The sequence below is a fragment of the Trematomus bernacchii genome, unplaced genomic scaffold (genome assembly GCF_902827165.1).
Source record: "Trematomus bernacchii unplaced genomic scaffold, fTreBer1.1, whole genome shotgun sequence".
Taxonomy (NCBI): Eukaryota; Metazoa; Chordata; class Actinopteri; order Perciformes; family Nototheniidae; genus Trematomus; species Trematomus bernacchii.
In genome coordinates, this window is record NW_022987641.1 from 8,235,378 (window position 1) to 8,373,188 (window position 137,811).

Sequence of the window (137,811 nt, forward strand, 5' to 3'; positions counted from 1 at the left end):
GCTCCTTGGTTATTGGTTCATTTAAATGATTTTAATAAACATTTGACAGTGTCACATATTTAAGTAAATGATTCCAGGAGTATTTTTATTTATTGTTTGCAATAACAATGCTTTTATGAATTGGAGCCCCCCGCCCCTCTTATATCCTCTGCACGTCCCTGTCCAGTGAACTTACGTTGTGTCGTATTCATTCAATTCGTTTTACAGTTATAGTCCTTTTGGGACTTACAGTGGTGCTGAGTACAAATTCTTAAGTATTACTACTTTATCTTGTTACCACTCATATTCCCACAGGAATTGACACTGCGACCTCACCAACCACGTGGAGCAGCCAGCCACGCCCGCAGCCGTGCGTAAAGACTGCAACATCACCGCGACACGAGCCGAGAAACGACACGGAGCGGAGATGAGCATACACACATACATACACCGCTTATATTTCGAACTGCAGTGGGTGGAGATAAAAGATGCGGGAGAAGTGGTTGCCTTCACAAGCAGAAGCCATGCGTAATAAGTGCGACCGCCGCCGGTGAGGAGGATGCTGGAGCATGAGACAGGAGCAGACATGCGACTGGTCCGTCAGATCAGCGCAGGTATGAAGATCCAGGCCGCGGGGGGACATATGGGCTGCAGCAAGGTCGGAGAAAACAGAGAGAACCAGGTCATCTGTGTACAGTGTCAGGAGGAGGTGGTGCGGGTTTGTCCGGGAAGTCCGCGCAGTCCTCGCCGCGCCATCGCGACGCGCCTCTCCTCCGGATCTGCAAGTAACGGTAACATGTGATCACTGACAATACTTTCATCTCATATGTTTGCTTATGTGGCTGATATTTAATCCTCAGTTTATTCTAGTTTCCCTGTTGAGTGAGGGCTGAAATGATGGTGTGGGGTACCAAATGACTGGGACAACTCATACTACTTTGATTATTTATAAATCAGCTTTTCTGTACAAGCATTAAAAGGTACTTCACACACAAAGACAAATCCAATACAAAATTCTGAGTTAACAAATATAAACAGGAAAAGTTAAATTGATCGACAAAAGTGCAGAAAATGAATTAAAATGAAAAATCAAACAATTAACACTTTTTTAAACGAGTAGAGTCTATGTTACTATACGTTTTCAAAGGTAGAACCAAGACTCTTTGATATTTTGGTGATTGCATCTTTTTGACCTATTATCATTATCTCTATTAATACTAAGAACTTGTGAATGTCCTGAAGGCCTTTGACAGTGTTCTGGTTTGTGGGTTACGGCTTAGATAGATCTGAGTATCATCATCAGCTTTATTGAAGACTCTCCATTTTTAAAAGACATACAACACTCAAATATAAATTAAAAAAGGCAGTTATACCAATGTTTCCACAGAGGTGACTGGTATCGTACAGTACTGAGACAAGGATTTGACAGCAGCATAATGACAGAATTATGAGAAACATTCAATCGACAGATGAATTCTGTCGATCGTCTGCGTATGTGAGAGTTGGACAAGTGGGAGAGTGTTAATGGCAACTTATCATCTAACTACTAAGAACAAAATCAATGAATTCAGCTTTAAAGTATAACTTATATGTCAAACTGCAATGATTAATTGATTAATTGATTGACAGAAAATAAATATGCCACTCTTGGGATAATTGAATGATAATTCAAGCTTTTTTTGAAAGAAAAACTAATGACATGTCTTTGGTTGCAGCTTGTGTTGTGTTAGGATTTGCTGGTTTTCTTCAGCTTAAAATCATTGTACACTGAATCTCATTGGGTTTGAGACTATTGGTCGGACAAAACAAGACATTTTATGACGTCAACAAGTAAATGTGACTTGCATTTTTCACTATTTTGTTTAATATTATCGTCCAAACAACAAATTGTTAAATTGAAAAATGTTGTGCAGATTATTTGTATAATAAAAATAATCATTTGTTGCAGCCATAGTTTTTCATTTTGCTTTACTAAATTGTACACAGGATAGAGTAACTATGACCATTTACCAATCTGTAAATTAAACTTCTGATTATGTGTCAGTGTAGTTGCAAGCCACAATTCCCCCCAAATTCTTTATGCAACATTTGCTTGAGTTATAGAGTGAAATGTCATAGGACATTTATCAAAGGGCTAATGGCTATAAAGGTGACACACTTCATAAATCCAGACAAGGACATGTACATATCAGTAATCAACAACATTGTTTTAGACATTTTAGCTTGTACACATAAGGGTCAATAAAGGGTTTCTTCCAGGGTTATCGTCTGATTCTCACAACACTGCTGATCTGTTTTTATTCACAGTGGAGTATCTAATTCCCATCATACATGGTTAGACCACGGCACTAGAGCTGCCAGACTCCTGCCTTAGCTCTGGCAAGGTCAATGCTTTTTCCCCTTGTGCATCTCGATGTGTGGAACAGCACTAACATTGCAGTATTAGGGTTTTATGTGTAACGCTGCAGGGTCATGGCTTTTCTCAACCCCCCCAGGTTAGTGGACTCATGGGGAACTGTAGGATACTATGGGACCAAGACACACTTTTTTCCCTATACATCTATTAGAAAAGCAATGGCTGTAAAAGTACCCCAACAATTATAGGGATCACCTGGACTTAAAGGGGACCTATTATGCAAAATGCACTTTTTGATGTCTTTTATACATAAATATGTGTCCCCGGTGTGTCAGGGAACTCACAAAGTGTCAGAAAACAAAACCCTCTCTCTTTTCCTCCGAACCCATATCTCTCAAAAAAAGAAGAAGAAGGGGGGTGCTAACAAGCAGATCCAGAATTTTCGCTCCAAAAATGTCATTGGCGACATCCGGCCGACGTGACACGTCCCAACCTATCGTCTCCGTAAACAGTCGCAGCTGTGTGGCTGTGTATTCAGCAGGATGTTTGCTGGAGGCTTAGAGTAAAGTTGTTATATATATAATACATATAATGACACTGTTCTGGCGGTAAACACTTAGAACATGTCAAGCTATGTGCTGTATCAGAAACAATGTGCGGCGTGTTTTGGGAGTAAGATGCTGTGTGTTTACATTAGAAAGCATGCTAACACTCAGAGCTAACCATGGAGCTAACGCTGTAGGCTACTGGAGATAATATGTGTAACGTAATGTCCTTGTGGTAAACCCTGCGAGAGAGAAAGGTTTGAGCTCCATACTGTTTCAGAAATAAAGCTTGAAGTGGTTAGGAGCATAACATGGCATTTAATCACCGCAGCGTTTAGCTGAGCTTCTCCCCGTAGAAATCTCTAGCAGGGGAAAGCTGCGTGATGCTACAAAGGGGCCTCGCTAGAAGCAGACGTTCAATTTAAAGCAGTATCAGCCTGTTTGCAACAGGGTTGCAAAAGAGGGGTATCAGCAGTATGATGAGGCATGGCTACAATGGGTGATCTGTTTGGTATTTTAAGCAAAAAACGTCACAGACATCTTTTGTATAGGTATGGCCCTACAATATATGTTTCCAATATAGCATAATAGGTCCACTTTAAACAAAACACAATGTCTTTGTTGCATTGTAAGGTTTCTTCGATAACAGAGTGTAAGTGATGCCATCGTATACCTTGTGTGTCCTGTCACAGACCGTGAGCCCAGCAGCAGCAGCTACAATGCCTCTTCAGGAACCTTCTACAGCTGTGTCAGTCAGATCACCATCGGTAAGTTTAAGACTGATTTTTAAAGAAGAAAAAGTAAAGCAATAAAATCTACACAAGACAATCACTAAGTTGTTAATTTTCGATTTAATTTACGTTTGATAAAAACTGTTGCAAAACGTTTCCAATCAAATCTTGAGTCTACGCAGGTCACTGTTGTGTTGAATTTCTAAATCAGTGGTTCTCAACTGGTGGGTCGCGACCCAAAAATGGGTCGCGGACCCGTTTCGAGTGAGTGAAGAAAAAAATAATTAATAAATAAAAAATAATTATTTCAATTCTTCTTTTTTTTGGAAAAAGTCGAACTTTTATTTTGAAGGCCCGATTTTCTAACGCTGTGCATGCAGTAGGCGTTGGACTGGAAGTACCGGAGACCATAAACGGTTTTGAAAACTTCTGTCACATAGTGATCATCTTCTCAATAAAACATCTTTGCTGATGTTTTTTCGAGTCTTCTGGCCAATCAGAATCAAGATTGTTGCCGGAAGTCCCCACGGAGAATAACTTTGCGTTTGAACTATTCTTTATACATCCATGGGTACAACTTGAGATACAAATGAACACATAATGAAATATGACCCCCGGTTTGATGATTGACAGGTCACAGAACAATCGGAGCTATTTTATTTATCTGGATATCAACAAATTGTAATACAAATTCAATTCATAATCATACATTTTGAACGGGTTAGATACATTGGCCAATTGTATAATTATTAGACAAACAGGTACTTCCTCTTCAACATGACTGCAGGTGTGTCTTTAGTATTATTGGAGGTCAAGTGACTTGACAAGAAAAATGAGTCACGTGTCCTAGAAGAGTATAATGGGGACCTTTAAGTTAGATTAAAGGGTTAATAATATCAAAGTGTGGGCGTTAGAGGTATATATTTTGATATATATATCATTCAAAATGTCTGCCATGTCGTAAGAAGAAAGGTTGAAGGAGTAAACAATATAAATTACTATTACCTTTAATCAATCAATCAATGTTTATTTATATAGCCCAATATCACAAATGTTACATGTTTGTACAGAATAACCGTATGACAATACGACACCCTCTGTCCTTGGACCCTCACATCGTTCAAGGACAAATCGTACAAGGAAAAACTTCCAAAGAAACCCCTCAGTTTAAAATGGGAGAAACCTCAGGGAGAGCATCAGAGGAGGGATCCCTCTCCCAGGACGGACAGACGTGCAATAGATGCCGTGTGTAAATTGAAAAGATAATACATTTACAACATAGGTAGTCCAAATGTTTGGAAATGCATGTGTCTATAATAAGAAGATGAATCCACAAGGATGTCAACAATCCTGTGGGAGCCATCAGTGAAGTAGTATGATGAGAGTCAGGCAGGACCGCAGAGACCGGTTCAGCCATGACTCGAAATCCAGGACTCAGGATGCAGGACTCAGGATGCAGGACTCAGGATCCAGGACTCAGGATCCAGGACCACAGCAACAGGCACAGCCACGACTCAGGATCCAGGGCTCGCGATCCAGGACTCAGGACCACAGCAACAGGATCAGCCACAACTCAGGATCCCGGCGTAGATAGACACCAAAAAGACATTTGGGGGAAGCTGGGTTATTCGGAACATGAGAGTACACAGGTACAGACAGAGAGAAGGAAGAAGTAAGGTGTCCTTCGACAGTCTAAGCCTATAGCAGCAAAACTAGGGGCTGAATCTAATCAGCCCTAACTATAAGCTTTATCAAAAAGGAAGGTCTTAAGCGCACTCTTAAAAACGGATAGGGTGTCTGCCGCCCGAACACAAACTGGAAGCTGATTCCACAAAAGTGGAGCTTGATAAGAAAAGGCTCTGGCTCCCATTGTACTTTTAGAAACTCTAGGAACAACCAACAACCCTGCATTCTTGGAACGCAATGCCCTAGTAGGACAGTAGGGTATAATGAGTTATTTAAGGTAAAATGGCGCCTGCCCATTAAGGGCTTTGTAGGCGAGAAGAAGAATTTTAAATTCTATCCTGTGTTCTATAGGGAGCCAGTGTAAGGCAGCCAGAACAGGAGTAATGTGGTCCCTTTTCCGAACTCTGGTTAGTACACATGCTGCAGCATTTTGAATCAGCTGAAGCGACTTAACTGACTTTTTGGTACACCCTGATAATAAAGAGTTACAATAATCCAGCCTTGAAGTAACAAATGCATGGACTAGTTTTTCTGTATCGTTTTGAGGCAAGATATGCCTGATTTTTGCAATGTTACGTAGATGAAAGAAGGCGGTTCTAGAGATTGATTTTATGTGGGCGTTAAAGGATAAATCCTGATCAAATATAACACCAAGATTCCTTACAGTCTCACTGGAGGCCAAATTAATGCCATCCATAGTTAGTATATCTTTAGATAATTTGTTTCGTAGATTCTTTGGGCCGAGTACAATAGCTTCAGTTTTGGCCGTGTTTAACATAAAAAAATGTAAGGTCATCCACGTTTTTAAGTCCTTGAGGCAATCTTGAATTTTATTTAGATGATTGCTTTCATCAGGCTTGATTGATAAATATAGTTGAGTATCATCCACATAGCAATGAAAATGTACAGAGTGATTCCTTATAATATTGCCTAACGGAAGCATATATAATGTGAACAAAATAGGTCCAAGCACTGAGCCCTGTGGCACTCCATGGCTAACTTTGGTTTGCATCGAAGATTCATCGTTGACACACACAGACTGAGAGCGTTCAGATAGATAGGACCTAAACCAGCCTAATGCAGTTCCCTTTATCCCAACTAAGTGCTCTAGTCTTTGCAATAAGATGTCATGTTCGATAGTTTCAAATGCAGCACTGAGATCGAGCAAGACAAGAATAGAGACAATCCTTTGTCTGAGGCTCTTAGAAGGTAATTTGTGACTTTAACAAGAGCTGTCTCTGTGCTATGATGTCAGACTGACAATCTTCAAATAAATCTTTTTTTTTTAAGTTATCACACAACTGTTTTGCGACTGCTTTCTCAAGAATTTTCAAAGGAACGGAAGATTAGAAATAGGTCTATAGTTGGCTAAAATCTCTTGATCGAGGTTGTGTGCTTTTTAAGAAGAGGTTTTATCACTGCAACTTTAAATGATTGTGGAACATAGCCTGATACCTTGTACATTTTTGGAATAAAAACAGCAGTGTGTTAGTTTGTGAAGTATTCCAGCAACCTTTCAGAGAGGTAGTACTGCAGTACAGTACGGTGATTTATTCTGAGCATTAAGAAAATTAAACTTTTCCCCTGACATGTTTTTCTGTTTGTATATCAGGGGCTGCTGACAGGACATACAGTAGTGCATTGTTGACAAGCTGTCCGCAATAATGTTCCTGTCTGTCTCAATACTGCAAACTCCTGCTTTTTGCAATACTCAGACCTTGCCTTTGGAAAAATGTTCAATGAATATTACAGTGTGGTTAGTGTGAGAGGCTGTAAACTGGATGCTGTTCAGACTTTGGGTTAATCTGAGGCTGAGTTGCTGCTGCATGCAGGTGTTCCTCTCTTCTCTCTGTGCTAAATAAACACAATAATGAAGTGCTGAGGGAGAGCTTTGAACCGTTGAGAATCACCCTCTTGGTTTGACAAAGGGAAAGATCTATAGTCTTACTCTGTGCTTTCATCAAGGAGTTAGCATGCTGGGTGTGATTTAAAAGCCCTGCCCTTTGTCTGAGAGGAACATATTCGTCATCAAAAGGCTAGGTTATTAAAGCTATTCTTCTGTTATATCCACCCTGCTTCAAAGTCACATAACTTGCATTTGGGTGAAATAAATCAAGGCACACCCGGGGTATGTCATAAATAATTGGCACCATGCTGATACTTCCACAGCATTGACTGATACACACCCATCAACCTTAGAGTTTATTTACGTCATTCTTTTCTCAAAGAAGAAATTATTATTTTTGGAAATGATTCACTGTGTTTCTAAGAGTTTCTTTAATTACTGATATTTTCGGGTTTTTTTATCACCAGAAGAGCCTGCTTATGCTTCTCCAGTTTAAAGAGGTCAGTGTCAGTTGGATTGTAAAACACTTCACCCTGCAGTTTTCCAACTGTTATATTGGGACGGGACTTTGTCTGACACCTTTGTTCCTTTCTAAAACAGACAATCCAACCCGTTCTATTCAAATCCAAACGGTAAACATGATTATGACAAAAGAGGTAAGAGATTAACTTCTTGTGCTACGGTCCATGTTTGCTTTTATAAGACTTTTACAACATGAATGATAAGATATGAGCTTTATCTTTTTATTGTGTCCAATAGAACCTAGTGAACTCACCTCTTCCTTCTGTCAAACTGTATTTTTACCATGGTTACAAACATGTAGTGAATTGGTGTCATTATATAAGTGGTCATAAGTTCGCTCATTGCTGATAAGTCTTTTCATTTCTCTTATGTACATTGGCTTAAACTGGGTCAAGTGTTGGTCGAATTAGAACAAAAAATAGCAGGATGTTAATGGATTTATTATGAAGTATCAGGACCACCTGTTAGATCCGTCTACTCCAGACGTGTCAAACTCAAGGCCCGCGGGCCAAATGTGGCCCGCCACGTCATTTTATGTGGCCCGCGAGAGCTCGCAAAGAATATAAACAGTTTATTATACGGTTACATGCCGTTTAAGCACGTTGCCCATAAACAGCATGTCCCAAAATGCATTTCGTTTTGTGACGTGCGCACTGAAGCGACTTCCTATCAGCAGCGGCACTCTGAGGCGGTGAGTGACCAGTGTGTGACTGTGAGTGACACAGAGTTGAAGGAACATAATTTACAGCGGCACAGAGACACCAAACACGGAGCAAAGTCTGCTTCAGCAACCGAGACAAGCAACTCCAGTCCCAGAACAAACAGACAGAATGACCCGCTCTTTAAGAATCAGTCGGTGTTGCTGCGGCTCAGAGACACACATGGATTTATTATGTTTTAGAAAAACTCGCGTTACGGTTATTTCCGGTTTCTGGTTGATTAAAATATATGAGGTCTTGGCTTGCAGAGTATGAACGTCTTTTTGCTATATTCAGACGATAAATACTTATAAATACTTGTGTAAAGTTTGTAAAGGAAGGAGGAAAACTTCCGCGATCCCTGTCCCCTCTCACTCTGTTCCTCCTCAACACGCCGCCGCCCCCCCCCCCCACTCACTGCTTACTGAAATAGTGAGTGACAGGTGATAGTAACACAGCAGGATCTGGGACAGGGGGTTCTCAAAGTCTTGGCTTTCAGACTATTAAAATATTATTGCTGAATTCAAATGAAATATAGCCTACTTAAATAATGCTTGATATACAAAAGAAAAATACTTTATTATTCACAAAAAATAGATTTCACAAACATTGTATCTCTTTTTGATAAGATATGATGAGGCTAACTAAATTTCATAAATTCATGGGATTTATGTAACAGTAAGAGAGTGAAATGTTAGTCTGAGCCCACATACAGTATTTTTGTGTCTACGTGCACAATACATTAATGCACAACCATGTGCTTTCAGACGTAGTTATTGCCAAAACCAATAATACTCCAATGCAGAGGCAATATTGTTATACAGTATAAAACATTATTTTGATATTTATATATGTATATTTATATAGTGTTAAAATTACAACCGGCCCTTTGAGGGCAACCATAATGCTGATGTGGCCCGCGATGAAATTGAGTTTGACACCCCTGGTCTACTCCATTAGACGCCCCTGCTATTTTGTGCATCATTAACTGACAGCTGCACATAGAACACACTCCTGAAACACACCTGCCCTACATCCACCTTAAGGACTTCCTCCACAAGTCTCTCTTTGGTCTCTCTAACTTGTTATTGCAGTGCAGCGTATGGCCCAGATCTCTGCACCTGCTTTTTGTTGTCTTACCCCTGAGGGTGTCAGGAAGTGGAGGTGCTACATATCTGGGCCTTGTTCTCCTCAGAGAGCCACGCAGCCACTTTTTTTTTGATGACTGCGACATAGATATTGCTTAGAACACACTATGTCCAAAAAGGCTGCATGCGCTGTGAGTTTTAGAGGTCATCCAGATGCATGCCAGGTGTAGATTACCACCTCCCCTGCTTTTCAGGTGACTTTCATGAAATGTTGAGGACAGTTTGCTCATACGGGAAAGTGAGATGTGGGCTGATTTGCAAAAGTGAGGTAGGGAGGCCCTACTATTCCTGGCAAGGTGAATAAACATGGTCCAGTGTGTTTGCACCGCTATAGAAATGATCTAGTGATAGTATCTCAGCGGGACTTTTTCATGTTGCCGCTGTTAAAATTGAAAGTAAGGTCAATACCATACAGCTTCTCCAGCGTTGTGTTGTTGTTGTCAGCGTGTGACAGAATGTAAACACAACAGACGTAAATACCCTCAGAAGATAATAAGGCTATCATCCGATCATGATGTGCTCTACAGTTGGAGAGAGACAATCTTTACATCTAAGTACCACATGAAATAAACACCGCCTCCCTTACTTTTCTCTGAGATTGTTGTCTGGTCGACACATGGAGAATCAATGGGGGGAAATGGCGGAGTCTGCTATCCAGGGGTCAAGCCAATATGTGAAAACCATGACATTAAAAGTTGGATAGGAGCTAAAGACAAGGCAGATATCTACCCTGTCAAGACTTAAAAAACGCCATTTTGTGCAGAATTACCTTTTCAAAGAAAAGGAATTTCTTCAGGCATTCATTCATCATTATAATAAATACAAATGCTGCTTGTGGTATCATTTGAATGCACATATGTTTAGGTAATCTGATTTTAAGACAGTGTGGAATAGTCATAGCGTGAAAATGCATCATTTACTGCACTCCTGTTTTTGTTAAAACACAAAATAATAACCTCCTCCATTTCATTTCCCGGCAGCAGTCAGATTGTTCTTGAAAAAGATGTTGCACTAGTCAAATTCCCCTCAGGGACAATAAAGACTTTCTCTGCGTTCTAGTTGTTGCAAGTGCTGACTTCAGCATAAACATTATTTTTCAGGGACACCCAGCCTATCCCTTTATTCTTGCAGAGAATTTGAGGCTGTAAAATAGCTGAGATGAGATGTAGAGCTTAGATTTACCTCAGAATTTATCACCCGGCTGAAAGTGCACGGAGGCTCAGAGGGTGCCAGGCTCTCCACTACTCTACTTATTGATCGGCTCTGTTGGTTCATTGCTGACGTTCCTGCGAAATCTGCTGGGCTCTGTGTTTTACTGGAAAGCAGGAGGTGGGGGTTGAATGTGTTTCCTGGTCTTACCTGCACCGGTGGAAAATCAAAGCAAACTGCTCTGTATGTTGTTGGAGCAGAACACCTCTGCTACGCGCCGTTCGTTGGATGAGGCTGGATCTCTATTAAATTAAGAAAGGAATTGAAAACACCGGAATCAAAGTTATAACAAATTATCTGAGTTTACTTCTGGTAGGAAACCAAACACATATACAAGTTATACAGAGTACTCGAGTACTCCGGACTTCAGGTTTGTGATGCGATGCGGACACAGATGTCGGGACCAGCCACTCACCAAACCAGAAGCATTTTTACACTCAAAAACATCAGTATTCATATCTATTTTTGGGGCGGAGATGAGTCGACTCTTCCTTCCCATTTTCCTCCCAAGCGAATCAGAGTTCCGTGAGGAGGAGCTGTGTAAGCTGATCACCTCCCCCAAGTGTCCTGACTGGCTGGATTCACTTCTGGTCGAGTTCAATAGTTCTTCACCAACTTGAAATTCCAAAGTTCCCTAAGGTCAAAAGTCAACCTCTATCTCCGATTCGAATCTTAACTCCATTCCTTTCCCATGAGTTCTTCACATAAACTATCCTATTTCAGACATTTAAACCTTTCTCCACATATTTAAGGAGGTCTTTAACGACTTTAATGACGACATCTGCTTTTAGGGGTGAAACAGGCAAGGTGTGTTTATGACACAGAATCTCTGGGTCAGTGAGTTTGAAAGTGAGAATAACATTCCTATTCTACAGATGAAGCGTCTTATTTTGGACAGTTTAAAATGCGAGGGTCGTGATCGGTTTGTGCACGTTCCGTGATGGCCGGCCGGCCCCCAGTCAGACTTGATACCGCCTGACAAATATGAATATTCTGTATTCAACTTCATTGAAACGATCAGGATGGGTGTTATTTTTCCCCACAATGACCAAGTCGCTGCAAATGATCCCATGTATTATGTACATGTACATGGCCACATTCTCAACAAAGTTACGTAACGAAACATTCTGTATTCCTTGCTTACTTTTTATTTAATGCTTTATAACAGCTGGAATAGTTCGTTTAGAACAGGCACCTCACTCGCAATCTGCTCCTCCGCAACGCCTACCACCTACCTCCGGCTGAAATTATGAATGTACAGTAAGGCATAGTAATCATAGATAACACGGCAGGCTCCGTTACAGTTTGTTTTCATCTGATTTCAAATATTTCAAATGTCTGAAGTTAATAAATACATTCTCAGTGTTCAAGTCAATAATAGTCATATAAGAAAAGTACTGATCTAATAACAGAGATTTTATAAGGACTTTTCAATGTTCGACATCGCTCATGTGAAATACAGTAAACTGGATGTTGTGGTGCCGAGAGGCGGGGTATCAAAAGTACAAGCTAAACTTTTATTTAGCATCTGAACACACTTGTAAACAACGTGATGCCCGGGAAGCGAAGACCCGGCGGAAACAGCTGGTCTGGTTCACTAAAATGTCCGTGTACAGTATATCTGGTACTAATGTATAGCGGATCTTTGTTAAGATCCATATGTCAGTAGAGATGGGATGGCAGAAGGTGCTATATATATATATATATATATAATTCCAAAGCTGGTAAAGACCTTTCAAATTTAGCAATAATAGTCATATAAGAAAAGTACTGATTTGTTCTTGAATCAACTTTTTTATGGAAAATGTTTTATGTAATTTTATTTCATTTTAAATAAAATGAAAGACATTCACAGTTAATGTAATTAGATATACATTATTAATGCCATACATTTTTAAATGTAATTAGATATACATTATTAATGCCATACATTTTTGCATAAATATTTATTCAGTATGATAGCTGTCTAACAGAAGTTAAATCCATTTCTCACTTATTCTGACAATGTACTTAACCCCAAATAAAAGAACCCAATAAAAATAGTTGTTAAATAATAGTGAAGTCACGTTGTAATAACAATAACTCATCTCTCTCGGTTTTTTTTTGTTTTCTTTGTGTGCTTTGCCAAAAGCCACTGTGTCAAGTGTCCTAGTTGGGTTACCGTAACGAACAGCAGCCGGCTCTCGATTTTTAATCCTAATTTAATCGTTTATGTTCGCCGAATTGACATGAAATCACTGACAAATATGAATATACTGTATTCAACTTCATTAAAATGTTATTAACGTGCCTAAACTCAGTAATTCACTAAAAATTACTGATCCCTCCGCGTCGCGGAGGGATCTTGATCCCTGGGTGTTATTTTTCCCCATAATGACCAAGTCGCTGCAAATTATCCCGCTTATTACATGGCCACATTCTCAACAAAGTAACGACATGACTCCCAATATTAATTAAAATGCTTTTATGGATTTAGAAAATATTTTTATTGATTTAAAACATAGTTCTATGTATTGATTTAAATTTACATGCATCCGCTAAGAAATATAGTCCGTTGTTACCGTTTTTTAAACAGTCAGAATGAAACGGCAGCTCTCAGCTGTGTGTTCACACTCCTAACTCTGATCTTTCTTTTCCAACAATTAAGTTAACTGTAGGTTACTCTGAGTGACAAGCTTACAGTTAGTGAAGTAACACTTTTTTTTTGTGAGTCACAACCTCGCTGTTTCATTCTAACATAACGCTCCAAATATGACTGTTTCCACTCGGACTTCAATACAGCAACACCATTGTTTGGTTTCCATGGTAGCGTGTCTCTTTAGTAGCGTGCACTCCTTTCCTGTAAATTACAGGTCCAGCCAGGCAAAACAGTAATATGAAATATGAACGTTAGTTTTTAACTGAAATGATCAAATAAAGTCAAAATGTCACAGTGTTTACAAACATTGACCATACCGTTCACCAGCCCCCACCCCACTCTTTGTTTAAAACGAATTGGCCATCGGAATGTGTGTGTCCCAACCCCCCCCCTGTGATATCTCTTCACAGGGGGGAGAGAGTTAGACGCTCGTGAATTGTCAACGGGGGGGGGGGCCTCTCTGCACGGAGGAGCCGCGGAGAAGTGAATCACAGTGATCTGCTATTTTAAAGTAAATTCAACACATATCGACCCTAAATATAGCATATATTAAGAACGAGAAAGTGTTAACATCGTTTTTTGTAAACATATGACCAATGTGCGAGGGTGATGACATCAGAGCATCGTCCTGTGGGCTTAGCCCCGGACAGGTACAACAGGTATTCACTCAGAGGGGGGTAGTTAACCATTTACATGTCAAAAAGCAACATACAGTAGGCGGGTGGGGGATGGTGAACGTTTACATTTCTCTACAGCAGTGGTTCCCAAACTTTTTGTGCCCAAGGCACACCAAAGGACAAGTAAAAATCTCAAGGCACACCTATTGTGCGAAATAGCCCTTATAACACGTGTTATCACTCATATCATGTAAAATATCTGTAAATGTGCATAATTATTTACTAATGCCAAATAAAATGTATAGATAGAACAATCAGTGGTTCAAGTTAGTATATTCCTCAGTGTAACATATCCACTAGTTGCAAAGCTTAAACATTTTTATATCTTTTTTTATTTTAAGGGAAAGGATGTTTTCACTACTCAGTTTGTCAACTATGTTACGGACAAACTTGATGTCATTACAATCATTTGATTAAGTCCTGCACTTCAAGTAAAATCAAATTTGAAAGGCTCTTGAGTCTATTCTACCATATATATATATAAGTTTAAAAAATAATTGTATTAAAGTTTTGTTTTTTCATGTGATATGTTCAGCACTGTCATTAAGTTTAGGGATATTTTGTATTATAAAACTACCATACAGGTCATTTTGATAGTTTTAAGAGATGTCATGTAAAACTCCAACCTGTGTAGATATACATTATACTATAAAGGATATCAGAAGCACTATTTTAGATATTTTAAATTTGAAAAAATGAGGTGCAACATAGTTGACAATGAAAGTCAAACATTTGACGCAAATAACATAGTTGACTGGACACATTATTAACCATCAGCACTATGTTAATTTCAAGGCAGAAGTGCAAAATTCCATTGATAATGATGTGTAATGACGTCTACATGTCGTACAAATTGTCAACTAGGTTACCTGTCAACTAAGTTACTACAGTTATTACAGTACTGGGTAACTCAGTTGACAGGTAACCTAGTTGACAATTTCCCTATTTTGACCCATCATTTCAATGGTAGGCCTTGCCTGGATGACCACATGTCATTTTCTTGAACAGGTTAACATCACATTTGCACATATAATTGAATTAAAATCATTAAACAATTGTAAACCATAACAATGTACGTAACATTGTTGATTGTCAATGAGTATATTAATTGACCATGTGCTATTATACATAAAATATTGTAAAAATGTAGAGGACAATCACCACAGTGTGTTCAAAATGTCTGCCAAAGAGGAACATGGCATCATGTGATGCTGGTGACATGGTATTGGGACAAACCATTTTTGAGTTAAAGGGGGAAGTTCTGTTAGTAACATAGTTGACAGAACTTTTGCGGACATTCATACAGATGGAGCCTCTTATTTTGGACCCCAGCATACAGCTTCCTGCCGACTGCCAGCCAGTTGCCAGCCAGTTGCCTGCCAAAGACCAGTATTCAGGAATGTTAGGCCCTCCCACTATTCTCCAATTTCAGGGTTTAACCAGGAGATGGCGCTATATATTAAATAACTAAGACTTAGTTTTTCACAATAGAAAATGCAGATATTATATAAAAAACTAAAGTTAAAATCTTGTTTTTAATGCCCCAAGAGCAATAACATCTTGTCACAAGCTTTTTGGAAGAAAAAGACTGACTCAAGAGACCTGTAGTTGACTAATTACAGGCCTCAATAAAGTTCTGCCATTGGTTGTGAAAAACAACGGTGGACATAGTGGAAAGTGAAATTGACATTGTCGAATTTAATAAAAATACAAAATAATGTATCTGTGTACGTGTTTTACTATGTGATCTGCACTTATCAAACATCTAATTAAGGCGAGACACCCCAGGTGAATAGGGTATTTTTAACTTAAAGATATCAGCTAAATATTTCTCCAGTTAATTACTTACAATAAGGCAATTGTTTTTTGTATTACAAGTTTTCTGAAATAGCATGTTTAAATATCCAAATGAACCATTATCTCATGAAATATGCGCATATTTTAACACATTTCAGGAACCGAAATCTGAACTTTGGATAAAGCCAGGATCAAAATTATTGTTTCATTTTGTAGTCATATTAGTATCTAAGGCTTTTACAGAAGGGATTTTGGATATCTCTTTGTATCACTCCATAAATCAGAAAATACTGTCAACAGCCCTAAAATATCAATTTTCACCATGTTTTTAGGTATAAAATGTTATATAATTCAGGCTATGAATTATATATGACCAAACCCTTCTGTAAAAGCCTTCATAATATTGATAGGAATATAACTGGAAGGTTTGGTGTATGTAACTGCTGAGTGATTCTACAATTTAGGGTACATTCCATGTCCATTGATGTCCATTGATGATAATTATAATTATTCTAACTATTTTCTTCAAAAATATCATATTTTGCCTATTATTGGAAAGCATGTTATAATATCACACAAACATTATGTGCATCCTATGCTTTATTTAGCTTGAAATGTGTCATGATGTTCTTAAATTGTCAGTTTTTGCTATGTCCGTTTTTCAGTTGAGGGTGTCTTGGATTCAAAATAATGAATAAAAACCATTAAAGTAAATTTAAAAAATGATTCATTTATTTCAAAAGTCTAAATACTAAAGAATAATAACATATTTTTAATTGATTTCCCCCTTTAAATAATTTAAATATCTTAATATATGAATGTCCGCAAAAGTTCTGTCAACTATGTTACTAACAGAACTTCCCCCTTTAACTCAAAAATTGTTTGTCCCAATACCATGTCACCAGCATCACATGATGCCATGTTCCTCTTTGGCAGACATTTTGAACACACTGTGGTGATTGTCCTCTACATTTTTACAATATTTTATGTATAATAGCACATGGTCAATTAATATACTCATTGACAATCAACAATGTTACGTACATTGTTATGGTTTACAATTGTTTAATGATTTTAATTCAATTATATGTGCAAATGTGATGTTAACCTGTTCAATAAAATGACATGTGGTCATCCAGGCAAGGCCTACCATTGAAATGATGGGTCAAAATAGGGAAATTGTCAACTAGGTTACCTGTCAACTGAGTTACCCAGTACTGTAAGAACTGTAGTAACTTAGTTGACAGGTAACCTAGTTGACAATTTGTACGACATGTAGACGTCATTACACATCATTATCAATGGAATTTTGCACTTCTGCCTTGAAATTAACATAGTGCTGATGGTTAATAATGTGTCCAGTCAACTATGTTATTTGCGTCAAATGTTTGACTTTCATTGTCAACTATGTTGCACCTCAATTTTTCAAATTTAAAATATCTAAAATAGTGCTTCTGATATCCTTTATAGTATAATGTATATCTACACAGGTTGGAGTTTTACATGACATCTCTTAAAACTATCAAAATGACCTGTATGGTAGTTTTATAATACAAAATATCCCTAAACTTAATGACAGTGCTGAACATATCACATGAAAAAACAAAACTTTAATACAATTATTTTTTAAACTTTAAAAAATCTTTGGATATATGGTAGAATAGACTCAAGAGCCTTTCAAATTTGATTTTACTTGAAGTGCAGGACTTAATCAAATGATTGTAATGACATCAAGTTTGTCCGTAACATAGTTGACAAACTGAGTAGTGAAAACATCCTTTCCCTTAAAATAAAAAAATATATAAAAATGTTTAAGCTTTGCAACTAGTGGATATGTTACACTGAGGAATATACTAACTTGAACCACTGATTGTTCTATCTATACATTTTATTTGGCATTAGTAAATAATTATGCACATTTACAGATATTTTACATGATATGAGTGATAACACGTGTTATAAGGGCTATTTCGCACAATAGGTGTGCCTTGAGATTTTTACTTGTCCTTTGGTGTGCCTTGGGCACAAAAAGTTTGGGAACCACTGCTGTAGAGAAATGTAAACGTTCACCATCCCCCACCCGCCTACTGTATGTTGCTTTTTGACATGTAAATGAGTAACTACCCCCCTCTGAGTGAATACCTGTTGTACCTGTCCGGGGCTAAGCCCATAGGACGATGCTCTGATGTCATCACCCTCGCACATTGGTCATATGTTTACAAAAAACGATGTTAACACTTTCTTGTTCTTAATATATGCTATATTTAGGGTCGATATGTGTTGAATTTACTTTAAAATAGCAGATCACTGTGATTCACTTCTCCGCGGCTCCTCCGTGCAGAGAGGGCCCCCCCCCGTTGACAATTCACGAGCGTCTAACTCTCTCCCCCCTGTGAAGAGATATCACAGGGGGGGGTTGGGACACACACATTCCGATGGCCAATTCGTTTTAAACAAAGAGTGGGGTGGGGGCTGGTGAACGGTATGGTCAATGTTTGTAAACACTGTGACATTTTGACTTTATTTGATCATTTCAGTTAAAAACTAACGTTCATATTTCATATTACTGTTTTGCCTGGCTGGACCTGTAATTTACAGGAAAGGAGTGCACGCTACTAAAGAGACACGCTACCATGGAAACCAAACAATGGTGTTGCTGTATTGAAGTCCGAGTGGAAACAGTCATATTTGGAGCGTTATGTTAGAATGAAACAGCGAGGTCGTGACTCACAAAAAAAAAGTGTTACTTCACTAACTGTAAGCTTGTCACTCAGAGTAACCTACAGTTAACTTAACTGTTGGAAAAGAAAGATCAGAGTTAGGAGTGTGAACACACAGCTGAGAGCTGCCGTTTCATTCTGACTGTTTAAAAAACGGTAACAACGGACTATTTTTCTTAGCGGATGCATGTAAATTTAAATCAATACATAGAACTATGTTTTAAATCAATAAAAATATTTTCTTTGTGTGCTTTTGGCAAAGCACACAAAGAAAACAAAAAAAACCGAGAGAGATGAGTTATTGTTATTACAACGTGACTTCACTATTATTTAACAACTATTTTTATTGGGTTCTTTTATTTGGGGTTAAGTACATTGTCAGAATAAGTGAGAAATGGATTTAACTTCTGTTAGACAGCTATCATACTGAATAAATATTTATGCAAAAATGTATGGCATTAATAATGTATATCTAATTACATTTAAAAATGTATGGCATTAAAAATGTATGGCATTAATAATGTATATCTAATTACATTAACTGTGAATGTCTTTCATTTTATTTAAAATGAAATAAAATTACATAAAATATTTTCCATAAAAAAGTTGATTCAAGAACAAATCAGTACTTTTCTTATATGACTATTATTGCTAAATTTGAAAGGTCTTTACCAGCTTTGGAATTATATATATATATATATATATATATATATATATATATATATATATATATATATATATATATATAGCACCTTCTGCCATCCCATCTCTACTGACATATGGATCTTAACAAAGATCCGCTATACATTAGTACCAGATATACTGTACACGGACATTTTAGTGAACCAGACCAGCTGTTTCCGCCGGGTCTTCGCTTCCCGGGCATCACGTTGTTTACAAGTGTGTTCAGATGCTAAATGACAAGTGCAAGTGACAATTGTTGTCGTCTTCTCTGTGAACGTTTTTTTCTCCGTTATTTTGCCATTTTCAGATTTAAATTTCGAGCGGAAAGCTAACCAGGAAGTAATAATTACTTAAGCGGAGAACGGAGAAAGTAAACGTTACAGCAGGCATAACAACAGCCGGTGTTTATTTTATTATAATATATATCATTTGTTTTAAAGCTCAATATATAGTTCTATCCGTGACATATGGATCTTAACAAAGATCCGCTATACATTAGTACCAGATATACTGTACACGGACATTTTAGTGAACCAGACCAGCTGTTTCCGCCGGGTCTTCGCTTCCCGGGCATCACGTTGTTTACAAGTGTGTTCAGATGCTAAATAAAAGTTTAGCTTGTACTTTTGATACCCCGCCTCTCGGCACCACAACATCCAGTTTACTGTATTTCACATGAGCGATGTCGAACATTGAAAAGTCCTTATAAAATCTCTGTTATTAGATCAGTACTTTTCTTATATGACTATTATTGACTTGAACACTGAGAATGTATTTATTAACTTCAGACATTTGAAATATTTGAAATCAGATGGAAACAAACTGTAACGGACCCTGCCGTGTTATCTATGATTACTATGCCTTACTGTACATTCATAATTTCAGCCGGAGGTAGGTGGTAGGCGTTGCGGAGGAGCAGATTGCGAGTGAGGTGCCTGTTCTAAACGAACTATTCCAGCTGTTATAAAGCATTAAATAAAAAGTAAGCAAGGAATACAGAATGTTTCGTTACGTAACTTTGTTGAGAATGTGGCCATGTACATGTAATACATGGGATCATTTGCAGCGACTTGGTCATTGTGGGGAAAAATAACACCCATCCTGATCGTTTCAATGAAGTTGAATACAGAATATTCATATTTGTCAGTGATTTCATGTCAATTCGGCGAACATAAACATCAATGATGATGATTAAATTAGGATTAAAAATCGGGAGAGCCGGCTCGTTCGTTTTTTCCGACTAAACAACATCTATTATTTAGAAGTTGATTTCACATGACTCCAGTGTGGAACCCCACTGCACCCCCTGGTGGATCAATGATCCATTGCAGCTGGCTTCACAATAATTAAATGTATTTATCATGGGGGCGGTATCAAGTCTGACTGGGGGCCGGCCGGCCATCACGGAACGTGCATGAACCGATCACGACCCTCGCACTTTAAACTGTCCAAAATAAGACGCTTCATCTGTATATTAAGATATTTAAATTATTTAAAGGGGGAAATCAATTAAAAATATGTTATTATTCTTTAGTATTTAGACTTTTGAAATAAATGAATCATTTTTTAAATTTACTTTAATGGTTTTTATTCATTATTTTGAATCCAAGACACCCTCAACTGAAAAACGGACATAGCAAAAACTGACAATTTAAGAACATCATGACACATTTCAAGCTAAATAAAGCATAGGATGCACATAATGTTTGTGTGATATTATAACATGCTTTCCAATAATAGGCAAAATATGATATTTTTGAAGAAAATAGTTAGAATAATTATAATTATCATCAATGGACATCAATGGACATGGAATGTACCCTAAATTGTAGAATCACTCAGCAGTTACATACACCAAACCTTCCAGTTATATTCCTATCAATATTATGAAGGCTTTTACAGAAGGGTTTGGTCATATATAATTCATAGCCTGAATTATATAACATTTTATACCTAAAAACATGGTGAAAATTGATATTTTAGGGCTGTTGACAGTATTTTCTGATTTATGGAGTGATACAAAGAGATATCACTCACTCAATTTCACTTTCCACTATGTCCACCGTTGTTTTTCACAACCAATGGCAGAACTTTATTGAGGCCTGTAATTAGTCAACTACAGGTCTCTTGAGTCAGTCTTTTTCTTCCAAAAAGCTTGTGACAAGATGTTATTGCTCTTGGGGCATTAAAAACAAGATTTTAACTTTAGTTTTTTATATAATATCTGCATTTTCTATTGTGAAAAACTAAGTCTTAGTTATTTAATATATAGCGCCATCTCCTGGTTAAACCCTGAAATTGGAGAATAGTGGGAGGGCCTAACATTCCTGAATACTGGTCTTTGGCAGGCAACTGGCTGGCAGTCGGCAGGAAGCTGTATGCTGGGGTCCAAAATAAGAGGCTCCATCTGTAAGTGATTATCAAAACCCGTTTGTGATTACCTAAAACAGTTCAAACAATACATGTTCACTAAAATACAATTCAAAATAATACATGTTTACTTCAATACAGTGTAGAATCATATCTTTTTACTTCAATGTTCAAATAATGAATATACAAACAGGGAGATAACACAGAGAACATGATTTGAACTTTAAACACAAGAACCTGAAGTTTACATACACTGTAGTCACCAATGAATGTTTTTTCAGACTGGATAACTTAAAAGCAATGCACAAAACATGTAGATACATTCACTTTGAGGTGATATAGTCTGAAGGGGTCAATTGCTCACATTTATCATGTACTTTTTACTCCTGTGTAATGTCTGTCAGTCCCAGAATACCCAATATTTCACCAAACGTTTTGAACTCTAAGAAAGTGAATGCAGCAGATCCAGAAAAGACAGTCAACTTTTCTCGTTTCATAAGCCACTGAATAACTTTGGGCTTGAACACGGCCCTTCCTCCAATGCTGTATCCTCTTTATCCACCGTGGTTCAGACACATGGGATCCCGCAATCATACTGATTACATCTTTTGGAAGTAAGGCCGTTCACAGACCGTGACGCCAGACTGAAAACCACTTGAATAAAGTACATTTGATGTAAATGAATTCAGTTTTATGGTATTTTTTATTAGCATTTACAGTCAGTCATCTTCCTTCTTTAAAAGATGCTCAGAAAACAGACACCTTATGATTGGATTCCACAACATAGAAAACTGAAACTTCAGAGAACCACTACTAACTAATGACCAAACAAATCAGACAAGACACTCAGACTGAAAGAAAATAACTTAATGAGAATTCAAAATACCATTTCATGATGTGTTTGTAATAAGAAAGGTCTCAGAGGCCTTATAAAACTAAAGGAAAAGACAAAAAGGAAAGCAGGAGGCAGGCAGACCTGTCTCAGCAGTCTGCACGTCCTCGTAAAGCAGAGGAGGAACGCTGCTTTTTGCTCTTTTCTGAGGCGCCGTTTACACGAGGAGAAAACTGCTTGTATCTGCATAGTTTCGCGTGCGTATAGCCCTATTATTTACACGAGGCCGATAGAAACTGACCCCACAAACAATAACGGGTCCCAAGGTGGATAGATTTGCAAACGAAACGCTCTGGGGGGTCAACCGAGTCCGTGTAATCACCTCTATACGAATATTTCCTGAAACAATTGCGATAGCCCCACCTCTCTGCTGTAGCAACTATCAAAAATAGCTGTGTTAATTAAACGCACAAGGGGTTCTTGAATGAAATAATATTATAAAAGGCAAACCAGAATTGTTAACGCCCAATATACTCCTTAAACAAAATAAACAGAGTCAGATTTCATGCATTGATCCATTATATTGACAAAGGTGCGATCTCACCCGGTGTTTGTAGAGAATATCTCTCTTTCTGAGCCGTCCTCTCCACAGAGACGTGCTTCTGCCTTCTGGTCGATGCAATATCCACAGATTCGGTTTCTTTCAGTTTCAGTTTCGGGGCTTAAACAGAAGGGTAGCCATGGCAACATTGCAGCGGGGCTGCTCGGGTTGCTCTTCTTCGCGGCTTTTGGTGTATTTTGGTGGAAGTTACAGCGCCACTTACAGTCCCAGCATATGTACTACAGCGTTTCCAGCGGCCTCGTTTGAACAGACACGTTAAATGAAACAAATGCATGTGAACGGAAGACTTTTTTGAATACGCATACTGTGCATAAACGCAAACGGTCCCGTGTGAGCGGGGCCTGAGACTCCCATCTAGTAAACCCTGCCTGAAAACTGAGTCATTCTTTAATGATTATAATCACATAGAAACTAATTTGGTTTCTTTAAGCAAATGCCATGTGTTTCTTTATAGAGAGCTGCAGGAAAGAGTCTTAAAGCCCAGAAAAGTCTTAGAATTGTGTCAGGGAAGTCAATGCAAGGTTTTGGTTGTAGGTCTGTGGGTAACACAAGAGACTTTAACATTCTTTACCTCAACATGAGTATATCCCCCTCTGGTGAGTATTAAAGCTTTCAAGTCACTAAATGAGACTACTAAACTTCACCAACATTAGCTGCCTTTAGCTTAGCTATGTTGATATGAAGTCATGTGACAGTGCTGTAGTTCCTTCATAGCCTCACGTTAGCTTTCTTCTCCAAAATGGTGGTGTTTATGTAATAGAGATGATGTGTAAGTATCATAGATTCGTATACAGGGAGGAAGTCTTTTTAATAAACCAGAAGCCAATGTCAACATACCGATCTCTTTTGTCAAAAACAAATCAGGGCGTAATTTATTTGGTTAGCCTATAAAAATACTGTAGAGCACCTGCTGCTATCTGTAAACACTTTCGCTTTTAAATTCAGTAAAATGCTGGGTAATGCCTGTGACAGTAAAAGTCAGATGATCATGACACTTAATACCACTAGAGGGCTGACTGTTATGGATCTACCAGCAATACACAGAGCCAGATAACTGTCAGGGTTCACCATTTCTTGATAGTAGATGCAATTAAATCCCCCTATGACCATTCATGATACAGTAGGAAAGTACATTCAGGGTCATCTTTCCTTGTGACTGTTGAATTAGAATCAGAATCAAAATACCTTTATTCGTCTTACCTTTATTTTTACAGCAGAAAAGAGCCAACGACAGCTTAATATTAACTAAGAAGCATGCATAAAAAAGAAATGTAAGATAAAATAAATTACACCATTTACAAAACACACATCCTGTAACAGTTTTGAAGATATAACAGCCAGGTATATAATGCACAGATATTGACGGCATATATATATTGCACATAATTTGTATTTCACAACAAGGGGTGTTATAGAATAGTCATGAAACATGCATAGTACAATTGTATGTTGTGCGTGACAAATACAAAAACAGAAGAAATCCTTGTTAAAAGCCTAAATATATTTCTCCTCATTTGTCTTTCTTGTGATTGATTTCCTCTTTCAGGGTTTGACCTCGGGGGTCAAGTGGCCATCGGCTTCTCCCATTGGAAGAGTCCTTTCCCAGCGAGCAGCCACAACCTCCCGAGTCCGGACTGCGTTCACTCGGAGGCCTCCGCCGTCCCGCCCGTTAGCAAGCATCTGGAGCCGGTGTCCTGCCCAGCGTCGCTGTCAATCACCCCGCTGCCCACCTGCAGCGCCAGTCAGGAGACCCTCTGTGACAGCAGCATCAGTACGTGGAGTGTGGCGCAGTACATGTTTTAAACCAGGGGTGTCCAAACTACGGCCCGGGGGTCAAATGTGGCCCGTTGTCCATTTCTAATTGGCCCTCAGCTAATTCTTAAAAGTCACCTATGCATACATTTTTTTCTAAATGTAGTGACTCATCCTAACTTCACATTGCATTGGTTTGAAGCTCAACTATTATGTAAAATCCACTTCTTCATGTCTTTTCTACATCAACACGTGTCCCCTCTGTGTAAAGAGATTCTGAAAGTTTCAGGAAAAAAGATCCGCTCACTTTTTGTCCTGATCCATTTATATAAAAACCTGTCTGAAAATGAGCTGATCAGATTTTGGCCACTTTATGATGTCATAACGATTTTTTTGGCTTGTGTAACCATTAGCCAATCACCAACCAAGGTAACCCCCGCCCACCTTATCACCTGAATCTCCTCCAAGAGCACCATTGTGTTCTTTTTAACCAAATATCTCTCAGAGGGGCGTGGGGAGGGGCTCCTTATTTTCATCTAAAGTAACAGACAGAGAATCAGCACTTTTGAAACAGGGCTGAAACAGAGGGGATTATGGGATGCTACAATGCACGGTTTGGTATTTCGAGTCCAACACTTCAGAGACATGTTAGTATATATCTGAGACCGATAATATATTGATGAAAAGCAGTATAATAGGGGACCTTTAAAGTATAATGGTAAATGGCCCCCCCCAACTGAAACTTGTGCTTATATTGTACTTCTTAAATATATATGTAAGCCTATATTACACAGTAGTTTTCATGTGTTTATAAGCCCACTTTTCAAATACATTCAGTCAATTAGAGCTGAGAACATGTTCTAGCAAATCTTAGTTTTATTTCCATAACAAGATTTAAATAGACCCTTCATATTTCCCCTTATTTTAAGTAATCTGAGGCTTCTGTTTTAAGGGATGAGCTGCAACAGGATAACTGAAACCCTATGGAGAGCTGTGATGTTTCTTAAATCATATTCAAGTAGAAAGCATAATTGACCTACATTTGATTGATTTTGCTAACTTATAACTTAACTTATGAGGCAGTATACCTCACCTCTAGTGAGGGACCCAGCCCTTTGTATTTATTTCTGTATGTGGCCCTCAGTGAAAACATGTTGGACACCCCTGTTTTTAAACCATCAGTTTACTGGAGCAGCAGACTTTTAAAGCCCACATATTCACATTTTAAAGATTATGCTTGTATTTAGGGTTTCTATTAGACCATGTTCAGAAAGAAACATTATTATACTGTCCATCTGAGTATACCTGTATTTATCTTCTGTCTCTTTAAGCTTCCCTCCTCAAAAAGCCCAGTCTGCTGTGATTGGCTGTAGTATCTTTTTTTCTCATGTTATTAATAAAAAAATGTCTTGAGCCCTTGGCAGAGACAATTTACACATTGGTATCTAAAATTATTTGAATGAAATAAATGCCAGACAAAATGTACATGTCATCGTTTAAGGCATAATGAAGCCAATGGTAGTCTGTGTTAAACACATCAATTAGATATATTTTCCAAGCTTTTTCAGTACATAGTTAGCACTTTAAAGACTTAAATGTTATGACACATAATGCTTTCATAATAGTAATATTAGCTTTGTAAAAACTAAGAAATGCATATTTTAAATATTGTCCCCCATTACTTAAAGGTCCCATGACATGCTTTTCCGGTTATTACCCGTCCCCTTGTGTGTTATGTAGCTTTTTCTGAATGTAAACGGTCTGCAGAGTCAAAAACCCTCAAAGTACACCCTGCAGCGAGTAAAACTCTAAAACAGAAAAGACTTGTCTGTGCTGCCCCAGAACGCCTCGTTGGAGTTTTTCATTTTCCATTTTTTTCTTCCTGGGTATGGTGGTCCAAATGGACCAATCCGCGGTGCCGTTACATTACGTCCGCGGAGTCCTCTTTACGTTAAGTATTTGGACCAATCCGTGGACTTCCTCACACACACACACTCAATCTTTTCTCAGCTGCAGCTCCGCGGATTTCTCATCCTGAGACGGCGGGACGCGGCGAGGCTGTGAGTCTGTGTGAGCACACACACAGACTCACAGCCAGGCTGCGGGTGTGTGTGTGTGCTGGTTTCGGGCTGGGTTTCGCTGTGTCTCGCTGTCTCGCCGACCCCACGCATCAACCAGGAAACCACTGTCCGCTCCTCGCAGCAGCGAGCCTCGCAACGTCCCGCCAACACGGCACCCAGAAACCCACGCAGCATTCTCATCTGTTTGTCATTACTGGTGTCTTTTTCTGGTTGACTCATCAGAACAGAGTGGGCGAGCTGACCAATCAGAGCACACTGGGCTCCCAGGGAGGGGGGGGCAGGAGCTCCAACAAGCCGTTTAGGACAGAGAGTGAATACACATACTATACAGAGATGCTGTATGAGAAACCAATGTGAGTTTGGAAAATTGCACAATATAAATCTATTCTAGTATACCTCAACAATGGAGTTATGATCAGTAGAAATGGCCATGTCATGGGACCTTTAAATTGAAATATATTAAAGAAGAGATCTCTTCAGGGTCATCTAGGCCAGAAGGAATGATTACAGTATTATATTTCAATATTGTCATTATTTATATTGTTGCTTTAGACTTGAAAAAGATCTTACCGTATAATATCTACTTAATTGTGTCCTTGGCTTTCTATGAAAAGGTACACACTGACACTGTCATTGTTTTGGCTACAGCAACACTGACACATCTAGCCCTTTTTTCTGATTGGACGCTGAGAGAGCAGCTTAACCTCTGATTGGCTACCAAGGAAGACTGATCAAGAATGCCGATGAACGGCACGGAGCTCCTCTCCCTCTCTCACTCTCTCACTGTAAACATCCTGCTCATGCTTGTGTTTTTCTCCAGAGGAGATCTTTGACAGCTTGTGGTCGTATAGCGTCTCTGACAGACCTGTCTGTGTGGGAGTATGTGTGTGTGGGTGTGTGTGTGTCCAATGTGATGTTGGATCGACAGATGCAGTGGTGAGGATTAAGGAGTAGGAAGTGGGGATGCTGCTTTTCCTCTTGGGACGTCGCATTTGTTTGTTTCCTCAGCGAGGTCATTTGCACGCTGGGGCTGGGGGGGAAGGAGGGGTGACTGCTGTGTGTGTGTGCATGTGTGTGTGTATGGGGAAGGATCTCCTGGCTGTTTTGGCGTCTGCTGCGGCTCTGCTGGAAAGCCCCCCCCTCCCCTCTCTCCCTTCCTCCCCCTCTGAAAGGTGAAGCTGCCTCTCTTCCTCTCTCCACCTTCACTCGGTGAGTGTTGTCAAGTTGTCTTGAAGCAGAGGCAGCTTGTTCACCAGTGTTCTTTTTTTTTTTTTTGCTGCAGTGCTCTCTCTCTCTCTCTCTCTCGATCTTTCTCTCTCTTTTTGTGTTGCTGTGTCCTACTCACACACCGCTTCATCTCTCTCTCTTTGACCATGCAAGCATTTGACCTTCACACACACACACACACACACACACGCACACACAGACCCTCAGTCATACATTTGTCCCGAAGCTTTCCCCTTTTCTCTTGATCGTTAAAGTATTTTTTTCCGACACTTCCTCATTCTCAATGCTGCATCAGTTGTAAGACACAGAAATGGGTCATGCCTCTGTGAGTGAGTGTGTGACATCCAGGCATCAGCAGCAGGTTTGTAGGTGTGAAATCTGCCCTGCATCCCCCCCCTCGGTCCATCTCTGGACATGATGACAAAAATTACAATCCTCCTAACAGGTGACCGACACCAGATCCCCTCCGCAATCAGAGAGAAGCAGACAGGAAGGTCTCAGATGATGTGTTTGATGGATACATCCAAGACACCAAACTGAAATCAAGAACAGATTAAAAAGATAAAGATAGAAGCCACGTTAAAACTTACAGTGTAAAAGTTAATCAAAACACCACCTAGCATTTTTAAGGGGCAACACTATCCTGAAAAGCAGGACACCGTTACGATCGGTAAAAAGCAGCAGCAACATGTACTGTACATATTTACACAGTGTATATGTAGGTGTAGAAGTTGTATCGCCAATGAATGCTGTGCTAACATACATTGCTAACACTTCTGGGAAATCAGTTTCAACATTTCAAAAAAAGTTTAACTGTGACAAACTCGATAGATCTTTAACGATTGGTGCCAAGTCTAGGGAGCCGAGCTGTGTTGTTGAGCAGGATTAACCAGAATGTGTTCAAATGTCAACGTAGTACCACACATAGAGTCATGTCTATGTTAGAAGCTGTGTTCTTGAATTAAATGTGTTAAATGCTCCATAAACACCAGATCCTACACTTCCCATCAGGTGTCAGATCATCCACAGCATTCTTAAATGTCTCCTGTGTGTGTTTGGTGGGATGCAACCAGTCTGTTTTCTGCACAGGTTCAGACCATACCATTTCCTAATTAGGTTTATCAGGTTCTCAGCACTGGGTTTGAATCCAAAGTCTGACTAGTATTAATATGCTCTCAAAATGTGAGTTCTTTCAATTGATCGCGGTGGGAGCTGATGAGCCCACATGAAAATGAACTGAATGGGTTTTATTTCTTAAAAATAAAGTCAAAGCAAAACAACGATGTTAATGTAACGTATGTCTGAGCACTGTGTATCACACAAAAAAACACAGACTGAAAAATTAGAGCCCTGTCTTTCCATTAAGTCATGTAGGCCTGTTTAATGTGCAATCGTGTGGTTTGTGGAGTTATTCTCTGCCTCTAAATAACAAATTAAGAAGGCAGAAAATTGTGTGACGTAGCATTAATATGCATTTTTGGCTATGTCAGGACAGCCATCTCACTTTGTTTAGTCCTTGTTCTACTAAAGCAGTGAGAGCAAGAGGCTGTGTGTGCTGCCAAAGCCTCCCCCCCACCTGAGTTTTGGCTCTGGTTACAGTGGTACAACAGGGTGGTTACAGTTTGATGGTCACATTGTTTTACTGGCCACTGTCTTGGTACAACAGGTTGTAGGCTCATATATGGTGTGTCAGTATTTGAGGGACAACATTATAGTAAGATGTTCTCGATCCCGTTAAGAAGACCGCTGTGTGTCCTGAGGAAACATGCGTCTTGAATATGGGGAGGGGAATTTACTAACTGGTTCTGAAGTCCCCTTTCAAGTCAAATAGACCATGAAGCAGGGTATGCTCTAGTGATTTACATGTGGCTTTCATAGCGTTTTGTCCGGTTTGTGTGTTGTCAGATAATCGTATTTTGTTTCTGTTAGCTGCATCCACGGGCTCCAATGTTCCCAAGCATCAATGGCTAATTAGGAGCCAAGGACGCTTCCACAACCTCTGTCTCTGTCCCCGGTTCTACGGCTCAGCAGAAAGATTTAGCTGAGTCACCTTTTCATGTCACAAAGTAAAAATCAGCACACAGTCCTCCCACCTCTACAGAAGCTCTCCAGAGAGTGAGGGATGGAGATATTTAGATGGAGAATGTATGTCCCCCAACCTTAACGACACTTCCTAGTTGATAGATAGACCCAATTAGCTTCTTTTTTTTTTTCAAAGTATTTCATCGTAAATCCCTATAATAGGGAATAAACGTAACTGAGCTGTCAATTTCAGTTTTTTCTTTGGTCTTCCCTCTGTGACTTTCACAGATCTTTCTGTCTCACATAATCTCTCTTATTCTCTCTCTTCCTGAATCCTTGGAAAATCTGAATGAGCCGTCGTCATAACTGGGAGAGGTATCACCCTGAAGGGTTGGAAAAATGATAGGTGCAACCAAACCTTTTTTTTGGCTTTAACAAAAATTGACTTTGACCCTAAGCTCATAAAAAGCAAGAAATCTTCCAGGCAGTTTATTTGTTAACGCTGGATTGATTTCAAGAAGTAATCCGGACCTGAACTCAAATGTTGTGTGAATGGTTACGACCTAACTTACCCATGACTAATGATCTGCTTAGAGTATCTGACAGTAAAGTTTGACGGTAAAATTCATCTGTAATGCTCGACCACACTGCTCTTATAAAACGGTAGGCCGATCAAGACAGTGACTCACGAGTGGTCATGGCGCACACAGTCAAAAATAAGCATAATAAATATTAGGCTGATGGGTCCAGAAGTATGCGAGATGAGCTGTGAACAGACAGCTGCACACACACAGAAACACACACTTACAGGTGTGGCAAAAACATAGTGTTATAAAGGTTTTGTGTTTCCTATAGGTGTGAGTTTATCTCTACATGAGTCTGAGCCCCGGAAGAGGAACCACCGCCGACGCAGGGTCCCGCTGCAGCCTCTGGCCTCAGGCTACCAGGCTGCGGACAGACCTCTGGCCTTCCCCTTCTGTGGGGGGGCAGACATCATGGAGGAATCCTCGTCAAAAGCCACAGACTCCAGCACTCAAATTGATGAGCCTCCCCTCGGTGAGAACCAGCGCCACTAGAGTTTGAACGTTCTCTACACTTGCAGTTCACATAACACACCCATATTTCTTTATAACAAGAAGCGCCAAACTCTCTTTATCACATTCTATTTAATGGTTAAGGTTTTAAGTAACAGTTTTGACAAAGCAATCAAAATACAAAGAAGAAGTCTTATAAGGCGCTAGATATGCCTCTCTCTCTCTCTCTCTCTCTCTCTCTCTCTCTCTCTCTCTCTCTCTCAAAGCAAGGCAAGGCAAGTTTATTTGTATAGCACCTTTAAACACAAGGCAATTCAAAGTGCTTTGCAAAAATGAAAGACATTAAGATCATTAAGAAATAGTGCAGCGGAAACACATTATAAAGATTAAAAACCAAAGATAATAAAACAAGTTACAGTGTACATAGTTCAATTAAAAGCAGCGGCAAAAATGAAAGTCTTTCTCGCACACACCAACTCAAAACGTTTGTTTATTTACACATACAAATGGCGTGGATAAAATATGTACTTTTCAAAGGACTGTGAGGGATAAATGCCTTAAATAACGTCCAGGGGATTGAAAAGTGTCCTTTTCCAAGCACCATATACACTAATGAAAATACACAAGTAGTAACTGTGTATTCCAACTTTCTCTCTGCTAATCTTGCCTCCAGCTGTGAAGAATGTTAATGTGCTTCTTGAGAGAAAAAGGTCAGAGGGCATCAGCAGCCCGTCCAGAGACGACGACTCCACCCTGCTCAACCCGGACACCAACAGCAGCATCCTGGACAACAACACCAAGTCGGACTCGTGCCTCCCAGAGGTCAGTGGGGTAGGGAAGCTGGACAGAAGAACTCTATAGTGTGTAATGATGTGTGTAAAGGTGGAGGAGCCAATGGCCAGTTACTAATTGTTCCTTATTGACTGTGTGTCCTTGATGTGTCTATCCGTCAGGGGAGGAGGAAGTCCAGCTGCCTTTGCTTCAGCGATGGAAAGAGTCGCATTGACTACATCCTGGTTTACAGGAAGTCTAGCTCGCAGTCAGAGAAGAGGGAGATATTTGAGCGGAACATCCGTGCAGAGGGCTTACACATGGAAAAGGAGGTAAAATACACTGCTGCTCATTTGTTTATTCATTATGTTGACAAGAGTTCAGCTAAATCATCACGTCAGTAGCTCTTTGGCCATACATAACATACATATTATCCAGATATTAGGAGTTCTGTGTCAAGTAAGACCATCAAGATTTAGAAGATTTGGTTAGACTCTAGAAAAGACTATGTGTGGTTTCATGTTATTGCAGAATAACACGCTATTCACTTGCTAGTGAAATAAGTAGGGGGAATTCTCTGGGCAACATCTTAAAAGATTATACTGATAAAATGTTTATGTAGAAATTCTTTCTTTAATAACACACCAACACAGCTTAAAATATCCGACGATTTGTGCCTTTGCTAAAGAATAACGATTTCAGTATTTTGTGATATCTTTCTGTTATCTGCGATCAAGAGTCTTAGTATTTGCCAAATTGGGCAGCCATAACACCAGCTCTGCCAGATTTAGAAGCATTTTTCAGCGGATAAGTTCAGCGTACATTTTTTTGTTTGCTTAAACTAAAGGAGAATAACTAACACAAGTGGGATTTTTGTGAGATTATGATCATTCTGCCCAAAATTACAGGGGGGGCATCTTCTCTCTTGCCTGCCAGATTTACGTAGAAGCCCCCTTGCCATTTTATTCACCAGAGTAAAATGCTTTTGTTTGCTTTGAGGACTGAAAAGCCACAGCGGCTTGGCCCCTGGGCTTGAGCCTGCATTAGTGTCACCTGTTTAAATATCATTACCATAATCACTTTTATATAGTAATCTTATGTCATCAGTTGCTTTTTAAAATTACAGCAGATTCTCGTTACCTGAAGAATATCCAACCCAACTTTGTTCTCCCCCAACCCTGATGGAAATATCTGGTTCTTTTGCTGATGACTGTGAGAGAGACTTAGCCAACATTAGCAACATCAATACCGATTTCATGAAGAAGGCATTTAATGCTTAGCCTTAAAATCCATGTAATCTCGGATTGCTGAATTTTGAGTGCTGCTGTGCTATTGGTTATTCAGCCATCACTCATAAAACCCAAATAATTGTGCTCCAATGCTGCTTATATTAAGCAATTTTTATTTCAAGTGTCACTAAAAAAAGTGTGTCTGTACTGATCTCTGTGTGTATTCCAAGTTATCTGCCAATGCAGTAACACACACAGGGAAAACTTGTGGCTCTTGTGTCCTTCAACATCGGGATTGTATTCTCCTGATTCTTGTAACACGAGCAGGGGGCGAAGAGCAGAACAAAGCAAACATATTGATGTTGAACATGTTGATGCTGATCTCATCTTCTTTGCTGAAACTAAATTGTGTCTGTTTGCTTTCTTCCAGGCCTCTTTGACAAACAGTGATGTGATTTTTCTGAAGCTTCATGCACCGTGGGATGTCCTCTGTCGCTACGCAGAGCTCATGAACATCCGTATGCCTTTTAGGTGAGACCACAGACTAAGTGTATCATGTAAGGCATTTCCCTTCTCGTCAACCGTTTTGGTATCCAAATGTTGACGTTTTTGGTCTTTATTCATTGCTTTTGTTCGCACCTATTTCGAAGCTGGTTCAGAATCAGAATCAGAATCAGAATACCTTTATTAGTCCCACAGAGGGGACATTTACATTGTTACAGCAGAAAAGAACCAAAGACAGCTTAATGTTACCTAAGCATGCATAAAAAAAATATTATAATAAAGAAGTTACACATTTTACAAAAATACACACCCTGTAACAGTTCTGAGGATTTAGCAGCCAGGTATATATTGCACAGTTTTTAACGGTATATATATATATATATTTATTGCACATATTTCACATATTGCACATAGAGTTAAATCTCCTGTCATCACTACCCTTCTTTTGTGTGGGATGTGCCAAACTGCACCTACTACATTGTTAAAGTAAAAGTGAAACACGTAAAACTGAATGAAACAAAAGTTTTGAACACTAACAAAATAAGTTCTTTAACCTGTTTCACACCTTCCCCCCGGTACCGGGCGGATAAACGCGTCATTTGCAGGAAACAACGTCTAAGGAATCTTAATATTGAATAAAACTATGAATGTGTTATATCCATGTAACGGGAAGAAACTCAGCTAACTGATCTTTTTAATTTTTTTTTTCAAAGAAACCCCACAATGCTAGCACTCAGCCTCTGAATTAGCCTCGATCGAAAAAACGGAACTTACAAAGGCACTTAAACTCACTCATAACTCCCTTATTACTTATCCTAGATGCACAGCCAACCACTCGTTTTTGGTGTCCTGGAGACACTGAATCTGTGTAAAAAACCTCAACACTCAGTGATAAACATTCGCGACGCTATAAACGAAAGCGTACATCATCACATGTGGAGCTAAGAAGCTAAACACGTAAATATGGCTTACCTTGGTCAAAAGTGGTCTTCAATGGCATTAAAACGATAAAAAAACGATGCTGCAGTTAATCCATAGGTTCATCCTATGTGTCTGTGCCTTCTTTGAAATTATTTCTGATAATCCATAAGCAATACAACTGCGTTTTAGTTTCCAAACTCCAGAAGGAGACATTCCTCCACTTTGGTTTCGTTTTCCACACGCGAAGCGCCCACATTTTTTCTTTACAACGTGTGTGGGTGGGAGCCTCCCCCTTCGATTCTATTGGCTCTAACGGTCACAAGGGTATGTCAACCAACCAAATCGAGCAAGGGGGGCCAGAGATAGGTCAAATCCACCCAAATGACCCCAGATGGCCCAGTTTTTGGCTAAATCTCTCTAAAAAGGTCAAATTTCACTTGTTTTGCATCAATCTTGATACAGGGATGTTGTACTTTGGATTCCTAAAGCTTTTAGTCTACTAACCGATCATCCAAGGGTAGTTTTCACTATCTGTAAAAAATAATTTTTGGACGGACACTATAATTTACAGTTTTTTACTATGTAAAATCTGAATTTTCTTTAAAATAAAAAACATTTATATTGATTCTGACACTTCTACATCCAACTCACAGGTTTATCATTACTTTGAGAACAAAGATTATTAATTGAACCCTTTTAGAAGGGAAGATATGGTCATTTGTTCTGGGAATGTCATTTTCGAGCCTGAGACCTGAAAAACAGGCTCAGAGTGGAACAGGTTAAGTGAAGACATAACATGTTTTTTTTCAGGTTTAGGAGTAACTGTTTGTAAAGTGAAAGTGAAACACAAACACATCAACATGATGTTCTCACACGGCGATCTCGCAGAAAAACGTTTTTTCTTCCCCCCCCTTTGGAGTTTCATGCGCTTTATACCAGGGTTGCCAACTTTGGGTACCTGGCTGGAGTGAGATTTTGATATCATGGGTTTAATTCGGTTTAATTACACATATGCGCACGAAATGACTGCTATCGTGTCAGCAGCGAGACCTTAGCATATATATAGGATATATATACAATATATACAAATACACAATAATGGACACAGACTATAAAGGGCACACAGTTTCATTCACTAATGAAAGTCAAACATGTTTGTTTCCACTGTTTTATTGTGTGCCTGTCGCGATAAGCAATTAATTGACTTATCGTACGATAAATAAAAATGAACTCGATAACTTTTCTGACCTCGATAAATTGCCATTTACATGAGGATGTGACTAGCAGTTTGAAAGGATGTACTTGAATTATTATTATATATTATCATTATGTCAGTGGTCTAAAATGGTCATACAACGGTGCCGACAATATTATCGTTTATCGCAATAATTTCCGGGAAAATGTATCCAACAAAATTAATTATCGTGAGAGGCCTATACATGAAACACACACACACAAACAAATCTACAGACTTACTCCAAACTGCCAAATATATTAATTAACACACTCTCACTCTCATATACTCTTTGACTCTATTTTGGCCTAGTAGAACAATAAGCAGCAGACTTTTACTTTTTTATCATTTCTACTGGATCTTAGATCTGCAGTTGCAGTTGCGGCTCCAGAGTATTTTTGTTGGGTAATCTATGGTAGGGCTAACCCATACAGTGGTGGGGCTCAAGTCAGTATTTGCAATGTAATTACATACACGCTCCCCCCGACAGTGAAACGCCACGCGTGAGGTTTAGATTATTTCCCTGTCTCTCTCAATCCAAATTGAACTGTATGAAATAAAAAGGCACATTTGTCTTGTAGTAAATAAAAAGGGCGACCTGGAGCCAATCCTGCAATTTCCCCACAGGTGAAAGAGTAGACATGCTGAAAACCCAACCCCTGCAGGGGGGTCTGGGGGGATTCTCCCCCAGGAGATTTTTTTAAATACTAACATCAAATACACATTCTGGTACTCTCTTGAGAAGAAAAATAAATAAATCTATTACTACATATTTAAAAAAATGAATGCCATTTTAGTTTTGTGTTACTTTGTTCTGAAAGCTGAACCTGCTGCTCCTCACAGAGAGAAGAGGGAAGAGGCTGTGTGAATTACTTTACATTGTGGATAAGGGTGGATAGCCCCCATTGTTCTGTGTGTCAAAATGAAAGACAGCCCACACACCTATCAATGATCAAACCGTGGGGTCTTATTTCATTACATGTTGATTTCCATCAACACGTAATGTTGTATCGATGATATGAGATGTACTACCGCAAAAGTATTCTCCGTCGGGACTTCCTGCAACAACACCACGCCGTTATCGTGATTCTGATTGGCCAGAAGACATTATCAAAGATGTTCTAATGAGAAGACGATCACTACGTGACAAAAGTTTTCAAAACCGTTTCTTGTCTTCGGTATTCTTGCTTTTGGCGTGAGAATAGTTTGGGCAGCGTGAGAGCGTGAGATTGAGAGTGAAAGCGTGTGTCACACGCCAGATGCGTGAGAGTTGGCAACCCTGTTATACTATCTCACCCAAGTTCCACCTTTGCTCCTGTCATTATCACTAAAGTCAATAAAAGCGGCATTCCTTCTTAAGGTAATCAACCTTGTGAATAGATTATAAAACCTGAATAGATTCGGCAAAGAACAAACAAAGACCATCCATTAAAAAAAATCTCCATTGCAGTACTGGTCAAAAGTGTCCAGTGGGATCCTTTAAAATGTATACTTTTATTAGAATTATCATATTTATTAGTAATAGCAAAAGCACATAATATAACTGATACTTGTAGCAGCAACAGGAACCATAGTAGTAATGTGTATATCCTTTGAACTGTACTATATTAATACTTCATTTCTGCATATTCCAGGAGAAAAATCTTTTTCATGCACCGACGGCCCAAGTTCATGAGCAGGTGAGTGTTCAGTTAAAGAGGCAGCATGAAATCAGCTGATGAAGCAAAACCCCTCGTCTTGCAGCTTTAACAGAAACTTCACTTGCAGGATGGAAAAGCGCATCAACAAATTTCGTGGCTGGCTTCCTCGAAAGCCCATGAAGTTTGACAACAACACTTTACCCGACCTAGAGGAAAACGAGAGCTTCACTGCCCCCTTCAGTCGATCAAGGATACATCAGTGAGTCTTTTCAAACAACCCTTTAAAACGTTTACCTGAGACACAAAATTGATGAACACACAAAAATGTCTACTGGTTTGTTTCATTGCAGTTTCATCATCCACAACAAAGACACCTTTTTCAACAACGCCACAAGAAGTCGCATCGCCCATCACATCCTTCAGCGGGTCAAATATGAGGAGGGTAAAAATAAGATGGGTGAGTTTTTCCCAAGGCATTATTACACATATACTAGTACTATTTGAAACATGAGGAAAAGGAAGTCCAGAGACAGTATTCATATTGCTGGTAAACAATGAGTGAGCTGACGTTGTTTTAAAAAGCTTTAAAAATGTGCGTAAAACTGTTCCTTTGCTCTTAAATCTAAATCTTTCGTTAAGGGTAGGGCTTACAAACAGTCACTTACATTTTAAGACAACTTGTGTATGACTCGAAATTGAATGTTAAAGACTTGGAACCTGATTGCAAAGACTTGCTACTTTGGACATGCAAAACAATGACTTGGTCCCATCTCTGATAGAATGGACAACGGTCAGATTGACAATCTTTTTTACAAACACCCTCAGCAACACTACAAGGCATGTTGTTGTGCTTATTCACTGAGAATTGTATTCAAGCAGATCCGATTTTAACAATATTTTAAATAAAAAGTAACATCCCTTATTATCTGCTACAGCATATAGCTTCTGTTGCTCTTCTTTAAATATCCCCTGTTTTTGTTTTCAGGGCTTAATCGTCTGTTGAGCAATAGTTCATATGAGGCAGCTTTCCCTCTTCACGAGGTAATTTTTGGCGATCTCCATAAATTCATTAATTACATTACCTGTTTTTAAGTCATCACTGTTTTCTGTGATATTACAGCAATGCATACAGTACAGTTCCAACATTGTGTTTCTCCATGTCTGTGTGTGTACATAATGTGTTGGGACTTTAACAGGGGAGCTACCACAGCAAAAACTCCATCAGAACACACGGAGCAGAGAACCATCGGCACCTGCTGTACGAATGCTGGGCCTGGTGGGGCGTGTGGTACAAATACCAACCACTGGACCTCATCAGGTAGCCCAACTACACTCAGAGACTTGAAGTTGCAATGTGTATGATAATGCCAGAATTTTAATTTAAACATAGAAAATGAATTAACTAACATAATTAAAGGTAGGGTAGGTAAGTTTGAGAAGCCGGCTCGAGATACACTTTTTGTTATATTCCATGGAATGCTCTTAACATCCCAATAGCAATGAATATCTTAAGTGCTTTGACAAAAAATCCATAAAAAGATGTCATCTGTGGAAGCCGTAATACTGTAAAAAGCACGACCAATCATTTTAGCCGGCCCGGCTAAAATAACTGGATGGCCTACCTGCCTGTCAGCCTTCCATCTGTGCACAAACTTATCTCGTGCCCTCATTGGTCATGTGCGCGTTCGTGTGTGTTGGAGGAGGGGCTCTGTAAGGAAGTGGCAGATTTTCTCCGGTTGTGTATTTTCAAATTCTACGCACTCGAGCTGGTTTCTCCGAAATTACCTACCCCACCTTTAATAGAATGTGAAGAGATTACAGTATTCACGTGAAGTCAAAGACTCACTGTGCTGTCTCGCAGAGATAGCTACTGAGATTAGCATGCTAACTGACTAGCCAGTTATTTCCTGTGATACCACTAGTTCCCCTAGAAGTGAAGTAGATTCACTGTAGGGCTAGTCTGACCTCAGACCACAGAACAAGAAGTAATATGTGTCTCAAACAAGTTTGCTAACAGTGACTAAATGAGGCTACTTTACCTCATCATGCTAACGCCCCCTTTAGCTTAGTAGAAGTGAAGCCATGTGACTGGGTTGTTTACAGCATTACGTTGGCTATAGTTGTTGCAATTGCATATGTGCTTCAACTTTCATGAAACTGGTTTTATTATGTAGAGGTTATCCTGCTTAACAAAATAGGTTAGCTTCATAAACGTGTTTGCCCCAGATCTTATTTTCTGTAATATTCCAAAATCCAATGGAAAAATCCCATTGCTTTTTGTAGAGGGAGCCCTTGCGATGCTTACTTCCAGATCGACCTACAAAAATATGTAATAATTGCACCTTTTATTTAGATTGTATGGAGCAAGTAGTAGAGTGGACATGCCTGAAAACTACACAATGCCCCTTTGTATTATCATGCGCATTACATCTTGAATTTGACAAGCCATTTTTGCTCTGCTGTTGTTTCAGGAGGTATTTTGGTGAAAAGATTGGTCTGTACTTCGCCTGGCTGGGCTGGTACACAGGGATGCTGTTTCCTGCAGCTCTGGTCGGCCTTTTTGTATTCCTGTACGGCGTTTTCACTCTAGAGCACTGCCAGGTCAGGTAAACACACCTCCTCTCTTTTCTGATAAATGTAAGTGTCCCCAGAGCAGGTAGCTGTATTATATTCTTAGAGTTTACAGGAGAATAAGCCTTGATTTATGCTTCAGATGTACTCGGCAAGCACAGACCAGATAAGTAATGGTATTTAGAAAGGAAGACATGTCACTGTTCCTAATGCACAGCCAATTTGGTTTTATGGATAAGGCATCGTCATGTGATATGTCCCTTATCGCTAATAGTATTTGAGATGTAATATAAAATAAAAGGAAATTCAGGATTCTCTGCTTAAAGTAAATTCTTAACAGGAACTCAATGTTAATTTTCACATGTTTTTTCCTTTATGGTAATAAACAACAACTCTTTCGCCCACTATGACATTTCGTATGACATTTTGGTCAGCTTAAGCTTTCTTTAAATGTGATCTGGAAACAAAATGTGCGTACTTAGGATGTAGATGCATTTGTGCTCTGTCATCACTTTATAAAACACAGTTCAAAAACACTATTCAGAGGCACGGAATAAAGAAGTGTGGTCAAATTACTTTTTCAGAAGAAGAAGTGGCATCAGTTTGGGTTAGTACTATGTTGCTGGATATTGTAATACCAACTTTACCAGAGTTTAATGGGCTGCATGTTGTCCTTCAGTAAAGAAATCTGCCAGGCCACAGACATCATCATGTGCCCCATCTGCGACCAGTACTGCCCCTACCTGAGGCTGTCAGACAGCTGCATCTACGCCAAGGTACTGTCCACACACCAACACCATATCCTATGTCCTAGAACAGTTATTAGCACTTTTAACTAATGGAAATGTTTGTTTAATATGTCACTTTCACCCTTAATGATAACAGGCACCTAAATGATTTATTTAAGGATATCTCTGGTGTGTTCAGAAATGTACTGGTCAGTGATTGATGCTAAACTGCTTAAGTATTAACTGGGAACCTGAAGCTACATTTTCTTTTTATAACATTTTGTGGCATCCCGTCATATTCCTGTATCTTCTCAGGTCACCCATCTGTTTGACAATGGTGCAACAGTCTTCTTTGCTGTATTCATGGCTGTATGGGGTAAGTCAAACAGCTGACGTTTCTGAAACAAACTCCTACCTCCTAGAGAAGCTCCTTACTAATAATGCATTAACAGGTATTTTTGCTACAAGGGGTTGCACAACAGACATTTCATGTAGACATGTCACCAACCAAAGTGTATATGGCGACACGTGTACACAAAGTCAATATTTCAGAAACTCAGTTATCAGTCCTGCTGTGTATATGGGAAAACTGAGATTTTTTGGCTTGTAAACTTCAGCGTTGGTAATTGTAACTCTTCTTTAAGTAATGAGGCCACGTAAAATACAATGCCGGCTTTAAAACATCCGTGAACTCTGGACATGGCCCAATAACCTCCTAACAGGACTTTGTATATCTTAACGCATACATACTTTGATATGTTTTAATCTGGCTGGAGATATTTAAAACAGCGCTTGTGTGGACAAGATTCTTTTTTGAGAGAAAAAAAAAAAACACATTTACAGTACTAAATGTTTTCTTTTAGCTCAGTTGAAACTTGCACATTTATCAGAGCCTACTGCTACTGTAGTGTAACTGATAAGAGCAGTGAGACTGAAGCAAAACATTTAAGTTGCAGGCTGTAAAAAACTAAATAAATAAACTGAAAGATGCTAAAACGCAGCTTAGAATTGAGGAGATGTTCTGCATGATCATTTTCTGTCTTGTCACTATGAACACTTTCCAAGTTACACACATTAGCATTTGTTCATATCAAAAGTGCAGCTTCACCTTTATTTTAGTTCATTTTTTTTATGTTATACATTTAAATTCTTCCATTTCTTACACATTGCAGCTTTAAATGACACAGTATCGCATTTCATGTAGATTGTACATTATATGAAAAGGATGCATTCACTCTTATCATCAATAACTAGCGCTGAACAAGGTCCCAGGGTATGGAAGGTGCAAACAGGTGGTGTTTGAAGGGTTCATATTCTTCAGGTGATTCTGTCACGATCGGTGATGGTGTGGCAGCGCATAGCTGAAAGCTGGCCTGTTTGTATATTTCTATGTGGAAGGATGAGGGGGCTGAGGAATAGAAATAAAGAAATAAGAGATGACTCTAGTGAAGAAAATACACTTTGTTGACAGGCCATTTTCAAGTAAGATGGCTTTCACAACATACCTAACTCATGCTGCTTCTCTCACTTTATTCCATGCCAAAACATGATTAAATCTTTATAACACTAATACAGAATATGCTACAAAACATGACCTAAGGCATCAGTTCAGTATCTTACTGTAGTTGCAAAATAAAAAGTCACACCACTTGTGAAGTTTCAATTGTAGCATTCGTTTTCTAATGACCAACCTAAAACAAGAACTAGCAATAAAGGCTCACCGATGAGTTTGCCAGCAGTCTCTGGGTGTTTGAGAGCCTCTTGTACTCTGTTGTCAAATCTCCAACATCTCAGCATGAAGAGCAGAGCTAAACACAGCTGCAGGACAAAGGTCAACACGCCCAGCACGATTATGGTGTTGTTAACTGTTTCGGGGAAAGAGCACAGGAGGTTTAATGAGGTTGTGTAGATGAATACAAAGGCAGTAAACAAACACTAGCAGGACATCTTTCATGTATACTTAAAGGTCACCTATTATGCAAAATTCACTTTTTCGTGTATGAAGGTTTTCAGCAAAAAAGATTCTCTCTCTTTTTGTCCTGATCCATTTATATAAAAACCTGTCTGAAAATGAGCTGATCAAATATTGGCCACTTTGTGATGTCACAATGTTGTTTAGGGTTGTTCAACCATAAGCCAATAAACAACCAAGGTAACACCCCCCCACCTTATCACCTGAATCTCCTCCTAGAGCACCATTTTGTTTTTCTAAACCAATCATCTTGCAGAGGGGCATGGCCAGCAGCCTCATTTGCATCTAAAGTATAACAGTGGATCTTTAAGATTCATGCAGTTCTATAAAGTACTTTTTAAACTCTTGGGGAAATTACACACATTTAAACATCATTCCAAAAGCTTAAATACGGAACTCAAAAGTGAGGCCATGTTTTAAGTGTTAAACTTAATCTACAGTGAAGGCTCTGTTGTATCAGTGTGTGTTAATAATTCAGACACTCAGACAGTGGAAAAAAAAAAATATCAGTTTCACACTGATAAATATTGTATTGCAAATTGCAGATATAGTGGGACTAATGTAAAGTCAAAGGAAAGTAAAAATGTATGAAAAATCACTTTGACTGACAACAGTAGATCTCTTATAAGGTAACATGAGCTTTGATGATAAATGTCACAGTACCAGTTGAGGAGAGGAGTGGGGTTGACTCCCAGTGGGTGACCTCTGGCTGGGTCATGTTTGGGTTCTGCAGAAATCCCATCAGTCAGTCCTCGCTGCTCCAGGAGCCTCCCTGTGCAGCCGGGAATAGCCATTTGCTTGTGTTAACATTCTTAAATTAATAACGATTTCTTCTGCACACTAAAGGGATCACATTTCTTTTTTCGATTTGGCTTTTTATCTTTTTTGCATTTTGCCAAATGAAATAGGGTAGGAGTTTAATTTGTGTTGAAGGAGTATTACGTAAGGGATAATGTGCAGCGACGCGGTCATTATGGGGAAAAGAACACCGACAGGCAGATCAGGAGCCCGACGCGAAGCGGAGGGATCTAGATCGGCATGAAGGTGTTCTTTTCCCCATAATGACCAAGTCGCTGCACATTATCCCGCTTATTACATGGCCACATTCTCAACAAAGTAATGATATGACTCCCAATATTAATTGAAATGCTTTTATGGATTTAGAAAATGATTTTATTGATTTAAAAAATAGTTGTATTGATTTAAATTGACATGCATCCGCTAAGAAAAATAGTCCGTTGTTACTGTTTGTCTGAACTAACGTAGCAACGGCAGGAAGTGCTTCGATAGCGTTTTTGAGGAGCTTTTTGATTACAGATTTAAAAACATTGTTGCTTGCTTTAAAAGTAGCACAATTCATTATGTCAAACCTTGGAAAGTATCTAGATATCCCTGCCCTAATGCCAAAGGAACTGGCAACTGAATATGTGTCGCCGTTTGATGTCTATGTCTGGACCGCTGCGTAAAAAGGAGGGTTTCTGCCCCGTTACTTCTCCGCTGTTTTCTTGTCGCTCTTGTCTTGTCAGTTAGAAAAGCAAACTGCATGCAGTTAAATCGAACTGACTTGTTTGTGCAGATGTGAGCGTCCTTAACAATGGTCAATAAATCCTTGACAGCGGTCTGTCTGTTCTGGATTAACAACGTGTCACGTGTTCTAAATTGAATTAAATCAGAATCGAGTATTCAACTAAGCCATGTAATAAGTAATGTTGTCATTCACTGTGACAGACTATAGCAACTGAAAGACAAGTGTATAAGTTACAAGTAAGACAAAACCAAATGTCTTAGTTTTTCCAAATAAAAGGTAAATACATAACAACTTTTCTGCACAAAAAAGAGACAATACACACTCACAGATCGTCACACAAATAATCTGACTTAAAACATGTCAACATGATATTAAACTAGCACAGCTGAAGTCTTTAAAGAGCATTGTGGAAGATGAAGCTGTTTACACAGCTGTGAAGACATGCCAGACACACTAAAATAAATAAATAATAAGTATAAAGTTCAACATTTTAATCCTGATTAAAGTGTTTCAAATGTCTGAAAGTGCTCTAAGGTACTGACCTTACAGTAGCTGCTTCTTGGAATCTGCTGTCCAAATGAATATATTTGAAGCTCTGCAGCTCAAATCCCTTCATTAGGGTTTCTTTAGAAGTGTGCTCCCCTGCTGCCTCCTCATGGGAAGTGGTGCCCTTCTCAAACAGATGAGCCCTCACACCCAAGACATGCTGCTCTGTGTACGGAGGTGGAAACCAAAGAGAAAATCAAAAAAGACAAGTATTGGTTTGAGAATAAAAGCTTCAGAGTTGAGAGGAGATGCAGCTAGTTGTGTGTGCAATCAGTAAGCTATTCAAAGGACTTTGTTCAGCGATAGCTTCCCTCCATGGCCGAACACAAAGTCACAGTTCACAAAGTCTAATCTTACTATCTTGGTTTTAAACCAGTTGGTTTCACTGGATATCACTTGTCAGTCAGCATCACATGCACAGAGAACATTTGACTATGCCTTCACCTTTCTTTGAGAATTTTGTTTTGTAAATGTTTATTTAAGCTGATAGTGACTGTTCTCTCTTTGTAGGGGTTGTCTGTTGGGCAATGCATCATCAAAGCTCTATGTGCCAATTTTACCTTTTCATTTTGTTGGGAGCTTCCTCCAACAGAATATTTTATGTAACATGAAATGCTGAACACAGTTGTTAAATTGGAGTTACATATTCTGACATTTTGACCAGGGTAGTGCTATCCTGCTAGGTTAAAGCTGCACTAATCAATATGTTTGTATTCAAAATGAGTCAGATAACTCTGTGTAATGTGAAAGTGGTCGTCGTAGTGGCAAACCCATAGGGAATTATCACCTGACACCCCTCAGCTCTACAAAGCATTGTAGTGTCTTTCAGCTATGTTTTGGTTTAGCAGTCCTCACTTTTATTGTTTGATTTACTTAAGTATTTCCACCAACCTTATTTCCATAAAAAAAAAAAACTTGTGTCACAACACCTGCTTAGCACCATATTGCAGACAGACACAGTTAGCAGTTAGCAAAGTGGAGCAATTAGCTGCTATTAGCTTAGTTTCCCTCGGGACTGTATTTGAGACCAAAAACGGGCATGTAGAGGGAAATAAATATTGGACTTATGTATAACATGTTCAATATTCTCATGTTATTGAATATGGTATGGATTATTAAAAAATGTTTTGCTCTTTCAAGAAGAAGAGATAATGCAGCGTCTCATAAACAGTTCACAGAACTATATGCATGTCTTGCATGTACTCCAAATCCTGGAGGATGCCTACTTGTTTAAGGGTTTATCCTCCAGAATTACTTCATGCAAGGAAACTTGAAAATGTGTCTCGGCAAAGACATCATGGTGTTTTACCCTGAACGTTACCAGATATGTAAAAGGTTGTAAAATAAGATACAATGAGGAGTTCAGTACGGTTCACATGAATTCCCTGAATATGTTTTCTTAATGTGTTTCAGCTACGGTCTTCTTAGAGTTCTGGAAAAGGCGCAGAGCTGTCCTTGCATATGACTGGGACCTTATTGACTGGGAGGAAGAGGAGGTGATTGTGTTCTTCATGTGAACATTGTATTTCTGTAGCTACTTTTTTAACTACTGAACGCAGGGAAGATATTAAAACTGTGAAACTCGCTACCATCTATATTTATATTGAGTTTTTTCCTTGTACTTCAATTCAGCCAACCTGATACTCTTTGGCTTTGACACTGACAATATTGTTGCCTGCACAGCAGCTCTGGCCTCGAGAAATGCTTGCATACTCAGTCTAAACTAGTTTGACGGAATATATTTACTGAGTGCCTGCCCCAAGGGAGTTCTAATCAATTTATGACTCACATACCATTATAACACTTCAATAATGAAAGATCTTTTAGAGTAGATGTTCTTTAAAAGACTGCGGTTTGGCGGTTTGAAAGTGATTCTCAATCTGGTTATACAGAACAGAAGAAAGGACAGCGTTTATAAACAGATTCTGATGGTTTTAGCCAGAAATACTGTACACATGATAGCCTTATGTGGATTAAAGCCCTCTACATTCCCTGCTATCATTTGCTCACGTGTCTTGTCCGTTGTCTTTCAGGACGAAACACGCCCTCAGTTTGAGGCCAAATACTCCAAGAAGGAGAGGATGAACCCTATATCTGGAAAGCCTGAACCATACCAAGCTTTCAGTGACAAATATAGCCGACTTATCGTTTCGGCATCTGGGATCTTCTTCATGGTGAGTTTCTGGGGCAAAACATTTTCAAGCAGCTGGTGTGTGTATTTCATGACACTTACTAAAGAAATTAACTCATTCTTTTGCCATTTTTATCTCTACTACAGCGCTTTAATCTAATTATATTTGTACAATGAAGTACTTTCATCATGTAAATACAATGTGGTAATCTTTTGCATTGTGTTACAGATACTGGTGGTGATTGCCGCTGTGTTTGGCATTGTAATTTACCGAGTGATTACCGTGAGCACTTTTGCCGCCTTCGGCTGGGCTCTCATAAGGAACAACTCTCAGGTGGCAACCACGGGAACGGCAGTGTGCATCAACTTCTGCATGATAATGCTCCTCAACGTGGTGAGTGTCTGCTGTCATCAGTGGTGCACAGGTGAAATGATAAAAAGGCATTGATAATAATACAACCCAGTCTCACGGCATTTTGTGTTATAGTCACGAAATGTAATCTATTGATTGTGTGTCCACCAACACGATTTTCCCATGTTTTCCGTGTCACACAGAAGCAATGTATTTCTATTGGTAGTATGTTTCGTGCCTGCACCAAATAATAACAAGGAAAAAAAGATTTGAAAAATACAGATTTCAGTATTCTGACGGACGGCAAAAAAAGTCAGACATTATACAATTTAAAATAAAAACAATAATCGTGGCTTGATATTGAGTAAGAAAATGTTTTTATGAACCACACAGCTTGTGTGACACGAAAGAAATGGGAAAATAGTGTTGGTGAACACGAATCAATAGATTACATTTATTTCGTGACTATAACACGAAATGCCGTGAGACTGGGTTGAATAATAACAGACCTTTTAATAGGCTGTTTTTAGTCAATAAAACAACTATTTAACTTCCTCCCTCTCTAGCTCTATGAAAAAGTTGCTCTTCTTCTCACTAATTTAGGTAAGTTGACTGTCCCAGCAGATCTTATGTTCTTGCAGCTTATGTGTTATGTAACAAAGTATTTTATCGGTTCATCTCACTGTTCCTGCTTTCTTTCCACAGAACAGCCAAGGACAGAGTCTGAGTGGGAGAACAGCTTCACTCTCAAGATGTTCCTTTTCCAGTTCGTCAACCTCAACAGTTCAACTTTCTACATTGCCTTCTTCTTGGGAAGGTGAGAATGTCCTGGAGAACTTACATATTCACTACAACACTTTTCCCTGTGTTAAAACAATGTAAACGGTTCTGTTGGATGTTCTGAAGGCTTCTTAGGCATTACACACTGGATTTTACAACTGGTGTCTTGGGTAAAATGTCTTTGAAAGAAAAGATAAATAGTTTATTTTTAAAGTTATATATTCTTTCTGGCTTGACAGATTTACTGGCAGGCCTGGAGCATATCTACGCCTCATCAACCGCTGGAAACTGGAAGAAGTGAGTAATCACTTTGTTATCCTTCAGAGTAGTAAGAGCAACGCATTATGAATATTAAGTAGTTCTAAATTAGAAATTCATTTTAGTTAGATAATTGGATTTTATTTACATTTGCAAAGTTGATAAAAGCTGCTGGGAAATATAAAAAGGTGTTCTAATTTGATGGCTTGCATAAACATTGATAATTCTTTATTTCACTAAAATAAGAATAAAAAGTAAAAAGTTTTTCCAAGCAGCTCAACAACAAACAAACTAGATTTCTCTATTCCTTGGATAGCTTTGCTGAAGTTAACTTCCTGCAGTGTGAAGTTACTTGTAGTTGTGATAATCACTCCAGCTAGGTTTCAGAAATCTGAGAAATACTCTCAATCAGCAAAGAAGTGTGAAAAGGGACTAAAGAGCAGGCTTTGTTTGTGTCTCTGCTGAAATTAGATGTTCATTAAATGGCAGAAGATCAAAATGGTTGTGGTGTCAGCTCTCTTATGCCCTAACGAGGGGGCGCCCTACACTGTGATTGGCTGAGAGGGGAAATGCACCCAGCTGCTCTCAGTTCTTCATTAGGAGCCAACAGGTATTCTGAATAACCTCCAATCAACTCAGGGGAACTGTGACGTTCAACTAAAGTCAACTGGGAAAAGGGAAATACCAACAAGTACCATAGAATGGGTGACAGCTAAACTTCTGTACAATATAAAGCTTTAAAACAACACAAAAAGTATCTCTCACAGTTCAATTCAAAGGTAAATGAAGAAGCTTCTCACAGCTGCAAAATGTTTTTAAATAAACAGTCACTTACAATTCCATATGACACATTAGTTGTATACAGTGTACCCTTAAAGGTTCCCTATTATACTCTTTTTTTAACAATATTTTAGGTCCCAGATATTTTTTGGCTTGAAATACCTAACAGAACATGTATTGTAGCATGCCTCTGTATCTGCAGTTTTAAATGCAAATGTAAAAAATCTGAATAGATCATTTTCTGATTTTTATATAGATAGATCGGGACAGAGAGAGATAACCTTTTTTCCTGAAACTTCCCACATCCCTTAACACAGAGGGGACACATATTTATGTATAAAAGACATGAAAAAGTGGATTTTGCATAATAGGTGGCTTACACACCATTTTAGATAAACTTGATCTGTTCCGTGAATCAAACTGTGATACCGGGATTTCCTCGCCATTTAAAGAGTGTAGGCAAAATGTTTTTTCCAAAATAGTACATACTTGTTTTGTTTTCTTAGATCTTAGAGCTTTTTTGCCAACATTTGCAATTTATTTATCATGTTGCTGTAGTGCCATCCAAGTGGCTGTCTCATCGACCTCTGTATGCAAATGGGGATCATCATGGTGCTGAAACAGACCTGGAACAATTTCATGGAGCTCGGCTACCCGTGAGTGCTTTTTAGGAACCTACAAACACCAAGATAAATTGGTCAGATAAAGTGCCATTGTATTGTTTTCCTAAGTAAAAGCTGTTATTGTAATTTGATCTATTTGTTTCCCTATACCAAGTATGTTGTTGTTTCTCCAGGCTGATCCAGAACTGGTGGACACGGCGGAGGCTGAGGAAAGAGCATGGGAAGAATGCCAAGGCCAGCTTTCCACAGTGGGAGAAGGATTACAACCTACAGCCAATGAATGAATATGGACTCTTTGATGAATATCTAGAAATGAGTATGTTGCATACATTTTGTTATTCACAGATAGTAATCACCTTACTCATGTAGGCAGACTTGGAGTACTCGAGTCCTGGACTTTGGCCGATTTTTTAGACTCGTGACTAGACTCGGATTCGCACACTGATGGACTCGGACTCAAACTCGGACTTGTGAATTCTCATGCACAATGACTCGGATTCGCACATTGAAGTTCAGACTTGGACTCGAGTCCGGATTAACTCTGCGAGGCCACGTACCACTCAAGCCCCCGCTATTCGGACTCAAAAAGTGGGGACTCGAGAGTGACTCGGACTCGAGAATTGGTGATTTGACTACAACACTGCATGTAGATGACACAAACTCTCTCTATTTATGAAGCTGAGGTTATCAGTACAGGTAACTCGTAGTGACGAACCCACAAATAATTATCCCTCGACTGGTGTGTTCTCTTCAGCAATGTATCTTCTTTCAGCTTATATTTTTTGTTTTCCTAAGCTCAAAAATGTTCACTCTCACTGCTATGAGCTACCATGACACTTCCTGCCCCACACCAAATTACAGACAGACCAAAAGGGACATAAGCGCATTGTTCCAAGTGCTTGTTGGCAAATTGGTGCATTAACTGCTAACATAGCCAAATGTTTTCCTCAAGTATTGATGGATAGAAAATAGAGCTGAAGGAGAGTGATTACTGGACGTAAATTCATTATGTGTCCAGTAACACGACTCTGAATGAATGCTGATGTTGCTCCTACCTGCTGAATGTGTAAATACCCAATTGTTTGCTAACGTGTTAGTTACTGTATGTTGAACCTCTGCAGGCACTAGAAACCTGGAGGCTCATGGTTTTGTGTTTGTTTCAGTTCTACAGTTTGGTTTCACCACCATCTTTGTGGCAGCTTTTCCTCTGGCCCCTCTCTTAGCGCTGATCAACAATGTCATCGAGATCCGTTTGGACGCCTACAAGTTTGTAACACAGTGGCGGCGCCCTCTGCCCTCACAAGCCAAAGACATTGGTGAATTCACAATGTTGTATTTACAAGAAATCTTTTGAAGTTGGCCTTCATGAGTTCAATGGTTTGAAGTTATAATTTCATATCTAATGATGCGTTTGTCGTAGGGATCTGGTATGGCATTCTGGAGGGCATTGGCATCTTGTCTGTCATCACCAACGCCTTTGTCATCGCTGTTACCTCAGACTTCATCCCTCGCCTTGTTTATGCCTACAAGTACGGACCGTGTGCTGGTCAGGGTCGAGCAGGGGAGGGGTAAGTGAGGAATGAACTGTTTATTTGTTTGGTTCGTATAATACTAGTTAGTTATAAGATGGACTCTTAATGCTGTCAGTTCCTTTCCATTATTTATTTTTTTAAAACGTAATGTAAGTTTTGGTTAAAATCCAATTCAAAACTTGACTGAAGCCTTAAGCATAATTCCGTATATTTGGTTCATAGAAACTATAAGCAGACTTTCCAGGTTCAGAATAGACTTGCAAAATCGAAGTGAAAAAAGATGGTAGAGTTTGGTCGGGTACTGTGGTCAAGACCAGAATAAATGTTATAATTAGTGTTGAATGTCTGAAAAGTGTAATGTATGGATAACAAGGGACAGGTGTTAATCACACCAGAAAGGACCAACCAACGATCTTATAAACAAATATTTATACTCTTCTTTGATAGTTTGACAAGTGCATTTTGGAAAGCTCCAAAGGAAAATGTTATGTTCTAAGGGTTAGGGTTAGCAAGTTGTACAGTGTCAGCAAAACAATGTAAAATAGCGTTGACTGCATAAACGTGGACATGTAGAGACAAAACAATGTTATTAATAAACTGTATAAAAAATAAGGCCCCAAACTGATCCTTGTGGGACGCCTTTAACACACTGAACTCTGTTAGATCATTTATACTTAAACCATCTACAAGTAATTGAATAAAACTCTAAAATAACAGTTTCTGAGTTAGTATATAGTGATAAAGTGCCCTCTTAATGACTTCCTTAATGTGCTACAGGTGTATGATGGGTTACGTTAACGCCAGTCTCTCAATATTCCGGGTGTCTGACTTCGAGGGGAAATCACAGTCCATGACTAATGGCTCCGAACTGTTTGGAGAAGCTGTGAAGTATTGCAGGTAAGATTTTACAAGTCTCCATTGCACTAAAAAATAAATGTTTGTTGGGAGCATTTTTAAGAGGAATTGGATGCAACCATTTGTTTCAGTTTTTAAGTCTCTCCCTTAGAGAGAGTTAGATGTTTGTTAGATGTTTTTGCTGTTGCAATAGTGTTACCTACGAGATTGGGCGCAGCTTTGCAGTAAAAAACAGCTTGTTAGTTTTGTTTTAACATATAATAAAATGATGAAGTGATTTTTGACTGATGTAAATATATACTGAAACTTGACTTTTTGGCAGAGAGCGCAAGACAATAATTCTAGTTTTGAGTCTTAATAAAAATAAATACAAATTGTTTTTGCCTTCTTGTGTTTATAAGCTGTGTCGACATGCTGAGCTTTAGAGATTTTTCTGCTGGCCAATGAATAACTGACATGACTAGATGTATTTAGTGCTACTTTGTGATGACCTTTGAACCCATCTGTTGGACCCATCAGGTATCGGGACTACAGAGAGCTTCCAGACTCCGCTGAGCCGTACGCATACACTCTGCAGTTCTGGCACGTCCTGGCTGCCCGCCTAGCATTCATCATTGTATTTGAGGTCAGCGTCTTTTTCTGATACTAATGATAACAGACAGCAGTCTGGCTTTGGAAATGGATTCTTTCATATCCTGTTGTCAATGCTTTTAAGCTTTCTGTCTCCACCATTGAGTGCCCATCTACTCACTAAGCGTTTTAAAGTGCCATCAAAAGTGCTATAAATAAAATGTATTAATATCATTATTATTAATCATCAATGTCAATGTCTCAAATTCAAAACTCCCTGTGTTTGATGTTTCCCACCTCATCACTTTAGTATTTTATTAATTAATTTTTTTATTAAGAGACATGGCTCTGGCCTTATGGTTAGGGTTAGGTGATGATGTGCTCTGTTTTTGCAGCATATGGTGTTTTCCATCAAGACGCTGATTGCATACCTGATCCCTGACCTCCCCAAAGACCTGCGGGACAGAATGCGTAGAGAGAAATACTTGATCCAGGAGATGATGTATGAGGCCGAGTTGGAGAGACTCCAGAAGGAGAAAAACGACAAGAAGAAGAAGAAAGAACAGGCCCATCACAAGGAATGGCCCTGAACGCAACAACTGGTACAGTTGGAGAATCAGAAAACAGTTTATAAGACATTATTCAGCTCGATTCATGACTCTTTTCGGGTTAAACTGTAGGGTTTTCTCTGTGTGGAAGCCTGGCCAATGTTAGCAGCTCAACTATTAAAAGATATGTACACTACCGTTTTAGAAGTATAATTGGCCCAGGCTTTCCGGGGACATACAGTTTTAGCCTCTGTTAGCTCAGTGTCATGTTTAATGTACATTTAAGAGCCCTCTTATATAATTGGCTATTTAATTTGTGTAAGCTGGATGGATTAAAACTTTGCAGAAGAGAGTTTTTCAAATCATTGTGTTGGAGCTTATTCAACAGCAGCTATTCGAGCGGAGAAAGTCAAGGGATGGTGGCTAGAAATGCTACTATTGTTTACCGTCTGTTGTTTAGTCAAGGACCTATTCTTTTAAAAAGACCACATTTTGATAAAAAATATTCTGAAAGTGAGTGTAGGGGTGCGCAAAAAAAGATAAGAGATAGAATCGCGATTCTATCTCTGCCGATTCAGATTAGATTCAGAAATTCCAAGAATCGATTCACATTTTTTTTCTTGCCGTAACGCTGTTTTCCATTTTTTCTACGACGTGAGCTCCGTAATGTCCCGCTAACATGGCACTTAGACTGGCAGCATCCAGGGAAACACACCAGGAAATCCACTTCACTCTGTCCGCTCTTCATGCCTCACAGGCCGGACTCGTGAGCTCCGTAATGTCCCGCTAACATGGCACTTAGACTGGCAGCAACCAGGAAGCACACCAGGAAATCCTCTTCACTCTGTCCGCCCTTCATGCCTCACAGGGCGGACTCCTGAGCTATTTTGAATCGTGAATCGTTTTGAATCGCGAATCGATTGTGAATCAAATCGTGAGATTTCCTGAATCGTGCTCCCCTAAGCCTCAGTAATCAATGTATTGCATCCTGTATATGCTATGCAATACTACAAATCTAAGTAGAAAGTAGCTAAGCTAACGTTCACAAGATTCATAACAAGTTATTTGGTTAAGTTGAGTTTTTTATTTAATTTGAACTCTTTCCAGCCTTAGCCCACAAGTGGTTAAAGGTAAATATATTTTACATTGTAAAACATGGGATAGGGTTAGGCTAACCCGTTGGGTTAGGGTTAGTCTAGGGTTAGTCTGACCCTAACCCAACATGCCAGAATAGTTGGCTCAATTTGAGGCCAAAATCAAGTAGCAACCAAGGAACGACAAACTCATATTAAACCTTTCAGAGTTGTTGACTTATATAATGCTCTATGTTTTTCCAGTGTTGACAGGCCTTACCATATCGTTTTTCCTGTTCCCAGGTTATCAGCTGGTGTTTGATATTCACTGTACAGTGGAGGAAGGGGAGGAGCGCTGGGTTTCCTGCATGATAATGGACCCTCATTCCTTCCTCAAGCCATGTCAGACCAGCACCTCCAAGAGGACAGTAGATGAACTGCATCGAGCGGGCCTTGTGGCTTCAAACATAACGGATGTCCTCTTTTTGCTACTTTTTTTTTGTCCGTGTGTTTTTACCACGTTGGACCATCTATGCTACAGCGTATGTCTTCAGATCCTGAATGTAGATTCCAAGCAAGACTAAACTGTTTCTTGATTTAAACAAGAGAACAAACTCTTCCCAGCTTACTGAATGACAAACCCTGTTTACATTTCTCCTTGTTTGAGGAGTTCACATATTGCTTTATTGTAAATAAAGATATTTAAATGTCAGGCCATCTGCTCTGCTAATGCAATAAAAAACTGAGAATGCAATTTCTGAAGAAATTGCGGTGTTATTGCTGGCTACTGACAATAAATGAGTCTGTACTCGGTAGCTAAAGTGTGTTGATTGAAAGCTGAAGATGTATTTGCCTCATGTATATTAGGGAGCTGAGTAGCATTGCTTAATAAAGAGCTTGAAGCTGAACTGCATTTATGGCTAAAATGTGTATTAAGGGGCAGCTAAAGAAGTATGAAGAGTTGGAATGATAGTTATAGTGCGAGCAATAAAAGGTTTTCTTATAAATTGTATAAAGAAGGAGTTGAGGTGCGTGCGTGTGTGTGTGTGTGTGTGTGTGTGAGTGAGTGAGTGAGTGATATTTTAAACTGCAGTTACACCCGTTGACTACAAATTCACTGAATTAGAATTTGGAGCTACCTTTTTAAAGTGTGTGGCAGGGTTGGGTAAAAACAACGCTAGCTTACAGTTCTCCAAATAAAAAGATGTCCACATACAAATATCCATTGATGTTCTCTTCACTCACATTTGGCCAACAAATCGTTCCTTAAAGCACGACCAAGCGTCAAAGCCTTTGTATGCCTTCATACCTGTAAATCAGGTACATATATATGTCAAGAAACCCGATTCCTGGTTCTTACTTGTTTTTTAATGTTTTTTTGCTGTTTTGCTTCTAAAATGTATTTTCTAAGCCTGTCTTACTAGGTGTCATTCTGTCTGCGTTCATAGTTTCATTGTTTAAACAAGGACACATTTGTTTACAACATGATGACAGAACTTTGCAAAGTCTGAGAATAAGTTCAAGAGAAACTTTAAAGAGAAATGTAACCCAACTAACTTAAAACATTGAGTCCTTTTATTTAACTCTGCACAACATGCCAGAAAAGCTTTGACTGATTATGCTTCACCGATTATTTCTGATAATGTCGTGGATGAGCTGAACATTTTGACGTTTGAATGAAGTTGAACAGGTTTGCAGAAGAAAAAGGATAATAAATGTTGGCCCAGCAATCCCACCAATAAAAGTTACTTAGATATCTCTTCTATGAAATATGTGGCAGTGTCTACAGCTGGCTAGAATGGAAAATGCTTTCCATTTGAATTTAGATCCATAACTGCATTAATAAACATTATTTATTGTAAATACATTTGACTTTGACTTGTGTCTCTTTCTTTGAGTCGAATTGAGATGGTACAACCCTTTTAACCTCCCTAAAAAGATATACCTGTGCAAAAAATATGTAATGATTTCACTGTTGACCAGGTTAGAAGCAAAACCACCTTAAATATAATGGGTTTTAATACAGAGCAGATTTATTTAAATGACATTTGAGCTAAAAGCAGGCCTAAAGGGGCCATATGATGCTTTTTTTAGGGTTTCCCTTTCCTGTATTGTGTTATACGTAGTTGTTTATGTAAATGGTCTGCAAAGGCAGAAATCGGCCCTTTAAGATAATGATAATACATATTATTACACCTTCTGGGAATTTTATTTCCCAACAAAACATGCATGCTGATTCAAAGCCTTAGCCACTTTGTGATATCAACACTGGGGAGAAATTGCTTAGGCCTTTATTTATTTGCTATACTTTTGACATATTTGAAAACACTTTAACAATACTGTAATCAGCTGTTACCCACCAAGCAGAGGTTTGCAGTTGTTAAGTGTAAACTCCTCGAGGGTTGCTAAAATCAGCCTCTGTGTAAACATCATTGTTGATGTAAATCTCTCTCACACCACCAGAGGGGATCAGAGTGCTTACACTTCAGCACACCGTACAGTCACACTAAGTTATTGTCATGGTTCTCATGATTACATAATAACAATAACAACAATATACTTTTCCCAATTTGTACATACTGTAATGCAAATTGAGTGAATTCAGGGAGGGGGAGATTATCCTTTAACATCACACATGTTTTAATATAAATTCAGATTGTATGCTGCAGTTGGCCAAAAGGAAGAACAGCTTGTTATCCCCCTCAGTCATTAAAGCTCCATACGTTTTGAGGAAACACAGCACTGCCTCCACAATAATGTATTTCTATGGGCTTCTCCACGGGAAAGCATAAAAGTGCTTTTATAATTTCACTTTCAAATGCATCTGTAGCAGTGTCTAACACAATGCAAATCCCAAACACATGCATTTACACAACAACATCTATCACTATCTGCTCATTTTGAACATACAAATAATCATAGATTAGAGATCAGGGGCTTGTCCTCCAGCAAAGATTAATTACTCTGGTGGCATTCGCGCAAACTCCATTTTGATTATTAAAAGCAGGGGACAGAGGAGCCAAACTGTGTTTTGTTTTCTGTCAGGGGAACTCTTCTCCTCCCTAAGAGGATTATCCCGGACACACGCTTAGGAGTTATGTAAGGCAGTCAGAGGATAACATCTGACATTTCCTCATATCCTTCATTTTGGCAGCCGAGTTAAGGGAATGTAGATAGGTTAGCATGTTTGTAAAAGAAAGACAGATATGTAGACTCACTAAACAGTAATGATGACTTTTATATTTAGCATGGAAGGACCTGTCACCTTAATTCTCTATTTTAAAATATATTTTTACTAGCAAAGCATAGGTTCTGTGATAAATACTATATTGTATATTATTTGTTTACTTCGTACAGTGCATTCTTTGCACATTTCTGCACAAAACTACCACTACTGCACAGCTACATATATATGTTTCTTGATCTTTGCAATACTTGCTTAGATTTTGTCAAATGTTATGCACCACTACACCAAAACAAATTGGTCAAATCCACTTGGATTCTGATTCTGAAAAGAAACTAAGGCAACAATGAACATCTTTATTTAATTTGAAGGTCTTTCAAAGAAAGAAAATAGGACAAAATGGTTCAGCGTGTCCTATTCAGAGTTCTGTTTCAATTATGTGAATACTTCAGAAGGACAGGGGGAAATTATGAAGCAACGAAGTAAAGGAAAAGCTTGACTCAGAAAAAGAGATTATAACTTTTTGATTTCAGTTCTTGGAATGTCCAATGTTCCATATTAAATCTGCGTTCATAAACATATTTGAATTAACAATGGATCAAATAACTGTGTCATGTGAAAGGTGATGCTCATCCTTTCCCTGGATATTCTTTCAGCTCTTTGTTTTGGTTTAAAAGCCTTTAACTTCACTGTTTGGTTCACTCTCACAGCTCTAATCAGTGTCATTATGTCACTTAAAATTGTTTGTCAGCAGGATAAGTGAAAAAGGATTGGATTAACTTTTTATGACACTTGTTGAAAGGGTGTATAGCAAGTTAGAACGCATTACATTTTGTAGCAGATCCAAATAACGGGATGGCAACACAAATCATTTCTCACTTTGGTTAACATTGCCGGATAGGGCATTTAGCTTTAGAAAAGATCTGTGTTCCAAATGCCCTTTAGTTCCCAGCTGCTGATAACCCCACTGTGACAAAGCAACATGGCGACCAGCTAGTGAAGGTGGCAGGACATACAGAGCAAAACAGACATTTCCCTTTGTTTAGGGAAGGCCATTGGGAACTTTTTGGGCCGTTAAGGAGAGTAAAGTCTTCAAAGTCTCTATCGTCTTGACTTGCTACATCTTATCCCACAAACCAACCACCACACAAACATTTGGGAATTTGCGGTGATATTCCTCTGCCGCAGACAACTGACCTTATTTGATTCGTCCATCATTCTTACAAACATATCCCATCTGAACGAAACGCTCTATGTGCATTGTACTGAATCTCTTTCATGGACAAATGTATTATATTTTAGGCAACTGCCGAAGATGAACAGTATTAAACATTCTGAGAGTCTGTGATGCAGGTTCAGTTAAGCTTGAAATCAAATACATTTGATTGCCCAAATATTTATGTGTTCATGACCTGACGTCTCTGTTCATTTGGAATATTTACATCCACTGGAGGCCAAAACACATCAAGACGTTAGCTTCATGGTGTACAGATGAATCACCGCATGCTTCAGATAAGGAGGGCTGTTTGTCTGCTGGCGGGCAGATTGTTTGCACTCAGACACTCGAGAACAACGACTTGATGTCACATCCTGGATCATGGCTGACATGCCAGGAAAACTAAGAAACAACATGAAAAGAACCACAGCGGTTTCCAGGGCAACACAACTCAGAAGTTCTTGAAACAAAGTTGTTCATCTCTTATATTATGCCCTTGTGAAGTCACTTGGACTTTAGGGAAATTCAGGTTACTTGACAAACAATGCACCCTCCAGCAATATGACTGGGTCAAGTGTGATGGGGGGGAGGTAACTGCTATGGTTACAGCAAGGAAGCCTGATGTGAAATGAGGCTGAATTAATTCTGTCCTTGTATACTCCCTGTGTCTGAAACTCAGCCGTGTTGCTTTTCACTTCATTAAGCTGCCGTCATTAGCTTTTTATTGCAAATGATCTTCATTCTAAGCTGTCACTAGACTGAGTATGTGACCTTCTCTTGTCTCTTTCAGAGGAAATGTCACTAACAGACAAACACCTCAACTACATAACTGGGCTTAAGAGCTGCGAGAGTTTGTCAATTCAAGTTTTTTCAAGAGAGATTTAACTTATAATAAATGTTCTGTTTATACTGTACTGTGAATCCAAGACAATAATGTAAACTGGCGGCAGTTTCCAGTTTGCACATTTTAATGACAATCTGACCTCATGACCTCTAGTCCCAACTCCTTCCTCCCTCCGATTGTCCCACATTATGCCCAACAGCCTGGCTTATCAGTCATTATCATTCCTCCCTATCTTATTGTGGGCTGAACACTCACTCCTTCACCAGATAGCTCACTTTACTCTCACATCACTGAATCACACACTCCCCTCTCTCTGCCTCCCCCACTTTCACTGACAGGCCTCTTAAACTAAAGCATACAGAAAACATAATGTCTCTATCCTAAGCTCCTACTGCTCTACTCTCAAGCACGTCATCATTATAAGCTCGCTAAATAATGTTCATGACCTTTGATAATGATCTTTGAACTCCTTAAAAGGGTTACTTATACAGTATTGGTCTTATAGTTTGAAGTGTTGGTTTCATATTCATCTTTAAAGCTGTCTGGACGCAGTCATATAAAAAGGTATGGAAATGTGGCGTGTGGCGCAGTGGGCTAGTGCGTTTGTGTGCGGATCAGGGGGTCACAGGTTCAAACCCCACTGCAGTCAGTCTGTTGTGTTCCTGGGCAAGACACTTCACCCCAAATTGCTCCTGTGGGGATTGCCCACAGTATTGAGTATGTAAGTCGCTTTGTATAAAAGCGTCTAACAATAACATGTAATGTAAAAATGTAATGAAATGGCTGCCCTTAGATGCATACTGGAGATGATTCATATTGAATTGAATCATTTTTGTAAATACTAGTTTAAATAAACTCATTATTTCTCAAATTACTTCATCCATTTATTATTCTACATATTCAAACATCCCCCTTATGCCTCAAGTTCAAGCAGGAAGACTGGTTATACATTCAGTCACTCCACAGCTGCATATAATCATTTTATCATGGGTCTTCTCTTTTAACCAATTATATTTCACCACAATCTCCAGCAGCCAATCATCGTGCTGCAGTCAAACTTTAGGCCCGCCTCTACCCCATTTACCTCCTGTCATGATGTCCAGTGCCCAGGAGAGCGAATCCAAAGACCACACCTCATCACACCTCCTCTTCTTCCCATCTCCTCATCAAATCCAGATCTTCAGCATCACCACCCTTAAGATATACAATATCGGTATTGGGGTCTAATCGCCAAAGACTATAAACATTTATATCATATGCCGCATGCGTCAATAAATGTTCTTTAAATCAAAACATTTGGTCTCTCCTGATTTAACTGTAGCTGATTTAAATGCATGATAAGCATGATATCCCCGGGCGCTGTGCAATAGCTGCCCACTGCTCCTAGTACTAGACTCCTGGTACTAGGATGGGTTAAAAGCAGAGAACAAATGTCACTGTGTGTGCTGTGTGCTCTGCATGTGTGACCATTAAAGAGGGGTTCATCCCTCCCGATATTATTATTATTATATAGTGGAACAAATAGGACATCACAACATGAGTCCATCCTGCATGCTTGACAAAAACATGCTCCACAGCTTATTGACGCAGCTTCTCACAGTTATTACAGATGTTCTCCTGCAGGTTGTATGATTTCTGTGTTATCTTAAATGTCCTTTTTCATATGCGTTAGAAGCTCAAAGGTTTTCCAGATTAACTTCTCGTTAAACTGCTGCTTTCAATTATTCATCTGTTACATTTTTTATAGTCAATAATTCTTCACTTCCAATCATTATGAAAAACATGAAATATAAATGCATTTTCAAGGAGATTTTGTATTCATGCCAGCAGCATTACTCTAGTATGAGGTGTTCAAGGTGTGCTAAAAGCACAATAGGGTCATCCAAATGTCCACTCAAAGATTTGCTTTGTGCTGTAAATAGAGGAAGTGTCTATCAACTGGCATTCATTTTTCGTGTATGCTGTATACGAATATTGTTTAGGATTTATGAGCTACAGTTTGAAGTTCTCATTTTAAATAGAGAGTTAATCCAATCATGTCAAAGGAGAATTGTGGAAAGTATCATATTATCTTTGCTTATGAAACATAGATCTGCAGGAAGCAGGATCACACGTGTTTCTTGCAAAAAATCACGGTAATACAACTCGTCACATAGCTTTTAATGTAACTGCCAGAACATGGGGAATGGACTGTGGGGTTTAGAGGCCAACATTATTAATATCATGATAATCAAACAATTTTCTAAATGGCCCCATTGTCTGAAATGTGAACATATTAATGCTCCTATTCCAGCTACAACCCACACATCCATTACACTCCTTCAGCATCTGAATTATGGATAGTCATGAAATTACTGCATATAGATCGGGCTCAGAGATTAAAACGCCTCTGTGGTGTTGCACTGTATTTGTCTAATTTTGCAGGATTCCACAGAATTTCATACCTTATGTAAAAGTAAAATTATATTGTTACTGCTGATATAATACAAAAACTGCAATAGTATAGTGCAAACATATTTGGATTTAAATAACCCTTTATAAAAAATATGTCGTTTTTTGTTCCTCAAACCAAGATGTTACCTTTAAGGGAAAAACGGATATTAATGTCAAACTGCTGTGTTCTACATAAACAGTCTTCCACGTTTATGTGACTGTAGGATTTTTACACCAGCTATGGTTTTTCTGTCATAAATGTGTTGTATATAAGCATCTATTTTTTAAATATTTGTAGAATGCCCCTTCAAAACTTAAAAAAAACATAGGTGCCAGAAATTAAATCAGGATTAGGGTTCTCCATTTTTTACAGGCATTAGCTTGATATTGTTAACTGAAGTTACCACTAGCTGCAATGGGAAAAGCAGTAGTTTCTCTAGTGGAGAGACAACACCTCCTGCAACAGTCTAAATGTCCATCTGGACTTGTGAAAACACCTACTGTACGTCACGGTGAGAGGTGCGGGACATATAAATTAGTCCCAGTGGGATCTGTCACTAGCTGAGACCTCTATTCAACACCATGCCTCTGAAGGCTTTCTGTGTCCTCACTGCCCTTACAGTCAGGACAGAGGGTTAATTTAAACAAAAGTGATTGACAAAACGTATTTGTAATCGATGGACGTGTGTCTGAGCAGCAGCAACACAAAATCCCCGCTTGGACTCCAGACACAGGTGATGGACGTGGCTGATGAATCAGAGAGGAAGCTGAAATGACAGTTCCTGACTCGTACGCTAGAGCTCCATATCATCACGCTTAAATGATGTATGCATATAAAATAAGAAGCTATTGTTCGATCACATGCCAGTTGACCATCAGTCCCCAAACAAGAATCACCAAACCTTTCCCCCCCTGAGAAATGCACAAGAAAAATAAGGTTTTAAAAGGTTTTTTTTTTTTTTTTTTACACTAGCCATCCAAAAGGCTTGTAAGAGGATTTTTTAAATGCGATTTGTTGACTCACTCAGAGGTTATTTGTCATGCTCAAATCCTTCTGATGCAACACTACTTTTCATTTTTCACCCAAACGGCCTCTTTTCATTTGAGCTCAGAGTAATACTGAAAAACAGCTTTGACCAGATCTCTAGAGAGAAATGTGATGGAAATGAATAGAGCACAAGTCAGATATGAGCATTGCTGTTACATTCCCTTCACAATAGGATAAAAGACACACTCATATTGAAACATAACAGAAGTGTATATACAGACATTGAAGAAAGGACATGTGCGTCAAAGGGAACAAGGCTCTTCTTAGAAATTATTCCACACACATATAAAATAATTGAGGACGAATGTGGGTGTGTTCCGGGCGAAATCCCTCTGATTTCTGTGGCACTAATATGGGCTGATCCCTGAGTCCAAACCCCCCTCGTTTGATCCCATAAGGATCAGTTATTCTGAGTATCTGCCATTAGTAAAGCTGTGTGTCAGTGTAACAAGGTGGAAGGTTAGCAAGGAACTATATTTCTGACAGGATGAATAAGATCAGGATGAGTGATCAAGTGTTTATGCAAACGCACTGGTCCAGATCAGAGCTCTCTCGTCCCATCTGAGGACAGCAGCTTGTACAACGTTTACATGTTTGATATGGTGCTCGAATAATGGCAGTGTGAATACCTCAAATCCTCGTGAATTTTTTTTTTAAAACTCATCCATCCATATTTATCCAGCCATGCAGATACTTTTCATTTGCCTGCTCCACAATGCAATGGAAGTCAATAGAATAAAATGTATGGTATCACATTGGAAAGGGGCATTTAAAAAATTGGGCAAAATGTGTCGCTACAGATAACCCAAAACAAACAAGAGTGTGAGGGGACTTTTACTTGAGTAGTATTGAATCATTTAAATAATTTCAGTTTTAGAATGACCCTTTCAAGATGTTTTTGAAAGGTGAAACGCCGAAAAATAAAAAAAATGTAACTATTCATTTCTGCCCTAGTTCACAGTGAGCTCTGAGGATTATGAGTTTAGCGAGAACGCATCATCCAAATGCTATTTTATAAGAGCATTATTGATAGATTTTTTAGCCACTTGGGGTGCAGTGAGACAAACGTTTAATAACAACACTGATATATTATCACCTGATAAGGTAAAATACTGGATGTGTGAGCAAACACATCAAGCAGACTTGAAACGTCATTGCTGTTCATTTCGATTCTTGTTTCCAGCTACCTGCAAAATTCACTTTTATAATCCTGGTTAATTAGCAATGAACCGCCAGCACAACATTTAAGAGGACATATGCTCATTTTTAGGTTCATTTTTTAATCGTGTGCCTATACTGTGACATGTTCACGTGCTTAAACGTTCAAAAAGGTATTTATTTTTCTCATACTTCCTGTGCTGCACACCTCTTTTTACCCTCTGTCTGAAATGCTATCTAATTGAAGCGTGAGTGTTACATAGTGATGTCCCTATAAGTAAACAAAGGAGTCAAATCGAGGCATTTCAGGCAGAGGGGGAGACTGTGGGAGAGAAACTCCCTCTGGAGGGAGCCTTTGCAGACCCTTTACATGCACAAAAACCTATAAAACACACTACAGGAAAGGGAAACCAAAAATAGCTAAATAGGGCCCCTTTAAGGAGATACATATTCATTTGTGATCGTGTTTCTCCCCAAACCTCCTCTTTAAGAGAATTGCGCAATTTTGAATGAATTAAATGCATTTGTGTTTGACTAAACACAAGTTTGCATTCCTTTTGACATAGTTCATGTTTTGTAGGTTTCCACCCAAAAGCATCACGGCAGGCTTTGAAGCATTTCATTGCTTTTAATAAAGGAACTTTCATAGGGTTATACTTGATTTACATAATTCAAAGAAGACGTGAAGCAGACACAGCATGATCTGCAAAACATCAAAGTTCATGTCATTTCACACATGTTACTGACGTGTTTTGAAAATGATCCACATTACGAGACAGGCGGTGAAAAATAACAAGGGTCACTGTGGTGGCAGTGTCCACAAAGCATACACTGTGTAATGACCATCAATGCCTCTAGCAGCTCATCAAAACAGGTGAGAATATTCCTCTCAGTCCAATTAAAATCACTACCCATGTGTACATGATCTTTGCAATTACAATTTCCTGTGGTAACAGTGACATTTACATAAGAACACGTAATGTCAAAAACAGACAGCACTAACAGTTGAGAAGTTATTGAAAGGAGTGCACTTCCTGCTTTAGACTTAAACCCCACATAACTACTTTGCAAGAACAACATTACATTAAATCACATCAAATGGATTTTCTCATCTGCAACAAACATCCAGGGTTTAGACAAGACTACAGGAATGTGTTTGTGCTATGCCATTTGAGTAGGGTCTGTGAGGGTCTGTCCCACTGTCCTACTTCCATTCTTGAGAATTCCCTCAATGGTAACATGACCCAAATTAATGGCTGTTGTTTTTAGACCATCAACATCAGAGTCCTCTAACTGAGGCTCTAAGAAAGCCACTCTCTTTCCGTTTGACCGCCGCTGTCCTGATTCTACCTCTCTGGGGTCTGCACAGAGGACAAATGCTCGTCCTCCGCACCCTCCCGATGCCCCACCCCGGTTTTCCTGGCATCGACAGGGAGTGAGGTAGAGGTAGAGCAGCACCAGAATGATGCTGACCACGCAGGAAGCCAGGGTTGTGAATGCAGTATTGAAATGTTCGGCCCCTTTACGGCGCGTTAACCCGCTTGTGGAGGCCGTGCTTTGGTTTCCAACCACAACATTCACCTCAGGAGACTCTTTGGGGCCAAAGTGACGCCCTCGAGCTGCCACGCACACATACACACCAGAATCCTCCATCAGGGCTTCTTGGATTTCAAGGGTGCCATTGGGGGAGACTATTAGGCGAGCACTGGTATCGTTGGTTGATGATTTCAGCACAGTCTTTGGGGTAACCCAGAACACGTCCTGAGTTGGGGAAGTCAACCCTGGACATGGCACACTTAGCCATTTACCGGGATCTACTTGGTACGTGTTTGCCTCAACTGGCATATCTGAAACTACTTGCTGGCTACATTCAGGTCCTGAATCGTCTATACATGGGTATTCACCGCGGAAGACTATCAGGGGGCGATACTGTCTCCACATCCAGTACTCCAGCAAAGCGAGTAAAGCACAGTCACAGACCAAAGGATTTTCCTGTAAATAATTTCCACCTTGCAGGGGTAGAGACAGCAATCTCTGGACGGGAACCTTGGAAAGCATGTTGTTTGAAAGATCAAGAAAGGTCAGATTACGAGGCCCCCCAGGTTCCCAATAAAGCCCCAAGGGGAAAGCGTTCAGTCTGTTCCCGGAGAGGTAGAGCCTCTGCAGGCTGTAAAGATCACTGAAGGCACCGGGATTAATCTGGGAGATCTGGTTGCCAAACAACAGCAGCTCTTTCAGTTCCTTCAACCCCGAGAAGATGGACGAGTTCAGCACTGTTAGTTGGTTGGAAGAGATGTCCAGGTGGATGAGATACGGCGCCACAGTGAAGGCATTTCCCTCAATTTGGCTAATGGAGTTTCGGCTGAGAATCAGTGTAGCAAGCCGGTCAAACGGTCCGGAAGTCCAGTCCACAGGCAGGGCAGTGAGGGCATTGTGGCTCAGGTCCAACCGTGTGGCATAGCTTGGGAGATCAGAGGGTAGCACAGACAGATTGCGCCCGCTGCAGGAAATGATATCACTGGCACAAAGGCAGTAGGGTGGGCACATGGCCACAGAGGGAGGAAAGCCAAGACACAGAGAGAGCATCAAGGCTGCAGTGGCCCGGTTCCAGCGGTTGCCTCTAACACTGGTCTTCCCTAAAAGCTGTGAGGCAGTGGGACGCATCCTGGTGTTCCCGCAGGAAGGGCTCTCAGGTTACTGTCTCGCTGGGTGGACACATGTCAGGGTCACAAGCCTCCGATATAAACTGAAGAGATGACACACACAGGAAACAAAGAAGAGGAAACTCAAATTGATATTTATTTCATCCTGACATTCATATTTCATTTTGTATCTTCTTATTCCCCATATTGTTTTTAATTTCTCTGTTTTTATTTGATTTGTGTCTTATGGTTGGTTAGTTGCATATTTGTTCTGCTTCTTGTGGTCATTTATCTTTTGTTAATATATTCTCTAATAGGTTGTTGCTTTGTTTTATGTTATTGTCTGTTTTTATTGTCTGCTTCTTAACCTCTACTGCCACATTTATTATTTGTATGGACTGTCTGGATGTAATGCAGTCTTGTGTGTGTGAAAAAACATGTAGTACTATCACCTGCACACATTAACTGTTAGTATTTGCTTACACAAGTGCAACCTAATCCATAGAGGTTAGTAATGAATACACCTCCACCATATTCCCATTAATAATACAAGCTAATTGCTTCTTGCATTTGCTCACAACATCTTAAGTGTTTTCAATCCTAACATCTACTGCATAACACCTGACATGTTTAAGGGTCTCTGTCTTAAAACATATAGCGTTACAGTTGATTGTAGTAGTCAATGTGATATTACACGAGGAGTATTATACACAAACTCATGCAGTATTTCATATTGTAATTAATTTACACAAATGTATTATTCTAAATCTCCACATGAAGCTGTTTTCTTTATCGGACGAATACAATTTTTGATCTGCGACATTTGGAAAATGAATAAATGATCCTTATAATCATTTAAGTCATTAATTATTATTCTGTGTTGCAACATATTTATTTGCAGGACTTTTGATGAAGATGACGTCGCTATGTTCTGAATGCTTAAACGATCAATCAACCAAAAATAATTAGTAAATGACATGATGCTGTCAATAATTAATTGTTACAGCCTCGGTAAAGTTTAAGGAAGTAAGAACATAAACCTGTAGAGTGAAATGAATTATTAATAATTATTCCAAACTGTTTTATGGGCTCATTTCATATATAATCCTGTCTTGAAAGGAGGTAACAACTAGGTTTAACGACTTTTCTAGAACCAAAAGAAAGGGAACAAACCAGTCGGCAGCCTCTTCACATCATCAGCACCCGCAGATCGGCTCGCGCTCCCCGGAAGCGATGCAGCTCCGGGTCCTGTGTGTGATCCAGCTCCGCGGTGATCCAGCCGGCTGTGAGGAGCAGCTGCAGCCGCTCTGCTCACCTGCAGCTCGGGATGCACGCTGCTGAGGGAGGGGTCACCCTGGGAGTAAATACGGAACATACCACGAGCTAATACTGTGAGAGGGAGAGGTGGGGGGGTTAGCATCCTCTCTGACGCTTTTGTTAGAATAAGGTAAAGCACATAATGTCTCATATTATGCATATTAATAGCTGTTGTTTCAGAAATACACTCTATTTGGAAACCTGGAGGTCATGTTATTTAGTCCTTGGCATTTTAACTTCTCCTCATCCTGCTGAATATGTATTAAAATACCATAGAAACATCTGCTCTATATCTTCAATGTGTATTTTGTGCACTTTATACAGGCTTATTTGTTTACATTTAATTGAGTCCAAATGAGTACCATAGCATCATAAAGCTACATTATGACTGATGTAGAGGTTGACTTCTGATAGTTAGAGAGGGTTTTTTTGGGTTCCTTTATTTTGTCATTTAGCTTATTAAGTGATTTGTCCTCCAAAGAACTGTGGTAAAAACAAAAGTGCTTCTCGATCCCCGGAGTCGGACACACCCTGGGGATACAGACACACTGGGGAAAAGCTGCTCTACAGTGCACCAGTAGCGTAGGCAGAAATTTACTTTAGGGCGGGCCTGTATAAAATAGGGGGGCCAGCTTTTTCCAGGGGGGAAAATGACTTTAAGGTAGGCCTGGCCTATAATAATAATAATAATAATGCCCATTGCCAAGCATCGCATTTCCCTCAGAATAATGGTCGAAGACTTGACTGATGATATGAATTTATTGAAATCTCCAATATCAATGTAAGAGCTATAAAGACACAAAAATAACAAATACATTTAGGCTCCATCCGTATTAGAATTACTTTAGCATACTACCAAATGTTAACTGTAAACAGACAGCAAAGCTACAAAACAGCATAACCTACAAACAACCCACATTTTTATATTATAGTTAATAGCAACCTTGTGCCTCTTCGGGGTGTGCTAAACTTAAACATAAACTTTATCCTTTACTTTCTCCGTCTTTATATGTAGATATTACTTTTCTCCGTTAATCTCCGCTCCTTTTCTCCGTCACGTTGTTTCCATAGCAACAACAACTTCCTGTCAACAGTGTAAACTCGCCTTCAAAATAAAGGCATCTAAATAAAACAGTAAGTTAACTTAAATTACATTTAAGACATATACAACTGCAACGAAAGTAACAAAAACAATGTAATATCCTTTTCAGTTTCACAAAACACAAATTGGGTTATTTACAATAGTTAGGTAACTCTTTTATTGCACTAACACAACAATAGGTTGTAGCATTCAAACCTGCTCATGGACTTGCAGTGGTCCTCGCTTTTTGTATGTCTCTCCAACAAGTTACGCAGGTGCTTCCAGTCTACATATCCATCCCTCGTAAATGCACCTTCAGCTCCTGGGCTGGGGAAATGTCTGCACATTTTTACAGAAAAGTGCGTCCCTACTTGCGCTGTATTCCACCCAGGGACAATCTTCATACCACCTCGATGAGAAGCACTTTGCTTTTCCATGATTAACAGTGTAGGGGAACTTCTTCAGTTTTGGCTGTGAAGGCGGTTCATCAAGTGCAGACAGATCAGCGGGTAGGCCTACACCTGCTTCATGCTGACGACCGGGAGCGGGAGGGAGCACTGCTAGCGCCGTGGAGCAAGCGGCCGTAACAGTATAGTCTCCGGAGTCGGAGAGCCTGGCCCTGGATCGCTGCTAGAAGAGAGCAGCATTTGCAGGCAGCTCTCTCACGTTACTAATTGGGCGCGCGCCGGAACCAACAACCAGTTTTGACCGGAAATGAGTTCCGTTCAGAGGATAAAACAAATACAACATTAATTCTACTCGATATTTGTTCACTTAAATGTAACTTTGAATGCTTGGATATTCTCAATGGGTGAATTAAAAAAATGTATAATAATAAAACAAAATAAAAATTACATCGAAGCTTTCTCAGAGCGGGCCAATGAGTAAACTGGGCGGGCCTGGGCCCTCCCTGGCCCGATGGTGTTACGCCACTGCAGTGCACCTTTCTATTTTCTTTCTAAATTCAGATCACACAAGCTTAATCCACAAAACAGTGTTAGTTTGAACTACATGTTCCTGCAAGTGTTAATATGTGTAGCCTACCGTCAGATCAATTAAAAGGTGTAGTAAGGATATAATTTAAGTGAACTCAACTGACTGCTCATAACCGTGCAAAGATTGCCCAGCCTGCCGTTGCACTGCAGCATTCAACCCGGTATCACGGCAAGACGTGAACATGTGACGATCTACCATGCTGGGAGACGTGAATATGTCACGGTTTCGTCCCTTCAAACGTGACAGTTACACGGTATTGTTAACATGGCCCAACCAGTGGAGAAATACCCGGAAGTGCCTAGCAAATGGTCTACCGCGCATTTGGTCGGTTTTTATTGTCAAAATGAGATGTTTTTAATTTATTTTGTAATCATCACACTTGATTTCGCCGATTTTCTTGTTGCCCTAGATGGTCGACACCTCTTTTAGCAGAAACAAAGGCTACATTAATGTATTAAATCGATGTTAATCCATGTGTGTGGAGGTGAGGATGTGGAATTAACGGACGTGATGTTGTGTGATTGCGTTGCCAGGCAACGCAATTTACAAACTCTTCAACTACAACCCTAATTATATTTTAAAACATTTTAGAAGGCCTCACGAAATACTTTAATGTAAATTAAAATGTAAATGTGAAGGGGTGTGTGTAATGTGGTGATTGACATTATTCACCCACGGATCTATGGGTTGGGGGTATTGTTCCGCACGGACATTTTAGTTAAACGGACTTACTGTTGATGTGAAATCCGAAAAAAAATACGTTATACACCATAACGGTGCACAGCTGATATAAAAGGACTTGTCGTTTTTAAAGATATTACTGATTTTCTTTGAATATAAGAATGTAAATACTGAGTTGAGAGAATAGTCAGGGGATTTGGGTGATGGGAGACACATCTATGGATTCAGAATTTCAATAGCTTACTGTTAAATGACGGATATACCTTTCTGTCTGTGATGTTTTACAAATCAGATATTATAAGTAAAACATGTGAAATAATATAGCAATATCCTGTACAATTATGTGAAAACATGAATAAAACTACACATCTTCAGATGTTATACATACACAAGTGTCCTACACTAATAATACAAAGTTATTATGGCTGTGTGTACCTTGTGTGCACCGCCTAGTGGTTAAAGCACGTTATTGAATTAGTTGTGTATATGATATGTCAATGATCCTTAGAAAATCTTGAAATCTTGAAAGGGATATGCAAAATAGCCATTATATACAGTCTTTAATTAACTATTAGTAGAGAATAACGAGTAATGAATATACTTTATAGGGATCTGCAGATAAATGTTTAGTCTTCTCAAGCAGCAACTATCAAATATCTCTCCTGATTGTTGGCACTTGACAATCACCTTTCCCTGAATTTTACTCAGGTGTAACTAAAGCCTGATTTAAGGGTTGTTTATATTTCACATCATTAATCAGAATCTGCAAAGTAACTAAAATAAATGTAGTGGAGTAAAAATACCAGGTTAACCTCTGAATTGTAGTGGAGTAGAATTGCTGTTTTGTTTAGTAATGGATATTGAATATGGAATAAAGGTTTTGACAAGACCTGGTGTAACAATAATCAAAAAGGACATTAAAAGAGCTCCAGATGTCAATGATCTAAACAAAACAGCACACCTGAAATGTATTACATACTTTATTAAGGGCAGTGAATTAGTTTTTTCTGTATGTTTTTCAAATCAGTGTTATACAGTAAGTGTCATAGACAGTGTTACATTGCTATTATTATCCTTAAAATATATATAAAACAAAACCATTTATGATCTTTTTTTTTGGGTGGTTTACTAATGACAGTTAATTCTGTCTCTGCTATTGATGGTTTCATTTTTGTGAAAAATAATAAAATAATAAAATTCAATAACGTGCTTTAACCACTAGATGTGCCTTTCTATCAGCTGTGCACCGTTATGGTGTAAATACAGCCTATCTACCAATTGGATCAAATATAAAAGTCAGCCGAATTAGTATTGATACTGCAAGGAGACGTATTGTGTGAAAATAAATGTAAGATGTTGTTTAATTGCTGATATATTTATGATCCACGTCACGTTTTCAGTTTTGGCGGTAGTGCTTCCTGTTTGTCCAGAAGTCTTCTCATCAGGGCTCTATAAATACAGAACTACGGCAGATATGTCATATTTAATGCAGCCGAACCGTGTATTACAATGCTGTTATGTGATGACCTCCAAAGAGAAAAGCAAGCAAACTCGGAATAAAGTATTATTTTATTTTTTTTAAATGTTTTCGGATTTCACATCAACAGGAGTCCGGTTACCTAAAATGTCCGTGCGGAACAATACCCCCAACCCATAGATCCGTGGGTGAATAATGTCAATCACCACATTACACACATTTCTTCACATTTACATTTTAATTTACATTAAAGTATTTCGTGAGGCTGTCTAAAATGTTTTTAAATATAATTAGGGTTGTAGTTGAAGAGTTTGTAAATTGCGTTGCCTGGCAACGCAATCGCACAACGTCACGTCCGTTAATTCCACATCCTCACCTCCACACACATGGATTAACATCGATTTAATACATTAATGTAGCCTTTGTTTCTGCTAAAAGAGGTGTCGACCAGCTAGGGCAACAAGAAAATCGGCAAAATCGAGTGTGACGATTAAAAAATAAATTAAAAACATCTAATTTTGACAATAAAAACCGACCAATAGGGGCGGTAGACCATTTGCTAGGCACTTCCGGGTATTTCTCCACTGGTTGGGCCATGTTAACAATACCGTGTAACTGTCACGTTTGAAGGGACGAAACCGTGACATATTCACGTCTCCCAGCATGGTAGATCGTCACATGTTCACGTCTTGCCGTGATACCGGGTTGGCAGCATTAGGCTGTTAATATTGGCTCGCCTTTGTTTGCAGATAAGATCAGTGTAATTACACATGACCTTCAACATGTTTAATTTTCTACAACAGAACCAAAATCTTCCGTGCAGCACGATGATGTCAATTTGAAGGTCTATACAAGACCTAATAATGTACCAGACAAAAAGATTGAGTTGTGTAAATACAAACACTATTGCAGCTTGCAAAAATCTATTTGCCTTTTTGATTATTTATTTATTTTACTGTAGAAGAAGAGCAGAATGTTGGGATTTGCTTGTCGAGGCAGAATATTTCAGAAATGTTTAAGCTGTACAAAGGGTTTACATAATCCCCCTCATTTTTCAATATGCGTTTATCCATGTTGGAGTATGAAATGTAGGCTGCAGCCTTATTGATTCACTATGTGGTCACATTTTGTCTTAAGTGTTCCCTATTACTCTGACATGAAGCTCTATTTTCTCAAAGGTTTGCTGTCTGTCCTTCAGGAGCTGTTTACCAGCTGTGTGTGCCTTTGTGTGTGTATGTGTGTGTCCGTGTGTGTGTGTGTGTGTAGGTGTGTGTGAGTTTCAGTTTGCAAATTGCAGATGGTGTCTTTCATACCACATGAAAGTATTCTTCCACCTAATCAGTCAGTCAAGGTTGTAAGCTGTGACTTGAACGTCCGTCGGCTGTTTTTATTCCACTTCCTCTTTTCATGCTCAGTCTTGTGTTTCTTTCATACACATCCAATTCAATACGTGGCAACATAAAGAAATAGGAGGGGGGGAATCTAAGATAAGTCTCATATCAGAAGATGAGTCCATTCCATTAGCTGAAAGACAACTGAGTATAAGGTCGGTTGTCTTGTAATCCTGACTCTAATCACAATGCACTTGTAATTATGAGCTTTGCACCCAGGACACAGTGATGGACAAATCGCTGTATGTTTCCATGGCGCCCACCATCAAAGGGGAAGACCTCCTGGGATTTTGCCAGTGTCTCTAACCACGCACAAGGATCCTGTCGTTGATATACATGTGTCGATTTTCTCCATTTAAGAGTTGGCTCTTGATGACAGGAATGTGGTTAGAACATGGAAGGGAAGTGATGTGCAGAATATGAAGCATACTCTCTTAATTAGATGCTTGTAGCTTTCACTCCTGTAACCGAGCATCCACTGGTGCCTGCTGGTCTTACCAGTCAAATCCATTTAATTGGGTACGTTTTTCAACCATTAGTCACTGGTGACATGAATAGAAGGAGCAACAGCAGTACTGAGCGCTGTACAATTAAAAATGTAGCCATGCCCGCATCTCTGGTCCTAAGTCGAAGAGGCTGGCTCCCGAGGGTGGTCTATATAAAGGGCAGGTGGTTATTAGGTGTTCGGCAGTCTGTTCAGGGTCACCGCACTCGCATGCAGCACTGTGCCCCACTTCTTCATTGATGTTTTGAAGCGACCGACCCCAGTTCGTAGACGGTTTAGTGTGGTCCATAGCCAGCCATTGCTGGTCGTCTCCTCCTATGGCGCCATCTCCTGGGTCCCAGATGTAGCGATGGATGCGGGAGGGCCCGGCTATCTCCCACTCCTGCTTCCAAGCAGCCGCTAGCTGTTGCTCGTTGTCGTTTTCATTATATGTACAGTTCAGTCTTTTTAGGCATGCTTTGTGATATTGGGCTACAATACAGCCTTGACTAGATGAGAATATAAAGTCCACCCAGTTTCTGTCGGTTAAATATCAAGCGACAGCCAGAAGATGATTAGCTTTGCTAATCCAGAATGAAAGAATTGGTAAATAGATAGCTTGGCTCTGTCCGATGAAGACAACATCTACTAAACCAATCCCTCTTCAACTCAAAACACGACATGTTGTGGTTTTATTAACTTTCCTATTTCACTCATATGGTTCTCAGCACGAAACCGATGGACTGTCCCCTCTGAGTATGGAATGAGTTTTTACCCCATGTGAAGGAGTTTAAGTATCTCGGGGTCTTGTTCTCGAGTTAGGGCACAATGGAGCGTGAGATGGCCCGGAGAATTGGAGCAGTGGGAACAGTATTGCAGTCGTTTTACCGCTCCGTTGTGACAATAGAGAGTAGAGCCAGAAGGCAAAGCTCTTAATCTGGGTCCATCTTTGTTCCTACCCTCACCTATGGCCACAAAGGATGGGTCATGACCCAAAGAATAAGATCAACATCACAAGCGTTAAATTACAGTAATACATAAACCGCTAACTTACAGGACAACCCATGGCTGTTTAGATCATTTTTTTAAAAAGAGGACAAAGTGTAAGTCTGGGCCCAAGTGACGTATTTGCGGTACGATTTACTATAATCAATCACCAAAAACAGCTTGGTCACTGTAGGAGCTATAAAACAACCATGTTTACTGAAAATCTTATAGATGATATAAACTTTGTTTTCCATTTTCATGTTAACCATTCTTTCAGTTAAAATGACCATTACTGTGGGTTGCTGTGGGGAAGGAGGGATTTTGCACATGCAGTTGCATAATGCCATCATCTCCTCCTCTTTCGTTTCAAAACAGGATATCTTTCTGACATGGGATTTTGTAGACTAGCCAAAGCTTCTCCTCTTCGGTTTACAGTGTGGTAAAAGCTGAGCTGCTTATTTGTGCGTTCCCATAGGATTGTGAAGTCACATGAAAACCAATGGAGGCTCAAGGGAGTCACTTCAGTCAGGCACACTAACCCAATAGCAGCTTGTTTTTAACACTAGTTGAACAAACAAAATAAAATATATTTTCTTTACCTGCAGTTTAATTTGAGCTAGCTGTTTGCTTGTTTCCAGTCCTGCTATGCTAACATAAGCAAACCATGGGCACTTTTAACTAAGTATTGTTCTCATAACAAAACATTAACAGCTTTTATGGTGCAGAGGTTAAGCACTCGAAGAAGGTTGAGAAAAAAATAATGGTTCCATTTTTTGCTGAACATTTATTTTCCATACTTATAAACACACAGCCATCAAGTGCAGCACTTGAGCTATTAAGGACTGGATATCCAAAACTGAACTGTGTTTTTTTATCAGCAGGTGAGTGTGAATAGATAGAAAGGGAAATCCACCCGTCATCTGAGTGCAAACACTAGCAAACCATTAAACACATCATTGTTTGTCTTTTTACATTTCCTTTAGAAAGTGAAATGATGCTAACTGCACAGGTATTGCTAAACCTCAACTCGTTTTAAATGTATTTTTCTTGGATTGTTCGTCCTCATTTTCCAGATTTTGCAGGAAGTGTATATAAGCACTGGAGAAAGAGTTGCCATGTATATTTCTAACAAGGAAATTAATGCCATTTCTAACACTGGAAGCTTTGACAGGGTTGAGGATCTCAGAGTGGCTCTACGGCCTAAAGGGCAAAAGGAAAGTAATCCCTCACTTCCCATTATGCAGTAGATGAGCATTTTGCCTTTAGAAGCTACCGTCTTGCAGGGAGAGCACTAAGATCGGATGCAATGGTCTTTAATATTCATTCCAGGTTTCAAACCCCCAAATAACTCTCAATCAGAGACGTTTTAGCAAAACAGTGTAAAAAAGGCCTAAAGAGCAGACTGTGAAAATCGGGTGTGCATTAAATGGTTGAAGAGCTAAATGGTTTGAGTGTCAGCTCTCTGGCTCTCTTATGCCCAAATGCACCAAGCTACTGCAGTTCTTCATTAGGAGCCAACTGGTGATCTAAATAACCCCCACTCAACTGAGGGGAACTGTGAGTTCAGCTAAAGTCAACTGGGAAAAGGGAAATAACAACAAGTACCATCACTTTTATTCACTAAGGAATTAGGCAGTTTAGAGGAAAATAGAACTGCCTGTCTAGGGGCCCATTAGATTTATAACGGCACCAAAACTTTTTAAATATCAATCCATGAAAAAACGAATCAAACCTACACAAAAAAATAAACACTTAATCAATGTGTTATAAGTGCTTGTTTCTTTTGACTAAAATGTTTATCTTGCTTTTATGGTTATTATATAGTGCACTACTTACTAATAAATGTAATTGTTTTATCTTTGTTATTATTATGTTGTTGATATAATTTTCTACATATTTTACCAGTTAATCTTACTTTTATACTCTATGCACGAGTGTCAGTTCTTACACACTTTGTTTTTATAACTCATGTAGGTGCTGAAAAATCAAGCACTACAATTACATTTTGGATTTTTTTACCTCACAGGCACTCGCAGCTCAAGTGCCTATAACATTTAAAGCCCCATATTGCACATTTAATCTATAAAAACCCTGAGAATTATTAACCACACTGTCCAAAGTGGCATGGCAATCAAAATCACGTTTGTTTTCATGTTATCTTTGACCCTTTTGTGGGTTCAAGGGGATACATTTGAGCATAACCTCAAGTTAAAATGCAACCCATGAGCCTGTGTTGACAAAGTTGAAAAGTCAGACACACGTCATGTGAAATTGCTGAGTGACGTTTTGTTGTACGTCAATACATTCTTATGAACTACTTTCACCTCTGGGTTAATGTGAGGGCACAGCTAGGTTTATTGTACTACATGTCAGCAATAGAAGACAGGACGGTTGAATTGTAGGAATTCTCACCTGGAAGATATCTTCAAGCAAAGTACAAAATTACCAATCATTCATTTCAGTCCTGTGTCAATTTCTTTCCTACAGTCCCCATTTCTGTGATGAGTTCCACTACAATCTATCCCCTGCACTCAAATGATGTGTCCTTGGGCAAGTAACCTAACCCTAAATTGCTCCTGTAGGAATTGATGTAAGTTGCTTTGGGTAAAAGCCTCAGCTAAATAAAATTGTATGTAATTTAACAGGAAAAGAAAGTTAGTCATAATCAGATTGGCGTTCCCACATTTCTTAGCATTGACTGCAATCCCATAGGCGAATACATAACAAATGAATATCGAAGTCGGAGGATGCTTAAAAGACACATTTACATGTAGGCAACAGGGGTTTTACTCTTAGCTTAGTCTCTTGGGTCAACCTTTAAAAACTGTGAATCCTACATATCCCCTAATGCAACTTTTAAAGTCGTGCTCGCAACACGGCTCCTTCAGTCTGACGGTTGGTCCACTTTAATCCAAATTGAAATGTCTCATCAAAGTCAATGTTTACTTATTTTCTTACTTTATTTGCATCAGTTAAATAACAATACAGTACTTATTTTTATAATATAAAAATATATAAAATAGTAGAACAAATATGTTTCCTTCTTAACATAATAGAGAATGCCGTTTAGACTTATGGAAATATAAAAAGACAGGGTTGGCTAGCATGGCTGTAGATGTGTTGTCTTGTAGCCAGCACCAAGAATAAGGCATCTTTTGGACTACAAATAAAAAGAGTCCCTGTCTGTCTGTATGTCTGTCCTTTGAGTTTCATCCGGTGGACTTCAACCCTGCCTTGTGTATTGTTCAGGATCCGAGGCAGAATAATGTTGACGGTAATTTGAATAAATGAGCAGTTCTGGAGAAAGCTGCCAGCAGGCAATCAGCAGACTGTGCACTGAACTAGTTACTTTAATGATAGATTAAAATGTGTTTTCAACCCTAACCCCTAACCCCTAACCCCTAACCCCTAACCCCTAACCCTAACACACTGCAAAACAAACATCATCATAGTTACAGTGCACCTCAGGAAATAAGAATGCAATGTGTTTGTCTTTGTTTGAGATCAGCAGAAGAAGAGCTTGGCATTGAAACCACCACCAAACAAAGAGCTAAGAGCTAGACTGACCCTCATTAGGGCAGAGGACAACACCTGAGAGTGTTTGAGTGACAGGTGCTCTCAATATTCTTCGGAATGTTAAAGATATCCTCTAGATTGTTTTTCTATTTACATTCTCAAGCAGGGGGATTAACTGTAATTAGGCTATCGTAGTGTTAGAGATGCAATTGGACGAACACAATGACAGTTTTAGGTCTTTGTGATTGCACCTAACAATGTTCCCCTTTCAATCTGATTTGCTCTATTTGAAGCGTACATGATCAGGGAATAATATTCAGTTTTGATAGAACATTTCCATTTAGCAGCTACATTTCTAATCTAATGATGAGAATGCTTTTTGGCTTCAGTAGGATTGGAAAGGATTTGAAATCCTTTTCAATCTCGTTGAACAAATATTTATTTGCAGAAGACGGAAGCATCCTCTAATTGAAGTGAAACCGTTAAAAACCCCAAAACATGAAACAATATACAAATGTTCAATTAGTGTGGATTCATTTACTCAATAGCAGTTAAATCTCTTCAGACTTTAGGCGGTCAATACCTCCACTGAACTCTGCCTCTGTGGTGGTTACTGTAGAGAAACAGCGCCATCAGGTGGTCACATGCGGGACACTAACGCTAATTCCATGTGTATAACTGAGCAGTCATATTCTTGTCTGGTGTACTTAAGTACACATTTGAGGTACTTGTAATTCACTTGAGTATTTCTATTTTGTCTATTATTTTACTTCTGCTCCACAACATTTGTCTGACAGCTTTTAAGGTTAAGGTACGTTTATTTGGATTGCACATTTTCAGACACAGAGGCAATTTAATGTGCTTTACATAGGCGTTAACACATAATAATTCAAAGCAAAACAAACAAAAAGACAATTCATAAAAGGGACAAAAGGATTGTTGCAGCAAAACTGCTACGATAAGGCACAGTTATAGGATCGCTTTTAGTTACTTTTATAATGAAATATTTGTATTCCTTTTTCTGTCCAGGGAAAAAATGTATCTTCAAATGTGGTTACTTCGAATTTGGGATTACGTTTGGGGGAAATTCTCCTCTTAAACTATGTAAAGATCAGCTGGAGAAGAGCATCATCAAAAGCTGAAAAAAGGGTTATTATTCACTCTTGAAAAGTTGAGTACAGGAAAGCAACATAGCATAAATAAAAAATATACAGCTGTAAAATGCAACATAAAACATTAATGCAGCAGTAATATTAATCCAAAAACATGATGTATTTAAAAATCTGAAAGTAGGCAGTGACAAAAGCAAATAAACATAACTAAACCTTACTGTTAACATTTCACCACACGGCAGTATTCATGTTTTATTTGTACATGATCATATTTCATAATGCCTGACGCTTTTGACACTTTAAATAATCATTATAACATACTCAAGCCACTTTGTTACAAAGCTTTTATTGCAAGGCTGGATTACATAACAATGTCCAAGTTCCAAATGGCAGCAAATAATTGCAATCAGTTGAAGCTCAGAAAAGCAGAAATGTTGTAATATGTACACACAGAATGTTTACCAAGTCTGACTGCTGTTGAGTTTTGGTGTGTCCTTTCATGCTAACGGACCTTTGTGTTTATGTGATCATAAATCGTACAAGCAGTAGACGCTGACCCATAGATGAAACAGCTTAAAGGATACCTGCATATGAGTCATGAGCATTTTTGGCAGTCAGCGTGAAGTATTCTTGTTTTGTGATGCCACATACTTTTACATGTGGATCCATGAGGGACCTTAGAGTGCACTTACTAAGATGCAATAGCTTTATGTCGAAGCTTCTTCTTTCACATTTAGTCAATTATGGCACAGGAAATGAACAAAAATTACACAATTTTCAGATACAAACACACACATACTGGACACAACAGTTTCAATATTATATAATCATAAGGAAGAGAAAAGGATGCAGGGGGAAACAGGAAGTAGATGACTAATTAAATGTGTACCAAGACCAATTTACAGAAAAGGAGTCCTAAGCAGGAGAAGCTGACTGCAATGACAAAGTTCCATGATCCCACTGCTTCACAACGTCTCCAAATTGCCTCTTTTGTAATTTTTTCGTAATGGTTTCTTATTAGAGTAAATGACATCTTTAATATTTAACCTTTAACTATATAGAGTTATTTCTGGGCTCCGTATCCGTACAAACAAAGATGGAACTGGTCGAAATGATATAAGAGAAACCTATTAAAATGCTAAAGTGACAATGTGTAGTGTAGTGTACAGGTGTGTGTTCAGTGTCTGTTTGTCGACATGTGCGTGTGTGGCCCTTTCTGTCAGGGATAATTTTCCTTTGCTGCATGTTGACACACGTGTGCGCACAGTGACAGCTGTGGGAGGTGAAAAAGCTGCGCGTCATACATCATACTATCATCGCTGTTTAAAGGTAAAGACAACCCCCCCACCTCAACACACACACACAGTCCCCTCTTTACCCAGCAGCCACTGGGGGAAGGTGTCGCTTAGTGGAGGTTGGAGAGTTCACATTCCAGGTGGAGAACATGAGGCCTGTCCTTGAAACGAACTACAAACACGTTCAGTTGTATCAGCTTTATGTTTGAATTTTGTATTAAACTTGCAAAACTGCTCCTACCAGCCGCAGATTATTTTCACGCCAAGTCAGCCCCGCTCGTCAGCTTAGAAGGTCAGAGGGTCAAATCCAAAAATATAGTTTTGACGTGAAGGTGGTGGGGCCCATGCAGGGGGTAGGCGTTCAGACCTCCATGGGCTGTAAGATGCGTGTCATCTGCACCTCCGGAAACAATGACATTCTCTAGCAGGGACTTCTTTTGGTTCCTCCAACCCCCCTGAAACCGTACAGACAAAAGCTCAAGGAGAAAAAGAAGGAGGTGGGGGAGATTCCCCTTGATATAGCATGGCAGTTTTGAAACTTCTAGAGGCCCAGCTCATTTGTTCAGCTGTCTGATGGAAAAGTACAGGGCTTTAGCTCGCCTGTATGGCAGAAACTCTCTTCCTGAGCTCTGCGTGCAGAATTAGCGCAACTCAATTTGTGAAAACAACTGGCGCATGACGTTCCATCAGACAAATGCCTGTTTGTGCAAACATTCTCACGAGGGACAGCTTCTCATCATGAGTGGTGACAGGAAAAGAACATGACGAGCAACAAATACACATTAAAGGGACAGAAAAAGAATCAAGTTTACTAGCCTAGTTTTATTTAATATATATGTATTTGTAATAAATAAATAAATGTTAAAGGTCCCCTATTATACTGTTTTTCATCAATATATTATAGGTCTATTATAGTATGAAATACCAAACAGATCATGCATTGTAGCATCCCATAAACCCCTCTGTTTCAGCCCTGTTTCAAAAGTGCTGATTCTCTGTCTGTTACTTTAGATGAAAATAAGGAGCCACTCCCCACGCCCCTCTGAGAGATATTTGGTTAAAAAGAACACAGAAGGAGATTCAGGTGATAAGGGGGGGGGGGGGGGGGGGGGGATTGGCTAATGGTTACACAAGCCAAAAAATCGTTATGACATCATAAAGTGGCCAAAATCTGATCAGCTCATTTTCAGACAGGTTTTTATATAAATGGATCAGGACAAAACGTGAACAAATCTTTTTTCCTGAAACTTTCAGAATCTATTTACACAGAGGGGACACATGTTGATGTTTAAAAGACATGAAAAAGTTGATTTTGCATAATAGGTGACCTTTAAATGTGGGGTAGGTAAGTTTGAGAAACCGGCTCGAGATACACTTTTTGTTATATTCCATGGAATGCTCTTAACATCCCGATAGCAATGAATATGACAAAATCCATAAAAAAAATTCATGTGTGGAAGCCGTAGTACTGTAAAAAGCACGACTAATCATTTTAGCCGGCCCGGCTAAAATAACTGGATGGCCTACCTGCCTGTCAGCCTTCCATCTGTGCACAAACTTATCTCGTGCCCTCATTGGTCATGTGCGCGTTCGTGTGTGTTGGAGGAGGGGCTCTGTAAGGAAGTGGCAGATATGTTCCGGCTCTGTATTTTCAAATTCTAGCGCACTTGAGCTGGTTTCTCCAAAATTACCTACCCCACCTTTAAGTGACGGTGTAATGGAAAGAGACTCACTCCTTATGATGACCCAACAGATAATTACTGTTCTCCTTAGCTTGACTTAATTTTATATCATTAACCCAACAACAAGTTGGCTGCGAAAGTGAGGCATTTAGCAGCAAAATACTTCCCGCAGGAGTAGGTGGAGACCAAGGCAAAGCGTCAAGGAGAGAGAACATTCATCAGGTGGCCGGAGCTGGATGTGTAGGTAATTGCTTGCTAACAAGTAAAGTGAAGGCACCTCCGATCAGGCTAAAAGCGGCAGACGCCAAAGGGATATATGTTTAGCTTGTGGGACTGGTGAAGGTAACTTAGTTTTGTCGGTCACATAGGGACAAAAATAGCTAATGGCTATTTTTGAGTTTGAAAGAGAGCTCTGCTTGTTGGGACTTGCCAGAGGCTTAAGTGCCCTCAGATAGCATTTTATACAGGAATAATTATATATTCAGATGTTATATACAGTTGATGAACTCTAACGTTCATGGTGTTGCAGAAGGCATTTCAAAGACTAAGATAGGGTTAGAGTATTTGAGACTTGAAATATCAGATAAGAAGTGATTAATTCACATATGGAATACAGTTTATAGTTTTGTTCAATTAGATTGTAAAGTTTCAGATGGTCACTGGCAGTATCAGCTAGATCAGGGGTCGGCAACCTTTTTGATATGAAGTGCCATTCTAAAAAAAAAAATGTATCAGCGTGCCGACGATCGTGAATTATCAAGGGGGGGGGGGGGGGAGGGGGTGAAGAGCTCGACGAAAACACTCGTGAAAAGTGAAGTTTAACTCAGTTAATGGGGCTCATTCACTGGCGCTTCCACAAACAACAACCAACATAATTGTTACATTCAAATGAAGTAGCCTACATTATTCAAGTTTACATTAACTTTGGATAATAACACGGGAGAAATGAGCGGAAGCGCTCTCTTTTCCTCTCTCCCCCTCTCTCCCCCTCTCTCTCTCTCCTGACAGCCTGTCAGTATCTCATGCAGCTCACTGATCCAGTAATGAGTGACAGTGAAGAATAAATATATTTATAACTAGTTCCAAAGGTAGATAAAATAGCTAAGTGTGTTAGGTCTAACTCTTGTGTGTTTTGCTCCGCTCACCGGTCCGTCACAGCGGGTGGAGCTGCAGGATTTCTGCTTCACACACGTTGCAAACCGCTATTTTATTGTCATTTTCGGACACCTTAAAATACTGCCAGACTGGTGAAGCGATTTTGGCGAGCTTGTTTTGCCGCACACAGAGAAAAGTGTCATGTATGTTACGTCTCGCGATCGGCCTTTTTAGAGAGCACCGATCGATCGGCAGAGTGAGTATCGGCCAATATCGATCGCCACGCAAAAACTGCGGCATTTTTACAGCTCCTTATGGGTAATGCAATTTGTGAAGTGCTTTCCTCTGTGGTGAAACTATCAGCACTGCATTACGGAGGAAAGCGGCAGAAAGTCGCCTGGAGTTAAAGAGAGTGGGGCAGTAGCGTGGCGTGGGGAAAAATGTAGGGGAAGCCCATTTTTTGGGTTGGTTGGGGGGGGGGGGTCAATAACGTAACCAGATGAGTGATTACAGCGCCCGGTATCATTTTACACACATTTGTATCACACAGATGCAGGACTTGCACACGCCTGTTATCTAACCGACAGGTCCGCACGCACTCTCCAGCCGAAACTCTCGTTTTATTAATTTAAGCATTTTCTTATTAATTTATGCAGACACACCCCCCCCCCCCCAAATGCAATACTAGCCGCTCAATGCGCAGTGCAGATTCGGTAATGAATAAAAAAGAAGCATTCATTCACAAAGTAAATCAGGAGACCTTTAAAGTTTTATGTACACATCAAAGTATCAGTAGGCGTGTATGAAACACATGAATTCAAAAACAATTATGTACAGAAACATTTGCATGCGATAGTCCACCTTCTCTTCCCTTCCCTTTCTAACACACGGCAAGTGCAGCAACAGTCCTCGTCTCTGTAATTAGCTCAGTCCGTAGTCCAAAAGTAACTAAAAAATATAAACAATCTCATCTATTCAGGTGAAATCGCCAGCCGCCTCTGATGGGAAGCCAGAAACAGCTGGCTTCCCTTGGCATGGCCCTGACCAATCACAGGTTGGCAGGGGCATCACGTGGGCCTCATCTGATTGGTCAATCCCTCAATTTTTTTTACCAAGGCCTCCCACTGGCCTCCTCTCGCAACAGTGAATGCAATCTACTGTTTCACCATAACATCTAGAGGGGCACTGTTTGTTTCACTCTTTGTAAAATACTCAATGAGAGTGGGGGAGAGACGGGCCGGCAGCAACACACAGCAAAGGAGAATTATCGAAACAAAACAAAGTGTTTTTATTTATTTATTTAAATTATAACTACTATCCGAAAAAACAGGGGAAGCCTGGCTTCCCTTGGCCTCCGGGAGAAAACGCCACTGGAGTGGGGCTGCGTTGCGTGCATGGCTTCCTTCTGCAGGTAACGGGGAGACGCGCTTATTCCACTTATTCCTAGTGTGCCACTGGTTACGGTGCCGCGTGCCATTGGTGGCACGCGTGCCAGGGGTTGCCGACCCCTGAGCTAGATGATACTGACTGTCTCCACCAGCTGCATTGACCTCTAAAAATCATCATGCAAGTTTGAAAATGACTGTCACATCTTATTTCTGTTTCAATCAGACATATTGTTTCCTCAGAATAAATCAGTGGTGGCAACTGAAACTGTTTATATATGTCAAAACTAATGAATTACGATGCATTAAAGGATTTTATTTTTATAAGAAGTGTTTATGCGCAGCTGGGTGAAAATAGCAACACCACAGGTATTGGGTTATTTTTCACTATAGTTACCCGGGTTCAAATAGCATTGTTCACTAATTTTACCCGGGTGCAAAAAGCATTTTTCACTAAAGTCACCCGGGTGTAAAAGGTATCGTTCACTATTGACACCCGGGTGAAAATAGCATCTGCCTTCTTTATATCCTTTTGGATTACTGTGGCTCCATGTAGAGGTTTTTTGTTTTGTTGTATCTTAATCTAAAGATAGCTCAGGCTGTATCAGACATTGTGAAACTATTGACACCCGGGTGCAAATAGCATTGTTGACTAATTTTACCCGGGTGCAAATAGCATTGTTCTGTTCACTATAGACATCCGGGTGCAAATAGCATTGCTCACTATAGACACCCGGGTGCTCATAGCATTGTTCACTAGACACCCGGGTGCAAATAGCATAGTTCACTATCGACACCTGGGTACAAATAGCATTGTTTTGTTTTTTGTTATCATACATTTTTTATTGCAACATCCTCAATTCACAACACAGTACAGAAGACAATTCAGGTTGCACAACATTTTGGATGAATTCAATCCCATCCCTCTATCCTACATCCCACCCACCCATCCCACCCACCCACTCCATCGCCCACCCCCCCTCCACCAGCCACCATCCTCCAGGGCAACAACATCCCCTCAGGGATAGCATTCTTATTTGGTCAGGAGCTCCTTTCAGTTAGATATCAGATCTGTCCACATTAAAATTGTATCAGGTTTTGCATCGTTGATTCTCGCAGAGGACAGTTCAAGGTAAGAAATGTTCAAAAAACTCTGAAGCCAGTGAGAACTTGAAATATCGTGAGGAGGTTTCCAACGTTGGACTATAATCTTTTTAGCTGCAGTCAAGCCTGTTAGCCAGATTTTGCGAGTTTTCCCCGTAAGGGAAAGGTGAGATTCATCATTTAGAAGATGTACAGCAGGTTCCATTGGTAATCTTAACCCTATTAAATCTGTAAGGGTACTAATAACCTTCCCCCAAAAGTGTAATACTCCTGGACACTCCCATACAACATGTAAGAAAGAGCCAATGGTTCCCTGGTGAAAAAATGAACAATACGGGTCAGGTACCAATCCAATTCTGTGTCTAATTATTGGTGTTAGGTATGCTCTATGACAAAATGTCAGATGTATATACTGATGGTTTGGGTTTTTTGAAGCACCCGTAACATTAGCCCAAATTGCATCCCAATCCAATTCTTGTCCTAAAGTGGATATTTCCCTATCCCATGCTCTCATGCCTGATGTAGGCATATAGTTCTGGGAGTTAAGATTATTATTGATAAACGAAACTATTTGTTTGGGAGCACTCTGCAGGGTACAAATAGCATTGTTGACTAATTTTACCCGGGTGCAAATAGCATTGTTCTGTTCACTATAGACATCCGGGTGCAAATAGCATTGCTCACTATAGACACCCCGGGTGCAAATAGCATTGTTCACTATAGACACCCGGGTGCAAATAGCATTGTTCACTATAGACATCCGGGTGCAAATAGCATTGTTCACTATGGACACCCGGGTGCAAATAGCATTGTTCACTATAGACACCCGGGTGCTAATAGCATTGTTCACTATAGACACCTGGGTGCAAATAGCATTGTTCACTATAGACATCCGGGTGCAAATAGCATTGTTCACTATCGACACCTGGGTGCTAATAGCATTGTTCACTATAGTCACCCGGGTGCAAATAGCATTGTTCACTATAGACACCTGGGTGCTAATAGCATTGTTCACTATAGTCACCCGGGTGCAAATAGCATTGTTCACTATAGACACCTGGGTGCAATTAGCATTGTTCACTATAGACACCCGGGTGCAAATAGCATTGCTCACTATAGACACCCGGGTGCAAATAGCATTGCTCACTATAGACACCCGGGTGCAAATAGCATTGTTCACTATAGACACCCGGGTGCAAATAGCATTGTTCACTATAGACACCCGGGTGCAAATAGCATTGCTCACTATAGACATCCGGGTGCAAATAGCATTGTTCACTATAGACATCCGGGTGCAAATAGCATTGTTCACTATAGACACCCGGGTGCAAATAGCATTGCTCACTATAGACATCCGGGTGCAAATAGCATTGTTCACTATAGACACCTGGGTGCAAATAGCATCTGCCTTCTTTATATCCTTTTGGATTACTGTGGCTCCATGTAGAGGTTTTTTGTTTTGTTTTATCTTAATCCACAGATAGCTCAGGCTGTATCAGACATTGTGAAACTATAATAGAAACACGTCACACCAGATGGCCTGCAAATCTTTCTTTTCTCTGCTGTGTTTCAAAACAAAAAATAACTTGATTTATAACAAAACAGATTCTCTCAACGATCAGGAGCACCCCAGCTGTGCAATAATGGACAAACTGCACGTGTGCCCTGTTTTCTCCAAAGATTTAAGGGACACGTGTGCGTCGAGGCGGTGGTCCCTCCAACCCACTGACCGTTGGCCTGTTTGGGTTTGTTGCGGCTGGACCCTGCCAGCAGGGAAGAACGGAGGGGGCTCCTTTCATGAATGTGCACGTCAACAGCAGCCTCAGCCACCAAAAACCTGCCCCCAGACCCATTAACAAGCAGGGGCCAGAAAAATAGATGTCGGAAAAACACATTGCATAAGACCTTAGGTAACACGCCCCCGAAATTAATAGCAGAAGCAGAGAGGCGGAAGAATCGGGAAATTATGTCGAGGCCTTGAACTATTGTGTTCAAGGGCAAGAGGGGCAAACAGGAGGCTGGGGAGGGGGCTTCAGAGGATTCTGGAACAAGAGCGGCGCTAACTGCTCGCCAGTCTCATAGGGAAAGCTTCAAAACCTGACAATGTAAAACAGACATTCTTCACTGTCACAGTTTTAGGATAAAGGGATCAAGATAACACCCTGCAACATTCCCTTTACATCAGCAATCCCTTTGTCACAATGAACGTGGAGGAGTTGTTATCTTGGAGACAAATATTTGTTTTCATATTTTTCTTGGTGAGGACAAAGACACCTTCACAGCCATTTTGTCCTATGTTCAACCACATCATTCCGGAAACAAAATAAAGAATATACGAAGTAAGTCAAACCATTGACCAAAAAAATCATACCCAGTTTGCACGTAGCATGGTTGGATTTAACACATTGGGACCATTCCAAAGACGCAGAAAACGAAATAATCGTGTTATTGTTTCAACTTGTCCCATCTCCCTGAGTCATATCTGGGGCAACACATGTAATAAACTTGAGTATAGTATTTGCAAACACACTTTAACCAAGTAGAGATAACAAGGAATCTGTCAGTTTACTCCTCTTGGTTTCACATTGTGAAAGGGCAATAACATAATGTAACTGACACATGCCAGCACAGTGTTCTGATAGTGAAAAAACAAACTTGTTTAAGTGTTAGCTATGTACGTGTGGTAGAGCATGTTTTCATAGTTTTCAGTCAGCTGATTAGCATGGGGAATGAAGGTGTTTCATCTCAAACCGATGCCATTAATGGTTACCTTTCAAATTTGTTTTCAGCCAAGCACACCATAATAGCTTAAAGGGGACCTATCATGCAAAATGCACTTTTGTACGTCTTTTATACATGAATATGTGTCCCCGGTGTTCCAGGGAACTCACCAAGTGTCAGAAAACACAACCCTCTCTATTTTCCTCCATACCCAAATCTCTAAAAAAGGGGCTGCAACGGATCTGATAAAAACTGATCCAGATTTGAACACTGTCCTGACGTCAGGACAGTGGCGCTACGGCTATTGGGCCAACTCCACCAATCAGGAGGAGACAGCCACAGCCATTGCCGTTCGAAAGCGCTGGAGACGCTGTAGTACATATGCCAGGCCAGTAGATGGTGCTGTTCTCACAGAATCAGACCTTGCAAAACAGAGCTAAAAAATGTCAAATTGAGCAAAATGAGGCATGGCTAAAATGCATGATCTGTTTGGTATTTTGAAAAAAAAAAAGTATAAATATGCCTTATATAGGTATGGTCCTACACTATATTATTCAAATATAGCATGATAGGTCCACTTTAAAACAACGTAGGTGGGAGGGAAAAAAGCCTATATGCAGAGGTAAAATGACAGATTTACTCAAATGTTTAGAATCCAACACTCAGGGCATACCCATTTTTGTGAGAAACATGAGCTTTTTATCACTCCCGTCTCCAAATGTTTAGATGTGTTGTTGCTACGATTCAACAACAGTTCATTTTTATTTATTTTTGTCGGACATTCAACATTGAAATTTGTTTATAATGGTAATAATAATGAAAGAAGTTAAATTAAATGGGAAATGGATGAATAGGTGAATTAATCAGAAAAGGAAGAGATGTGTATATGTGTGTATATATATGTGTATATATATATTTATTTATTTGACTATGTATCTATTTATCTATTTATTTATTTATCTACTATACATTTTTAGTTTTATAATAATAATGAGGAAATAATTAAGTATATCTATATTATGAAGCAAATCATGTATAAATACAACGCCATGTGCATACATAAAATGTAATTGACACAGTAATGCCCCCCCCCATGCATGTTATTGTCCTGTTCTGTTTGTGATGTGTGTGAGCCATGTCCTTGTGTTTTTGTCTTTGAAAATGTCTAATAAAATATAAATGTTAAAAAAATAAAAAAATAAAAAACCAGGGGTGTCAAACTCAAATACACAGTGGGGCAAAATAAAAAAAATGGGTACTAGTCGAGGGCCGGACTGGTTCAATGTTTATTGCAGAACTTATTGAAATGAACTTATTGCACATATTAAACCTGGAACTAACAAAGCTTAAATTATTGCCTATAAAAACAACATTAAACATTAAATAATCAGTTGCATTCATTTCTTATGGCTCTATCTGCAGCTTCTCCAGAGTCATTTCTTATGATTACATTTTTCCACAGGCCAACAACAGCTTTAAAAAAAAAATGTCCCTCAAAGAAAAAACCAAATGCCCTGTTGTTGCAAGAAAGAAAGTGCAGAATGAAACATCCATTTAAACTCAGTGTGCTGCTCTGTGATGCTAGTTCAAGCCAGATACTTGGCATCTCATCTTGGGTGCAAGTTCATCAATGTTTGGGGTCAGGCTCTGAGCTGAGGAAACCCTCAGGATTGAGTGAAGGTGTGCATGAAATATACCGGCGGGCCAGATCTAATAGTAATTAGAAATTATCCTGCCGGCCGAAATTAAATCCACCAAGGGCCTGATTTGGCCCCCAGGCCTTGAGTTTGACACATGTGCACTAAACAAATGCAATGTTGCGGCTGTCCACAGTTTACAGAAGTTGATGATTGTATTGAAAATATAAATATTGAATTTAAGATGTGTTTTGTCCATTCACATTTGTTCAGAAATGCTTTCATGTAGGCCTCTGACTCTGTCCATGCACTCTTAAACTCACTTTTTTTGTTGTTCTTAAAGAAAGCTTCAACCTTTGTGGTTCCGTTTTCAGTGTTTATTCAGCTATTCTTAGACTGTCTTTGCCCTCATGGTCAAAATAACCCATCTGGATAAACATCCACTTGTGAAAGGTGAAGGCTCTTTGTCAGGGTCTGTTCTCTCTCCCGCCAATAGTTGAGAGTTACTTTGTATTCTGCAGACAGATGTTGAATTTAACAAAAACACACACTGAGCATTCACCCTCCTGTTGCTGTTTGTCCAGTAGACTTTCAACCACAGCAAAACACAGATGTGGTTACAATGCAGGAATCAGCGGGTGGTCGCACTATGCATATCTCTCTGACCATGAGCATGGCTGAGAGGTTCAATTCTCTATGTAAATGTAAGTCCTCTCGACCATCAATCAAACAAGAGCAGAAATGTACTCTGTGTCATTTCTGAGCCAGTTACATAACGAGAGCTTTTGTTTGACTCGTTTGCTCAATGGGAGGTTTCTAGGTATGTTCCACTTTGAATGTCTATGTAAGCTTTATTTGTCGTTGTTATGCTCAATTCCAAGCCATCAAGTCCCACAGCATTTCAACAGAGTAGACAGGACGGCTGCCGAGGGTTACGTTGCATTTGTCCACCAAATAATTCAGAATTTTCTGGGGACACACCAGCAGCTACTGGGTGGAGTTAACATAAAGCCAACCAAATGTAAAAAAGGAAAAGGAGCCTTGTACATTACATGGCCGAAAGCACCTCGGTTACTTCCTTCAACATGTGGGTCAAATGGTATTATATTATAAATATTGTTTTACTAACATACTCACAAGCTTTAAAGGTCCCATGTCATGGCCATTTCTACTGATCATAATTCCATTGTTGAGGTCTACTAGAATAGATTTACATTGTTCAATGTTCCAAAATCACATTGGTTTTCTCATACAGCATCTCTGTATAGTATGTGTATTCACTCTCTGTCCTAAACGGCTTGTTGGAGCTCCTGCCCCCCCCTCCCTATGAGCCCACTGTGTTCTGATTGGTCAGCTCGCCCACTCTGTTCTGATGAGTCCACCACCGTTACAGCTGAAGATCAGTGTTTATGTGTTACAATGGCGTTTGTTAGCAACCAGAAAATGACACCAGTAATGACAATCAGATGAGAATGCTGCGTGGGGTCTGGGTGCCGTGTTGGTGGGATGTTGCGGGGCTCGCTGCTCCGCCCTTTGAGGCTCGAGGAGCGGACAGTGTGAGCTGTATTACTGGTGTCGTTTCCTGGTTGCTGCGTGGGGTCTGCGAGACAGCGAGACACCGCGGAACTCAGCCTGAGCACACACGCGTGAGTGGAGATCCACGGAGCCGCAGCTGAGAAAAGATAAGGCTGAGTGAGTGTGTGTGCCGGCGAAACTCCGCAGAGTACCGCGGCTGAAACAATATAAGGCTGAGTGAGTGTGTGTGTGTGAGGAGCTCCACGGATTGGTCCATTTGGACCTGGGTATCGTTACGTCACTATACTCAGGAAGAAAAAATGGAAAAAGAGAAATCTCCAATGAGGCGTTCTGGGGCAGCATAGACAGGTCTTTTCTGTGTTAGAGTTTTACTCGCTACAGGGTGTACTTTGAGGGTTTGTGACTTTGCAGACCGTTTACATGCATAAAAAGCTACATAACACACAAGGGGACGGGTAATAACCGGAAAAGCATGACATGGGACCTTTAAGCCTTTCACCATCTTCAGCTAACTTCACCGGGCTTCAGGGTGAGATTAAATGCTCTTTAGTCCTTCTTGCTTCAAACTCAACCTGATTGTCTCTCAAAGTTTCGCAGTGTTTAATCATTATCTGCTGAAGGAGGCCTCTCATGTGAGATGATATAGTTTCTGTGATGGGATTCTGAGCATGAGACAACTCATGACATGTCACTATAGGGCACTGCCAAGTTTTTGGCATATTCATTTGCCTTTTTCAACACAACATTTGGCTCCCATGTGCTTTATGGTAGTGACAATAGAGACACTTTACCTTGACTAGTTAAGATTAGGATAGGGGGCTGGGCATTGAGTTTCTGTTTTGGAAACACAACACATGAACATCCCTAGTGCATTATTTTCTTCCTGTTCAGTAACTCCTTTAGTCCAAAAATTGATCTGACCACACACTTTATCATAAGTTCTCTCGCAGCCACTCAGTTTTGACTAAAACACTGAGTGTCCTCTCTTGTGTCTCTTTGGTGGTCTAAAACAACCAGCTGTGTGTAAAATGAGAGCTTACTGGTGCCACAGCATGAAAGTGTGGGCCGTACACAGCTGTCTCACTCTGATGTGTGAGCAGAGACCACTTACACTGACAGTCTTCTTGTTTTCTGATATGATATTATTTTTTGGCTCAGCAGTCACCAGCTGCTGCTACAAAACCCACCTGGTAAAGGTTTCTGATTGTGTGACAACAGTATATTAATACGCTAAATAGGAAAAAGTACTACAATATTCAAGCCAGCTCACTCAAACATGACATTGTACGGAAATCAACAAAATTGCTGATTTCAACGAGTATGGCCCACCGTGTCATAAGTCCAATCCATCCATACACTTCGCTCTGCATTGGCCAATTGGCTCGCTTCTCTCTCAGTGCAAGTGGTACCCAGGTACCTCTCTACAAAAGCATGCCTGTTTGATATCCTAGCTCCAATATGGTGGAACAAGCTCCCTATAGATATCAGGAATACTGAAAGTCTACACATCTTTTGTCGCAAACTGAAAACCCACCAGTTTCCACTGAACCTTGGCCAATAAAATAGGGTTTTTCTGCTCTGTACATAGCACTTGGAAAGGTTTGGTTTATTTGAAGCCAATTAAGTAGCACTTATGGTTTGGCTTATCGAGATATAACGTATGTCCTAAATTATGCCGTGTTGGGTCATGGAATTTGAGGGAATAAGGCATAAAGAAAGTTCTTGAGTTTGAAGGAGTGGAAACCCTGTGAACAGGAGAGAGAGCTGTCAATAAGCTACAGGAAGTGATGGCCGGTTGGCATTGAGAAAGGTGAAGAATGTGGCCAGAGGTAGTCAAGCAGGAATCAACTTCCTCTTTCTACCGGGTAAATACAGAAGGAGGATGTAACAGAGAACCTCCACCCATGCACCAAATACTTTGTTTAGTTGAAAGATTGTTTTAAACATCAATGATGCACTGAACAAGCTTTTCACTTACACATCTGGATTATTCTGTTAGAGGATGACCATAACAAACTTTAGGCTTGGAGCATTTCTTTTATATTTACTCTGCTGTGAGAATTGTACTTGTTTGAGGTTTTGCAGATCGTTTGAATATAGAGCTTCAAAATAAGGCTTTTATTTGGGTTTCGTAAAATTGGAATTACCTGTTTTCAATGGGAACGTTTGGAATAGTTGGATAAAACAAGAATTAAATGATTGTTGGACAAGCAGCGATGGAAAGTAACTAAGTGAATTTACTACTGTACTGAAGTACAATATGATATATTTGAGTAATTCCAATTTATGTTACTTTATACTTTTACTACTCTATAATTCCGAAGAAAATATTGTACTTCAGTTTAATAATAGGAAATGCAATCGACAATAAAAATGATGTATTTTATCATAAAATATTAAACACTAACTCATAATTTAACAGCTGCAATATCAAAGTGATGAACACATTAATGCATCAATAATTATAATACAATTATATATTTTCATCATTAGTCCTCTATACTGTATTTATACAATGTAGATTAGCTAACATAGCATGAATTTGAAATGCATCCAAGTTCTTCAACAATTTACTTAAATACACTATTCGAGATTTGATAATAACACATGCAGTTTGCTAGAATAATGTTAACAGTGGGTCTGCTCACTAGACACAATCATTAAATAAACATTTTGATCTGAAACACCCCATAGACGAATGCATACTGAATATTATTATTATTATTTTTATTATTATTTCTTAAGAAAATTTGATTTATTTTATTATTATTATTAAGTCTAATTAATAATTAACCATTCTGAAACCAATCAAATCGTCAATAAAATGTAATCCAGCTCCTGGGAGGGAAGTGTCCTGCTGAAAGAGCACCTGGAGGGGGGGCCACATGGAGGAAAGGAGCCCCCAGCAGTGCTCGGTGGTGTAACTCGACGCTTCAGGAGTTGCCATCATCACATGGCAGATGGAAATTTCCACTCAGTTTCTTGCTTGTTAAATGGGAAGGGTCTCCAACTCTTGTCTCAGTAGTCCGCCTCCTCCTCCGCCTGCTCCAGCTGTCTGCCACGCTGAAACAGGAGGTAAGCCCCCAACATTTACATATCAATTCCTTACTTTTATTTTTTCAACTACCCCGCATGTGATTTGCTGCTTAGTTTTGACCACCATGTTTGACTTGGGTGATTTATTTCATTGGTTTTGAGAGGATTTTACAGCCTGATTAGACAATTCAAGCAAAAACAAAGGGCTCGTTTTGCGCGTGAGTTTAATGTTTTTGCGAAACCTCCTTGTTGTTCTTCTTTTGTTAAACATGTATACAGATACGTTCACAAAGTAGCAGTTGTTTGGGTGAAAAGCAGCAGCGTGTGGAGCGCTTCCTGCAGGGTGTTGCCTGGAGTCAATAAAGCTGCGTAAAGCACGCGTCTTTATTTATACAAGGGAATTAGTTTAATGCTGGGCGATCATGTAGTATCTGCTTTCCCTGCTAAATACACGATTGCATTGCAGTCACCAGTTGATATAATGAAGGAAAACTACACTTGCATGTGTTTGCATGCTGTGCTGCTTTCCGCCTTTACTGACAGAAAACACAAAGGCGCCTGTTGTTGTTTCCAGTTTGCGTCACTGCTCCTGCTTTGTGTCCGCTCACATTGTGTGTGTGCAGCTCACACATCATAGCAATTCAATGATTGAGAAAATACCAACAGAGGAAAACTATGAATTACCGTTTAATATAGGCCATGTATTTATGTAATAGCAGACAGTAGCATGCTGAGTGTGTTCTGCAGGGATCCTGAGTGCTAATACATAATGTTATGACTGCATTCAATGACTCAAGCTCCTGCAGAGCTTCGCTTGGAAATAGTGAATGCAATTGTGAATTTATACCAACTTGATTTCACATGCAGAAAGTTGTGATTCATGGGCAGATTTCCACACATAAACCAGACAAACTAGTTTTCCTGGCACTACTTTCTTGTGTCTTTTAGTATTTCTCTGTTAGTAATGCCTCTGAGAATGAAATGGACTAGTAACACAGAGATTATTAGGTATTTTACTAAATGTCCTTATGTTTGGAGGCTTTCCCTGCATGTGATATTGTCACTTTCTCTGCATTAAAAACACCCAGCCATATACAGCGGAGTGACTGCTCATGCCTGAACACAAAGACTGAATTGAGCCAGGAGAATATCTCAGTTTAGGCATGTTAAAGTGGTGAGTTCAGTTTCTGTCATGGCCCTTCTGACTGCTAAAAATACCCGGTTGCCACACAGTGACTGTGCATGTCCTTTTCAAACACACTCTGTTCTCTATGCACCTTCTTACATGACCAATTTTGTAATATTTTCCACGTATCAAGTCTCTTCAAGTATTCTTGAAATATTATCTGCCTTCATGGTGATTATGGTTATGTGAAAGCTTGGTACACACTCATGATGCTTTAGTAACATGCCGCAAAGTTTTCTTTATAGAAATGTGCTTAACTATGGATGCAAAAAACAAGGATGATCACATGTCAGTTATTGAATAAACTTCATAGTCACATTGCTTGATTGCAACTTACCATTTTGAAAAGGCATACAGAGTACAAATTCTAATGTAATTTAGTTGATATAAACAGTCACTCCATCCATTGAGTGTTGCACTCCCACAAAGATGGAGGATATGCAAGAGTCACATTATGGTCAAAATTGAAGCTGACTTATGGATCCTAAACAGGGATGTCACAATATCAGATTCTCTCTACACTATTATTCTGGCCCGAAAGTGTCAAAAAGTGTCAATTTATCTGTCTTTTCTCTATCATCTCTAAAATATATAGTTTATATTGCTGTGAAAACATCAGATTTAACAGGTTTCTTTATGTTTCTCACCAAAAAAGAATTTACTTTAACCCAGTACTTGTTTTTTCTGAATGGAGCTTGAACAGTTTAACTACCATTGGTTCTCAATCATGCCGAATTGTTGCGTGGAGCTGTATGGATCATAGAACAAATACGGTCCATTACTCTTCATGCAAAATTGGTGGAGTGCCCCTCTAAAGGTTGCACGTGGGGGGACATGTCAGCACAGATTGACCCCCTGTCAGCAGGGTGGAGCTTGTGTGGATCCTCCCTCCTTATTGGCTGTAAGGAGACCTGAATGACACATGTAGGTCAGTGTCTGCTTCGGAGCTGAAGTGTGAAGTAATTTTGTCTCTGTCTGATGTAACTTTGAGCGAGAATGAGCCAATGAGCTGCAAAGCAGACGCTGAGGATCCCTAATATAGTGTCATAAAGGCGAGAAGCATTTTGCAGTTTTCCAAAACACTCAATTGAAATCTGAGGAGGTGACACTCTACAAATGTAAGCAGCTGCTTATTTTCACCTACAGTATTTCATAACTCAATGACATGGAGTGTTCTTTGAGCACACATGAAATGTTACAAAGCAACCCCATGCCACTTTTCCAGTGTGACACGATATGTCCTTGCAGGGAATGTGCCTAATTTCCTCCCCTTCCACGTGGTCAGAGGTCGGCAGTGGGGGTTCAGTGTCTTGCTGAAGATCCTATAAACACGCAGGGATGTTTGTCGTTGCAGCTGCTTGAGCAATTAGTTCACCATACATCACTTTCTTCTTACTGGTTTTACGATTGCTTCTATTATGTCGAGCATCTTAAGATTAAACAACAGCTTATGTTCAACTTGCATTAGTTAATACTTTGCCTTTTAACAAGAATAATCTTAGCTATCCTGAGTACAATTGCAAAGGATAAACCTGTGGAGTCCTTGAGTGAGAACAGGAAGGGGGAGGTGATCTCACAACAGTCCCTCGTTGTAAGTCCTCCAACAAGGTGGCGTGTCAAATTTGAAGTCGTGCCACGGCCCCTGAATAATCAGAGCACGCCAGGTTCATGGTCAGTGATGCAACACAACATGAGTTTTATTCAAGAGTACCACAAAGCATTTTAGTTAGACACAGAGGAGACTGAGTGCATTCTTGTGACCCATTTTGCATAATTAAATAACCCTTAATGATATGTTTTACTTACATAACGATAAAGATGCTATTACTTGTGCGCTGCAGATCATTTGCTCTGCTACAGATTGTAGAAAGGGTCATTTTAGACTCACGATATGACAGTAACGGTATTTTAATACATTGCTATGCTTTGTTTACAGGATATACAAATGTCAGCTTGGCAGGTCATGTTAACAGACGTCTGATATCTTTAAATAAGATTAGTTCTAAGTAATACCGCGTCTGTACCTCCCTATACTCGTATATCACCATGTTCTGTGCTGATTGTTTGTCACGCTCTGGTTTGAGTTTGCCATCATGGAAACGATTCTGTGAATGTGGCGCCTGCTGAATGAGCCGTCTGTCTCACATGCTCGATGGCCAATGACATCTTGGTACAGGTGACTCAGATGTTTCGACAAAGGCAGCGGCTGTGTGCGCTCACATTACACTGAGAGTGATGTTTTCCTATTGCACATATGAGGAAAAGAGCACATACTGAACTTTCTTCGTATTTTGGTTCATTAAAACACAAACTGAGCTTTTTAAATAACACATATACTGAGGGTCATTGTATCTACCGCCTCCTCCTTCTGAAGCTGAACATTTGAGCTTGAGAGGAATTAGATTTTGTAAGCAAGATGCAGCCGTCATCATGCAGGCAGATCAATAAATACTGATAAGATGAGCGGGTTCACAAACAAGGTTAGCGCACACCAGGCTTGTTTACAGAAGGCCATATGGTGTGCACTGAAATCCAAGTTTTTGTCAAATCGTTTTTTGTCTTAAGCTCTGACTGCAGTGCGATGTTGTTTTCATGGACCGTTCCTCAATTGCCTTTTGAATTATAGTTTCAATGTTTTCCATCAATTAAGAGATGCTGATTCAGACCAAAGCTAATGTTCTTTGATGGTGATTTTCTGCCTGCTTTGTGAGAATAACTCAAAGACTTTTCAGCAAAAAGAAGCTAGCAGTTTTCTCATTGAACTTGATAGTGCTAAGAAACAAAGATTAGCTCTGTTAGGTCTTAGGTTTTATTTTTGTTATTTCAATGGAACAGCCTGAACTGCTGCCTCTGTGGATTTATGGCCCTTTGATATGGATATGCCAAGTATAACAGTCAATTTGATTCCTTCTGTCAAAATGAAAACAATAGAAATACTGCGTTTATATGAAGATGCTGTCCGACAACATAAATATGGTGAGAGCCGATAACTCTGTGATGTCTCTGGTGAGCGCTGCAGTGCTATTACTGCTGCTCATGTATCATACATCCATAAATTGTAGCTGTCTTAGGTTAGCCAAACGGTATGTGCTACAGTGTGGAGCCCCTCTAATGTTTGACATAGGTAAACTCCTTTGCATCACCTCAGCGTTGGGGGCATTGGATAAATGATCTGTCATGAGTTTTTTCAGCCATGGCATGACTTAAGAGGGATGGCAACTTTGGTCCACATTGAAATATCTTAGCAATGGTTTAATTTTCATTGAAATGTGGCATAGTTATTCACTTTAGAAGGAAAAAAAGGGCAGGAAACTTACAGCGGCAGAGCAAAACAGTGTTTTTACAGTTGAAAAGGAACAAACGGTTAAAGCAAGCACATGAGATGGTGTTTAAGGCGTTGTCTAAATAAAACACACCTACTGAACCTGTCAGTTGATTGATGATAGGCTGACTAAAACACTTGTGCACATGCAGGTTTTAGAGTCAAGAGTTAAGCTGGAGAATCAGAAATATGCAGCTTCATAAAAGCCCAAACTAAACAAGAGTTGTGAGGCATTTGGTTATTTACGACCACTGGCATTTCTTAACAATAGGTTATAGCAATATCTTTTGTAAATGCCTGGATGTGAGGATTTCAGGGTTATATGTAGCGCAGAACAAAATATAATGATTCTAAATGGATATATACAAGATACGTTTTTGTGTTTCAACCTAAACCGAAGAATGAAATGAATGAACAGGACCTCAGGATTCCTTGGAAGCAGATGTCAACAGTAGATGACTAAGCTTGGCCTGATGTGTAAAGAGTGTTGCAATCGCACAGAGGGCAGGAGGGAGTTGTCTCAACGTGCCACAAATAATAAATTCCTCCCAAGTGGAGGTGCTGGATCATCTCGAGGAGCGTGTGCATCTCAACACAGATGTGTGCTTGTAGTTCTACCATTTGTCACCCAAAGACAGACTCAAGTGCTACATATTATAAGTATAAGTACAGTAGCCTGCTAAATCACTACTACTCCCATAAGAGCAGCTGTAAATCCGTCCTACTGTACATAACGGACACCACCTACAGCAGGGGTGGGGAACCTCCGGCCTCCGGGCCGTATACGGTCCGCGAGACCATTTGATACGGCCCTCGAGGTAATTTATAAACACACGCAAAAAAAATAAATATTAAAGAAATCTAGACCGCAAAAGAATTAAACAAGCGAGTGCCTGTTTTTTCTGGCCATGGTCAGGGTCCTTGAACACAACACGAGCCTAACGTGTCATCACGTGGTATATGTCTCGTCTGACAGGGGTGTAGTGCTGACGGAGAGCACCGGAACGCCACTCTAGCACTTCAACAATTGTAGTACCCATAAGGAGCTGTACACATGCCGCAGTTGTTGCGTGGCTGTGTCTTTAGTTGAAAGCCTAGTGGCGATCTGTTCATCTGTCATACTGATCATACAGTCAATAACTTTGTTGGTTAGCTAGCTATGCTAACGAATATAAGAAGCTTTTTCTCCAACCAGTGAGGTAGAAGCACATCTTTATAGGATCATTATAGTTGTAAAGAAATAAGAGAATAAAGTAAACAGGTATAAAATACTATATGACAGTAAAAAAAAGTTGTTATTAATAAATAAGAATACAGTTTGAAAGGAGAGTGATTTGTAAAATATCCATAAAGAAAAATAAATCTGTTTACAGTTCTGTTTCATATGGGTGTTGAGAGATGTATCCATAGATCTCTTCATGTTGCTCTCAAAGTGCACCAGACTGATGCTTTTAACTTCAACATTTTAATGCCCCCGGACCCCCCTAGAGGAGGTTAGGTCCCCCCCCACTTAAATCATGTTCACATGGATAGGAAACTAAATACATTTGCACACATCTGGTGTCCATATCTTTCTGTTTTGGTGGTCATGCCACAACAGTGCACGTGCATGCATGCGTGAGTCATGGTGAGATATCTGGATTAAGAGGTTGCTTTTTCTTTGCACAGCATGAAAGAAAGGCAAAATGAATGGGCTGTGATTTTCGTATTTTTAAGCAGAGGTTGAATTCAATCATTTGTACGGCCCTCGGTGGATGTTGTAAATTGAAATGGCCCTTGAGAGGAAAAAGGTTCCCCACCCCTGACCTACAGCCTCACATACTGAGAGTGTCATTTGAAATTCTGTCCAAGAAAGTAGTCTACTTTAATCTACACAATTAGCCCAGCCTTGATTTAGCTAAAGAAGAACTGATGACAGTAAACAAGTCAGGTGGCTATAGACATCGGCTAACTAGTGTGGCTAAGTAGCATGCTAACAGTGATGCATACATGCTCAATGTGAGTTCAGCTTTACCACATAGTGTATTAATAATTGTTTAGGTTTTATGTGTAGATGAATGCCAGGGGGATATGTAAACTACATAATCAAAGATGTTTAGTATTATTAAATGTCCCAAAAAACTGTGATTTGGCTGTATGTTTGCCTAAAGTGAACATAATGTATTAGGAAAGTTTGAGATTTTTAGGAACATCCTGTTGACCTATGGTCCATCTTCCCCCCTGAACAGCGCTTAAGCTCAGTTGAGTTTCCTAGTGATGCTTGGTTGTTGTTTTCTAACAACTACATCCCTTCCTCCAAACAGCTTCATTACATTAGCTTTGTGGTTTCCATGGAAGGACTGTGGTTGCAATTTGCCTCTCCTGTGACGTGTGTTTAAACAAGTCAAGTTTGTTCTTTAAGACCTAGCTAGTTGGAAAAAGCAAAATGTAATGACTGTTGTTTTATAAGTAAGGATCTCAATGTAAATGTCAACGAGTGTTGGACGCATTTCTACAAATAGTATGACTTTGTGTTATATCATGTGTAAGACCATATAGCGGTCGCATTCTTGCAACACGTACATACTGCTGATACATTTACACGCAGGGGACGGAAATATCTGTTGTCTTGGACCCGTGACATTTAAAAAAAGTCAGCCTTACAATCCAAGAATTTTTCATTTATTATGTTAAATCCAAACATGCATTTCAATGTGACTTGCTCTTTTAAGATAGTCCAAAAACAGTTGTCTTTTAGTTTAGCGTATACATATATACTATGTGGCCAATGATTTACCAGCAGACTCTGTGTGGTATTTGCAGCCGCTCACATGGGGTTTCGAGGTATAGGCTTAATTTAGAGGCTTTCAAATTCCAGCTCATAATAATCCCTGACAGATCATTAACCTCAGAGAAGTTGGGCGTTCGGCTGCCTTTACAAAGGTACAGGTTGATTGATGAAAGTGTGTGTGTGACGAAATGGATTTATTGGTTCAAACAACCAGAGGAAAAACCTTAATAGTCCACGGTGTCACGGTAGAGATGTTTTCGTCACAAAGTGGAGGTTAACAACCCATAGATCCATGGCGGAAACATCCCGCTTGACCTTATGTTTACCAGCTGATGTCAACACTGTGTTCTCCTCCTACAAAGGTTACCCCATTCCCACTCCCACATCAGGAAGTCTCCTTTGCTGTCACAAACAATGCACATGTCCACCATGATGACTAAAGGATTTCTGGTTCTTCAGATTCAGAGAAAGATGACAGCGTTTTACCAAAATACTTTGGGTTGGGTAGCATTGACCAACATTTACAGGGAAGGTTAAAATAAAAAATAAATCACAGAGCAGCATCAGCAATAAAAATAGTGACAAACAGGGTGGAACAGAAAAGAGGTCACACCTAGACATTGGGAAATAAATGCATGTGAAATATATAAATGTCATTCATGACCTTTTAAAGATATTGATAGAAATATCCAACAAAAAACTGATTCAAATGCAAATTATTATGATACATATTCATTTTGGTCTATAACCCTTTAATGTTCCTTTTATTGTGCCCACTAGGGGTGCAACAACTAATCGACTTAATCGATTAAAATCGATGACCAAATTAGTTGGCAACTAATTCAGTCGTCGATTCGTTGGTGACGTCATCACGTGTGTTTCACAGGCAGTTAAGCTCCAACGTTATCGGTCTTTTTATCAGTACTGGAGACATTTAAAACATATATTTCATATGTATTATTGCTACATAAACATTATATCGCAGTCTTAGTGTCGCCAACTCCGTTTCTAATATGCAATAAGACTACAAAATGATGTATTTTCGATCTTTCCAATCCAGACGAGAGATTTCTCCCCTGTCTGTGTGCGAGGGGGCGGGGCAGTTTACACACACGCTCTGCAACTTCCATGCAACACACACACACACTAGTGATGGGAATTATGGCTCTTTGAAGGGAGCCGGTTTATAATAATCACCAGGATAATGATTGACTGTATTGCCAGACCTAATGTCAATAATCTGCATTGTAAACATGACACAGGGTGGCGCCATATTCATGTCAGTGAATGTACTACTTTGAATTTACCCTATGTATGTGTTAAGTAAATACATTTGCCTTGCCTTGAATGAAATTCACGCAACCTCTTAAGCCCTGAGCCTGTTTTTCAGGTCTCAGGCTCGAAAATGACATTCCCAGAACAAAGGACCATATCTTCCCTTCTAAAAGGGTTAAATTAATCATCTTTTTTCTCAAAGTAATGATAAACCTGTGAGTTGGATTTAGAAAAGTCAGAATCAATATAGATGTTTTTTATTTTAAAGAAAATTCAGATTTTACATAGTAAAAAAACTGTAAATTATAGTGTCCGTCCAAAAATTATTTTTTACAGATAGTGAAAACTACCCTTGGATGATGGGTTAGTAGACTAAAAGCTTTAGGAATCCAAAGTACAACATATAATAAGTACCCTGTATCAAGATTGATGCAAAACAAGTGAAATTTGACCTTTTTAGAGAGATTTAGCCAAAAACCCCCACTTCTGGGGTCATTTGGGTGGATTTGACCTATCTCTGGCCCCCCTTGCTCGATTTTGATGAATGAAATCTCTTTATAACCGCTAGAGCCAATGGAATCGAGGGAAAGTTATATACACACCAACACGTTAACAAATAAGGAGTGAGAGTGACGCGTTACCAAAACCGGAAGCGGCATACACTCTGGTGGCTACCATTAGCAGCTAACTTTTCCGCTCCGATTTTTACATAAAAAATGGAATTATGGATTATAAATAATTTTTTTAAAGGCACAGGTACATTATCAACCTATGGATCAACAGTTGTAGATTTTTTTTTTTTCGTTTTAATGCCATTGAACACGTCTTTTGGCCTAATTGACAGCTACGGTGAGACGATCTGCCGTAAAAGCTCCGTAAAGGTACTGTTGTGATGTCTGTGTTTGCTTCCCCTGTCGCAATTTAGGATCGCTCAGTGATGATACTATACCTAAATAATCAGTGGAGTCTCAGCTTTAATCGGCTATATTGTATGTGCAGCTACGATAAGTAATAAGGGTATTTTATCTTGAATTGTGTGCCGCAGTGCGTTAGAATTTTTTCGCTCAGGGGTCATTTAGACGCTTCTTATGAGACTTGTTTTGTTTTGGTAAAAATGGTTCATATCTTCAGTTAGCTGAGATTCTTCCCGTTAATCTGGTGCTACACATTAATAGTTTCATAAATGTTAAGAAGCCCTGAGACATTATCTCGAAAACAAAACGGTGGGAGGGGTCCAATGGGGGGACCGCCGTGCTTAAGAGGTTAATATTAGAACATTCCGCTTTATCACTGCCTGGGTTTTGGTTGAAGTGCATCTAAATGCTGCTGCTTTTTCTCATTTTTCTCAATTTCTATCCGAAAAACACGTCGTCTACCTGTCCTGTAGGCTACCACTTGTTATGACTTCTCTCTTGTGCGTATTCCGTTAAGTCCCATCTCACTCCTCGTGCTGAAACCTACCAATCAGAGTAGGGGCGGGTCTTCACAGAATACGTTTGGGGAACAAAATCAAGCTTTTTAAAAGGCAAGTGTATTTTGACAGGCAGTGAGTGTGGACCGACGATTGAACGATAAAAAGAACGGCTCTCACCAAGTACGACTCGGTTCCCTTCGTTCGTACCAAAGAGCCGTTCAAAAGAATCGGCTCGATCGCGACCGACACATCACTAACACACGCGACGGAGGGAAGCGCTCGAAGGTGTGGTTAAACTTTACCCGTCTCGATGTGGACAATGCTCGTTGCCAAAAGTGCAATAAGAGTTTAGTATCTAAGGGTGGTAACACGAGCATTTTGTCTAAACATTTAGCAAAAGTGCACCACATTCAAACGGAGAAATGCACCGTTTTCGACTGTCTTTCTAGCTCTATAACCCCATCCACGAGTAACGTTTCCACGTCAGCAGTGGCGTTTTTATATGTACAAAAGTGGTGGGGCACAAAAAACTTAGATGTCTATATATAAGCTTCTGCAGTGACGTGCAGTGAGGTTCATGGCTGGTGAGGCACTGGCACTGACTCTTCAGGTTTACAAATATTATATTTTGACCTAAACCAAAATATAATATTATTTTCAAAAGCTTTTTTTGTCTGATGCTTCGATTAATTTTAAACAGACAGTTCAACAAAAGGATACCCAAAAAATGTAATTTCATCATTTAAATATTGAATTGTTCTCTCTAAGTAAGATCCCATTTTCAAAGAATTGCGGTCTTACCTTGACTTGAAGATGAAGTCCATTTGCCTATCCTTCTGGACAAAAAATTCTATAACTTTTTTGTAAAAGTCCTCCTTATCTTCTTGTAGTTTCAAAAGTCTATCATAAATCTAATCGATAGATTTATGATTCGAAAATTATAAAAGTAGGGTAGACATGTGGATATTATCCGGCTGAACAAAACGTGCATTTATCTAACAGGTATGTTTCCCACAGATCTTATTTCAAGCTATTTTCTAAAATCCTATAGAGAAACCTCATTGCTTTTTTGCAGCTTACTTCCTGGTTTTAGGACGCGTCACTGCAGCTCTCGTCTCCTCTTATTATACATCCATGCTCTTCACACACCACACTTTTCGCGGCACACGTACTTACAGCCAATCAGCTCTGAATGATGTGAGATGACGTATGGTGGGGATGGCAGCTCTGTGCCCCTATGGTGTTTTTTTTTTTGCCACACACATTACATTGAAAAATACTCTGAGCATGCGCAGTGTAGTTTTTACAGTCACCGTTCACTTTGACAGTGAAAGGGTGGGGCATGATCAGGTTTTGTCCCACATGGCTCAAAACGGCACTGTAGACACTAATTAGAAGAACACAGACTAAAACAGCAATGTACAGACGAATCAGATGATTAAACATGACCTTAAAATATATTTTATATATTTTTTAATTTCTTTTTTTGCATCTCTTTCCATTTTTTGTAATCATTATGTGTAATACTTTCTGCTGACACTAGGTGGGGCTGTGCCCCACCTGCCCCTAATGACCAGTCGCCACTGCACGTCAGGTATTATGTATGCTAGCAGCAACACACAGAGTTAACTCAATGATACAAACATGGGTTAATGATTAGAGGTAACTGAGTTATTTATTTTGTTAAAGTTTCAGCTATTCTGTTTACAGTTCTGTCATCAGATTATTTAATATGATTTGTTAAAACATTGTTGTTTCTTTTTATGTGAAATATTATTTATTTAATTTAAATAAAAAGCAATGTTAATTGTGTTAACAATTTGTTTAGTTAGTTTACCTTATTTGTTTTCAAAAGAACCGTTAAGAGTACCGTTAAAAGACCGGATCGATAAAAGTAGTAGTACAGTTAAAACCTTAACGATCCGAATAATCGATTATCAAATTAGTCGTTTGTTGCAGCCCTAGTGGCCACCTCCTAAGCAGACGTCTTCAAATTTCTCCAAGACCAACTGCCCAAAAACCCACAATATAATCAATTTATCCTCACGAGACGAGATAAAAGCAATTTTTTTTTCTCATCAATACTACAAATGTGACCATAACAGGTTTTTTACTAAAACAATTATATATTTTCTGTCAATCTTCTAATCGTCCGGCAGTGGTTCAGTCCTACAACATTTGCTAAACTCAATGTAATATTGAATTATTGTCCAGACAGACCTTGAACTAGTAAACATCTAGAAGAATACACTTAAACAAAATATTCACACAAAGTTTAGTAAGGCATTTGTTCCCAAACAGACGGTCCAGTGCCCTCTCGTCCCTGCTTGATAAATGTCCATGAGTGATATTCCACTTAGTATATCACAGACTTCCTGGTGAAGTGACTTCATCAGGTTTGATCATCAAATGGAACTGGGGTTGTCGTGACTAAAGAAATTGATGACCTTATGTTGACTAATGGATTAGAAGATTGAGTCTCTTTCTATTAACTGACAAACAACATATTTAAAGAACTTAGAGAAACTGGAAATGACAATTTTTCACCTTTCTCTGACAACAAACTAATGATAAATTAATCTAGGAAAGAATCTGAAGATGAATCGATATTAAAAGTTTTCCAACCCTAGGTGACCAAATCATGGATACTTAATTAAACTGATCTTCACGTGTACAGTTGATGCAGTGTGTTTTTGTACAAACAAAGATCTCATGTTTTGTTTTCATGTGTGTGTGGAGAGCTCAGTTACTTTGTGGGGCCCCAACTCCTCATGTTAACCCTGACCCTGTTTGGTATGTAGCAGGACAGCTCAGGGACAGCTTTGTAGTCACAGGTGATTGGCTAAGTGTGTGTGTGTGAAGCCTCACACACACTTAAAGGACTGCCATGTCATTTAAGGAAAACTGACTGTTGTGGGAATTTGACTTTCACTTGGCACTGTTGTTTTCTGTAGGGATTACTTAATAAATATGTGACAGCTATTTAGTGGCTTCACTTTTTCCCCTCAATGACCTACACCCACATAATTAAGCTCTAACAAAAGAGTGATTTCTTTTTCGGGGGATGGGTTTTAAGTTAGTTTAAAACCAGCAATACCAATACACCATGCTCTACTAGCTGTTATGTTTGCATGTATTGTAAGAAATCAGCCTTGTGTTATTTTTATTATTATTTTCCTACAACTTAAGTAGCTCTTTTAAATTAAAAAACTGCAGTCACAAGCAATATTATTATTATTTTTTATTTAGCCTTTATTTATACAGGTGTAAAATCTCATTGAGACACAAGGTCTCATTTGCAAGAGAGACCTGTCAGTGGTAACACTACCACACAAAGTTACAGACAGACAGGACACTAAACACAGAGGCAACACTAAAATACAACATCGTAAAAAAAGTAGTCATTGAAATCCATACAGCAGTCAGATATAGCAGGTGCAAACACCCACAGATGATTTCTCCAGCTTTTTTAAAATTAGTTTAAAATCCGTGATGGGTATCAAACTGGTCAGCTTAAGTCCCTGCTGAAGTGTGTTCCAGGTCGAGGGGGCAGAGTGTGATATGGCTTTTTTCCCAAGCACTGTGCGTACTGAGGGGACGGACAGAGTGATGTAATTTTGAGATCGTAGGCTATAGCTGGCCATAGGCCATAGCAGAATGCAGGTTTGGTCCATTATTTCCTCATTAGTGATCTTTAAAAAAGCTTTGATGCAGTACAATTTATCGTGTGTTGATGTTGGGGTGTGCCCACAAAAATATTTAATTAAAGCGAGGACACTAAAGATCAAAGTTACCACCTTTCTTTTTCGTTTTATTGCTGTAAATCTGTCATAGGCATACGCAGGATTTACACTTGGAATTTAACCGGTTTCTGAGCTGCTGTGTTGCAGTTGGACCCTCACATGTTGGTGTGTGTGTGTTCCTTTTTAAGGACAGCATTACAAAGTGGAGATAAAAAAACAAACTCATCCCTAACATGACCTTGGGCAAGGCAACATGTCCCAACGCTGCCCTCTGATTGGTCGGTGGGCGGCACAGCCTCCCCTGAAACCACGGACAGGTGCCCGCTGCACTCTTGGGCATCTGTGCGTGTGCAAACATTTGTGTTGGTGTGTGTAGGTTCAAAGGAGACAGTTCAGTGACGAAACAATCAGAGTTTCCTTTGAATTAATAAAAGTTATTCTCAATACCCAATTATATATAGTTTTTGGGTGTGCCTACTACCTACATGTATCTCTGCCATTGGCCCCCCTTTCGATTAAGCCAAGTAGGTCTGCTGTGGTGTGTGTGTGTGTGTGTGTGTGTGTGTGTGTGTGTGTGTGTGTGTGTGTGTGTGTGTGTGGTGTGGTGTGGTGTGGTGTGCGTGTGCGTGTGTGTGTGTGTATTGGGGACGTTTTGAGGGTGCTCAAAGAAGGAGGGCCTGAGGGAACTGAGTGTCCTCATTGGTTGATCGAGGCCCTCCCTCCTCTATTTTAAAAGCCTTCTCCTTCACCTGAGATAGAAAGAGCTGCAGCTTCTCACGCGTACACTTGTCTATCATCTGTCTCGGAAAAAAATATTCAAATAGAAAATTAAGCAACAATCAGAGGATCCTCTTTAAGGGAATTTTGGATCAAGTGAGTATGTCTGCTTTGCTTTAAGAATGTGGTTCATACTGTGTATATGTATTAATCTACCAACCTTAACATGCTGATTTAAAGGAAAAGCTGTTTACTTGTTATCTGGAAAAGAAAGGTAATTTTATCCAAACAATTTTTTTCAGAGCAAAAGCTTCACTTTAGTAGTTGCAGCACATCGGTTTACTTGTTACTGTAAGAGTCAGAGTTTCTGCAGAGTGCATTGCTGGAAGGCATTGTGCTCTCAGGTGGTGGCTGATGCAAGAGTTTGTTTGGGTGGAGGATGTAGGGAAGACAAACTCATTTTGGGAAGAAATGATCAAATATTTCTTCTAACTGCATGCTTCAAAGTGTTCTTTTATTTTGAAAGTATGCAGAAGATCTTAAGTTTGAGATTGTCTTCAGCTTTTCTGGTTGCGAAGAATATTTGAACTCACTAAACAGAAACTTAAACGTTTGTAACTTGTGTAATCATTAAAAGGCTGCAGGATGTGTGCTAGCCTACACTTAGTATTACAATAAACACAAGTGTGAAGCCATCCCAGGACACCCAGAGGACACAAAGGATCTGAACTCTTGGGTCACTTTCAGAAGTGGTCAGACGTGCGTTAGTCTGCATACAGTATTACCATGATATCACCAGTCCCTGCAGCATCATTGTTGCGTTGGTTTCTAGCCGTTTCATTAGCATTTTGTGTGCAGTATGCAAACAGCCTCAACTGTTTTCTTCTACGGCTGTGTGGCCAAGTGCAAATCTGTGTCTTTTGTTTGGAAGGATCTATTGAAATGAATGCAGGAAAACTGGTTCCAGCATCAAGTGATCACTCAAGATGAATTTACACACATGTGCTCAGTGGGACTTTCGATATGTGCTGCTGTACTGTTATGGTTGTAACAACACCAGCTTTAAACCGAAGTTAACCAAGTCAGACAGGTTAATCCTCTTGGCAATGAAAAGCGTTCTCCGCCTCTCTCTCGCCACACAGCAGAGAACGACAGTGAGAGATTAGGAGCACTGGCCTGTGTGATGTGGTTTTTAACGGTAATGTAGCCGCTTAATCTCTGTTGGCTCAAAATATTATTAAAGGCTTAAAGCAGTCTACTTCCCAACAAGCAGCATCATAAAGGAAACAACAGTCTATCAACGACCTAGACTTCATTAAAAAAAGAAAAGTGTGGTCTTGTGGATCAACGTGCATCTGATAACTGTTGTACAATAGAAGACTGTCTGAGAATGCATGGTGGAAAGTTGACTGTAAACACACTGTGATGCAAAGTCTGTACTGGTAAACCACTTCCTTCAGTAGAAACTGTTGCTTAACCTATACTAGTACTTTCTGCCGGCTGAGTTTTAAAGCAGTGATCGTAGGGATGGAAAATCACCTCAAAACTTTAAGAAATGCTTAAATAGATGGAGGTGAAACAATATTATTAGTTATAACCCTAGTTATTATTACATTATTATTACATTAGTTAGGGTAGCCACATGTTAGTAATTTGATTAAATAGAACGTTTTGGGGACTTGTGATGTGTTTCCCATTGTCCCATAAACAAAAAAATGCTTGCTTGGACCAATTGGTGATTGTCTACAAATTATGTAATCATGTTCCTAAATGTAACCAAGACATTTAGTGAAACTAAGAGAGTGAAGAGACTTGGTCACTGGTTTTTTTCGAGGAAAATATTTTTACTCTAACTTTAATTGGAAAGTTCTTGGCAGTTCAAGATAAAAAAATATATGATGTTTAATTTTGAATACTTGTATCAACTCTGTTTTTCTGCTTTCAGATTGCCTGTTTTGGTTCACTCTAGCTGTTGAAGTGTAATTTTCTTACAAAGCAGAAAACTACGTTAGCGGTTAGCTAGTAAACACAGCGCAGAATTAAGCTACTATAAAACCAAATATGTGGACTGCATGGTATTTCAGTGGGTTGACACTGTTTGCGCTGTAAATTATTGTAAACAAAAGAGTGACTTTTGACACTTATCGCATTGTTGTGGTTGTGTTGCCATGGTTTGTGTTTTCTTCAGGCTGTTTGTCATTGAGTTAACAGAACCCAATCAAAGAGCTTTTTGTGTGACTGACAAACAGTGCTGTAAATCTGGCTGTGATTAGCATTTATAATCATACAAGCTTTGTTCACTGTCTTTGCTCTCCTCACATTACTTGGAAAAGGCTGTTTCTGTAATGGCGGTGGGGGTGGCTGGGTTAACCAGCTCCTACGTACACAAGCAGACTGTTGATGGTGGCAGTCATGCGGCTCCTTGAACCGGTTTCAACGTTTGTTGACTTAACTTTGACACACTTTACATACATTGTAACATCTTCCTATATATAGAAGATATTTGCCTTTTATTGTATGTTGTATTTTGCTTACCATCATTCAAAACAATGGAAGTTGTTAATACCATAAATCAAGCAGGGCTAAAATGGAAAAGCAATAAAGCTCACAGGGCTGCTGTTGTTGATGGACTTGTATGAGGCGCCAAGGTTGCATCATGTCCCAGATTTCCTCTTCAAGGTAAAATAACAAACAGACCCTCAGTTCTAGGAAATGAGATGAACTGATTTTCAGGGTAGAGGGCCCCATTTTGCGTGAAAGTGTTCTGAAACACTTTCCGTTGAGTCAGATAAGGCCAGACAATACATGCAGGCCTGTAATCAGCTGATAAAGGGCATTCCTAACGTGAGTCTCTTTCTTCTAATGTCTTCTGTAGGTTGATTCTAACTCCGTCTAGCAGAGGTTGAGGAAATCCTGAAAACCGAAGTTCTCCGCCTTTTGCCCTACTGTGCACCACTATGCCGGGAGCTGTGGATCGTATGGAGCTGAGGAAAGTCTCCACGGAGGCCGATGACGACAGCACCGACAGCCTGGATGACCGCTTCACAGAGCCCATCGATGCTGAGAAGGCCACCATTGACAGGTAAGAAACCACGATACAGACTTTTCTATTTCCTATCCAACATGAGCGGTGCAGTACCAGTCAGTCTGACGCTGCAGCTTTGTTAGTGACTGCGCTGTTTCCGTGAACAGCATAAGGAGTTAGGAGAAACACAATAAATCCAGCAAGATTCCTGCATTAAAAGCCTGATTAAGTGATTGCTTATCAAATTAAGAAGCTCCCTTGACATCAGGGCAGCAACAGAGTAATCCCTCATGTTGAAAGAGAAAGTGAAAAACAATGCGTGTATCCGCCTTGTGATTGGGATCCGATCCAAAATTGAATAGGTTCTTCCTTAGCCCATTCCCCAGACATCAGGAAATTGTGATTTAAATCCACACACCCCTAGTTAACTGACATTGACATTTCTTACACTATGTGTGTTCTAACCCTAGCCCTACTCCCCACAATAGTTGATTTTTACATTTTGTGTCACAACATGTAATATAAATCTAGTATTTTCTTAACACATTTAAGCAAATGTACTTTATATTAGCTCCTACAATAAAAATAGTTTTGTCTTATGTGTATGCATGTGCTAATACTTATTTGTTGTATCCCTGCAGTCAGTTTATGGATGACAATGAGGACGGAGAAAGTCAGAAGTTCCTGGCAAATGGTTTGATGAAGAAGAAGAAATATGAGGAATACCATGAGGAATATGTAAGTATTTCCTTGCCTTCCTTCCAAAAATATTAAATATACACTGAAGGCCACATACGTAGCGCTTCTTAGTCATTGTAAGAGCAGCCATGAAGATTATAGGCAGTTATAACAGTGTGTTGGAACAAAATATGACAATGTAGCAAATGTTAGTCTTATTGTTGTACATAAACGTCCCAAGTATAAACGCAACTATTTGGATTATATGGACTGAAAGGGCATTGTAGGAAATGTTGGCAGTTACGTGTTGAGGGAGAATGCGTCCAATCAGTAAAACGTAATAACTGCTTGAAACACACACTACAAACTTTCTTGAAAAACAGTTTGTAGGTCCCAAAGTATTTACAGCTGGCGTTGCATTCTTGCTTAGCATCTTCTTGCAACAGTTACACTACTGATTCCACTTGTGTCATCAGTTATCTGCCCCTTCTTATTGTGTGATTCTTACAAAGCTTCTTTCTTTTTCTTTTTCTCCGAGCAGCATCCCGGCCACACCTCCTTTGGGATGTCTGTCTTCAACTTGAGCAACGCCATCATGGGCAGCGGCATCCTGGGCCTGTCCTACGCCATGGCCAACACCGGCATCGTTCTCTTTACGTGAGTAAGGGGGGGGGAAACAACAGCATTCTTGCATTACAGAGACCAGTTTTTACATAGAGAGATATTTCTTTGAATGACTCAATTTTCTATATGTTGGCATTTAAAAACCTTGAAAATCTCAAGTGGTACTCAATGTCGTTCATTACAACACACATTTGGTAATACCGTCTCTTTAAAATCCAAAAACAAAGCCTTTAAAATAACCGTGTGGTTAATTAAGGCTACATCCACACTGATACATTTGAAAAGCACATCAGTGCAAATTAGCATTTTAGCCCTATTTCAAAAGTAATCACTGTCCATGCTAACTCTGGGTTTATGGGGTTAGGGTTAGATATTCCGAATTCATGTGGACGAAATCTTTCAAAACTAAAACATATTAGTGCTGAAAACACCTAAAAGCAAATTACTTTCCTGAAAAAAGGGGTCTTATTCAGTGTCTATACACCTTCAAATCCAAGAATAAGTTGAGAAATCGTAATGCAATGTAAAACAAGGAATTAAGATGTCACATATCATCATTTATTACCTTCCGGAACTAGTTTACAATTAGTAAAATAATCAAATCCTTTTACTCTAATCCCTACTGCTGTTAGGTCAACAGTGCTATGAGAATACATGGCAATGTTTTACCTGCCAGTGAGACAGAATGAACTCTTGGGAAAATATAAATGATCGTCACATTACCCCCTGCAATGTATATATAGAGCAGAAATGTCTGAAACTCCTGCCCCGCTGTCACCCTACACCCTTTTCCACTGTCCATGCCCCTTCTGCATGGCCACCTCATGAACTGGAGCTCAATAGAGCAAAGATATATTTTATATAATAATAGCCTCCATCTTGCTATCACTGTTATAATATGAGAACAATTGGATTCCATTGGTAGCTGTGCGGGATTGTTTCAGAATAACGAACATTTCAGCTTTTAACAGCTACATTTAGTGAAAAAAGGTGTCTGTAATCGCCTGCAACATACTTTTATGTAACCAAACATTTAGTATTAATGGATTTGTGTTGGTGTGAAGTCTGAAGGTTTTTACTAACCGGTATCAGTATGTTGTTACTTCGGCATAATTTTGAAACGTGTATTACAATTAAATCACGGTCAAATATGTCCATCTTGTTGTAGTTGTAGCCCCCTTGCCAGCGATTCTCTCTCTAGTTTAGCATACTCAGCCCGACTCAGCCTCGTTGTCTCTGGCCCTAGACCCACGATTTTATGAGGCCAGAAAAACTGTGAATTAGGACCCGCCGGCCGGTACTAGGCCAAGTGGAAACGCAACCAAAGACAGCCCTCTTAAACCGTGCTCCGCGCTGTAGTGGAAACGCGCCATAAGGTCCAAAAGGTTAAACCTCGTATTATCATTAAGAGAGACATAAAACATTTTGTGGAGCAGGGTTTTTTTCATGATCTGTATGGTTTTGATTGGGGAAAAATCGATCTGTGTGCTGATGTAGAAACTGCACGGTCTTATTTTTATCTTGGTTTTATGGAGATCATTGATAGACATGCACCCCTACGTACTTTTAGAGTAAAGGGACGAGACAATCCTTGGTTTTCTGCTGAACTGTCCAGTCTCCTACATGAGAGAAACAAGGCCTGGGCAAAGGCTAGGAAATCAGGCTCAGAGGTAGAATGGCTGCGTTTTAGGCAACTAAGAAATAGCTTCACTTCACATGTCAAAAGTGCTAAGTCGAAGTACTATTTGTCAGTTACTACAGAAAACCTAAATAATCCTAGGAAATGTTGGAAAGCCATAAAATCGATATCCACCGGTGAGATCCGAAATGAGCTACCTCCGTGCCTTACCACAGCATCTGGCTCTATATCGGACAGGGCCACCATGTTAAATTGTTTTAATGAGCATTTTGTGTCCTGTGGCTCTCTGTTTGATTCTGTGACTAACTCTGCTTCTGTGAACACCACAGTCTGTGACTCTGAACAATGTGGTCTGGAAAACCCTTTCAGTTTTACTCCTTTTACTGTAAATGTTGTTCATGAAGCATTATCTAAGTTAGATCCTAAGAAACCGGCTGGCCCGACAACGTAGAACCTTTCTTTTTAAAGATAGCTGCAGATTTTATTGCTCCACCTCTTACTTCTCTTTTTAACCTCTCCCTCAGCACAAACACAATTCCAAAAGTATGGAAGTCAGCTTATGTCTTGCCTTTACTGAAAGGAAGGGAGGCAACTATTTTAAATAACTATAGGCCAATCTCTAAATTGTCAGTTCTGGCTAAGGTTCTTGAACGCCTAGTGAGTGAACAGGTAAAGGAGTTTTTATGTAAAAATGACATTCTATGTAAACATCAGTCAGGCTTCAGAAAGCAACATAGCACCATCACTGCCACAATGAAAGTGGTGAATGACATTACAAGTATTTTAGATAATAAGCAGAGTTGTGCAGCCCTATTTATTGACCTTTCCAAAGCGTTTGACACCGTCGATCATCATATCCTGAAGCAGAGGCTAGTCAGTATTGGCATATCCAGCCATGCAGTGGGGTGGTTTGTGAACTACCTCTCTGAAAGGTCCCAATGTGTTCACTTTGATGGGCTCACTTCTGAGTGGTTGAACATTGCTAATGGTGTTCCTCAAGGTTCTGTTTTAGGTCCACTTTTATTCTCCATCTATATCAACAGTTTAGGTGAAAATGTGGATGAAGCTACTTTACATTTTTATGCGGATGATATCGTGATGTACTGTGCAGGTCCCTCCATTAAGGAGGCGGTTGTTAAATTGCAGGCTGTTTTTAACATTATTCAGACTCAGCTCTCTGAACTTAAGCTTCTTTTAAATGTTGAGAAAACCAAGGTAATGCTCTTTTCTAAAGCTAAAAAGACTCCAGAGACTGCTTTGGATATTGTTACTATGCAAGGACAAGTACTCCAAGTGGTTACCTGTTATAAATACCTTGGTATCTGGCTTGATGATTATCTTACTTTTAAACTTCAGGTCATTAACCTGTTTAAAAAGCTGAGGGTTAGACTAGGTTTCTTTTTTAGAAACAAGTCCTGTTTCTCTTTTGAAGCCAGGAAAAGGCTAGTCACTGTGACCTTTTTAGCTGTGCTGGACTATGGTGATTTGATATATATGAATGCACCTGCCCATTGCCTGGAAAGGTTAGATGCCGCCTATCACAGTGCGCTGAGATTTGTTACTAACTGTAAAGTACTTACTCATCACTGTACCCTGTATACAAAGGCAGGTCTGCCTTCACTTACTGTTCGGAGACTCAGTCATTGGTACATATTTATCTATAAAGCCATGTTGGGTAAACTCCCAACTTATATCTGCTCTCTGATCTCACAGAGAGTGGCAAGTAGCTATTGCCTGAGATCCCAGGATGTGTTTTTATTACATGTGCCAAGTGCTAGGACTGTTTTAGGTACTAAAGCTTTTATGTGCGCTGCTCCTCCAACTTGGAACACTATGTAAAAAAAATTGAAACTGAGCATTTTGGTTCCCTTGCATCATTTTAAAGCACGGCTGGATGAAATGTTATTAGATACCTGTCATTGTGAATAGGTTGCTAATTTATACCCCTGTAATTATGTTGTGATGTCCTTTTTGTTTTCTGTTGTTTTTATGTGTAACCAATGTACTGCAGGTCTCCCTTGAAAAAGAGATCGTTGATCTCAATGGGATTTTTCACCTGGTTAAATAAAGGCTACAAACAAACAAACAAACTGTACTCTAAATGCTGACCTTCGCTCTCCCTCTCTCTGCAGGATCCTCCTCGCCGCCGTGGCCACCCTCTCCTTGTATTCTGTGCATCTGCTCCTTATGACAGCAAAAGAAGGAGGTTGGTATTCACTTCAGATTCAGATCCTCTCATTGGGCTCCAACCTGGGATTGATAACCACAAAATCAATAAAAACTGTAAAAACTATGTATTTTACCGAACTGCTCACATCATTTAGGGAACAAAGTGCTACGTAAGACAAACAGGAATGTAAATCTGCCACTAAACAACATTAGCACAACTATATTTCTGTCCCGATACACCCTCCTTGTGGTCATTGATGTGCATTGGATGGAATACACTTTTACATTTGTTCAATATAATACACCTGATGTTTCCTGACAGTCACTCCCATAAGCTCGTTTTTTTGGGAATGTTTCCATGGCTAATATGTGTGTGTGTTCCTGTGGCAGGATCCCTCATCTATGAGAAGCTTGGAGAGAGAGCATTTGGCTGGCCGGGGAAGATAGCAGCATTTGGATCCATAATTATGCAGAATATCGGAGGTAGGTGGTGAATTTATGTGTATGTATATCAGCTTGATTTGATAAAAAAGTCTATTTGTATGCGATGTAGCAAAATTTCACATCTTAAGCGTTTTCGTGTCCTGCAGCCATGTCCAGCTACCTCTTCATCGTGAAGTACGAGCTGCCTGAAGTCATCCGAGCCTTCTTGGGTTTGGAGGAAATCACTGGGTGAGTGTGTGAAGATAAATGTTGTGCAAGAACAGTATATCAATATCCATCTGCAAATAAATTGAGTAGTTGTCAACTGTTGAATCCACCACAACAATTCTTAATCTACTGTATATTAAATCAAGACATATAAAGACGTAAAGTTGGACTTCGATGAATATTTTACATTTTTCTTTGGCATTTTGTAGAACCAGCAATTAATGAATTGATGGGATCAGGAAATAAATAATTGCTGTGCAGGGATTGACCTTATTCTAACCTATGTTTGCAGTGAATGGTATTTGAACGGGAACTACCTGGTCGTGTTCGTGTCCATCGGAATCATTCTGCCTTTGTCTCTTCTGAAAAATCTTGGTAAGGCCTCACATCACATCAGCCTTCAATTTGTACATTTCAGTATCTGCTCTGTTCCGATACTTTCAGTACTGATACTGACTTCTAAGAAGCAGGATATATGTCACTTCCTGCTGTCTGAAGCTATTTTAACCACCCATGTGTGGGTGTAACCCTAGCGAGCCCTTAGTCAGCTCTGGTAGTTAGGAGTTACTGTAACCAAACACTGCTTTGGGCCTGCTGTCAGCTCCATCACCACACGTAATTTATGCAGATCTGCCTCAGATGGTTCAGCTCCAGGAAGGCTTTTATAACATATTATGTTATTAAAATGTTACACATGCAAATAGGATCAAAGCCAAATGTGTCTATGTAGACATTAGGATGCTGGCATTTGCAGGCTTTGGATTTGGATTGAGGGATATTAAGTTTCCAACCACACCAGACAGCTTCATTCACTCTGCTGCTCAAATCTGAACTGCTTCCCATATCAGACTTTTGATATTTTAAGATAGAGGTCACAACCCAGAGGTGTGACAGACGTAGACACCAAGATGTGGTGAGGATGAGGAAAAGCAAACAGTGTCATGCCATCAGTATCCGTTTCTTTTATTTTTCTTTACCAATAACTTGTGATTTCTCCTTTTAGGCTACCTGGGCTACACCAGCGGCTTTTCACTTTGCTGCATGGTCTTCTTCCTGGCTGTGGTAAGTCAAAACTCAGCAAAACCATCATCAAAATGTGGGATCAGGCTTATAGATGCTGCTCTAAATGCACCAGGCATCTGTAAACATTCGCTCATAAACATATATTTAAGCTGCAATAACTGTCAAGGGTAAGTGGAACTGGGTTGAGCTATATGCAGGACACAGTAGCAATTAACAGAAAATACCTTTATTCACGGCTAAACAAGAACAGAACCGAACAAAACTCCCAGTTCACCACAAACAACGACAAAGGGATCTGACCAAGAGTAACAGAAAAGCAGGACTTACAGTGAGGAACAGGTAGAACTAGTTGTGCCAGGACAGACAAACAGGAAGTAAGAACAGATACGATACAGATAAGAGAGAACTTCAAAATAAAACAGGAAACATCAATGTTGTGTGTACAACTTGACATGTTGTGACCTCATGTTGTTCTTCTCCAGGTGATCTACAAGAAGACTCAGGTGCCCTGCCCTCTTCCCTACTATTCCCACTACTCCAACCTCAGCAGTAATGCCTCAGACAGGCTGTACCCTCTGAACCACTCGGCACACATGGATTTTTCCCGAGCAGACGTTTCCTCGGCGGTTCAAGGCAAAGACGACGCTCATCACTCCTCCGCCGTTCATGTTGAGCCTGGCGCCGACGATGAGGAAATGTGCACCCCCAAATACTTTGTCTTCAACTCACAGGTACGATGGGTTAGCTTGTAGTGATGGTACATTTGGTTTTCAGTATAGTACAAATTAAAGCAGTGCAAATAATCATAATGGAATCTGAATTAACTACATCCTTTATGAATATCTAAACTTAAAAAAAATGTGCATGGTAAAAAACTGTAACTGGCTAATTTAACTCAATTAAATTAAATGTAACCCCAGAACAAACTCCAAGTTCATTGAAGACTATCCATTAAGGGAATTCTTCACAATCTTACTCCAAAGTAAAATGAAACCTAAAACTCAAATATATAATAAAAACTAATGGAAATTCAAACCAATGATACACTGGTGCCAATTCCTACTGACTCCAAACATTTTCCAACTTGTATAAACAGAAGCTCTTTGACGTCTTATTGGCAATTGGTTGAAAGGGTGTTACTTCCATAATGCAGCCGCTGTGGATTTAGTGGAGTTGTGTAATTGACTCTGGCATAATGGGTCCTAGGGTCATATACCATTTGAATCAGTGACTTCAAAGTTTCCCATTTCTGAAACATGAAATAAAGACACCATGGACACAATATACACACATGTTAAATAAAACAGTGCTGGTGTTTGGACCTACTTACAGGAATCTGTCTTAAGACCTACAAATCAAACAGAATCAGTCAGGGCATGTTTCTCAAAGGTGGGGTTTTAAGGGTGTGTGTAAGGGTGTGTCCACATGATCATATATCAAAATAAGAATATGACACATAGCATTCTGTTCACTTGATTTATTGGCGTGGTGATTTTCACATTGTCTAGAAAAGCAACAGTATGTCTCTTTGAAATTGGTCTGTTACATTGAATAATAAAATCGTCTCACGAAAGTTGTTCATGGTACTGTAACTGTAGCATCATCAAACTGGTACTGTGGGGTAAAAAAAATAAATAAAAAAAATGACTGCCAGGGGAAATAAATACAGCTCCAACCAAAGACAACAAACTGTAGGCCATTATGTCCCAACATATTTTCCTCTATACTTTGGTCCTTTTTCCCTGAGTCTCTAGAAACACTTCTCGACAACAGTCAAATAATATTCACATCCTCAGCTTAGAATAAGTGTGTATTTTTGTTAGCCACATGGTTGTCCTACTGACTTAATCTACATTTTTGTGTGTTTGATTTCTTGATTTCTAGACTGCATACACTGTGCCCATCCTGGCCTTCGCCTTTGTCTGCCATCCTGAAGTCCTGCCCATCTACAGCGAGTTGAAAGAGTAAGTACATGTGATCACTTTAAATCAAGCAGTGAAGCACCATGATCACCCACCAAACCTACGGGTCAGTTAGCTCAACCTGTTTTCACTATCCAGCCCTGCAGATGGTTGCATCTTGTTGAAGTTCAAGATGTTTAGTCCAAGGCGTTAACCCGAGCCTTTGAAATGTGACCTCTATTAAAGTTAATGTTTGTTGTTTCAACAGTCGCAGCAGGAAGAAGATGCAGATGGTCTCCAACCTGTCCATCTTGACTATGCTCATCATGTACATGCTGTCGGCGCTGTTTGGATACCTCACCTTTTACAGTAAGAGATAGTGAATTGATAACAACTAACCCTAACCCTATCAATCCTGTATAATTGACTAGTAATCTAACACTTCGACATTACTAGTCACCTTAACCCTAATCCAACATTTTACTTTTTCATGGCTTCTGTCACCCTAACCTCCTGTTTCTCCTCCAACAGACAGGGTGGAGGCAGAGTTGCTACACACCTTCACCAAGGTGTATAAATTCGACACCATGTTGCTGATGGTGCGTGTGGCTGTTCTGACTGCTGTCACTCTGACCGTGCCCATCGTGTTGTTCCCAGTAAGTACATCCCACAGAAACACTTATCTTGTCCCAAAATGTTTGAGTGTTTTCCAAAGAATATGAGAACATTAATACAGGTTGGAAAGGGGTACATGTTATTGGTTCATTACTAGAGCTTCTATACTTTGGTTTAGTACAGCCTCATTTTCCTCTCGAGGCCTCATTAAATTGAGCTTATTTAAGCATTAAAACTATTTGATTCATATCTGAGCGCACACAAACATACTCCACCCCTGTAATTGTAATTATCTTGCCAGCTACATTTAGTGGAACATTACTGCCACTTTGTGTCTTTCTGCTTACAACACACACATACACACTTTGGGATCGGGGAAGTAAGGACTCTTTTTTTGGTTTTCACCTAACCTGGGGTCAAGGGTTTCCAGCTACAGAAACGTAAGGCCCTCACTCACACACACTCCTTCCTTCCTTCACACTCCATGTACAATATGTCCGTGGTCTAATTTTAACTAGCCCTTGTCTGACATGGCGGGAAGAAGGAGGGCTGATGGCCAGAGGAAGTTTCCTGTCCTGTTTTAGCTTCCATGCAATCACACTTAAGGGTTTCATGTAAAGAAGTATCTGCAACTACAGGAGGCAGCCAGGAGAGGGCAGCACAGGTGTGGCTATGCGGTGACGGGGAAGTGCTGACAGAATGATGCAGCAGTAAATGCTCAAAAAGACACACGTTTATGCATGGTTACAGAATATAAACAGCCACACATATCTGTGCTACAATATAACCACTAACCACGTTCTACACATTCTGTTACATTTAGCTGATGATTTTGTTCACCCTCGTCTCGTTATCTTTCATATCCCTCTGACTGACACACACACACACCCTCGAACACACACATCAGACACTCCTTTTTGTTCTGCAATGGGGGAATGTGAGAGAGGATCCCCCTCTCTCTGCAGTGGAAGTTTACAGGCTCATGCTGGACAGTGGAAAAACCCTCACCCTGACCGCTAAATAAATGGAGGCGGAGCCATTGACATTGGGAGGGTGGGGGGTGGTTAGATCTGGCAGGAGGGAGGGGAAGGCAAGGCAAGGCAAGTTTATTTATATAGCACCTTTCAACACAAGGCAATTCAAAGTGCTTTACAAAAATGGCATTTAAAATCAGTCATTAAAAAGAAAAGATAATAAAATAAACATTAAAAGAAAAAATACATGGATAAAAGTTAAAAGTTACAGTGCAGTTTAAGATGTGAATAGTTCAATTAAAAGCAGCGGCAAAAAGAAAAGTCTTCAGCCTGGATTTAAAAGTAGTAAGAGTTGCAGCGGACCTGCAGGTTTAGAGAAGAGACATAGCAAGCCTCCGAATGTGTCAGCTAAAGGTTAGAATTAAATCCCTTCTAGTTTTATTAGGAACTACAAGCACATGGATAATTGTGCGATAAGGGTGCAATGTGTAGTTCAGAACCATCTGCATGGGTTAGGTGTGTCCTCTGAAAGCATGCTGTGGTTAGTTGTAACTCAGAGAAAAGTCAGAAACATCGCACTACAGCTCCTTAAGAAAGCCACAGAATGTGCTCGCGGGCAATATATCGTCTGTGAAGCTTATAAAATGTCAACAAAAGAGTAACATAACTGGTTTTGGCTTGTGTTTACCTGCCTGGATTCCTGTGTCATAAGGCAGTTTTTCTTTTAAGTTGCAAAGAGAGTGGCTGACCTTAGCTAATGCTTAAGTTGATTTGTGAATGAATGGAAATCTTCATTTGTGTTAGGAATGTTTAATCAACTGGCCATAAATATGTTTGCAGTAAATTTAACATTGTTTAAAAGATTAACAGACTTGGATGTAAGGTCTGAAGCTCTGCCAAGTTTCCGTTTGACATTTGAGGGTTTCACTTTGAATCCCTCTGACCTTCATCTTGTTGGGAAATGAAATGCTGCAGACCTTCAGCTACAGATTAGCATTAGCTTTGTCTGCCACCGTCCTTGGCTCCAGCGGGAAACTTCTATAGAGTGGGAATGTGTGTGCGGGAGTTTAGAGACTTGTTGAGGCGTGAAAGGGTGTGTGTGTGTGTGTGTGTGTGTGTGTGTGTGTGTGTGTGTGTGTGTGTGTGTTCAGTCAGGTGGGGATAGATGCTAACAGAGGCCAGATCACACAGGGCTTTGCCAGGATCCAACCCATAATGAAAAGGCTTTACGTGGAGTCAAACATGCCCCAGTTCTCAGGCTCCAGCTGAGACTGAAACTGTGGGAGACCCTGCACACGAGCTGATTACACCTCCACCTTCACATCCAACCATCATGTAGTGAACAATATAGACCCAACTAACTTGCATTTGTTTGCTTACTGGTGGAATCCAGATGTGTCTGGGGTCAATCAGCTGGCTTAAACTAGTCTCTCCGCATGCTCTGTGTGTGTGCATGTGACTGCAGGCATCTGAGGTAAAGAGTGGGGGCCTAAAAGTGTGTAAATATCACACAAACACCAAAGCACTTGCGCCAGGTAACAGTCGGGTGCTGAGTAGTTTGGAGCCTTGGAGAGAAATGCCGCATCCAGGCTCTAGTTTCCAGACTGTGCCTGAATGCAACAGCTGGTGGAAGGGGGTGGGGGGGGGGGGGAGACTAATATAAATGAGTCTTGGCTTTAACTTGCACAAACTGTTCTGGTAGTGTACCCTAAAGTGCAGGCGCCATCCCAGTGCCTCCTGACTGTCACGATGGAGGTCACTTGGTTCAATCTGACAGAGCAGAAAATCCTGTTAATGTGATTTTTTTTTCCTACGCCATACTCACTGGATATAAACCCAGTTCATCAGTCAGAGTTGAAAGGATTTACAGAAGGGCATGTGGAGCTCTGCCAGCAGTGGAAATAGTACACATGCTAAATAAAGAAGTTGTTTTATTCTCTACATACAAGTGTCTCCACGGGCTGTGATTAAACGGGTTGTCATGGCAACTGGTGGCCCTAGTCTGCCTTAATGTGGGACTAGTGAGTAAGAGAGATAGGAAGACAGACAGAAACAAATAGTCAACTGCCAGTGACAATAACTGCTTGGTGTAAAGACACACCCCCCCCTGCAGGAGTCCCGCCCTCCTCTCACTACCGGCTGATGCAATCCTAAACCTCCATTACAATGCAGGAGATAATCCTCTGCCTTTTTGAATGGGCCCTGTAAGCACTGCCCCTGTAACCTTTCCCTCTAGCCCCGAGCATACGGGGCCTCAGGTTTTACCTGATACTCGCGACCCTTCACCCACTGGAGGCTCGACAGGCTGCCTGCGGCTCAGCAGCACCAGGCGTCTTAGCTAGGATCTCCTGCACTCTCTTTACCCCGCACATACCACACACAGAGTAGGTTGCAGGTCTCCCTTGAAAAAGAGATCAATGATCTCAAGGGATTCACCTGGATAAATAAAGGTTTGAAATGAAATGAAGAGTCTCAAAAGAAGCCTTGTGGCATAATTCAGTCAGCGGCCAAGTTTGGGAATCAGCCTCGGGCACAGGCCAGCAGACTAACTGTTGTTACTTATTTGTTTCTTAGACAGACAAAGACAGAACGGTGCCCCTGTAGTAGGTTGAAATGTGTTTTTACTCTAACAAACCATACAGATACAGACACTGATAAAGTTCTAAAAAATTATCTGATTTCAGTTCATACTTGAAGGTGAACTTACTGTATCCTTATGATCAAGCTAATCTTTAATTGTCAAATCTTTATGTTTTTCCCCAGATCCGCTCCTCCATCAATACACTCATTTTCAGCGGTCGGGAGTTTAGCTGGCTGCGTCACATTCTGATTGCTGCTGCCGTCCTGGCCTTCAACAACATGTTGGTGATCTTCGTCCCCTCCATCAGGGATATCTTCGGCTTCATCGGTGAGTCCTGCCTCTGAGCACTTTGATGCACAGGAAAAAGGGTTGACAGGGTTTCTACTTATCACTTTTTCATGTGACAGATGCAAATCTAATAGCAATCCAATATAGTCTCTTTCCTCTTTTAAATAACTGACCTGTCAATTAACAAAAAATAACAATGCTTGATCTACGAATCCAAAAGGCCTTAGTCGCTAGTAAGAACTAGTAACAACATGTTGAGGAAGTTCCGGGTAATCATGCAAAACCCCTCAACATGGGCAGATATGAGTTAATAAGACAGGCATTAGAGGCCCGATTAGTATCTTGAGTTCAAGGGTCATTTTATTAAGTAAAGACGTTACATAAGCTTTAAATGTCAGGTCGAGTCAGCTGTGCCATCGCGTGAGCCGTTTGTGACCACTGGAAACAAACGATCAGGTTCCCAGTGCCCACACTGAAAAGCACAAATATGTAGACATGTCTCCCTGAATTTAAGCTGCAGCGCTTTTGCATAAACATCTTAAAGCTAAATTCTCTTGTATAATCAGAATGGAAATCGCTTCCAGGTTAAAGCCATGTGTGAACATTGGTACTGTTGGAAGAAAGACGTTTATCATTTTGTTTGTTTAATGCAAAAGAGTTAAAAATAATAATAATTTGGATCGCTCTTACATCACTTCAGATAATGCCGATGTGTTTCCTTCCACACGCTACAGACAGTGTGGATAATCAGTTATTTTGAATTGCTGGTGTCATGGCTATACATGCATTATTTGCCTGTATGCATTTAAAAGCTTTATATCTATTCATCTACCATTTAAAATAGCATCTGTCTGAAAAATACAAATAGCTGAATCTGTCTTCTTCCTGGATTTTATTGCAGGTTCCTCTGCAGCCACTATGCTCATCTTCATCCTCCCTGCTGCCTTTTACATCCGCCTGGTAAAATCAGTGCCGTTCCGCTCCCCACAAAAGATCGGGGTAAGTGTACTATCTTTCGCACACAATTTTTTTTTTCAATAGATTTGAGCCGTCACATTAACCCCCTCCTCCGTCTCTCTTCAGGCGTTAGTCTTTCTCATCGTGGGAGTCGTCTTTATGATTAGCAGCTTGTCACTCATCGTCCTCGATTGGATCCACAACCCCCCAGGCTCCAGTGGGGGTCACTAAACCCCAACTTAGATAAACTTTTAGTAGTGCAGCAAACCCCTTCCACCTACTGCAGCTGGTCCAACATCTGGGAAATGGGATGTGACACAACTAATATGAGAGATTCAAATCCCGGAGAGGAGGAAAACGGACTTTAACGAGCCACCATGACAGCCTGAAATCATGTGATCTTCCTGATTTCTTCCATCTATGAAGAGCCGAACAAACCTGGCACAGATCTGTGGACTGCAACTTGCAGGGGTGGAAAGACGATACAAGTCCCTCGGTCCTCTGTGCACTTGAAGGACTGACAGTTGGAGGTAGTGTGTCGTCCTTCACAAAACAAGGAGCACTTCAAGCATTACCTTTAACACACACGTAGAGACACAGTAAAACATATCTACACCTGTATTTTCGGGCTAATCTCAAAACCACGGTGAATCTACAACATAACTCAATAATGTAGAACTTTAAATAAGGATAGTTTTGCTGTTCTGCTAAATGTTAACAACCAGAATCTTCGCCAAAATCTGCAGTTACCGGTCAAGTGGGTTAACACACACTCAAGGATCTTCAAAGAAGAAAAGAGATACTTTCAGTATTTGTGGATCCGAAAATGCAAGGTGTCAATGTAAATAGTTATGTGTATAGATAGAGGGAGATGTAAAGGATATCTTACTTTGCTTCATACTGCTTTTTTCATTCAGGTTTTATGAGGCAAAATGATCCAATCTTTCAGAAAACACAGCTGCTGCAATAAGAAATGTCGCCCTACATTAAATGTTATACTACATTATCAATCCACAAAGGCAATGGTGATTTTCGGCGTTTAAAAAGAGACAGGAAATATGTTTAATTTACATAATTTCTTGGACGGCTAGGTGCATATCAGACCATAGGTAGTTTACAAAAATACACATTCAAATGTGAATAAAATACAACCAAAAATTGGTAAATTCAACTTGTGCCATAGGCTACTATAAATGTCACTCCCTCAAAATGATATCTAAGGAAAGGCCTTAACATGATTATGTGCTCCTCATCTTAGAAGAATATTTTGACATTTTGGGAATTTGATTCCTTCCTGTCAGTTAAATTAGAAGATTGGTACACTATGAAGCTAACGTTAAAGCCAGCAGTGGTTAGCTTGGAGAGTAAAGATGCTAGCTAACTCCACTTAGAACCACAACTCGATATTTTTATATTTCATAACTTTAACTAATGACAAATGGTGTCTGCATTACTAAGCTTTAGAGGTGGGATTTAACTTTGGACCGAGCAGGGTTAGTTGTTTTCCCACACCTACGTTCTTATGCTAGGCGTAGCTAACACTCTACAGGAGCTAGCTTCAACTTTAGCATACCATTTTTCATGAATGCACTGCTAGACACACTAAAATACACACAAATCTGCCTTTAAAGTAAACATTTTTGATGTTCAAGAAAATGCAGATATTTATTTTGTAGGTATAAACAGGGGTCATGAACTACATTTTTAAACTCAGTGGATTTATCATTAAATATTTACATACTTTCACTGAAAGCCTAATGAATTAAGTTTTATTATGTGTCATTGCACAATTAAATTATTGTTTTTTTTAAATTGGCCTTGTTCTCAAATTGGTTGCTAATACCGGTGCCTTTCTTTGGTAAAATAATTGACGACAACACCAAAACCTCAGTTCGCCTCTTCTCCGACGCCGTTATGTGTCACCAACACAGCCAAAGTGGAAAACATAGATCCTTTGTGGATCTACGTACATGAAGCAAATTTATATTTCAAATGAAATGGTGTTTTGTGCATGTTTTTGGGTTACAAACATGGTCTTTTTTGACAATTGTATATGCTCTGTAAATAATCTTTATTTTATGGTACACTGACACACATTGTCTGTGAGTGAGTTGATGGGGGATTATACCGTACAAGTCTTCTGCAATCCAGTGTTGGTTTTAGTACATATATAAATATATATACCGTGTATTACATTTTTTTTCTTGCTGTAAAACAGTCGTTTTTTCTTCCTTTATTTGAAGCTTGTATATTTGTAGAAAATGTGGTCTCTATATATCCATTTTCATGTTTTAATGTTAATTCGTCATATCAGGATCAATTAATCAAACATAACAAAGTTCTTCCAGAAGTCTCAGAAGCAAAAGCAAAGTAACTGTAGTTTATTGGTTCCTGCTGAATAACCCTGGGGTGAGATTAAAGGTCAAATTCCTCGTACGTGTAAACCTACCTGGTAATAAACCTGTTTTTGATTCTGATTCTGATTCTAAAAAGCAAGCAGAATATTAAATAATAATGCTGTAACAAAAGTATTTTCACGTAATAGGTAGGTTATTTTTGACAGAACACTTCAAACACGCAGAGTGAGGTTTTATTTCTATGATGTTACTTGAAGTGAATCTTTCCTCGGCCTGATAGAGACAAGAGGATATATGACTGTGAGGACCACGCAGCCACTTCACTATGAATGTCAAATAATGGATTGTTCTCAGTTAGAAAATCTGGCTCACCTGCTCTTAATTTTTTCACGGATATTTGTCTGTGACTTTATTAGCCTCCTACCGTCAGTGGCCTATCTTGCTCAGCTGTAGTCAACAGCTTTGTCTGTTCATTAGCTTGAGTTTTAGTCTTTGTACATTTCGCATTTTAAAAAGGCTGCAGTATTTTTTTATAGAATGCTTCCAGCACCACACCTCTACCCCCTTTAGTATCTCAGGTATCTAGTCTGTATGGATCTTTCTTCTCACTTTTGGACAAATCTCTTCAACTCTTGCATGATTGAGCCATGCTGTACAATGCTGTTGTATCTTGTGCTGACCTAGATGAGGAGTTGTCTTGAGGATCTGTTTTAGCAGACAAGTGTTTAAAGAGGAGTTGTACAGAACCAACTGCCTTATTTTTCTATAGATCTCAAGCCAAGGAGAAGCACTGGCTCCATGTTTCTTCTGTTCACAGCTGCTTCCTGTGGATCAGGCCTAACATTCACGTTTGTAATTTTTCCCGAGCAGAGGGGATGTTTTTGTATCAGTGATGCTGTTTCATTATGATGAACAATAAAAATGTGAAATAAAACATGTTGTGTTTCATCTGCCCTCGTTTTGAAGCTGTTTCACTCAAAAAGAAAACAGGATTGATTCTAAGCAAGCTAATAACTACTATAAATATATTCAAACACTGAAAAAATGTTTGTCACACCAGGTCTAACATAACATGTCGAGACGAGTGTTTGAACCATATTTCTGGCATCATGATGGATAATATTAGGCATTCAAATAGATTATCCTGTTCCTGTCTAAATAGTATCTACTGCTGACATGTAACACCGGGATGTCATGTTCCCAGATGTTCAAAACAAGAGGTCGGGAAATGAGCAACCTGTCTCTTCAGATTCATAGCCTGAGTTCCAAAATTAATCTGGTTGACAAAAAGTCAATAATATTCACAAATGTATGTAAAACAAAATGTTTGTGTGGAGTCTATTTTTATATAACATTAGAAAGACTGATTCTTATTATTACATTATAAGCTTATTGTGCTCATTTATGTGGCTGTGACTTTGGAATAAATAGACTCAATCACCCCCCCCCCCCCAAGTTGTGATGGGGAGGACAGGAACAAAGGGAAAAGTTACATGAGAAAGTGTTTAGCTTGCAATATTGAAAGTAGCAAGGTCGAGTGCTGAGAGAACACAAACAGGTAGTCAGAACAGCACATCGCACCGGCCTTGACTTTGTATGGGAGCCGCGCTCCCCCGCAAAGCTAGGAAGCAACATTATGGTTTCCCGCTATATCTAAAGAAACATAAGAGAAAACAAATTAGTATGATGGTGCCAGAGTAGGGAGGGACTTCCACAGGCCGGCCGAATGCTGATTGGAGGATCGTGTTGCCAAGAGACTCTATATGAGTCTGTGCACCAACCAAAGAGAACCAAGTCTAAACCATGGTATCTCTTCAGCTAGTCTTGACCAATCAAAAATGTACGGGCCACGCCCTGTGTAATAAAATGTATTGTCGCACGAGGTTCGAGGCTCTTGACAGATTTGGTGGTTACAGATTACAGCTTTGCTGCCTGTGATTCCCAAAGACGTGATGAGTCCTTGGCCAAGTAATATATATCTTTTGCTCTCTTTACAATAAATAGTTCAACTTAGAAGTTGTCTGTCTTTTCTGGGATTCTGAACCCAACATTTGACTAATTGACTGTAGTTACTTGCTTTGCAGACTGAAAAGGGATGATAGCATCTAAAGGCCCTGACACACCAGGCCGAAATCGGCCATTTTCATTAGTCGGACGACGAAGCGTGCCCTGTCGCCCAAACTCAATTTGGTGTGTCCCGCACCGTCGGCCGTGACACGCCTTATTTGGCCTTTCATGGCCGATTCAACATGTTGAACATGTTGAATCGGCCGTGCGTCGGCCACAGGCAGTCGGACAAAGAAATCACTCTGATTGGCTGTTCAGCTAGCGAATCAGTGCATGAGAAGCGAAACGGTTGCTTGAGAATGTTTTCCACAAGCAACACTCCAATGGCTGATAGCTCCAGTGCCGCACGAAACATGTTTTCGATGGACGAGAATGAAAATGGAACACACACGCTATTTGTTGTTTGTTTAGATCACGCAGTCTGTTCTTCTTCTCTGTCTTCCGGTTGTTGCCTCTTTTGAATGACGAATACACACTACCGCCGCCTGCTGGTAAGGAGAGTTATTGCCACTCACGCATACGCAGTTCGTACGTGCTCGGCTGAAGTCTTTGCGGTGTGTTCCAGTGCGACACATGGCCAAGACGCAGGAGAACACGGCGACGCAACAGTCGGCGAGTTCTCTGGTGAATGCTTGGTGTGTCAGGGCCTTCATTAAGATAGATGAGAACGTATGTTATGTAACAAAGGTTACAAAGTCATGTATGTGTGTTTACTGTGTGTGCTTGTGTGTGTGTTTGTGTGTGTACAAGGAAGAAAGACAGCAAGGCAGCATCACGGATGGAGGTCACATTCGACCACACGGTTCTGCTGTTAATCTGGTTACACAACACCATGGGCTCAGACCTTTGGATGATAACCTGCTGTATCCTCCCGTCACCTCACTATCCACGCTCCATGCTTTATTAACAGGCCGGACCTCCTGACTCGCGATTTAATTCTCTCTCTCTGCCTTTCTAAATCTCTAGATTGCATGGCTATTGTCAGTGTGCTGTGCAGTTATTTGAAAGAACTATTAAAAAAAATACCAAATTGACTTTAAAGAACCTGAGGCAACAGAGCCGATTGTTAGCGTGAAGACTAGCTCCAGAGGAAGTAGCTTTCCAAAACAAAGACCAGGAGGCACAAGTCTGCCGTCATCGTTCAAAAAGGGAAATCGGAAAATGTTTACTGTAGTTTTCCAACGGTTGTTAGGGTACACACATTTCATATTTTCAAAACAACATGAAATGGTGAAACATGTAGTGGTGAGTCAGGGTGGTGTGATAATGACTTAAAAGGAACAGATGAGATTAAGATAAAACACGAAAGGATACTGTGTATACCCTCTTCGCTTCAGTCATTAGTTTGTTGTCCTCACATGTTTATCTTCTCATGCAGTGATATGCTTGATTTATTAGCCAATCAGAGCTATTTTAAATGCCGGTAGGCTCCGCGCCAAATCGAGCACCATTGATGACACACCACAAAAGATGGACGACAGACGCTCAGTGATGGTGTGACATTGACCGACGTCCGATTATCGGTTTAATGTGTCATAGCCTTTTGTCTTTTTTGTCCTATTTCAATGACAGATGGGAGGGTTTGGATGTGTTTAATATTTATTGAAATTCAAAAACTATATTCATCTGCAAAGCTGGTTCCCAACCTGGGTTCTCTGTCCCTCAATAGGCCGAAAGCTTTGGGAAAGTCTACCTTTTGATCTAAACTAATACACTCAACACAACCCACCTTTACTTCAGCACTCACTTGCTTGTTTTTCTTGTGTTTCAATATTTCATGAGTGCTTGTTTCTCTGCTTCTCTTCCCCCTCTTTACCTCTGCAACTCTGCAGCACACTCCCCTCCTTCCCCAGCCCCCTTCCCTCCCTGCACTTTTCCTCCTCTATCTTCCTTTTATGAGGATTAGCTGTACTGTGTACAGTGCGCTGCGTTAAATTCCAGGAATACGGTTGGCCACAGTTAATAACCTACTATCTGTGGGAAAAAGCCTCAGCAGCAGCAATCTGCAGAGATTTTGAATCAAGCCAACCAGCCATGGGTCACATGCTGTAAAAGATCTCGGATTAGGTGGATTGGCTTTCCCGAACCTAAAAGTTAAAAGTCGTTGGTAATTTGGCAATTATGGGAAAAGCCTATGATTACAACAAATCTCACTGCAGGCAAAAAACAATAATAGTCTTTAAAACCACAATGTTAGTAAATCTTAAATGTTTTTTCCACTCAGAGCCAGAGCTGTATCCTCTCATTATTATGCTAAGCTAACATCTGCTAGCTGTGGCTTCATATTTACAGTAGGTTTATCTAACCGTGTATTTCCCAAAATGTCAAACTATTCCTTTAACAGGATAGCAACTATAATGTCAAATAATCCACACATCGATTTCATTTCCATAACAGCTGAGAGGGGTTGTGTGTGTGTGTGTGTGTGTGTGTGTGTGTGTGTGTGTGTGTGTGTGTGTGTGTGTGTGTGTGTGTGAGCATGCGTGCATGTGTGTGTGTGTGTGTGTGTGTGTGTGTGTGTGTGTGTGTGTGTCTGTGTGTGTGTGTGTGTGAGCATGCGTGCATGTGTGTGTGTGTGTGTGTGTGTGTGTGTGTGTGTGTGTGTGTGTGTGTGTGTGTGTGTGTGTGTGTGTGTGTGTGTGTTTTAGAAGTGAGTGTAAATCCATCACTTCTATATCATATTTAGCGAAGGCGGTAACGCTCAGGCTGCTGATGGGTCCTATATCCGTTAAAGGGACACATAGCAGATGTAACAGAGACACAAACATACACACACACTGAGGCACACATATACACACAGACACACGTTGAAACCTGTATTTCATGATCATCTAACATTGAGGATCCTATCAGCCTTCAGCACACACACACACCACTCCATTGCCACACATAAAGGAGGAAAGTGATGTAAACAATGGAGGGAAAAACACAAAGGTGACATGGTATAACCACTGACTGACGATAAAGGATAAATCATTTAAAAATAGTTTAGTTACTTACATTTTTTAACGTTTTAACGGTTATTCTGCTTATATTTGCAAATTTGAAGGTCCAATCGCTTTTTATGAACATTTAAACATTTTATTTTTTAAAGCAGGCTTGATCGACACATTTTTCTTTTAATTATTTATTGATAAAAATGTTGGTTTCAGTTGTCTATGTTGTCGGTTGTTACCAGTGGTTTCAAGGCAGGTCACTCCACAGAAACTGCTCTCCTCGCTGTCTCTGAGGAACTGCACACTGCTAAAGCAGCCTCCCTCTCCTCTGTCATCATCCTTTTGGACCTGTCTGCTGCATTCAACACGGTGAACCATCAGATCCTCCTTCGCACTCTCCAAGAACTTGGAGTTTCAGGCTTTGCACTTTCCCTCCTCACCTCATACCTCGAAGACCGCACCTACAGGGTAACTTGGAGAGGGTCAGAGTCCAGGGGCGGACTGGCCACCGGGCTGATTTGTAGTCCCAGTCCGCCCCTGTCAGAGTCTGACCCTTGTCAATTAACTACAGGGGTCCCTCAGGGCTCTGTCCTTGGTCCCCTCCTCTTCTCTCTGTATACAAACTCGCTCGGATCGGTCATTAGCCCGCATGGTTTTTCATACCATTGCTACGCTGACGACACCCAATTAATTCTGTCTTTCCCCGTTCTGAAACCCAGGTCATCGCACGCATCTCTGCTTGTCTAGCAGACATCTCTCAGTGGATGTCTGCTCACCACCTCAAGCTCAACCTTGACAAGACTGAACTGCTTTTCCTTCCGGGAAAAGAGTGTCCCACTATTGACCTAACAATCAACATCGGCCCCTCTGTTGTTTCCCCGACTCAGACTGCAAGGAATCTGGTTGTGACCCTAGAAAACAAACTGTCCTTCACTGCAAACATCGCTGCAACAACCCGCTGCTCTACACTCTTTACAACATCAGGAGGATACGTCCCCTCCTGACCCAGAAAGCGACGCAGGTTCTGCTCCAGGCTCTCGTCATCTCACGCGTAGACTACTGCAACTCCCTCCTGGCTGGTCTACCTGCATGTGCCATCCGACCTCTGCAGCTCATCCAGAATGCAGCAGCTCGCCTGGTCTTCAACCTTCCTAAATTTTCCCACACCACACCGCTCCTCCGCTCACTTCACTGGCTTCCAGTAACTGCTAGAATCCACTTCAAGACACTGGTACTAGCGTACCATGCTGTGAATGGATCTGGCCCTTCCTACATCCAAGACATGGTTAAACCATACACCCCAGCATGTGCACTCCGCTCTGCATCAGCCAAACGGCTCACTGCACCCGCACTGCGAGGGGGACCCAAGTTCCCATCAGCAAAAACACGTCGGTTTGCTATCCTGGCTCCAAAATGGTGGAATGAGCTCCCCATTGACATCAGGACAGCAGAAAGCTTACACATCTTCCGGCGCAGACTAAAAACTAATCTCTTTCAACTCCACTTCGAGCAATAAAATTACTAACAAAGCACTTATATACTAATAAAGGACTGGCTTATCTAAAGCCAGTTGAGTAGCACTTGAAATGTTTTGGCTCTATGAAACCTGATACTTATATGATTCTGTTTTCTTGAAGTTTGTATCTTCTTGGTCGAATGCACTTATTGTAAGTCGCTTTGGATAAAAGCGTCAGCTAAATGCAATGTAATGTAATGTTTGGGACCTAATTAAAATAGCGTCCACCCAGTAAAAAAAATCCCCACTACACCACTGGTTGTTACGGCTAAAAAGTTAAACTAGATATTTTAAAGGAGAGGTGTCATGGCCATTTCCACTGATCATAATTCCATTGTTGAGGTCTACTAAAATAGATTTATACTGTGCATTTTTCCAAACTCAAATTGGTTTCTCATACAGCATCTCTGTAAACTACTTGTATTCACTGAATTTCACTCTCTGCCTTTAACGGCTCGTTGTAGCTCCAAAAGCTCCAGCCCCCACCCTCCCTGTGAGCACAGTGTGCTCTGATTGGTCGGGACGTTGTGAATCGCGCTGAGCTCCGTGGAGGTGTTGTTTCCTTGTTTAGGATACATAGCGAAACACAGCCAAACTCATCCTGAGCACACACAAACTCACATCCGAAGTAAAAACAATAAGTGTGGCTTGATATTGAGTAAGAAAAAGGTTGATAAACGCTGTGAGAATGGGTCTGCAGAGAGAATTTTGCCGCGATCCCAACTGTCTGTTATCAGCCTGCAGCCAGGGAGGAGAAATCAGCTGAGCTGCCTGCTCCCTGCACACAGATGTGTGTGTGAGGAAGTCCGTGGATTGGTCAATTTGGACCAATCAGCGGGGGCTTAACGTAACGGCTCCGCGGACGTAACGTAACTGCTCCACGGATTGGTCCATTTAGTTCCGGGTACGGGTTGACATCATGCCGTACCCGGAAGACTCAAATGGACAATGACGTATCTCCAACGAGGCGTTTTGGGGAGGTATTTTCTGTGTTGGAGTTTTACTCGCTATAGGGTGTACTTTGAGGGTTTTGACTCTGCACACCGTTTACATGCATAAAAACCTTCATAACACACAAGGGGACGGGTAATAACCGGAAAAGCATGACACCTCTCCTTTAAATAACGTGGATGATATATGAATATGTTAGAAATATATTAGTCGTTTTTTAGTGCGTCATCATCTACCTGCTGCAGTGTTTCCCACAGTCTGAACACTTTTACAGACATTTCTTTGTGGACTATTTTGGTCGGCTGCAATTACATACGTAGCTGCTTATTATACAATACACTGAGGTCAGGGTGGGATTCAGGTCAGATCCTCACGCTCTCCGAGTGTCAGAGATCACAGCGGATTTTTGATTTACTGAAACTTACTGGAAGGTGCTGTGTGACACACCAGCAGTGATAAAAATGGCGACACGGTGAGAGAAACCACGTTCTGGTGTGAGAGGTTAGCCGAGGACACACACATACACAAATAGGGGGGTCTTGATTCTGACATCAGTGAATAATGTTTGGAGTAACAGTGAAGCAGGTCCTGATCGTGTTAAGACATAAATATGTAGGCTATGCAGTTTCTCAAAGATAACACTTATACACCATGAGCTCTGACTGCATAGAACATTTTATTTGTATAGAATTTACTGTCATTATATATCGAATATGATGTTAGATAAGCCACCTGAATTTGCATCCAAATGCAGGTAAAGTCTAATTTATAATTATATTATATCATAATATATAATATTAAATTCAGGAAAAGGCAGGAAAAAATCGTTGAAAACAACCTCTGATCAAAACAGAAAAGAATGACGTGTAACAAATGACGATTGACTAAATATGGTAGGTAATAGGTGGGGGAATTCATTACGGACATTGCAGATTCACATGGAAACATAAGCAACTGTTCCTTTCCCCTTACTACTCCAGTTGTTTTGTTTTTCCTCTTTAAGCGTATCACACCATTTCCAAGAAAATGCAAACCCTTTCTCTTCTCTATGC

General features: G+C 39.9%; 3 protein-coding genes across 8 annotated transcripts; 2 read left to right on the forward strand and 1 right to left on the reverse strand.

Moving 5' to 3' along the window:
- Positions 1-455: 455 nt before the first annotated feature.
- LOC117485016 (anoctamin-4-like) lies at positions 456-56,189 on the forward strand. Of its 5 annotated transcripts, XM_034133578.1 has the most exons (29): positions 456-770; positions 3,573-3,647; positions 24,607-24,831; positions 30,998-31,198; positions 31,850-31,998; positions 32,130-32,279; positions 33,607-33,707; positions 37,470-37,514; positions 37,603-37,734; positions 37,826-37,932; positions 38,461-38,516; positions 38,672-38,793; positions 39,947-40,081; positions 40,726-40,822; positions 41,090-41,150; positions 46,234-46,316; positions 46,854-46,994; positions 47,181-47,345; positions 47,870-47,906; positions 48,009-48,120; positions 48,323-48,380; positions 49,680-49,777; positions 49,918-50,060; positions 50,908-51,060; positions 51,165-51,312; positions 52,054-52,173; positions 52,651-52,756; positions 53,097-53,303; positions 54,626-56,189. In XM_034133578.1, exons 1-28 carry the CDS (start codon positions 539-541, stop codon positions 53,289-53,291), a joined length of 3,447 nt encoding a protein of 1,148 aa, XP_033989469.1. In that variant the 5' UTR covers positions 456-538; the 3' UTR covers positions 53,292-53,303; positions 54,626-56,189. The 5 variants fall into 5 exon arrangements, with proteins under 5 accessions (XP_033989469.1, XP_033989470.1, XP_033989472.1 ...); XM_034133579.1 differs by lacking the exons at positions 456-770; positions 3,573-3,647; positions 24,607-24,831 and adding an exon at positions 27,686-28,565 and having other exon boundaries at positions 31,850-32,007; XM_034133581.1 differs by lacking the exons at positions 456-770; positions 3,573-3,647; positions 24,607-24,831 and adding an exon at positions 27,686-28,481 and having other exon boundaries at positions 31,850-32,007.
- Positions 56,190-65,366: 9,177 nt separating this feature from the next.
- LOC117484839 (amphoterin-induced protein 2-like) lies at positions 65,367-66,869 on the reverse strand. Its single transcript, XM_034133272.1, has one exon. The coding sequence runs from the start codon at positions 66,867-66,869 to the stop codon at positions 65,367-65,369; it is 1,503 nt and encodes a 500-aa protein (XP_033989163.1).
- A 28,388-nt stretch (positions 66,870-95,257) lies between these two features.
- On the forward strand, positions 95,258-130,243 carry slc38a4 (solute carrier family 38 member 4). Of its 2 annotated transcripts, none has more exons than XM_034133684.1 (16): positions 95,258-95,419; positions 112,683-112,889; positions 113,474-113,570; positions 114,052-114,167; positions 117,906-117,979; positions 118,333-118,425; positions 118,533-118,614; positions 118,886-118,968; positions 119,597-119,655; positions 120,099-120,347; positions 121,501-121,580; positions 121,786-121,886; positions 122,049-122,173; positions 125,870-126,014; positions 126,877-126,974; positions 127,059-130,243. In XM_034133684.1, the coding sequence occupies exons 2-16, from the start codon at positions 112,765-112,767 to the stop codon at positions 127,161-127,163; spliced, it is 1,632 nt and encodes a 543-aa protein (XP_033989575.1). In that variant the 5' UTR covers positions 95,258-95,419; positions 112,683-112,764; the 3' UTR covers positions 127,164-130,243. The 2 variants fall into 2 exon arrangements, with proteins under 2 accessions (XP_033989575.1, XP_033989574.1); XM_034133683.1 differs by lacking the exon at positions 95,258-95,419 and adding an exon at positions 109,838-109,963.
- The last annotated feature ends 7,568 nt before the right edge of the window (positions 130,244-137,811 follow it).

What these genes read in the sequence shown, in the direction of transcription:
- LOC117485016 (XM_034133578.1), top strand. Translation starts at nt 539, where the DNA reads ATGCTGGAGCATGAGACAGGAGCAGACATGCGACTGGTCCGTCAGATC. An exon ending in CAGCTTTCCCTCTTCACGAG is followed by an intron (nt 38,517 to 38,671) that starts GTAATTTTTGGC and finishes GGACTTTAACAG; the next exon opens with GGGAGCTACCACAGCAAAAA. An exon ending in ACCGCTGGAAACTGGAAGAA is followed by an intron (nt 48,381 to 49,679) that starts GTGAGTAATCAC and finishes ATGTTGCTGTAG; the next exon opens with TGCCATCCAAGTGGCTGTCT.
- LOC117484839 (XM_034133272.1), bottom strand. Translation starts at nt 66,869, where the DNA reads ATGCGTCCCACTGCCTCACAGCTTTTAGGGAAGACCAGTGTTAGAGGC.
- slc38a4 (XM_034133684.1), top strand. Translation starts at nt 112,765, where the DNA reads ATGCCGGGAGCTGTGGATCGTATGGAGCTGAGGAAAGTCTCCACGGAG. An exon ending in AATTATGCAGAATATCGGAG is followed by an intron (nt 118,426 to 118,532) that starts GTAGGTGGTGAA and finishes CGTGTCCTGCAG; the next exon opens with CCATGTCCAGCTACCTCTTC. An exon ending in GCTCCCCACAAAAGATCGGG is followed by an intron (nt 126,975 to 127,058) that starts GTAAGTGTACTA and finishes GTCTCTCTTCAG; the next exon opens with GCGTTAGTCTTTCTCATCGT.